The 144,179-nt window shown below is 45.3% G+C and overlaps 2 protein-coding genes across 2 annotated transcripts; one reads left to right on the top strand and one right to left on the bottom strand.

Moving 5' to 3' along the window:
- The first annotated feature begins 8,218 nt into the window (after window positions 1–8,218).
- LOC131284205 (furin-like protease 2) lies at window positions 8,219–96,372 on the top strand. Its single transcript, XM_058313059.1, has 15 exons — window positions 8,219–8,626; window positions 46,205–46,309; window positions 46,412–46,606; window positions 54,213–54,347; window positions 72,833–72,992; window positions 76,147–76,450; window positions 76,517–77,695; window positions 77,776–77,963; window positions 80,748–80,904; window positions 88,818–89,092; window positions 91,927–92,203; window positions 92,282–92,481; window positions 92,808–93,086; window positions 93,166–93,413; window positions 95,405–96,372. Exons 1-15 carry the CDS (start codon window positions 8,219–8,221, stop codon window positions 95,765–95,767), a joined length of 4,473 nt encoding a protein of 1,490 aa, XP_058169042.1. The 3' UTR covers window positions 95,768–96,372.
- Window positions 96,373–98,752: 2,380 nt separating this feature from the next.
- LOC131287267 (galactokinase-like) lies at window positions 98,753–112,616 on the bottom strand. Its single transcript, XM_058316302.1, has 7 exons — window positions 112,450–112,616; window positions 109,911–110,053; window positions 105,784–105,954; window positions 105,593–105,718; window positions 100,471–100,666; window positions 99,919–100,020; window positions 98,753–99,097 (listed from the first exon to the last, which is right to left on the bottom strand). Exons 1-7 carry the CDS (start codon window positions 112,609–112,611, stop codon window positions 98,792–98,794), a joined length of 1,206 nt encoding a protein of 401 aa, XP_058172285.1. The 5' UTR covers window positions 112,612–112,616; the 3' UTR covers window positions 98,753–98,791.
- Window positions 112,617–144,179: the final 31,563 nt, after the last annotated feature.

A 144,179-nucleotide genomic window follows, 5' to 3' on the forward strand; every position in this document is an offset into this window, starting at 1 on the left:
AGCTGCCTCTGGCTCCCGTTCATCCATTCCAGCCCTGGTTCGATATGACGTGAACATTATCGGTGTATGTTGAAAAGCGCTCAAGAGAGCTTCCCAAACTCTATCCACATCCCGCATTGGATCCTATCCAGTTTCGTCGGGTGAAACAGATGCAAACGAGACGGGCACACATATCTATAAAAAAAAAAAACGGGGACCCCCGTTCGACTGCTACTGAAACACTCTAGGATCGAGTTTCCTAACGGTTATCTTATATCAGTCACCACAAATGCTCCTTGCCTTCCGAGTGAACCGTGAAGCCCGGCCGGGGGTTGTGGGTAATGACACTGCAGAATATTCCGCCGCGTTGCGTGACGCTTTCCTTCGCAAGAGATGCAAGTTGTATAAAGACGGCTAGCAGAACCCCGGAAGGAAAGGACATTTGCCTCGATATATCGGTGGCATCGTCGTCATCAGCGACAGCATCGTCAATACTTCGGGTCAAATTTTTTCCCGGCGCAAAGCGTGCACCTCGGAGCTGAATGTGTCCCGAAAGATGGCACCGAAACTTACGGCTCGGTTGGTGTCCTATCGTTAGTATCGCTTTGTTGACGGGCATCATCATCACGCCTGGCTGCCGGGTGACATAAATAGGAACGGAAATTAAAACGCAAACAATCACCACCGATGCTCGAGCCGGGTTTGAATATTTCACTCTTCAGTGGAGGAATCTGCTCGGAGCTTGTTATATATTTTTGATCGTGCTTATCTGGTTAATGGTTACTTACGAAGGAAAATATCAGCATAAAGCTATTTTCTTGTTAAAACACATGAAATACCAAATTGTTTTTATGGATAGAAAACATTTTAACAATAAAAATCTATAATAGTCATCTTTTCTTTGATGCTATACCATAGTTTGCCATCTAAAGACAGGTTAGAAGAACAGAGCAAAACCTCAAAAAGGAACAAAGTCAACTGAAATCCATTTACTTTCTCAAATTTCTTCACTTTCGACCCCATTTGGAAATAAAGTAGGGAAAAAGAGAATTGTACTTACACCGGCTACAAATTGACGTTGACTGAAACGAAAAAGTAAGTCGTTCCGGTTGCACGCCGCTGACCTCCGGGTGATGGCGTTTTATTTTTTTCATCCTCCCCCACCCTCCCACAGGCTGTCTTCAACTGCTGCCACTTATTTTCGAGGATTTACGGTTGACCCTAACACGGTCGAACGGTTCCGGGCGTGACCAGCAGAGACAACATGTCATGTCGGGGCTCGTGTAGGTCGCCGGAACATTAACCTTTTTTGCACTTTCTCTCACGGCAGTTTGAGGTGTTGGTGGTGGTGGTGGGGCACTATCACTATGCGCTTTATGGGGCGTAGCATTGGTCGCTCGTGGATGGGGAAAAGCAGCGGCTCCATTCAGCCGGGTCCGGCTGGAAAAACGATTCAACATTAAATGAAGGCTTTTTTGCCTCCCCGAAGGCGCTGAGTACCGGGTTGCAGATCATCTATCACGCGCGCCACTGATACCGCTTGATGATTTGCGGAATCGGAGGAAAAGGGGTTGGGGTCACGTGTGAAAGCCCAGACCACTTCCATATGCGACGGCCCTTTTTGTTGGTGTGCATGCGATCCATGAACTTTCTTCGCTTTAAAAACGTCAACATACTTAGCCGACCGGTGCTTAGCTTTTCCACTGGAAAAACGGCACTCTCGTCTCATGTTGTCTGATTTTCCGGAGGGCAGAATCAAACACCGCACCTGTCCGATGCGCATACCTAAAGTGTCTTGTGCCTTGGGTTTCCTTCGTGTGGTGGAAAATCGTACTCTGATTAATCATTCACAGAATCACATCGCTGCTGATGCGCATCTTTGTTGAAAACTTTCCCTCCCGGTGAACCTTCTCGGTGGAAAGATGTTGGGAAATGGGTTTTTTCCTTATGTAGTACAAAAGAAAAAAGTAAGGCAGTAAGATAAAACAACATCGAGCGGACGGTTGGGCAATTTCTAACAACCGTGTACGGTTTGTGTCTTTTCTAATCGTTCCAGAAAACTGGCCAGGATGCCGACTTCCATTTGTTTGGTGGGAGTGTTCCAGGTGAAAAGGCACTTTTGTTTTTCTTTCACCGTTCTTAGCTTTTGTTTCCTTCGGCTCCAGCATTATTGGGCCGGTAGGTTTTGGGTGACATTTTGTAGCGTTGGTATTGTTCAAAGGGCGGCTGATAAAAAGGAAAATTTGAGTGACCTGATGAAGGAAAGGTACTGTCTACCTGATAAAATAGGTCCGGTTTTGTTATTTTAACGTCCTTCTCGCGCTAAGTCAACAGATTTTCATTCGACAGCGGGCCAGAAATGGACTCTCATTCGCATCATTTGAGACGGGACGATGGAAAAGATTGGCTTTAATCCAGTGTTCAATTCTATATTTCGTCTGTTCTCTCTAAGTCGTGTTATGCTTGCTTCTTAATACGTTGTCGTATAAAAAATGGTGATCCGAAAACCTTTTAAACAACAATGTTTTTCGTAAGCTGAGTGTTGCATTAAGTGGTAGCTTACCGCAATCTGAAAAAAATGAAATAAAAATCAAGCAGAAAGGGTTTTTTTTGTTTTTCACCCGATAAGGTGGATGAAAAAGGGTCAAACATGAGTTAAATAATGCTAAGGATCGGGACAAATCTTCCAGTAAGTAGCTGAAGTTGTTACTTAACCGCCGTTCGTGAATAAGAATTGTTTTCGTTGTCGAAAAATGGGATTGGAAATGGGAAATTACAATGAAATATTTTATTTATTGTAATTCTCCGATTACTGCTGGAATAAAATCTTTGCTGACTGAGTGTAATAATTGTGTTTCGTATGCAAACATTTTTGGAGTAATAGATGACACAATAAACATAATGAAAATTCAATACAAATGTCGATAAACAAAAAATTTGTAGTTTTTCAGATCTATATATTTTTAAATGTTTTCTAGTCAAAATCGGAGACAGTTTGAAAAGGCTTAAGTCTTTCAATAAATACGTTTCATGCCGTGCAAATAATTATTTCTAGTAGGATTTCCAAACAGAATGTTTCAAGCGGTATGAAGCGACCGATGGAGGCGCATGGTGGTTTTAAAAAAAGAGCGAACGTTCAAAACTGCGACCGATAGAAACCACCTTATAACAATTACGATAATCGTAAAGGTAATGAGGGATGCTTCGTCTAATTTTGTCCTTTCAAAATCGACCGTGCTTTCCGACGTATCGACGTATCGAACCTTTTTAACAATCTTGTTCCGAAATTGATAACTTGTTACCGTTAAATTTTCACCACTTTGTTAGCAATCGGTAACGATCTTGATAGCCGCAGTAATCACATGATGTGGAGATTCCGCCGCCTCATTGGTTGTTGAACAAGATTTGGTCTTGATTTTTCCTGCTTGTATGTTTCCGACAAACCATCATTAAGATGGGTTGAGAGCGAATTGAATGGAAGATCATGATTGGTTTTGGAGTTTGTTGTTTTTTTATGTCCTTCCCGGTTCGGAATGTTTTTGGGATAAGGTTTTCTGTTCGCTTGAAAAAATATGTATTCACAATCATTGTGGAGAAGTTGAAACTGTCAGGAACATTATTATCTTACAGTCCTTCCTACAGCATCGGTTGTCGGTGAAGCAAAACGACTAAAACGGTCCAGGGCGAACAATTGGGAAGCTCACCCACTTTTCGATTATTGTCAAAGTTTGTCCTGCGGGCTGGATCGAGGTTGGTAAATCCAGCTCGTTGTCGTGGTTGTATGGTATGGAAGTACATTTTATGTACATTTATAGAAATGCTCTTGCGGGTTATGATTTTAGTTCCAACTGAACGATTCAATGTTTGTGGAAGACAATTTTAGTAAACTATTCAATCTCCTTCAGTCCGTTTGGAATTTTTGAAATACTATGTTTGTATTCGTATAATTTTTCCAAACTCCCAAATTACCTGCCGCTCCTAGAAGGTCATTTACATTGTTGATATTGTCTTGTCCCGTCTTTCTTCATCACCCACAGTTTTCCTCTTCAATGCTCACAAAAAAGTTCTCGGTTCCAGCGTCAAGTGACGGGCTCGGGGACCATTAATTACCATTAGATCAGACGCAGAAGCTTGCCTTTGGGGACATTGAGTGCCGGAGGGCAGCGATTAGATTTGTGTCATTGTGTGTTTCACTTTTGCCTTCGTTCTGGGCCTGTTCTGCCGTACCGAAGGTTGGAGCCTTCTAAATTCTATTTCATTTTCAAGACCCATCCAGCGATTCTCGACCGTCGACGCATTTCCACCCCGAATTTCCTTCGAGTGGTGCGTTTGGGGGAGAAGAAAAGAGATACAGGTGGATTTTTCCACCTTTACAACATTAAATCACGGAAAACACGTCCCGCCCCCGCCGTCCCTTGCTACCCCTAAATGATCATCCACCTGCCTCCCTCTGGCGCTGCCAGCCATCGTTCATTCTTCTTAATTGGATTATGGTTGTGAGCTTTTCCGACAAAACCTCAGCACCGTCCCCGAGGTTTGGGGTGGGCCGTCGCTTCGAGTTGTTTTAACCGTTCTTCGTTCGCGTGCGCCTTTGAAATCCGGCCCGGGAGGTCGTTTTCCGAAAAATTTGAAACACCGAAGGAGAAGAAAATCAACATTTTCAAGGTATGTGTGTGTGTGCGTGGAAGGAAACAGGAAGGAAAAAAAATGCAACAGTGGAGAAGCAGGCGACACTTGGAGGCGTACAAATGCGAAGCAGCCACCACAAACATACGAACATGAATGGCCTTCCGGTGTCGGTACAAGCCACCTGACAAATGTTGATTATGTTTTAAATGTTAAGAACGCCCGGAGCGCCCTGTGGTTTGCGGAGGTGCGCTGAGGTGTAGGGCAAAGGGACTGAAGAATAATTTCATCCAACCGAAATCCAGTTGATTCGCTGTGACGTTCGAGGCAAATCAACTGAAATCGTGTTGTGAAAGAAGGAGGGACGTTTCGCTCGTTTTCTTATATTTTAAGTTTTTATCTTTTTTGGAGTGCGAAAACTCGCAAGAAATGTTTCTTCAAACGTGCTGCGAGGGGTTTATTTGTGTGTTATTTCGTCGTTCGGGCTTATGGTTTGGTAAGCAACATGCATACGTCTTGTGAAGTTGATTAAAATTTGCATTTTTCAGGCCAGACGGTGGAAGAAGTGATTCATAGACATCTCACATTTTAATTAGTCTGGTTCTGAAATATTGCTTCAACATTGGATGGTATAATTATTTTCTTTTACATTCTTTTTTTTCTCTCGTATTGCTTGACATTTTTATTTGCTAGGTGTATAAATTATTAAGTCTATAATTTTATTTATTTTTATGGACCGAAATTTACTTGTTTAATTGTATTTATTAAAAATGACATGATTGTTTAATTGTATTTGTTAAACAAACATGAGTGATTAATTCTATATTTCGTTGTTTCATTTCATTCGTTTTCCATTTGTTTCAATTTACTTTATTTTGCTTACTAAACTTTACTAATCCGCTAGAACTTTAAGAATCGTGCCCTCTGTCGACCACCGAACGCCCTGATCTTGATACCGACACCGCAGAGAGTCTTTTTCGGCGGGGATAACGAAATCATCCTTACCTCCCATTTTTGCCACCGGAGAGGTCTCAGAAAAGGTCGCGTTTAAGGAAGTGAAAATTGTGTTTTCCCCCCGCGTGGAGGAGCGGCAAAGGTCCGTGTTTGAATGGAAGACACGCGAGCAAAGGTCGGGCGGGGCGAGCAATGTTGATTACATCTTATTCATTTTCGAGATAACCTGAGGCAACGGTTGCCCCGGTAGCTAAGCGACAAGCGACTAATGGAAGGTGCACGTGTACCTTCTCGGTACCGTCATGCCACGCAAACGTATTCGTTTGAAAGAAAGGAAGAGACGTGGTGAGTGTGGAGGGAAGACTTTACTGGATATCCTGTAATCACACCCGGGGTCCGAAAGGAAAAAACGTCGGGTGCAAAAGTGCAAAATCTATTGCGCGCGCGTTCACTCGGTATGTGTGTGTGTGTGTGTTTGCGAATGGTTTGTTTGTCTGACCTGCTTCCACGAAACGGCACGAAACGGACATCCTTTGTGTGTGTGTGTGTGCGTGGTGAGAGAAAAACAACGGTCATACGATAAAATAGACCATCCCTGGTAGCCTCGAGTTTGAGGTTATGTCCAACTCCAGGCGTGAGCAAAACCAGCCTCGTCGGAGGGCGGAGGGCTTATCACCAGCAGCGTCCAATGCTAATGCCCCAGCATAGCTCATCCGAGAGCCGGGGATAATGATGCCGTATCTGCCGGCGCCGGTACTAGTGTTAGTGCTTACTTACCGCCGTCGGCCTTCGGCTCGCCCTGGAAATATCCCCACCGAGAGGGGGAAAAAAAAGCTGAAGCTAATACTATGACGATCTCGTTTATGGAGCCGTGGGAAAAGTGTGCTGCACGATTGTGATTTACATTTTGATTAACCATTTCGCAATGGAGCAAGCGTCGAAAGGGAACCCGTCCGAACTAAAAATAAAACCGTAACTGAATGCAACAATGTCGCGGGGGCTCTTGTTTTTCTTCTTAATTTTTTGCAACGGCCCAAGAAAATGGGAAAGATAATTTCTTACACCGTCCAGCGAGAACGACTGCGAAAACCGAGCAGGTTTCGGTTTGGGTGTGTGGTTGAACTCAATTTAGCGTACCTCATCAGGTTGACGGGCGTCGACGTCGTAGTTGGAGAAAAAAAAGGTGCAGATTATCTACCATCCGCCTAATGGGGCTGTTGTTATCCTGGGGTGATGAAAAATCCCTTTGTCTCGTACACGATCGGTTGAAAGTGAACAGCAATTTAACGTTATTTTGCGCGATAAAACACTGCTGAAATTGCTCCGGTGATGGAAAAATAAAGAACGTCAAGTCATATTCGTGGTGTACATGTATTAGGGTAAGCGCTCCTAGAGTGGTGCTAGTACCAATAGTGGATGTAGTGGAATAAAATCCTGGCTGTACGCCGAAATAAATACAATGGAGATATTTGTTCTTCTATGAAATGTTCTTTGATCTTCTGCGAAGTGTTTAAACGATAAACCTTCTCATTCCGTAATAAATTAAGGCTCCAAAATTCATATTTACCAAAAAGGTTGTACTAATATGTTGGCTTTCTAAAGATCAGGTATGCCATGATTTCCTTAAGGCTATAAATCGCTGCAAAATGCATTGGTTTGTGAGAGGTCTACGAGGGCAATGCATTGGTCTATGACCAAGACAATGCATTGGCTTATGAGTATTTGGCCGTTCTGTTTAAAGTATGCGTCAAAAATAAGTCACAGTCAAAATATATTCAGTCATTTCCAAGTACTACCACCACTATAGGAACACGATACCACAACTATAGGAACCATACCACCATTATAGGAGCAACCAACTCGGAAGAAATATAGGCTTTTTCCGATTATGTTTAATGTTTTACGGTAAAAATAGATGTTTTCCAGAGGAAAAGTCCTGTTTCGATCATAATTGGTACAAATATGTAAAATATTGTGTTCTTATCACTTATAATTTATATCATATTGTTAGTTACATTACTAAGTGAACAACTATTGGTACCGTTACCCTAATGAATATTTTTTCTTCCTTCCTTTCAGGTCACTGTAGCGTTTGGGAAATTTTGTAAAGTGCCAGTTCAAACGCGGTGTGAGTGTGCAATGTTGAATGTGTGCCGAAATAATGGCAAACGTATAATCCCTCAGTGACGAGGCGAGGGTGAAAGAGTAAAAGCGGCGTGCGCAGTGTCCTGTTTCCCTTAGCTCTTCCTGCGGCGCGAGTCTTTTAGCGCGTCGTTAAGCCTAACACTTCGTTTTCCCGACCCCTTTTTCCCCTGTTGGTCCCCTGGTGCGTACATCGGAGCGGAGGAAAAATCCAGCGTTTATGACCGCGACAAGTGTCCGCGACTTAGTGAGCAACTTTCCATCGCCAGCCCGCCGCAACCGGTGCTGCTGCCTTCCGCCGTGCCGCCCGGCCACCAGCTAGGACCTCCTCGGCACGCACAAAATGGCGATCCTCACCGCAGCGACGCCAGCGCGGCCCGCGCCCCTTCCCAGCGACCGCCGGCAGCGCGATGCGTCGTCGTCATCGTCGTCCCGGTCGTCTGTGCACAGTCTCAGGCACACGGCCAGCGCACACCAGCGACCCTACCCGACAGTCCCCCCGCCGCCAGGCCACAAAATGGGCGCCCGGATGGTGCAGCTCACGCTAGTGGCGACGTTAGTGGCGCTGGTGATGCACGGTGCCGACGCGTCATCGGAAGCCAACGTCACCGCCGACGCTAATGGAAGTAGTAATTATAGGCTTGCGAAGCAGCATAATTATAATGTTAGTAACGATGATCTAATTACGGCGCCGTTCGCTGGCGCTGATGTGGCTGCGGCGTCGCTGGCGGCCGAGGTCAACGATGGGCTTCTGGAGTACGCAGCCGGCCCGCTGCCGCTCGAGGCGGTGAACGCAGCCAAGGCGAGGCGCGCCAATGCCCGCCCGGCCGCCATCTACATGAACGAGTTCGCCGTCTACATCCCGCGTGGGAACGACCTCGCCGACACCATCGCGCACAAGTACGGCTTCTCCAATCGCGGACAGGTAGGTGGCACTTTTCGGGAGGGAAGCGGTGGGTCACATTTATTTTGTAGCAATACAGGAGGACATCACTTGACCAGGGGAATGTCAGTGGTTGGAAAACGAGCTCGATGCGACAATAATGCAGAGGTGACAAAATTACACCACCATTAGACACACATCATTAGAACTTCGCGGCCGTCCGGGAACCCGTCGATGGATAGAATTGCGGGAAATGATGATAGTGGTTTTAAATTTTCACCCCATTCACCCTCCCACTAGTTTCCCTTTACGCTTCCCGGGTGTGTGATTTATCAAACAACATGGTTGGCGGAAAATCGGTGCCGTGGTTCGGCCAAGCATGGGCATAAATATTAAAATGTGTATTTCGCTCTCATTAGCATAAACCGTTTAGGCGGCGGCTGGAGAGGGGCTTATTGTTTAATAGTATTTTGATTGGGAACGAGCACGAGCCGCGTTAGAGGTCCCTAATTTGTTGAAATGGGTTTTGTTGAAGTTTTTATCCGGGAACGACCACAACCGTAATAAGATGTAAGACTTTTCTATCGATAGAATCTAGGCTTTTATTAGTATTTAGAGACATAGAAAGAATTGGACCATTTATTTGACCATACGCTTTTGTATTTATGAGGGAGAAAAATAAATTATGATTGTTTTTATGTTATGTTTTTTATGTGGATTGTCTTTTTTTGACAACGATCTACAAAAACTTATGTTTTCCTGTATTAAATTTCAACTTATAATACGATAATGAGGACTTTAACATATGTGGACAATATCTCCTTCCATTTGAGTAGAAGAACCTGAAAAAAATTTAAAAAAAAGCTTCAAGTGCTTCCAAAAGCGACTTTCACCAGACTTTTAAATTTTTGTTTCATGGAAAATGTCTCAGTGAAATATCAAAATAATTTTACCTCAGACACCCTAAACAGAAAATTGTCTTCAAAATGAATCGAGCTTCAGTTTGGGATTCTTCAAATTTTCAGTAACTTGTGTGAGTTAGAATATCATGAACTATTATCTAACTCCTTATGATTTCCGTATTAGAATGGTTAGTTTCACCATTTAAAAATAATTATCACGTTGACACTGCATTCCTTTTCTCTATTTTGTCTTATATTATGATTGACTATCGGCACACAATCATTAACTTGTTTCATCAATCTTGTTTTGTTTAAAATTTTAATCCCTAAAACGAAAAAAAAAAATTACTGTCGCTTCCTCCACCGGCACAACTTCTTTCATTCAAATTTACCACGTCGTTCATTATTTAAACCACGGCTTGGTACACGATTACTTTCGACCGCAAGATTACGGTTCGAAGAATTCTTTCGCTGCGGCTCGAAGGACGTCGCCTATTTGCGGTAGTGGACGGGTAGTTAATTTGCATAATTTTTGAATTTCTAATCCGCTTTGATCAAACATTTGCTGCCTCTTTTAATTAGTGACAAATTACTATCACCTCACGCAACGCATTCTTTTTTTTCTCCACCGATACTTAACACGGCTGCTACATCGATTTTTCCATCGATTCTTGTGAAAAATGACGTCATAAAGAGTTGTGGGTGGTAATTATCGTAGATACAGAACAGGCTTAACAGCGCGTGTTTTTTGTGAAGAGAAAAAGGGAAAGATTGCACAGCTATCCTGCTCAATCGTGTAACACGACCGTCGTGTGATAAGGATCCGAATTTTGAACTTCAAGAAAAGAAGCGCGTAACGTTGATCGAATTAAAATCTCCATTGAGGCTTTGCCCTTTTTCAGCTCGTCGCGGTATTTGTTATGAATGTTAAGTCGTTGGTGTTGAATCTCATTTGCATTCGTTATCGATTGGCTGCTAATTAGGAATCTTTTTCGCATTGATGGCGTTCGCGTTTGGCAAAGTTGACAAAAAATGTTGAAAACTGTAACCCTTCAAATTTCCAATAATTAATACAAATTTCTTGGGTTCAGCTCAGATTTTCTAGGAAATTATTATTAGCAAATTCTAACGTTCTATTGATCACTTTTCCAAAAATCTGATTAACGAATTAGAGCGGAAAAACGGTTACGAAGCAAACTTCTCTCCCTAATCGCAGAGAGAAGCTTCCCAATGGACGTACAGGAAATCCTAGCTGCCGCCGTCTGATTTACTTCAACAAATTTTCGTCGGATGAGAAGAGATAAGGATCCGTCGCTTCCGAGCAGAACAATGGTGACGGTGGGAAAACTTTCGCCATACCAATTAAACCGTTTCGCAAAGCCAACGCAATGGAAAGACTCGTCCGATGCTTCACTCCAGTGTCGAACACGGTCTGCTCGGTGTCTTTTCAGTCTGCTTCCATTCCGCACTTCCCGGGAACCGGTGGTGGATGCCAGATTGACACTGGAAAACAGCAACCTCGAGTAGGTTGCATGTGAACGCATTCCACCACTCGAGCGTGTTGTTGAAGAACGTTGGCGCCACGCATCGGGGAGGAATTTTCGGGGAAAAGCTGAACCCATCTGCCTGGTCGCTTTTCACTGCCGGTGTCAACGATTCCCTGGAAGGAAATGCTTATAGCACTTCCGCACGTGCGCCGGGATGATTTCTTTCAGTGGTTGAAATGAGTTGGTTACCCAGTTTCCTGTGTTTGTTATCTCTTTTCCGGAGTCAGTTAGCCGTATTTCTTTTCTGTTTTTAATTTTATCAGTCGCTCGAGCGGTTTAGAGAGGGTATTAGAATGAATGTTTGCGATGTTTGAGGGAAACACTTTTCTAGAGTGTGCAGCTCTAAAGAATCTCACCCCGGAGAGGAAATAAATGTATTAAAACATCTCGTAAAATGTGTGTGTCTCGTATGTGGACCTCAGAAAAGGGGCGATACAAAAATTACTAGACCCTTAAGGACACTCGAACTCGAATATCCCGACTAACGACGATTCGCCCACGGGCCATGCCTAAGCACCAGATCTAAATATGCTAAACGGCCATATGCACAGGTCGTAAGTAAATTCATCACGGCGCTGTTCCGACGCTTCTCCATCCGCCTCTGTCCCAGAAACCCTTACCAACTGACCCTGAAAGCTCGAGGACATCGCCGCCGACGACGACGATGACGACAAGTACGTGCATAAACGACGCCGTTACCGTTTAACCCTTACGAACCCACTAAAATGCCAGTCCGTTTTTCGGTTGAGTTCGAACGGTCGGTGGGCGCACGGCACTACAGCGCCATTACCATCATAACTAAAAACCAACACCTTGGGTTGTGGGGTGCCGGAAGCTGAAAAAGTGATAGCAAGCAACCGTCCCGTTTCCGGCTCGTGGCAGCAAGTCGTCCCGCAAGCACACGTACGTCGCCGGGCATGTCGCTTCATTCAGCGTTCGAAGGGTCCCGCACTCGTTCGTCGAACCTGGGTTTCGCAGCAGAAAGGGTTGTGCTGCCTCAAAGTTTTGTGAGCGCGTGCGTGTGAGTGTGTCATACGAACAAATATGTTGGCACGTTACGTGACTGGAGCGGCATAAAAACATGCAAATAAATTTATTCAAATTAGAGCCAGTTTGCATCCCTTCACAAGTTTCCCACCACGTTTCGCATTCTGTACCGTTCTTCCTAACACTGAACAGGTTGAAACAATAGTTTTAAGGATTTTAAATTCGTTTGTTTAAAAACTTCTTTTTCATTTAGAAATAAAAATCATCGACGTCATATATGTTCACCCTTTTTGACATTTTTTCATATATGAAACAAACATTTTGACAGCTTAAAAGTCAATTTAAATGTCGCGTGCTTTTATTCTATCTTCTATTATCAACATTTATATTTTTTCTTGATCGGATGTTCACATCCATTGCCCACGACACTTGGATGGAAGGTGGGGACTAAATTATAAACCAATTTAAAATACGTAAAGACACGCATAAAGACATTTTATGCTGGGATACGGCATGGTTCTTGGTTCCTTTCCTTCCCCCCAAAAAAGGGCACAGCATCTGCCGTTCTGATTCGTTCGTTGACGACCTTCGTAATCATTCTCATCATCATCACATGTTTGCTTGTTAAAGAACTGGAGTCAGTTCTCCTCACCGATGTGGAAGGCGTGTTCATTAACAACAGCAGATAAAAGGATACTTTAAGTAAGGAAACGCATAATCGAATAGGCTTTCGGCGTCGTTGTTTTTTTAGGGTCGGTAACATTGAAAGGGAGTTTAAATTGATTTCACTGTTTGTGTTAACTAAATTTACGAGTTTATAATTTTAATTTAATTTGATTGCTTTGTGTTCCAGGTAGTTTTAAGTCATCGAATACATTAAACTTTTATTGTTGTTAACATAATCAGAATATTTTATTATTATGAGTAGTTGTTCTGAACTCGGTTCATTGTTTGATTGGTTTTAAATTTAAATTTGTTAATTATTGAAACTTTTCGTCCTTAAAACAATATTTTTGATTTGAAACTTTCTCACCCACCTTGTAGTTTATCTAAAGTTTCTTGATATGTCTAGCCATTCTAAATTCATATTGCAACCTTCATCTGCATTGCCATTTTGAGAGATTGTCTCACAACTTAAACCCTTCGTGCAGATGCAGCAGCAAAAGTACCGGATCAGAGCACGTGGGTGTGTGGGTTGTGTGTCTGCAAAACGCCTCTAGCTACTGCCATGTCAGTTGATTACGGTGTACCAATATGGTGCAGCTCTACCGAACGGTGTGCGTCATTAATAACTTATCGTAAAAACTTGTGCATGCACATCGACCTCCGCTCCGGATGTGAAGCTTTATCCGGACGGGCCCCATTTCCTTCTGCAATGGTGATGATTTATGTAGTTAAGCCTGAAGGAAGCAAAACCGACTGTATGGAGGATGTATGCTGGAGAAGCGAAGCTGTTTTCTCTGTGGGATGCCTACAGGAGGATTGGTGATAAAAATCTTTAGCCTCCCCCGGCTGATGGGAGCGTAAAGGAGTTAGAGAATGGGTGGATATAGTTCTTAGTTGAAGCCATCGGCACCGGATCCGGTGTCTGCTATCCGTAAAGCCGTTCGGGAGTCGGGGTGTGCCGAAAGTTTCATCAAGCTTTTATATCTATGGTCCAATCGACGGTACAGGGAAATCGATAAGTTTTCATACAATTTCGGTGAGCAGCTCGTCAAGCGTTGAGAGATTGTTGAAAATGATCTGTTGATGGATAAGGCAGTTAATCTCGATTTAATTCCTATCAGCAAGTTACGACTTTTATTTCGGTTTCGGGTTTAGCCATGTTTCATGAGCAAATGGAGGCGCCTGGTGTTTTGAAAAGTGAGGGGAAAAGGCAAGAAAAAGGTTCAACATTTTACTTGACCATGGGGCAGGACTTCAAACGTATCGCTTATGCAACTGGGACCACGTGCTGAAGACCAACGGTGACATCGTTGCTTGGTCATAGTGTGATAATGGACTACTTCTTCCACTTCGCTGCTGGAGCGATGGCGCTCCTCCTGGCTTTCATCGGGTGTTTTCGGGCGGGGGGAGGGGATGCCACAGGATGGAAATCCGTTGGCACTCCAGCGTGTCGTAATGGCGCATAAAACGGGCACGGTCATCAATCAATCGGTTTATGGCCGATAACAGTCACTGGCGAGGCTCGGCGCGTTTTTGGAGAGAGCTCAGCCGAAATGATGGACCAACTGAAGCATGGAGTTCGATATTGGCGAACGGTTGATGAAGGCATCGTCGGGCGGAAACCGGGCCAGTTTGGCGTCGGCAGGCAAAGTGGTTTCTTGCCAGGTCTCGCCCTCGATTGCCCGAGCTCGAGGAACGATCGGCGGTTCACGTTACTAAAAAAAAAACTCCACCACCCTTGATGCGAACCCATGGTTTGGGCGGATCTGGAGTAACGAAACATATTGTCATCACATTACTCACTTGCCTGTTGGCCCAGAGGCCTCTTTCCGCGACGCTCCGAACAGCCTACGAAAGGCGTCTCGTTGTCCTGTGGAAATCCAGAGCCACACCATAATCGTGTCCGATCCGATCCCGCCTGGTTAGTGTCTTTTAGGCCCTAACGTTTTTGTTTGCTGGTCGGTAATTTTGGTTGCTAGTTTTCACACGTTCCCAGCTCCACGTAAGCATCGCCTGCCGTAAATGCGAGGGAGGGAAGAGAAAGCGGGGACCGTTCTACCGATAACGACAACACTCGTCCACGTATGAAAGGTGCCGGCGCGCTCGAGCCAACATAAAACAAAGTAATTGTGTGCTCAGTTTGCTCAGCTTTCCCGGGTGTGCGAGTCAGTGCCCCGGAAGTGTGCCTTGCCGTTTGGTTTTTCCCACCTCCTTTTGTGTCTCGCGCCACTTCCTTGTGGATTTCGAGCACTAGTCTTTCGGTTCTGCCCCGTCAGCCATTCAATGGATCGATGGAAAACGTCATTGGAAACACCAAAAAGTAAAAAAAAACTCGATGGTCTGTCAAACACGGCAGACATGCTCCAGCATAAAAGTGAGCGCAACAAAAACCAAACTCATCCGTCCGTTGTTATGGCTTCCGCGTGAAACAAAAAGAAAACCCGGGGTTACTCCAATATCCAGCCCGGGAATCGAGCCGGGGACTGCGATGCGTCTAGGGCTCATCGTTCCGCGGCGACTTGCGGAAAATTATGATCGATACATAGCGCAAAATTAATAGTCTAGGACTACACCGTCATCATCGCTCCGGTTTTTCCCCCTGCCGCCCTGCCTCCTCCTTCGTCCGTTCCTATTCGGTGGGTTTTCGCGTGTTCCGGGTTATCGTTAGAACGCCACGCTCTCGGTGAAACTCACCCAGGTTTTGCTTTATGCCCCGACACTGACGAGGATGACGCTGCTGTTCCCGTTTGGCGCATGTTTCCCCCGCATGGGACGGGAGTTTTCCGGCCAGCAAGAAGGGGGTAAGCAGGGGCGGTAGATTAAGGGAACTTTATCCTCTTCTTGTTGCGAGTCGGTGTTTCCTCTCCGGGCGAGAACACTCGGTTCTACAGCGCTGTGCGCACTTGTCCTTTTTTTCTTTTTTGCTCCGAGCGAGAGAAAAGCTTTTTGCGCCCCCCCCCCCCCCCTCCCCCACCGCAAAATCGTTGGCCATTTTTGTTGGCTTTTGGGAAAAACCGGTCGGGTCACGACGAGCGGTTCATGATCCACGTTCATTTTCAGCATGGCGTTTGCAATTTTTTTTTTCACTACCGTCCGCTACTTCACTAGCCACTTGCCTGCCGCTCGTCCGTCCGTCTCGTTGCTACTGTGTTCTCTTCTTTATTATTCTTCACAACTGCTTTGGGGTGTTGTGTATTTTTTTCAATACTGCCGTCCTTCTGCTGGCGTCCTAGTTAAAAGGAAAACAAAGGGAAAAAGAAATCCCAATCTAATCTCGTGGTGTTGTATATTATCATACTATATTTGCTTTATGTGAGGCGAATACTCGTTGCCGTTCGTATGGAAGGGCGCCAACGGGAACGCGCGCGTTGGAGAAATGAGAACATTGGACCAACTTTTACATTTTTTCTTCACAAACTTTCTTTATCCAAAAAAAAAAAGGAAAAAAGAAAAGGAGAGCTAAACAAAAAAACACCAAAACGATCGAGACCAATCCCGTTTTAATGCTCCATATATCCCACGCTGGGCGACCCTGGGGGGGGCTGAGGTTTTTCCATACATATTTTGCGCTGTAATTATTGGAAGCAATATATTTGATGAGTTTATGTTCGGCCGGTTCTCCTCTCTCGCGCGTGGATCGGAGATTTCGTTTCGGTGCGAAATCCGAACGCGTAATGATATTCATAGGATTATGTGTTTTTGATGAGTTCTCCAGCCCGGCGCGGTGCTGGATTGCAGTGTGTGTTTTGTGCGTGTGTAATGCTGCCTGCTGGCCAGGAGATAACGTGAAACTTTGCAAATATCGTGATGATGTTTACGATGCCGGGTCGGATTTCGGATGTATCATTCTTTGTCGGTGTTTTTCAGTACCATCGGTTTATACCAAATATGCTTTCGTTGGTTATCGGCAATCGACGTGCATGCAACAGATAGTGAAAATGAACTGATTTTATAAACAAGTAGATGAAGTTTGTGTTTTTTTCGCAATCACATCATTTGATTAACTGATTTCAGTATCAACAAAGTAAAATCTGTAGCTCCTGTAGTCCACTTGATGCCTTCTACTACGCCTTTTTCTTTGTTTTTCTCTTAGAAACGAGAGTCATAAAGCACCGAGCGAAAAATCATTGCTTTCCCCACGTTAGGAATTTTTCCAACCGCATGCGATTGGATGGATGTGGAATGCTGACTGGTGCTTTTTCGTTCCTTGCCTTCCGGAAAAGGGGGCTAGGAAAAATATAAAATCAATCCACCAAGCCTCCAAAATCGGTGCCGGGGTTGAGTTTTCACGTTTGTAATTCAAACCCCGCCCGCCAGCCACTTTACTACGAGCGAGCGGGCGTGATCGTGCTATTTACGCGCACGCCAGGGTTAACTCGATGACACAGCATCCGCTAGTGGAAAGTACAGCTCCAGCTGAAGCGGGTGAAACACAGCAGCATTTCCCTCCGAGGTGGGTGAAATTTGTTTTTGATTGATAAGTGATGTTTGAGAGCGTCTCAACGCACGGCCCAGACTTCCCTTTTGTTGTCTCTATCACTTTCCGTCTCGGGCCGGGCGTTCGAAATGGTATGTTAAAACCACCCACGTGCCGCCACTTTCACTCGGTGCGCTCCCCCCCCCCCCCGGAAGGCTAGGGGGAGGAAAATTGTGTCAAAAATATGCTAGACAGAAGCGAACGATACGATCTTTTCGACTGCATGAAGGTTTGCCGGATTTCCGAAACCGTCGGCGAGATGGTAACGTAAAGCATGACGTTTTGATTTTCGTCCCAACAATGTTCGTCGTGTTGTTTCCTCGTTTCTGTTTGCGCTTAGTGGAAAGCTACTTGGAACGTTCTCCTTTTTTCCTTGTACTTACTTACAACGCGAACAAACAAACCATCATATTTCGTTCACAGGGCTTAAATTTACCTATCGTACAACCTTTCTCGTTTTCTATTTCTTCTGAACAGTGCTTCAGTGAAACGGTTTCTATGATATCGTTGATCGTTAGATCGGTATCTTATGACTTTTCCCCCAAAAAAAAAAACGCTTTCGTTCGTCCAATCGGAACCCAACAACATTCCAATTCATGAAAACGTTCCGCGGAATCCTGAACGAAAAAAAGCATCCCGGGGATTCCTGGTTTGCACTATGGACCTATTTGATTTTCGGTTTTTCCCCAGACTCCCCCGCCCCCCACCGGTGGGGGTAAGTGGATAATTTTTCTTTTTGTTGTGCTACAATTTGCGTTTCGTGCCACCTCCGGCGGCGCTGGTGACAGTGAAGAATGATTCCCGTATCCCGTTCCTGGTAGGCAAACGTTTTTGCCATTCCTCTTCGGTGTTCCCGACCTCCCGTCAGTCATCTTCGCTGCTTGCCCGTGCAGTGGAAATAACCAAGCAGCAAACTTCACATTTTCACGAGAATCGAAGGGCGGGAAGGAGCTGAGAGGCTATTAGTCCCGAGGGGTGATGGCAAAGGACGATCGATGCTTGAAAGCAAGCCGAACAAACGTATACGAAATCAATCTCGCTGACACATCAATAACCGATTGGCAAGGAACCGAACGCTGAGCTGAAATGAACGTAAGCAGTTTTGAGCGGAAATGTTGTTTTTTTTTTTGCGTCCATTTTCCGTTTTTCCTCCTTCTTCAGTTCGAAACAAAACACCGCCATAAGAAGTTCCACTCGAGCGGCCTCCGCAGCCGTTGACTCCGTTTTAGAGCAGCATTGAAATCAAGACAGTGATACAGTGCCGGCTCAAACTGACAAAGAAGGGTTTTCCTCTCCTTTCCTCCCACCCAGGCAGGGCGGGCAAAAACAACAACTGTTTCGAAAGCAGATGTCAGGTGTCGAACGGATTGAATGATGTCACGAGTGATAGTGGGAGTCGACACACGTTCCGTTTTCCTGCTTAACAGTGCTCAAACAATTCTTCCGATCCATTTTCTCGTCCGTTTGGCTTCTTTGTCCCGGGCTCCGGGCGACAAAGTTGCCCGCTCGCACTCCATTCCTTTCTCCCACCCCCTTCGTTGGGCGACATTTTCTGACAGACGGAATGAAGCTTACTTGAAGGGAATGCGGAAGAATTTCGTTCGCTTTTTTTTCTTCTCTGAAACTCGGTGATTGATTGAATGTGAAGCACGGAGGAATGTGTTTGTAGATTTCTGAGACAGGCATCTGTCAGTGTTGAGTTTTAAAATAACTATAATTTCTCTTTCGAACACTGCTTGACACGACGAAAGTGTACGGTACATGTTATTTCAGAGTATCAATCAATCGATTTACTGTATTATTTTGTGTTTTATTTTTTTTATTCTCAATTTTACTTCAGTCTAATAGAACGTATCAATTTAAACGTCTATTTTAAGCACCAAGGGATAGTTCATACTAGCATTCCAGTTGAGTTTGTTGGATCATTTATAACACGGTTAACAGTAATTACCATAAAGATACTCGATCGACTTTCGATTTGTTCTACATTAATTTTTTGTTATCTTCCCCTCGTCACACACACACTCTCTCTCTCCCTCTTCTTCGTGGGGTGAATATCAACGCGTAATCGAAAACTGATGACCACTTTCATCACAGCCATACTTCATCGTCGCTCCAGTCGGTCGTCGCCTCCCGTTCGATCTTGTTCCCATTTTCGGCGTATCGTGTGACGGAAACAGCTAACAAAAAAAGAAAGCCGAAAAAGCAACCCCCCAAACTCTTAAGGACACATCTGTCTTCCGGTCCCGCATCCCATCCGGCTTGCAGACAGTTTTCGTTTCGTTCGTTTTTCGGTCACCTCTCTCCCCTCAAGCTGGAGCCAACGACAGATTTATCGGTGCGTACAGGCGAACTCTTCAGGCTTCGAGAAAGTGGGAAGGAATGAATTTTGGGGGAGCGGGATAACGGAACAGCAGCCAAATCTGGCAAGATGGAAACGATTCTGCATCGAATGACGCGAAGGATGGCTGGCCGGGGTTGGCACATGTTTATTAATGATCCGGTATCGAGCACACCGAGCAGAAGCAGCGCCGATAGCGTTCGACCCGAAGGCGTCGATATAAATAAGAAAAGCACAACATCTCGGACCGATTTCGGGGCGGAAAGTACGAAATGATGCTGTTCGCCTAGCGTGTGAGTCGATGAAGGAATCACAAGGGGAAAGAAATAAGGCCAACGAAATACAAGACAATGTTTCCCGCCGAGCAAGCATAGACGAAAGAATGGCGATAGCGTGGCGTGGCTACGTATTCGGTTTTAAGATGCCACAGCCTGCCACAAATCGTTCGATGGATGTCGCCTTTGAGGCTCGTAAACTCGATTCGTTCGGACCGCAAAGGCCCGAGCCCGTGGCGCTGTTTCGGTGCTTCAGCGCCAAGACGATGGCAGGACACAACGACGCTTGCCGGTCGAAATGCTGATGAGGTTTTGGCGGGCGTCGGGCCCGGAGAGGAGGCGTCATGGGACGGGCCATCCGGAGATGTACGATATAATCGTCATCGACAGTAGGCCCCTCGGGACTGGACGGTCGTGGTGACAGGTTGTTTGACCGTCCCGGGGGGGCGAGGGGAATTGGGTCCGTTATCGGCTGTGAAACTACCGGAGTAGGAAACGTGGTCGTCGGAGAATCAAAAAGTCGTTCGTTAGCGTACGAATGACCCTCATGGCGATGACGTCGAAGAAAGTTGGCGACGATTTAGCTGGTGGTGATTGAATAAAATAGTAACCGAAACTGGTTGGATTCTGGCGGATGAATATTTGAGGCCTTTGGGAGAAACAAAGTCCAAATCCGGTGGACACCATTTCTCGGCTCCTCGAAACCCCGCGCCTGCTACAGCCTCCTACCTAAAGCCGGCAGTTTTGTGGATCACTGGATCAAGGCCAGCCCGACGAGGAGATCCGAACTACTTCCCACCAGGTTTCAGGGTCGCTAACCGGTTCGGTCCGGCTGTGAACGTCCGGTGGAAAACGAGCGCCGCAAACACAAAGCAAACCCGAAAAGTTTGCACTGTCAACCCTGAACCGATCGGTTTGCCATTTCGGCCCGGCGCTACTTGCATAATATTGCTTTAATTAACCGTACCAGCCATTCGGGCCCGTGTCGCCAAGTCTTCGGAAGTCAAAGCGGAGGACCAAAAACCAACTCACACCATCAAACGGCCGTGACTGTCTTACCCCAGGGTGAGACTTGCTTTTGAAACCTCGTCGTCTGACTTTGGGCAACAAGTTTTTCGTAAAACGAACTCCGAAGACCTCACCAGACGGTAGCGTAAAGACTTATAAGCCGCTGGTTATGTGGGAGGCTGCCGTCCGAAAGCTGGACCTTCGGTGACGCTTGATAATTAATCATTCTCACCGAACTTTTTCCTCGCTTCCGGGTGAGCGATTATTTTGTCTTTCGCTTTTTTTTTATGTATTTACTCCATGCTGTTGCAAGTGTCTTCAGGCCTTGTTTTCTTACACACTAAGAGACACAAAATGACGTCACGTTGCTTTTAACTAGCGTGGGTGATGTCTTAAGCTTGTTGACTGACCGCTGGGAATGATTTTTTCATGCATGATTCAAATGTTGCGCGGGCAAACATTACCTTAAAAACAATTTTTTAATAACCGTAGGTGTAACACTGACGATTAAAGTGTGATTAATGGTCTCTTTGTTTTGCAAATAACTTCCTAAATAACAGCCCCTCAAGAAGACGGGATTAAATACGAGAAACTTAATCATTAAGGTTCAGAAATTCACTTCGCTTCGAGTACTTTATCACGCGGGATGAATTGAAATATTTTCCTTAAAAAAAAGTGAAATACCGCCTGATCCACCAAGATGACATTATCAAATTTACACATTATGAATCGGACTAAAAGTTATCCCCCTCCTCTCGTTCCGTGCCGCCAAACCCTCGCGGGACGTGTCTGCCATTTTTTTTTGTTTGTTCGCCGAAACCAATAAATCAATTAAAAAGTCATCACCCCAATCAGACACTTTCGACACTTGGAACCTTTCGGGGGTGGAGGGCCAGCGAAAGGGACAAAATCGTTAGCGCGCCGCCCGTGAAGAAATCCGTAATCCCGTAGCTATCTTTAAATTCTCCCGACGACGGGCAACGCTGACGCTGTGACGCCGGTTTGACAATCTGGCCATCGGAAGTCAGTCAAACTTTTTTCTCGTCCAGGGTTTCCGCCATCATCGACGGGACGCCAACAAATTGTTCACATCCCTCGGCCGACCTGAAGCCTGAACTGGCTTCGAAAGTGACAGTGAAAGTAAAAAGTAAACTTTCGCACTCTTCCTTTCCCCCCCGTCGTGGTTCTCCGTGGCAAAAGTGATGATAAAGTTTTCCCCAGGCCGATCCCCGTTCGATGGTTTCCTCGTGCCAGTTTTCCTTGTGCGTCGAGTTCCGTTCATTTTTCAAGCTCCTCGTACCGTCGCAATTTTTACAGGATGTGCGTTGAAAAAGTGAAGCTAAGAAGGAAGCAGATCGACCTTAACCATCCTTCAATCTAATAAAACATGATTAATAATTCAATCAAAGGATCTTATCAAACTTTTACAGCGACTGGGGAGGGGATTGATGAAAACGTTCGCGATGCTTATCTCAATCCGATGCAAGTCTTGTTGAAACGCCAATAATATATTGGAATATTCGATTGCGGTGCAATCCAAGACGGGGTTAATGTTTTTCCTTGTTAAAATTTATCCTTCAACAGTCGTTCGAAAACATATCACAACATGTAGCAAGAAAAGAAGTGTGTTGTAATCTGACGCTAAGCTGGTATGAGATGTTGGTTCTTAATTACACCAATAATACTTTTGCAAGCGTACGATATCCAGAAGGGAGCGAATGAATCTGTTGCAAACACCATTACACGATCCGGACATCGTATTAGTGTAACCTGATTAGTTTGACCCGACTGACCAAATTGACCGTACATGGTTTGGAAAGTTTGTTGCCGGTTCATCGGGTGGATATGTGGTCGGTTCGAAATAGCACAAACCCAAGACTTTTTCAAGCTGCCTTTGGCACTTCTTGCAGATGCTGAAAATTGCTGTTGTTGTCTAACTTTACCGATTATCTCAAGTCGCTTTTTCCTACTTAGAATGAATTCGAAAGAGGTATTTTTAAAATTTTTTGAGATACTAGCTTATTTGCCCGGTTACACGGGCACTATGATTTTTTTTATGTGAAAGCTATCTTCTAAGAGGTAGAATATGAAATTTTAGTCAAATATAACATTCAACGTTCACTTGTTCCCTTGTCGTCCAAGTCACTTGTCGAACCATTTCAATCTGTATTGTACGATTTCATATTCATCTTAGGAAGCTTTGAAATATTTATTGCTAAGAAATGTGGATCAATTAAATCCTTCAGTTTCCTCGTGTTTGTCCATCGGAATGAGCTCTGGATTTCGTTCTGGTTGATTTGTTAATCAGTTCGATATTTTTGTTTTGTGTGTGACTGTATGTTATATGAATTTGTGTTTTGTATGTGTTTCGAAGCACTTGAAGAATCGTGTATTGGAGAAAACAGTTCTAGGGAAAATCGTCATCACTTCTGTTGGTGGTGCATTATGTTTTTCTTTTTTTTTTTTTGTTAAATTATACGAAGACCATTGCTAGTTATCCGGTGTCGAGTATTTTTTTTACTTGACTCTATTGAACGTATTTCATATGGCCTGGGGACGGTGCCGCGCGAAAATTTTAAATTGCTTCAAAACACAATTTCAACATGAAAAGTATTTTGTTAATCCAAGTATGTTTACTCTTTCCCAAATCAAGCTGGTTGCTATAGCAATCAATGCTTTATGACTGTCGATACTTTTTGTCAAAAGTAAATACGCTTCGATAGTTTTGTTCATGCCTCATACTTGTGGATAAACTGAAAATACTAAACATTCGTGGCAAGTTAGTGTCTTCAAACCGAGAACCAAGCGCATCAGGATCGATCATGAAGACGCTAATTCAGTTATTCTATTGCGGGATTATTGGTTTGGATAGCTTTCCCTATTCCATCAGCAGGTTGCTGGTTGCATAGCACACATTTTATAATTTATAGATAGATAGATGATATAGATAGATAGAATAGACTATGTTGCTATTTCTCTTGACTTTAAAATCTTGATCCCTTTTTTCATAGTGAACAAATGAAGAAGAACTACATTATAAGTTCTATCTTGTTACTCTCTATTTTCAACCACGTAACACTCATCAACAACGCGCAACCACTCGTTGGAATGTAATTTCACTCTGTGACACTTTAGTGCAGGCCCCGCACTTACCGCCGCGGTATGGCCTACCACCAGGCAACAAAACAAGGTGAAGATATGTCTTGTTCAACCGACAGGCTGGAAAAATCAAAAACCAAATCATAATGTGGCGTCACCAGTCCTGGCCACTGGGGAATGCCTCCGGCGAAGTCTCTTTCGCTTACTGTCCTGGTTCTTCTTCGTCGTGTTTCCCTACACTCAAGTCATTCCATGCCACTCTGAGCATTGCTGGCAAAAAAAAGAAGTCCCCCCTTGTGGTAGGGAAATCTTCTTCCCGGTGGCACGCGGGGAAAAAAACTTCCATTTCGCCGGCTGAGGGTTGCGAACCGGACGATCTCTCCCGTATCGTGTGAGGGTGAGCATCCGCTGACAAGGGTCGACTGGCAAAAGTTTATCCGACCGTGGTGGGAGTCGGAAAGTGTATGAAAAGTCTTTTATGACAGTTCATTATTATCCTTCGAGTTATTCTTGCTATTACAGCTACGATATCCGATCGTCTTTGTTGGTGCACCGGGTCGTGGTGGATCTACCGTTCGCTTTGGCTCTTCTGCTTCTCCGATTCCAAATGTTTTGAAAACCGTAACTAACGACCACGCGGTCTCGTGTTCTCCTTGCTTAGGTTTCCCTCTATGGTGGGTTTTCTTTTTTACTCTCCTGTTTTGTGTTTGCCCCAGTTGCGCCCAGCCTCAGCCCCGATTCCAGATGCCCCGGACGGTCACGAACATGTCATTATTTTCCCGTGTTTTGCTCTCCCCGTGCGCGCATACCTGTCCAATGCTCGACCGGTTCCGTTCGCCTTAGTGGCTACGGCTAGTTTCGCTTTATTTCCGTGCTTTCCAGACAGTCGGTTGACAAACGAAGCGTAAGGTCGAGGTTGGTGTTGTGCAGAATCCCTTTATGATACTACTTAACGTGTTGTTTTACCGCGTTCTTTTCTTTTTTCACGTAGTATTTTTCATGTCCGGAAGCTTTAAGCATTTAAAACGACCGTGAGAAAGGGCATACATCGGTTCTTCTTTTCGTTTTCAACTAATTCTTCTAACCTAAAATGTATTTTAAATTTTCATTTCTTTCATTTAATTTCTTTTAAAATCAAATTTAACCCTAAATTTAAAAAAATACTACGATATTTCCAATCTTTTGGATATATTGTTAAACTCAACTTACGTGCCATAAAAAGATTTTTACACTTATCTCTATCTAAATATCTATATCTCAGATATTTTTATTAAATCCACTTTGTCCTTCAACTTTATCATAAACACTATCACTTCGTATAAGCACTTACCGGTAACTAATGGTGAAAATGTTCTCCCTGTCGATTGGGATCATGACATTTCATGCGTTTATGATACGCCCTTGCATTGTTCGTGTGTGGTGGTGTGTCTGTTTGCTTCCTTGTTTTTTTTTATCAACGCTTTATGGCTTTGCCAAAACTTTCCAATGACGGACAAACACGAAATTGTGATGACGGGTCCACGCACCGAACGGAAAGTGGATAGTCAGCAGTGGTCACCTTCACCTTCGATATGCTGCTTTAAGGCCAATAGTCTCGAGAGAATAGCTCCCTTGCAGCCGACATTGTCGGCCAGCTTTAACGGTTCTTTTTTTATGGGAAAACTTTTTAATACGCCATTTGGGAGAAGTTTCCATTCAGCTTCGGTATTTCTATCGACTTTACTTATGGACTGCTTTTTCCGCTTCTTTTATACATTCTGTATTATTCGGCCAATCGTATACATTCTGCATTATTTAATGTACTTTAGATGCGAATAGTGTGAATTTTGCTGTAAAAAAATGGGTTATTTACTTTCATTTTTGTGTCGGAAGATGCGTGAGTACTGATTCTTATTTACCTTTTTTCTGCTTTTCGTTACAGGTAAATGCTACTATTCCAACAGCTAAGTATACACCACAGTTTTGATCCGACTATAAAGTAGGACCGACAGATTGTGCCTTTAACTTAAAAAATATTTAAAAATTGACTGTCTGTTTCCGATGATGGTCCCGAAATGGTTCTGACGTGTTTGGTTTTTGCTTTAAATTTCCAGTAAACATTATAAAAAAGCATGAGAGGTGGTGAAATTTATTTTTCAATCCATCTTTCCCCCGTTGAAAATTCGCTTGTTTCGTGCCGTTGATAGCTGATAGCGCAACGAGAGCATAACGATAATTATTTGCCTCCGGTGGACGGGAGCCGGTATTTTTTTCTCCATAAAAAAGTGTCCGCGCGGAAAAGGATTTCCATGCTTTTGTTCCCATTGGCGGTGTCACTTGCAGCAATTTTTAATTCACTGAGGTGAAAAACATCTAGACACCCCTATGTGAGTGCTGGGTGCCAAAAGGGCCTGTACCGACCCGCTACATACAAATGTGTGACAACACCTCTAGGATGGGTGGCGCTGATGACAAGCGTGAAATTTTTCACTGTCCCTACGGTTGGGTTTATTTTTTCTCTGGTGGATGTAAATTTCAACCCGCGCACTGAATCTTTTTTTAACTTTTAACCCATCACTTGCTTAACCAATACTTATCATCCGCACATTCCGGTTCCGTATAACAGCTTTTGTGTCTAGCATCAGAGCTGGTCCTGACTGGAGCTCCATGTACTGATTGACTTTGAGAGCAGAAAAAGTAAATCCTACGCTGCAAAAGTTAAACCTTCGTGATGCAGAAGTGGCACTTTGGATAATTAATTTTTACACCCCGTTAACTTGTCGCATTTGCGCTTGGGAAAAATGGAGCACATGTGCGGAAAATAAACCGTCAGGTGCTTGTGGCATTACGCCAACTTTTAGCAAATCCTTTGATCATGGATGATTTTCGCCCATTAATTAGCTTCATAGTTGTTGGTGTGTTTTTACCGTGCGAGTCACAATCACACTTTTGAACGGACCCACCGATACTGCGAACCAATTAAATGCAGAGGCATTCTGTCAAGTGCATTAATTAAAAGAGTGTCTCGACGTATGTGCCGGATTGTAAATATACAATTTGCCATACGAATTCGGCATGTGACATTGGAAGAGTTTACCTTAAACGACTCAGATAAGTGCCATTGCTGTGTGTTAAATACAATGGTTTTGTTCGAGATGATATTGTTTCGAACCAATTCGAAATTTCCTGATATTTTTTTGTTTTATATTTTCAGTTTTCAAACTGAGCTCAACTGAAATAAGCTGATAACTCATGCCTTTCTGCTTCCTTTTGAATCGTTCAGCTGTACAAGTGAGAACGAAACAAATCAATTTATTCGTCATGCGAAGAATATCGCCCAGTCGGAAACGGGGAAACATTCCTTTTCGCTCATTAATCTCTCTTTGTGCTTGTCCAAACGTTTGCGTCTTGCATGACCATTTTTTCAAGAACTTTTCTTTCGAGCAATTGCCAGATATTTAAATGAAGACGGTTAAATCTCTTTGACTCTTTGGTTTAATCAAAGTATTATTTTGTGTAACCGCCTTTTTTTATTTCACAAGACACCAGGCGCCTCCATTGCATTTTGCAAAGCTAGTTTCGATTTTTTTGCAGATTTCTAAAAACACATTTCATTTTTAATTTGATTTGTAATTGTATGATCTAACAACTTTATTCACAAAGAAATCGTCGAAAAAGACGTTGGTTTCTACCAATAACAACAATCAAACTAGTTTACTTACAATACTCTTAGAATATATATTGTTGTGATACTTCGCGAGCTTAAAATATGTTCATTACATGCGCCCGCTTCATCAATGATTTTATGGTGCTGCTTTAAGGATCAACGATGTGAAAAGCTGTGATTTCCCCCCACACCAGCCCCACTTGACACCGTACGTTCCCCCTGTTTCGATGTAGTGAAGCCCAAAACTACCATCCGAGTGGGTGGAAGAAAGTGTTATCACTTTCTCCCTCACGCGCTCTCGCTCACTGCCCGCGTTCGCTGTGTATTATTTATATCTTCATTTGCCGGAATGAGCTATTCATTGAACCGTTTCATTGCCCTCGAGGATGGTTCGGTCCTATTTTTCTTCTCCACGGGCAACTCGAAACGCGTCTTCTGCGGATGTGTTAGTCGCCAAGCCGGGGGCGACCTCGGCGTTGGCCGCTTGGGGACGATCACACGAGATGGGATAACGGGCCGTTATGCAACCGATAATGCTGGAAGCAGCATGGGGCAGCAACTCACAAGAAACGAGCCGGGGAAGTCGGGGTTGGAGTAGGAAGCGAAGGAGACGGCGGATCTAAGGAAAAACTGTGATTCACCCGGCGGAAGCGAGGGAACAGAAGGACCGCAAATCTTGGACGATACCCTTTTCTTTGCGCGGCTTCCGTTGGGGGGGGTGAGAAAATCTCTTCGCTCCTAATAGTTTAGGTCATACGAAAATGCGAAGACAATAAAAACGTGATCGGAATTTTATACCCTCAGCAATTTACCCCCACGTCCCGCAAACACTGCCGACGTTCGTGGCGCTGTAACGCGCTCGTTGTGAACGTGGGCGAGTGAGAGTGCGACGTCTGCTCGGCGTCCTCGGCCTCCGAGAGCTCCGAGCGCTCCCAAAAGGCGACACAGCGTCAGACCAAGGCGCGCCGTTCGGCAGCGGCATTCTCGACGGTTTTCCCTCGGCACCGATGGTTTCCGGTTCGGTTACGGTGGTCTGTCATCTCCGTCCGGGGCAGCCGTTGTCTTCGGCAACACGTTCACCGGGGAAGACGATGCGCTACGAGCGCGCCGAGGCCGCAAGCCAACACCGCACGCCGCAACGTCACAAGTCACAGCTCGGCAGGAAGCATTTCCCAACCACCGTGACGCGGGTGTGGTGGTTGGGGGTAGGGGAAGGTACAATGTAAGAAAGGAAACTTGCGGGTGAACTTTTCGCCGAACGCAACGGAGGACGAAGGGGGTGCGGGCAAATATACGACCGGCAAACAAGATGAGGTTTATCGTGGTATTCCCTATAATCATAACAGCATGTGACGACTACGTAGAGTAGCATCCTTGCTCTTCTGCGCTATTCTCTTGGGAGGAACCCCGGAGCAAGTTCAGCATTCTTGAAGCGGAGTCATTTTTCCTGCGAAGACTGTGCCAGCAAACGTGTTGAGTGATTTTCTCCTGGGAGGTTTTTGGTATTTTTCGGTTTTCATCTCACTAAAAATACGATTGTTTGCGGGATTAAATCACTATGATCTTTTATCAAAATACTGAGACAATATTCATACAGAGTATTTAAAATTATATAATGTGACTACCGTTATACAACAATGATAAAAAAATCTTCCTTATTTCTTATCCTAAGGCTGAACAGAGACAATGAAACTTGTGTTACATTTACGAACGTAGAAACTCAGCAGAAAAACAGCAAAGTAAAATGTAACGAAGATTGCAAAGGTGCACCAAGACCCCCTGATGTTTTCCCTCAGCTACCAAGCGCATGCAATTTACTTTCCCCTGTCCTCTTTATCCTGAAGCAATCGAGCCGGGTTGGCAAGAAACGGAGATTGTTTGTACAGCGGGTGAGAGTAATGGTAGCACGACGGAACGGTGGTTCTTTTTCTGCTGCACGTTGCACACATCTCGCCAATCAAAGACACCTCCCCCCCCCACCCCCCATCCCCCTCCCCCCCCTCAGCTGGGGTGGGTGGTCCCAAAAGGAAAGTGTCGACGATAAACACCAATGCATTCTCACCAGCGTCTTACGGGCGTAAGCGCTTTTCCGTTGATTGCAGTTTCATGATTAGATTTTCGCCGGAAGCAGTAATGTCGTAAAAACAATCGTACCCGAATGCTTCGAGTGATCGAAATTGGATCCAATCAGAGATCGTTTGTTTGTTTGAGTTTGTGCACTGCTTTGGTGGTTTTGGCGGAGGCAAACCGTAATGCGATATCAGTATATTATTCAATCACTGTAAGTGTCAGAAATATTGGGAAATTTGATTTGTTTCGTTTATCAATTTTAACCTGATAAAAATTGTGCATTTTTGTGCAGTGGAGAGTTAAATTTAATTGTTTTATTTGATATTTCATTATTCACTCCCAAAGTTAAGTAGAGATTTTGCTAATACGATTTTAATGCGAGTACAAAATAGAACAGTTTTTCATAACCTAAATTACCATCACCCAATAAACTACCAACGGTGTTTGAATGTTCGTTCGCTCCGGCGAAAGCCTGAAATATGAATATTAAATGCAAATCTCACATTCTTTGTTCCTCCAAATTGAAAGCCATTTGCTTGGAGTCGCGTGAAAAATAAATTACTTTCCACGCCCCGTCGCGAAAAACACACAGCATGATGTTGGCGACCTCCGGCAAACCTTTCTTCCAGCGCAACGAGCGAACTAATGAATTAATTAGCACATTACTGGGCGCTGACGGGAAGCAACAATTTGCTTCGAATTTTCCCTCCCCATTCGTTGCCTGGACGTTCCCTTCCCGCCGCACTTATGCTGCTAGAAAGCTTCCGCGGAAAACTTCTCATGGGGCTCCCGTTTTCTCGCTCTCTCTCTTCTCCTTTTTGCTTCTTTTCCGTCTCCAACCGGGTGTAACGAATTTATCTGCCTGCCAGTGTGTGTGTGTGTGTGTGTGTGTGTGTTCGTGCCTTAGCAATAAAACATTAATGTTGCCGCTTGATTAATGGGTGTTAGCAGAACTGGACCGGAAGAAGTCCACTAACAAACTATGGCACGAGCAACCGTGGTGGATGGGTTTGGTTGAGAGAGGGGAGGGGGGGGGGGAGATGGTGGTAAGAAGCTAAAGTCCATGTACCATCCTGTGCCATGAGATCACTTTTGCTTCGGTGCACAGTTTGACTTTGGAGCATTCGGTAATTCCACAATGAGGACAACCAAGGACAAACGATGAATCTTAAACAGGCCAAACCAAACACACTGAAGATTTTGATGTTTAGTTTAACTAACTTAGTATAAGATCAAAATCTTCCAGTATAAATTATGAAATAATAGTAACTTTGTGCAGTAGGAAAAGAAAGTCTTTAATCTGAAGAAGTGAATCTGCGGAAGTGAGAAAGGTTGTCCATCCACTTTGGACACATTTGAATTGGTAATGGATATTTCCCTCCGGCAAGTGAGGATTTTCCCAGGTACAACTAATCTGTCGACGAATCCCTGGTGGACGATTGCCATTTCTGCATACCTCAAGTACGGGTTTGGTCCTTTTATGTTCTTTTTTTTTTGTCAAATTGATCTCGTCTGTGAAGAGCTGGAAGTCCCAACTGTGAATCGATTCACCTTTCTTCCTTATTTTCATTCCCTGGTACCTGACTCTGGTAGTAACAGAATTCCGCCCACTTTCGTGCCCGAGGAAGATTGCAAATGAAAAGAAGATGTTCACCAATCCAATCATGTCAGATAACACCGGTAATGTGTGGTGTCTCCACGGACGTGCCTGTAAATGTGAATGAAAAATGTCGTCGACGGTGACGTTACAAATGCTGCATGCTTGAAATTTGCATGTGCAATTCTGTATTAGATTGAGGACCTTTCAATGTAATTTTTTAGGGTATCGTTTTTCACAAATGAAATCATTTCCTGTAACGAAAATGGGGAACTTAATGAATCGATCGCAAAGGATATTTTTGAAGTATTACCTTTCGAGGTTTGTAGTTTATTCATCTTTTAACCAACCGCAATTCAATAGATACGTATCATGCGAGATGCATTCATATTAATCTTTCACCCAAGATTTATTCATATGAATTCATGAATCTATGACGATTCAAAGCTTCAAACGTTTATGAATCTTTCGAAACCTTAATAAAATGTTCATGATTGTTTCATGGATCTTTCACGAATCTCCATGATTATTTCATTGGCGTGGATAATGCGACCAAAAGAAAAACAATGGATCTCCCTGGCCAGTTTTTGATCTTCACTTTTCACCAGTTGATTACACTTTGGGATTCATGAATCTCTCATTAAAATATTTATGAATATCTAAAACACAAACAATCATCCAGATTCAAGGGTTCTGAACCTGAATAACACAACTCTAGTAAAAACGGAAAGTACAAATAAAATCCAGCTCCAAAATTGGTTCATCCTTCTTCAGATTATTGGCTGTTTAGCAGTTTTGTCACCTCTAAATGGCACGTCGCTTATCCGAATCACTCGGTCGGTCGGTGAAGGATAACTAAGAGGAACATTTCCCTTTTCCCTGTGCGACTGTGTACCGATGAGATTAAACACAATTCAATGAACCATATCTGCCGATATTCACCCAAAGCCGAACCGATTGCCAACACGACACTATTCCCAATTTTCTTCGGGAATGGGGACTCTATTTAGCCCTTATTTAAATTTTCATACCACTCTGGCAGCACTCTTTCGCTCGCCCGGTTTCGGTTTCTTTCATTCTTTCCCATTTCATTCGTTCCCCGTTTTCCAAGTGGCCAAGAAAAACTATTGATAGCAAACGAAGTGTGAAAATGGATGATGGTGGAAGAAAAACTCCGCCGAACGAGTGAGTGGGAGCGGCGTCCCAACGGTGGCCGGTGAGCGAGAAGGAAGGCGGAAGGAAGTGAAACAAATTTCGCTGCAAACCTCCTCATTTCCGGATCATCATCACCAACGTCGTCGTCGTCGTCGTTGTTCGGTTCGGGCCCGACGGGTTTTCAAGGAGTGGAAAGCGATGGAGAGAAAGGTGATGCGGATGGCAAATGGTAGCCCTGGCATGGGATAGGGATGGAGCGCGGGGCAGGATAATAAGAGAACTTCTCCAAAATCCAATTTCGACAAAAATCGCATTATCCCTCAAGCGAAGCGAACGGGTGAATCTCTCGGGCGGGCAAAGAAGAGTGGTGGGATCGAGACGGCGACGAGTGGCGACGGAGAGCGTTGGCTTGCTGCGAGCCGGGGGTTTTCGGGCGAATTTTGGGTTGGGACGATGGCGCGCTCTACTCCACGAGACGATGATCATGCTTAAACCGAGAATACTACCGTTCGTCGCAGGCGGAAGTGGAAAACCTCGAGCCAACCTCGGAGTGATTTGGCGATACTCGAGCGCCACTTTTCCTGTACGCAGACACAGAAGCATCCACACACACACGGCGACACACAAGTTTGCAGACCAACGGCAATCATTTCGAGCCACTACAACTACTAAACCGAGAGGACTGCTCCTCGAACTTCGGCTCAGATCTAGATGATCCGATAGTAGTGTGTCCTTCGTTCCATTTGCCGTTCCGTTTTGGAGACCCTTTCCGCCATGGTGTTCTTTTGCGCAAAAGATGTCCTGTTAGTTTTGTTTTTTTTTTTGCTGCTAGATTTTCTCGCATGACCCAACATTAAATTGGGCTCCAACGCCGGGCTCGACCAGCGACAACATTTTCTTTCGCTTAATCCAAAATCCGGAGGCGACCACGTGAAGGCGTGCTCTCGAAACCGGGATGGGTCTTGCACACAGGATATGTGGTAAGTGAGTTAGTGGACCGTCGTGGAACGGCCACACACACACACACATTTGTGTCGGCGGATGTCTCTGTGCGAGGGAAAGAGTTTCGGGTTGCGGTTTCGGAAGAAGAAGCAAGCGGGTGGAGTCGGAGTCGGAGTTGTCGGGTTTTCTGGAGAACATTCAATTTTCAATTTCCCCCTCGCCTTCGTGTGGGGTTTTCCGAGTGCCGGTTTTCGTTCCCCGGGCAAGGGCCGGCCCCCCTTCCGTTAGTATCCTATTAACACCGAAAGAGGTTTCTTCGTTGCGTCCAGCCGGAAGTTGACATCCGACGTGGAACGCAAGACACACCGAATTCTCCTATCTCGTATGCATACTCAAGTGGAGCGGATTTGGCGATAGTGTGCTTCGTTCCGTTCAATGAAACAATTTCGTGCCGTCTCGGTTTTGTCCGGGCACTCCGGTACTTTCCGGTTTAACTCTTGAGGTATGCAAAACAGCGATCGACAACGGACGGTTTGAATTGGAGTGGCTTGTTATGCACCCCGGCGCATTTATTTTCCCTCTGCTGATTTTTCGCTGCTCAGGAATAATCCAACCACTCGGACAGTCGTCCGCTCCAGCTACGCTGGAATGTGTAGGATTGTATGTAAAATATGTAAACAAATTTTCTTTTGTAGGCCATCGCCATGATGACAGAAAACAGGAGGGCGACACATAGTGCGTGCATTTTGTTTACTGCATGGACTGCCTACATTAGTGTAACTCTCCTTTTCGCTTTTTCCTTGTCTGTTGGAATGCATGTGCTGCACATCGACCATTGGAAGATACTCATTCGGTGCTGATGATGGTAGAGGAAGGTTCCAAAACCCCTCCCTTTCCGGGAAATTCTTGAACCAAACCGTGTGGGATGAGAAGTGAAAAGCTATCCCCAAAACGGAAAGCGACAGCAGGGGCAGCTTGAAAGCAATTTTCGTTATTGTTATTGCGCTCTTTTTGTGAATTTTTGGGGAGCTTCCTTGACTTATCAGCGCCTTTATAGTGTTGGACTTTGGAGCAATTTTTTTTTTCTTTCGAAGCACTTGTTTCTGCCCTTCTCAGTGCCATCAACATTGCTTTCAATTATTAATAACATTATCCGTTTGCTAATGCCCTTACAAAATTGCATGCTTTTGGGATGTCGCTTTTATGGGCTGTCCTTTCGCGCGCTTTGGACAAGATTTAGCCGCTTTTTCGTTCGGTTTTTCCGACGCTCTTCTAAGTCACTTTTCTAAGATGGCTCATTCAATGGCGCTTGGCGAGTCTTTTCCGTTTCTGCCCTCTTCATTAGTTTCCTGCTATCCATGTTCCATGGAAACGGGGAGACGAAAAGAAAACGGACGAACAGAAGAAGAAAAAAAGGGAAATTCAATTCTTGCCGTCGGATCAGCTTAGCATTTTTCCTTCGCATCTATCTTTAACTTCTCGTATCATCTTCGTCGCCGTCGTCGTTGGTGTCATTCTCCACCCGCGCCAATTGTTCGTCGAGCCTGTCTATCGTCTTCACTTCTCATTAATGTGACCCCATCGAGCCGAGATGGCCGAGGACCAGAAGGAAATGTCTGTTCATTTCTCGTGATTATGTTGTCTTTCGGGGTGCCCTGCTGCCTGCTGCCGGCTCGAGTGGGTGATCCTTTCTTTCGGCGCCCCCGGGCACCGAATGATGCGACAATGACACCATCTTGACGGCCAGTTTCCGGTTTCGTCACCACCGCCACCCCCCCTGGCTCGCTAATGCCGTCGTGCCACTTTCGTTGCATTATTGTGTGCCGAGCAAAAAGGGATAATGAAATGAGAAGGAATGGTCCTTCGGTCGGTGGGTAAGGTTTCGTTCGCTTCCGGCAAGCAATGTTGGTTGTGCAAATAAAAAAACTGCTTCGGATGAGCCCTCCGTTTTGTTGTCCGTCCGAATGGCCGAAAGGGATTAGAAAGAAACCGAATAGGGTTCGAGGCACGAAGCTTCCTCAAAAATAAAGCTTTCCCTTCCGATCGCTCTGAAGGGTCTTCTGCTGATGCTGAGAACTCCTTCTGAGAAGCGGTTGATTTCTGCAACCCTTAGCTCTGGTACGATTTCATCCCAATGTCCGACCCAGAATGGGGAAAAAACTTTACAAAAGCAAAATATCTGGCAATTATGGTCACGCGACGGTCCAAAATAGATCCGTTTTCCCGCACGACGCCAATTTTGTCCGCAGAAATGTCCCCGTCGTGATTGTGCGTGTGTGTGTGTGTGTGTGTGTGGTCCGTGGGTGCTTCCGGTAAGAACATTGGAATCCCAACGCGTTTCGATCATTACATCCGATTACGAGCGACCAAATTGAGACAAATGAAGGGATTAGGTGTAAATGTAATCGGATTGTTTTATTAGTTGTTGAATTTATTTCAAAGGTTTTTTTTGGTTCACATCGGTTGGAGAAACAAACTCTCTGTGTATTCTTAACTGATAAATGTAAATAATCGTATTTTAATTATATAGAAACACCAATCAGAGAAGCTTATTTTATTTTATAGGACATATAGAGGGCAATAAATGTCTTGTTAAATACGCGTTGTCAGTATGATATCTAGCAATCAATATTATTTTCATTGAAAAATCGTCCGCAAACGGGAAAACCCCACGATTATCAACACCAACGACGCGTCACAAAGCGGAGAGAACGGGCTCGGGCTTCGGGTGACTTTGGAATGGCCCTCGTCGGATTAATAATTAATGATCCGCCGATTGACACGATTCAAAGATTGACATTCTTCGACATCCATTTACCCGAAACACGTCCATCAAACATCATTCGCGGCTTGCCGCACCATTTATCACCGGGCGGCTGGCCGAATGGGCTGGGGAAACCCCCTCGCCTCAGTGTGCCTCATTTTCCAGCCGTTGTCGCATCGAAATGGCGCGGAAGGGCTTTGTGGCGACTGTGCGATTATGAGCAGTAATTTAAGAAGCGTCGTGACCGAAGAGTGCGAGAGATGATGACATTAATCTTGGCTGGGCTCCCGTGAGGTGGTGGGGGTTTGGCACCGTAATAGCATGACCGCGACTCCAACGGATGTTGGGCGAACCCCGGAAAACCACGTACCGTCCATTACGGGCGCATCGTTTCCCGGCGTATCCGGCCTTCGGGCGGATATATCACATTTATTCATCATCTCAGACGAACCGAATCTCGGAAGTGGGGAAAAAGTATTTTCATTGGTTCATTTCTTGTTTCCAGAAGAGACTGGATAAGAAATAAAATATTCCAAAACGAAAATGGTTGTGACCATTTTAAATAAATTCAAGCATAAAAGTTATAACATCTGTTTCACATTGAGATCACTTGTTCTGTCACAGTTTCCTCTGTAGAATATGATCATAAATGACAAAATAGATTGGAATCATAATATTATTTTTTCTACCCCCAAAGTGTCACTTTAACAGATGGTGCATGCAAGATGAGTATCTTGCATCTTATGTAGTCATCTTAAAATCCCAATCTCGCCCCCGGCTTCAAAGCAACTAATAAAATCCACCATAATGACCCACGAGAGCCACGAGAACTCGACTCGACTCGCCGCCACTCCTCGCTCGATTAGTTAGCTTTCGTTTCCATTCACCGGTAGACCACTCCGGGCCGCTCGAGTTTTCCTTGAGATAACCTTTAAAAGCGAACGTTTTGGTACAACATTCCTCTTCCGGCGCCGGTTCCGGGCGTCTGCGTTGCCGTTCTGGTGGAATGTTGGGAAACATCCCGGACGAACGTAAGATGCACTTCTTATCTACCATATTTTAATGGTGTACCGAAGAAGGATAAACCTCTGCCCATTACGCGGGAGGGGGAAGTTGCTTGGGACGGGCACCGCAATAGAAAATCCCGCCCGTAAGGTGAAGTCTCAAGCGGTGGAGTCAAGCTGCAATATTCACCAAAGCTTCGCTGGAATGCACCTCTGCCGGTGCAAAGCAGCACACGAACATGTCTTTGGGGCTTCCGTCGAAGAGAATGTTGGGCCCACCATACGACGGAAACACGTCGACCGGTGGAAGGAGGCATTCGATGGGGCTGGTCGAAGGTGAACCGCCATCTTCTACCTACCTGCACGGAGGAATGCAGCGCTTCTAAGGCCACCTAAGGGTGGTTCAAACTCCTCGACGTAACATTCTTCAAGATAGCCGTAAAGAAGAAAACCGGAACCTTAATGGGAAGGATGATCCCGCTCGTTGGGTGGCACGAGCGTTTCCGTCCTTGACATATTTCGTTTCGTAGTGCTTTGAATCCTTTTACATCTCCTACACCCTGCCGCGGGGAGGGGGGGGGGGGGGTGCCGTATCTTTCACCGAAGCAAGCAAACGGAGGGCACTCTTTTACGCCCGTAAATGCGCTGAAAACCGCCACTCGTTGGACACGTTTGGCCCAAACGCAAACGAATTGACTTCTACTAGCAGTAGAAGCGTTTGCTTTCCATCTCAGCAAAATAGTAGTTTAAGAGGGAAATCTTTCAAGGGACTTGTGAAGAGCGCAAGGAAGGTCTTGAAGAAAGATTTAAAGAATATATTTGTTAGTGGCGTAGGTTACCCATAGCAAAAGAAACCGGTGATATAAACGCTATTTTAAAGAGATAAGCACTTTTCTACAAGGTCTTCTTCATTCCTATTTTAGATCTTACATTCTTTTTTAAATTTTCTAATATGTTCTTCATAAACATGTTTCCTTCAGCTGTGAGTCACTAAGTGCAGCCACTTTATCGAAAGTCACCATCAACTTACGTACAACCATTTTACAAGATACTATTTATAGGCAAACGACACGTGGTTTCCAGGCATGGAAAAGGAAACATCTTTGCCACCCGCGTCAGCACTTGTTGTCATATCGCCCGTACGCAAAACGTGCAACAACTCGCTCCTGACGACATGTCGACGCGTCTCGTCGGCGTGCCGGTAAACGGTAAAATGTATTACATTAATTTGCATTTTAAATCCGTCGGCAAATCATTATGGTTCGTGGCGAGGTGTGGTGGAAGTGGAAAGATGCGACGCCAGACGTTACATACGAGGCACAAAGTATTATTCCTTCAAACGGAAGGGGATGGCACGGGGTTTTCTTTTTCACTCCCACTCCTACCAAGGACTGGAACATGACGCTGTAAAGGATCGACGGGCATACGTTCGGTACAAAAGAAGGGCGTTGAAAAAGACATACGTGACGAGGGTGCCAGGTGGTTCGCCGGTTTCGAGCTCCTTCAAACGCTGAATTTACTAACATCATCCGCGGCCTGCCTGGATAAGCTCGTATGGAGCGCGTCCGCGTGAATGGAAGCTAGAAATTACGTCTAATTATATGATGCTACCTGACGGTAGTTGCGACAAGTGACATCCCTTCTTGCCAACAGTCCTCCAAAGTCTCGCAGTCGCTCGCTGCCAGTCTTTTGTGCGAGACCCTCTGTCTGTCTTCGCAACAAGCGGTAAGGCCATAGAAATCCTCGGATGGCGCCACCCGCTCCTTGGTTTCGCAGGAGTTGTTGAATAATTAAGACGAGACGTACCAAACTCTTGTGTAATGTCATGTCACCGTTCCCACCAAGTACCTCGTAAGGACGGTTTTGGTGTTTCAGAAAGTCCTCTGTTCCGGAACAGGGATTGCGCAAGGGGTGGGTAAAATATTGCGCAAAACTATGACACCTCGCCTCAGAGCATAGAAATTGGACCTATACTGAGTGGGAGCTATGAAAAGGTGTATGTGTTTAACGTCGTCAGAATGTTTGTGGTTTTAATTAGAAGTCATAATTCGCGCCGCACGCTGCTAAAGAAGTATCTGCTCGACGCCACGCAGTGGCATTTTATCACGACGTTGGTGATTATAAATCTGATGTCGGCTGGAACGTGAGTGTCAACCCTCTTTTTTCCACTACGGGTGCATCGGAACGCAAACGCTATTTATCCACTGATTTACTCTAAATTCTTCATCTAACAAGACTCACAAAAACACGGAATATGTACTCCAAAACTATATTGTTCGTTCACAACATTATATCTTCGAAGAATGGCCCATCTGGCATTTATTCGGCTCTTTTATGACTATTCAACAAACATACCAACGCATTAGTGCTAACACAAGCTAGACATGGCGGTACATGGACACGGTTTTCGCCAAAGAGCACGACGACCCATTCTCATCAAATGCTAATTAAGGAAGTGCCTTTGTTGGGCATGTCTCGACCATCCTCCCCCGGGACCTTTCGTGGCCACAAAAGAATCACCCTCACCGCCCCCCTCCACGGAGGGCAAGTGATTGATTAGTTTCTAATGGGACGGTATCTTTCAAATCTGTCTCGCAATCTATCAGGGTGAATAGTTTTGCCGGCAGGTTTGTGCAGCATTCGGTAGCTCTTCCTTTAAAGTGCTATAAACTAACCTTTTTATTGCCTACAAATTGATTGCATAATGGTGCTCGGTTGAATATATAATCGGTTGGTGGTTGTTCGCAATTCCGGTCCTTTTGAGTCAATATTTTCTACTCCGTGGAAGGAATTTGATCTATTATTGAATAACTCACATCGTTAAATTACCTACCGTTTTCCGATTTTATCAACGTGCTGGACAATTGAGGGTATCACGATTGGGAGCGCGGAAACGATAAACTTCTCGACGCTGGCCCATACAAAAGGTAAACAACACTTTGAAAAAAGCGAAAAAATGGCTGGCCGTCTCGACGATCCAAAACGACGCCACCTACGTGTCGAGACGATGCGCCGACACGAAACGACGCGCGTCGTTATCGTCGAGCAGTTTCAAGCACCTCCTGGTCGATGGATCTCTATAGACCGTATGTTTCCGAGGCATATGTGGCTTCTATAGATCTTGGTATTTACGAAGAACATGATAATTCAGGATGCACTTTTCATATCAACGTTGTGTTTTGACAAGTCACTTTGATTTATTTAGACTTTTAGCCATAGTATAAAACACACCAATAACTCGATCGTTTTGAAAATTGATTTAAAATCAAAGTGCTCGAAAATTGTTGAAAACTATATATTTATATACCTTGGAATACTTGTATAAATACCCAGGTTGCTATTCGAGCAAATATGCGGAAACTTTCGAGCAATAACGCGGAACTGGATCATAATACCCTCAAATATCTGTTTTCCTGCAATAAATCTGCCTTGGGTAGTTCATCAACACTCTGTCAACACAGATATTTATACCTCAGTTATGTGGAAGATAAATCCATTGAAAGCTGTTCTTCTCAGTTTCACATTACAGAAATATAGCATACATGTTGGATTATTGACGGGAATGTGATAATTCACTATTGTCCAGCATTTTCATGGAAACCCGTACTATTGGAATGAATGGAAAATGTGGGTACTGTCAAATTCCTGGAGCGTATCAGCTTTGAAATCAATTCTTTTCGTCGAAACAATGGACTTATTGATAATAGTATAATGTAATTATTAGCGTGTGTCAAACTCGCTAATGGAGCTTGAACAAATTATGGAAAATATACTAATAATTGGTTATTATAGTACGGTAGTTTTGAATAAAATAGATATAGTTACACCATTTGTTCTAAAAAATGTATTTAAAAAGGATGACACCAAAGTTCTCCTACAACATTTACCTTCAGCTTTAATCCAACGGCCACCCAACAGTACCGATTTGAAATGGCTACACCACAGAAGCTTAGTAACGTCCTGCCGCACAGTGGACAATATCTGCCAAAGGTACCGATAACCTTCCCACCGGCAAAGCGAGCTTTAAAACCTGTAGTGTTGCGGGGGGGAAGCAAAAGTGCGGAAATAAAAAAATAAATGCGAACGAGAAAAAGACGTCAGCGACAACTGTTGCGACAAACCATTCACCAAGCCATTTGCAGACGCAGACCAGCCAGACGTCGTTAACGATGAGCGGGAAATAATTTTCTTTGGCTTCACCCAAGCGTTAAGTTTCCTTCCCCATTTCGTTTTCCCAAACGTACACACACACACACAGTTTCGTAGGCGTACGGGACAGCTTGTCGCTTTCCGCGCGATGAACCTTCACGGATTGACATCCTGACGTAGGGCGGGCGAATGATAAGGAAGAATGAGGGGGGGGGGGGGGAGGGGGTGGCTCGAACGCAACGCGAATGGAGTCGTTGCTCTGCTGCGCAAAATTGTCCCGCGATAGCTCGCCCCGTCCTGCGGAGACAATAAAGTATTTTTCCTTCCAACATGACATCCCAAACCGGTGCGGATGAGATATCGCCCCGCTGCTGGTTATTGTTCTTGACGCGCAATGTGGAGGCCTGGTCGCAAGGCAGGAAAATGGCTGACGCGGATGTCTTTCTCTCCGGCTTGCGTAAAAAAGTCGTCCTATTTCTATTTCTTGGTTTGCTTGTATTTTTTCTGTTTGTTTCTTGCTGCGTGCCCGTTGATGAGTGCCTGTTATTATATTGCTTGCTCACTCGCTTTGCTTTCATTCTCAAAGGCACAAAAGTTACCATCGCAACGGGCCTCGGACGGAAAGGGCTACCAGGGTTGCGACCTAAGGTAGGGTTTTCCTTCCGATGGGAAGGCAAAAAAAAAATTAAACCTTCCACGACGCAAACAAACCGAAGATCGGCGTCCGGTTATCGGCTGGAGCAGCCACAAAAGAGACAGCTCTAGAAATTGATATCTTAATATTATCGTAGCCCTGACAGTTTTCCACGGATCGCACGGACCGCGACAAATTGGATCGGAGCTGGCCCCCAGCGGCGTAGAGGTTCTCCGATGTTCAGGTTATGAAACACCATTGAAAGGCTGATCTTGGGTCCAGGGGGGAGCCATTCGGTCGGCCGCCGTTTATCGATGGTTGTATCCAACTTTTTAGATCGGAAACTTTTTAATTGAATTTCTTGCTACGAGCATACCGGCCTGGTATGATAACACAAAGGAAGATTGTGGAACTAACCACATCAAAAGTCTCTTAAAACTATCGGTGGTATTATAACGCTGGGAGAAAATACATAAATTTCAATTTGATGTGTCAGTTTTTGTGCTCTCAAACATAGAATAATGCATTCGATACATCGTAAGAAGTATTGAAAGAGGAATATAACATGTTTTAATATGTGTATCGAAATACTGAAAGCTTGACAGAAATTCGTGACAAATAAATCAGAATTCATTTAAAAGTCACCGACTCTTATCATCGGATTACAGAAAGCAGGCACAAACTGTAATAATTTGTTGTCTGTTCCGTGAAAAGATGTAAAAAAAAGGTCCAAGCTTATACAAACACAACACTACGTAAGCCAGCGTATACCAAACCAAAGGATGGCTGGTAGGATTGTGTATTCAATCTTTCATGTGAAATTCCAATACTCTGTAGCAGTACTGAATAAAAAAAAGGGTCAATGTGTTTTCCCTTCGCCGATGCGCCGAGACCCGATTTGCGCGGGTGAATTCCGCACCAGACAGAAAAAGAAAACACACACACATGTACGGCAATCCATCATTAAATTAATCCACAATTTACGACCATGTCCTTGCTCACACACTCGCAACCCCTCGGAGCGCAAACGAACGGGATGATTTTGAGATTTCGATTGCACATTTTCCACTACCGGGGGAAAGCGTAAAGCTTGGGTTTTTTTTTGCCACCATCCTCCCCCCAAACGCCGTTTATCCTTTCTCACGCATCGTGTTCCAAAAGGGTGGTGTTTGTTTGCCGCTTTTTTTTCCAACTACCTTTCTTCCACATTTGAACGGAAATCTGCACCCTCTTAACCCCGCCGGGGGAGGATGAATGGGTGGGTGAAGTGTAAATTCCGTTGCCAGATACATTTCTCGCAAACGCACTCTGGCACTGATTTATAGAAGCTTTTATTGAATAAAAAAGTCCGCTCGTACCCGGGGCAATCCCTCGAAAGTGGCAAATTTGCTGCTCTGTGTTTCGGTTTTTCCCGTTGTTGGTTCCGTTTTTTAGTTTTTCACTAGAACAGGACAACCATTTGAAACGGTAACGGCTGCTCACACGAGGCAGGGAGGGTAAAAAGCGTGTTGAGCAAATAATAATAATAATCCGTTAGTATCTTCCAGGCAGGACGCGCGCATATCCATCCCCCACGCAAGGAAGGGGAAAATCAGTTTTTCCCGCCCAGCGTAAAAATGGCAAATTGTTCCGTTCTGGTGCGATGGAAAGCCAACCCCACCCACGGGCTGGCGGTTTTATCACGCTGGCTTTATTTGCGCTTCGGTTATTCGGGCGAACGGAAATCTTCGGTTGAAATATTGCACTTTGATTGCTGACCTTTCGTTCCGGCTCATAAATAATCGATGCAGACGAAACGACGTACCGGGAGCGAGCGGCGACTGTAAAGCGACTGCTTTGGATGGTTTGGTGGTTACGATGCTTTCAGCCATTATTCTTGGCGCACGGTAGCAGATCCAGCACAGCCGTATGACTTCGCGGGACTTCCCGAAGTAAAAAGGCAGCGAAGAGCGTTGAAAAATTGGTTTACTGTGCGTCGTTTCCGCAAAACCATTACCGCTTGCGGTCAAACTGGTCAAACTGGCTTCGGCGACGGCCACATCTCGCCTTAAGCGCGCGAGCAGGAAAAGGGTTTGATCCCTACTTTTTTTCGGCCCTTCCACGACCATAACTGGAGCTGGAAGTGTTCCGCTTGCCTGCTTCCGGATCAAGGCCGGACCACGCGCGAGACACACAGACTGACACAGAGTCTCACACTCGCAAGACGCTGAACTAGAAACCAAAAGCTGTCCAGCTGTTGTGAGCTTTCGGTCCAGGCTAGCTTCACCCTTATATGACCCGCCCCAGACGACACGTAATCGGGCGAAAACAGGTCTCGAGGCCGTCTCGAGTGGAAAAAGAAAGGGTTTAGACGGTGGGACTTGAAGGGCAAGCCCTTCTGGCACGAACACCAACACACAAACCAAGCGACCAACCAACCGGATTGCCGATCAGCTCTGCAACCTCTTTCGAGATGTTGTAATAATCATTAATCGCGCGCCCGAAGGTATCAGCACGTTTGCACCTCTTACAATGTGGTGGAAGATTGCACAGATCGATCAAGGTGTGATTAAACTGATTTTGTATTAAGTTTCTACATTTATTTATAAGTGAAATTCGTAAACTCGCGACAGCTATAAAAATTGTCAATTCGCAAAGTTTCACCAAAGTTGCACGCATTCCATTTCGCACAACAAATTGTTTGCGGAACTGCATTGCAACAGATGGTGCAGTAACGTGTCGCCGGTCACCCACCCGGCTTCACCCACCAGCCATGCTTGCGAAGTGAGAGTTGTCCAACGGTCGAGAAACACGAACCGGTTTTTTTTATTTTGTGTTCACCCCCTCTAAGAGATTGAAATTGAAAGTTGCTGCATCACGACCCGAAACACGATCTCGGCGCTTGTGCTGTTGCACCACCACCGAATGCATCGAATGTGCCCAGTGGTGATGCAGTGTTAAATAACGATGCACTTAACAGCCAGCGCACACACACATACACACGCCCTTCGATGCAGCTGTTCACTGGCGTGTTCGGTTTTAATCAACTAAAAGGGTGCATGCGTGCGTTAATTTAAAAAAAAAACTAGTGACTCACATTTTAAAATCTCCACCTCGTTCGCCCCGGCAGGGTGTTAAGCGTGTCTTTGCTTCGAAGATTATCCAACTTGCATTTGCCGCCTGGAATAGTTCAATCCGTTTGCACATTTTTCCACCCTGTCCTGCATGTGTGCGGAGAAAATATCCAAGCAAAAGACCGACATCTCTCGGTCAGTCTACTATCGGCACCGTTGCGGTATTGCGAAGGGTTTTCCTTGGAATTGATAAAGTAATGCATTCCAGCGCCGCCCTTAAGACGCTGAATGGGAATCGTCTTTCTCAGCCGGTAGCAGACGCTTCCTTGTGTAGGTGCGTACAGATTTCCATTAGGTGTCAGACACGGACACTTCCCGTTGGGATTGGTCTGGAAGTGCACTTGATTTGCTAATAAGCATCGGAGCTGTGCTGAGTGCAGCTGCATGTGCGGTGGAGAGGAAACCAACTCATCCCGGGGTCGAAAATGTAGCAATCTTGCTTGGTAACCATAAATATTGGTTCATGCAGGGGACGTGCATCGTTTAAATTACTTGATATATTGGAAAATAAATCAAATAGTTCGGGATTTCCGGTCTGGCGCTCTGGCTCGAGAACCGGGCAAACGCATCCCCCTCCTCCCGTTAGGTGCTTTGTTGCCCTTCCGCATCCTTTGTGTGATCAAACGGATCGAAAGCTCGAAGCACTCGCTTGTGCAGCAGCAGCAGCAGTCATGACGTGACTTTAGTTTTCCATTCCGGTGCCCGGGCAGCTCCTTTCCGAGCGTAATCGAGATTCTCGGAACGAGATTGTTATCCTTTTTCGCTCGCTATCGATGGTACTTGTGGGGGGGGGGGGGGTCCTGCATGTTTCCCGGATTTTTCTCGCATGCTTCTTCTCCACAATGGAAGCTATTATTTCCTCACACTGTATCCGTTTCCCGGCCCGGGGTTTTCCTGCCGGCGGGCATCGTTTTCTCCCGGGTTTATCTTGTTTGTGTAGGACACCTCGGATCGTCCCAGCACCATCTCCGTGCACCGGTTCCTTGCTTTGTGGTGCTTGAGTTGTTTCATTTTTTGGTATTCTGTTTTTTTCTTCTCCCCACTACCACAAAACATGAAAACCACGTGAACAAACAAATTTTGCGGAAAGCTAGAATAACACAATCCGACACAAGCACTTTACGAACCCCCGGAAGGGTATTCAAGCGTTCAAACTCATTGCTCTAATTGTCTTCAGTTAGATCTTATCCATCCGTTATAAAATATAAATTATTCACCTTTGTCCTTTCTCCGTTCAATTTCAGATTGGTTCCCTCAAGGGATACTACTTGTTCCATCACAACCACGTGCGAAAACGATCGCTGGACCGAAGCGACGTTCATCACAATGCACTCAACACCGAGCCAGAGGTAAGCTAGCTGTGGTTAACCATTTTCAAAGTTTAAAGTACGTTAAGCAAGAAAGTAATAAATAATAACTTTCTACTCTTGTTTCGTTCTCCACTTCGAAAGGTTCGATGGGTGCAGCAGCAGCACGAGAAGCCTCGGTTCAAGCGCGACTACAGCACGTTCGATCAGGACTTTGTCCGATTTCCGGGCTTCCGGTCGCTGGTGGCGCCCGGCTCCCGGATGGCCTATCGCGATACGAGCACGCACAACATCTTCCCCGATCCACTTTTCAAGGAACAGTGGTACCTGGTGAGTAGCGTATGTGTTCTTCTTCAATCATGTTCATGTACATCACAACTCGCTTCCTTCCCGGCTCTTTTTTTACTGTTGATTGTTGTGTCTATTTGTCACGCTTTGTAATTATCCTTTCATAAGCTTTATATCCTTGTGATAATTGTTTTTTTTTTACAAAAATGCTGGTGAAGTGCCAATAAACCTTTTATTTGTAGTGTTTTTGTTGAATTTATTAAATTCACTTCATTTTCACGTCGCCCCTCGTCGGTAAAGGGCGTCTTCTTCAGTTTGCTTTCAATTTATCATCTATGTATGCGCGTCGTTGGGCCACACGTGCTAGGAGGAAATATAATTTGTTTTCCCATTATCCCCTCGAGGACACCCGGAGCGCGACCCTCCCCGTCAGTGTGTGTGCGTATCAACACAAACACCAAAAAAACAACAAGAAATATTTGCCCAACGGAAAGATGTGCTTAACGAAGAATGTTTTCCCGAAAAAAATATTCTTACGCGTGTACAAACCGTTCGGCTCTCGCTAGGTTGAGGCTTGTCGTGAACTTTATCGTACCCGGTATGTGTTTATATGCTTATTCGGTGAAAAACTGGCGTTTGCACGGATGGTGCCGGAGTACGTTTAGACGTGCCACCCCGTTTGAACCCCGCGTGTGTGTGTGTTCACTTGCCCTTATCTCCTCCCATCGTCTGCTGTGGATGTGAGGTCGATCCATTTTTTGGCTAAAAAAAGCATGTTTTAGTAGGATGAAGAACTCACTTTGAAAGGTAAAAAAAATAGATGGTGGAGAAAATTCACTTCCAAATGCCCGGCAAAGGAGATACAGCCCCGTTTTTTTTTTTTAGCGAGCGCATGTTTGACTTAGTGCACACAGTCATGTGTGCGTCCCCTGGGAAAGAATTAAAATTCGTCCGCTCTGTGTCGCAGTCGCATTATTTTTCTTTTCCCCCCGCCGTCAACTTCTATTGCAAAGCGGTTACTTTAAACAGCGGAAGCGACCCACCGGAGCGACCGGCCGAGTTTCATGAAACCTTTCCCACCCCCCCCTCCCCTCTCCCCTCCCCCTCGTCTCAGTCTAATCCTTTCGAAATTGTAGCCTTGTTTGACTTTTGCTAGAGAGCTTTTTTGATTTATGTGTTTCCCTACGTCGTCGCGAACCACACTCCCACGCTCTTTCCCTTCCCTTTCCCCCAGCGTAGGGTTTTGCTAAAATGTCCGTGGAAATGCGATATCCTTTCGCATCCGTTTGGTGCTGGGTGTGAGCGCGTTCCGCTCAGTGGGCGGCAGTTTCGCCCGCGCGCACATTTATGGCGAGCACAAACGGAAGCGTCCCGATTCACACCATCGCTGGTGCGCCCCGGGGCGGGAGGGCTTGTGACTTGTGAATAGAGTTTGGGTGGGGGGGGGGAAAAAAAGGAAAGGAAAAAGGCCAGAAAGACACAACTCTCGAAGGCCTGTGGAAAATCGGTTTGACTAATGACCGAATGCCAAGAGGAAAGGAAAGCAAGCAAGCAGGGTTATGTTGAAGTAAGAAAAGCGCGTAGAAAATAAATGGCGGCCCACATTCGGTGAGAGTGTTGGTACGCGGCCAGCATCCGCTCGACGATGATGATCGTCCCCCCGCCAGCAGAAAGGATGCGAAATTAGAAGCGCAAGCGGGAAAATTTGCGCCGATGTGTAAACCAACACCCCTCCCGCATCCGGTAGGCTTAACATTTTCAATTTAATTACTTTTCGAAAATGAGGTTTAAACAATCGCAAGCGCAAAGCTGAACACAACCCTCACTACGAGCTTGGGAACGGGACTAAAGTTAAACATGGGAGTCCTTCGGTGCGTTTCCTTCTGCTTCTTTTTATCTGCAAATAGAGAAGAGTGTTGGGCTCTGTTGGGTCATATTTTGTTTCGTGTCACTTTTCGCGAGCGGGCCAAAAGAAATTTTCCTAAAACCACCGGAAGGAAAAAAGAGCAGCAAATGGAAAGGGCTGTTCGAAATCGATACGTTTTCCGTTTCCCGTGCTTCCGGTAACTTCCACAAAACGACATTCCTTCGAGAAGAATGTGTCTCCTTTTTTATCCCTCCAATGTCCTGCTTTCGGTTCTACCCTTTTTTTCCTTGTCTCCCCTTCCCAGATGTCGTTCGTCATAAATTTAAATCCGTCCGCCTCACCCACTCCTCTTCGGCGCATCCGACCGACAGATCGGTTTACGGCCGAAGATCATAAATATTAGTAACCGGGTGAAGAAATTTCCCGAGGCAGCTTGGGGGGAAACCTCTCCGTTCCCTTCGCGTTTGATGTTGGAAAATTTGCAAAAAGATAACTCGCACTTGTTCGAAAGTGTCAGCGGCAGCGGGTCTGTCCGCTTTCCCTCTTTTAGTTTGCATTTCCAGCTTTAGGATGGTTGAACGAAAATCGAAATGAAAACGCAACAAAAAACGGTGCCATAAAATTTTCCAGTTAGTTTGCTATCCGCCATGCAGGAGGAGGAGGTTTTCATGGAAACTCTTTCCGTCGTCGATCGTGGATGGATTGCTGCTTCTTCTTTCCACGGTGGCGATTTACATAGTGTGAGTGTTTTACACCATGTTTTTGCATATGGATAAAGAAAGTCAATCCAGAAGTAGTAACATGGTGATATGCGATTCTCTTTTCCGTAAAAATAAAATTTCGAAAAAGGGATTCTCAATCCGTCATTCAATCAAACAACTAAATATAAATAAATTTTCTCCACTATAAGTTGAACTTGTCTCTATTTTGCCATGTTTAACGAGCTTCGTTTACATATCTAAATGTCACTGACAGTAAACATTGAAATACTTCGATAGAGCGTTCGATATCGATTTGGTGGTGCCTCTGGAATATAAAACCAAGGTAAAGCAATTGAAATTGACATTAAGCCCGAAGCAGACACTACGCGTATGTTTATTAATCGCTTGTGGGTGAGTGTTTAAATTTTACACGCACGCCCAGCTAATTATGCGTGCCGAAAATTTACAGCTTATTGAATTCGTAGCAAATTGACTACGACTACGCCACGATCCAACACATAATCCCACGGTTCGCACCGGTTTTCCGCCCGATCACTATCACAGCGTCCCCCTCCCCCCTTTAGCAGTGACAATTAACATCAGAAAGCAATTCATTAAACAATGGTTGGCCCGTGTTCCGCACCCTACGGCGCATTACTTGATGGTGGTGGTATGGTCGTCGTGTTTGCGTGAAGTATAAATCGGCCAGGTTCGCTCATGATTTATTGAAATTCGCTCCCCCACCTCCACCTCCGGCCGGGCAGAGGGGTTTCGGTAAGTTTTGTAAAATCGGTCATATGCTGGTTGGTTTTCCTCGGGAGCCAACTAACTGACCCGCGTGTTGTAGCAAACCTTCGTTCAGGTGAAGGTTATGATGCGTCCGAATTGAGATGTGAGTATTTCGGAGGGAAAACGCAAAGCAGATGCAAGAGAATGGAAGGTCCAAATATATCAATTCGAAAAGTATCGATAGTAAAGCCATAAATTCCGACGATTTATCATCCTCGAGGAGTCCTCGAACTCCTGTGAGTGGCGATATCCGGAGGCTCCTGTCGTTTGACAACGTGCGGTTTGTTTCCCGCTTCCAAAGCACTCGGTTCGTCCAACCAACTGTTCGGATTAAGCGGAGCACACGGTTCGATGAGGATGCAAGAACGATGTAGTTGTGCTACTCCCCGGGTGCATCAATCTGAAGTCAATGTTTCAAGATCGATTTACATCGAACATAAATTATCTTCATTTGCATTCGGCATTCGGAAGGATTAGCTGGTGAAGGCGAGTTGGCCATGCGGGGGTGAAGTTTAACGCTGGTTTGAGGTTAGCTGTTGCAATGACAAATTTCCCAACGTTTCCTTTCCTCCCATCGATCTGTGTCGATGCATTCGTTACACTCGATTGCACAATTGGAAGACCGTGAACCACGTCGGTGGTGGTGGCCGTGTGCATTATTCACTCTTTCGCCCTGGACGTGCATCCAACGTTCACGCCACACCATCCCACAAAGACGAGCGAGCGCGTCCAATTACGATTTGTCTCCGTCGATCAAGTGCGCTTTTCCGCGGCCAAGTGCGATATAATTGCATAATAATGTGCTTCCTGACGAGGATCGAGATACCGCCCCTCCCGCGGGGAAGACGGCTGCGGGTTTGGTTGCCATTTGATTTGCTACATAATTAACATAAAATTTATTCCTGCCGCCCCCCCGGGGAAGCCCTCCGAAACTGGAACGACTTCATTGGGCAACATCAAACGCGCGTTTCGGGTCAGCTTCCTTCCTGCCCGTTCGATCGGCCGTGAGTCGATTTATTTTCCGTGCTCGAAGGTCCTTAAATCCGTTCGTGGCCGGGAAAAGCGATGCCGTTGCGCGCTGGTGGACCTCGTATTCGGACCCCTCCCACCCGTCACTCACCGCCAACCAGTGAACCAGTGGGTCAAAATGGGGGGGTAAAATGTTCCCTTAAATCAACATAACCACACCAACCCATGTTCTGCTATGCGGTTTTAACCCGGAGGGGAAAATAGTTGCGGTGCCTGGGAAAATTGACACCCAACCGAGGGAAAACGTCCCCCAACCCCCCCCCCCCCCCCCCCACGCAACGTCCTACCCTTCCCTACCATGTGCGTGCGGTTGATGATCGTTCTGCGTTTCGTGTCGTGGCTCAATAAATTTATTAAACATGCATTTCGCTGACATACTCAATTAATTCATTTTTCATTTTCCGTCCCATAAACGGTAATTAGCTTCCGCGGTTCGGAACCCAGTCGCCGGTCGTTATTTCTCGCTGCCTTTGGCACACGATTCCATTTCTCGTGCCTCTGTTGTTTTTTTGCTTGTTGGAAAATTTGTGTTTGTGTTTTTCTTTTTTCCAACTTGGTAGAATTTGTCCGAGCAATGGAGTTGGGATAAAATTGGACTGGATAACTATTCCATGGGAAAACAAACGAGTGTGACTGGGAAAAAAATAAATACAAACTTTACTTGGTTTTCCACTTGCGACTGAAGTAAAGTTTTCATTGCAATGGAAAAGATTTATAGCTTTAAAATTTGAACCAGAAAACTCATTAAGCAACTTTTCCCCCAAAAACTTGGACTCCTGGACTTTTCGGCTCCCTGAAGAGGGGGGGGGGGTTCCCTTCCCCGATTTGCAGTGAAATATAAATTCCTCACAATATCTTATTGTCATAAATAGCGTAAGCGTGATGAAAAATGAACAACGCAATCGCGATGATGGTGTCCTCACGTCGTGCGGTTCGTGAAAATTGCACGTCGAAAAGGGCAACCTTCTTTCTTCCCGAGGTACCTTCATCCCGAGCTGAGCCATTCTTACATGTCATTTGTACTTCTCGGTTCGTTTGCCCGTAACCCCTCCCTCGGTTCCCCGTTCCCACCCGTTGTGCCACTTGGTGCGCGGTCACGAAAAGTCCATTAGAAAGATTCATAAGTGAAATTGTTTTCCCAACTGTCTGTGCGTCAAAACCGTGTAAAACTTTGGCGGCGTTCAGGCGAACCGAGGCTGGGGCCGCTGAAATTTGTACATTCATGAGCATAAACTTGATTTCCAAACTATCAGCGGGGTACAAATTTTGCAACATTCATAAGCTGTTGCTGGAATGTGTCGCCCCGAAAAGTTGCTCCTGACTCCGAGGCATCGCGCGGGCGTAAGTTTGGTTGGCCCGTACGTTTGGGGCCGCGTTGTTTTTCGCGATAGCAAAATGCCACTTTTGCTAAAGCATTTGCATACCGGATCCCTTAACAAGCATCACCTACTTTTCGGCGGAACCGTTCCCTTTCCCGATCGCATTGTCCTGGGACCGCGCCGTTGAAGACACAGGGCGGTGACTATCTCGACACAAAGTCATCACTAAGATGCTTCACTTTATGCGCTACCGTGTGCTGCCGCGGTGCGATGACGCAAGGAAGGGGTGTGGTGTGGGGAAATGAGAAAATTGTTTGCACTGAAATAATAACAACACGCCCCACCGCCGTGAAAGCCGATTAGTTCATACGAGCCGTATCAGGACAACCCTTAACATGGAGAAAAAATGGTAAACCTCGTTCAAAAGCAAGACGTAAATGTATAACAAGTCCGCCCAGTTTGCATGTTTCGTTTGGTTTTGGTTTTAGATTTTCCTATCGTTACGGTGTATGTTAGAGAAATAATATGCAAAGACGCCACAGAAAACATTTTAACCATTACCTTGTTGTATTTAAATAACGCACGTGTTAAAACCCATTCCGTTAACCTTTTCTTATCTGAATTATTCTTGGCAATTTAGGATTAATAAAATATTCGCCCAACTTCCAGCACAAAGCAGTGCTTTTTCAATTAGACATAACCTCTTTCAAACCGTGCAGTCATTATTTAGCGAATTTTATTACCACGTAATGTAGTCTTATCTGTTACGAGACACACAGAGTGGTGGGTGATTCTTATCTCTAATGCATTTGGATTTCCTTCTTCCGGCTAATGAAAATTGAACTCGATATCCACTCTTCCTATCTCGCTAAAAGGGGGTTCGTTCCACAAAGCGTTAATTCTGTGAATCCTTTAGGAATAAAAGACGTACGGAACTATTAAACTGTCAGAATTCAATTCGATAAATTCCCAAAACTACTTTTAATATCTAATTTCTGAATAAAGTGAAACAGACAGCTTTCGTGGAAGATCCTTTCGAAAAGTGAAATTATCATGAAACTACCATTTACATTGCTTTTAAGGATAATGTAAATTCATTGCGTCAAATTATTTGCCTAGTAACAGAGCCGTTTCCTTTCCTCGATCCGATAGTGCTCGTGGTTGGCCCAAAGAGCCGTAGGGAGATTTAATCAACACACCCAACACGACATCGTCGGCAATGATTTGGCCTTTCCCCGTCACACACTCCGATCTCGGCCTCAGGGCCTCCTGCCGGAGATCCGAAGGCTGCTGGTGGCATTTGCCGGACCGGAAAATCGGGCCTTGCCTGTTAAATTGCTTTGAAATGCACGTCTGCGTATGTCCGTTTTCTTTTTTAACCAAATTAAAATGATACGGCTCCCACATTACGCATTCACATGGGCGGTCAACTCGTTGACCCTTTCGGCTATGTCTGGTCCCGACCACCGCACTTCCCAACCCCCCGGGGTAGGGTTGCATGGAAAGCAGAAGGAGAGCACTGGTTCGCTCGGTTAAACCCTCTGCCGGTTGGAATTGTTTTGCCCTCAATATCCTGTCGTTACTTTACTGTTAATTCATTCGAACAAGATCACTTTTCATCACCGCCTTTCGACAGCCTTCCGGCGCACTCCCCCCTCGACTGCTGCCCTTCTCCGATTCCTGCATCGTTTCCCGCTGTAGGCTATTGTAGTTTCCCCGTGCCATCGCACAGCCCGAACGTCCTTTGCAGCCTAACAATATGGTTTTCCCCTCCGCCTTTCGGCCGTTAGTGGAAAATTTGTGTTCCGGACTTGCTTCTTTTAGCTAATGACAACTTAAGCATCCTCATCCACTTTCCCCGCTCGCGTCTTTCCTTACTGTTTGTTTTCGTGTTTTGGACAGCATTTTCCCTAACCCTGTTTCCTTTTCTCTCTCTCCTCCTCCTTCCGCAGAACGGTGGCGCCAAGGATGGACCGGACATGAACGTTGGCCCGGCCTGGCAGAAGGGCTACACTGGCAAGGGCGTCGTCGTATCAATCCTCGACGACGGCATTCAGCGCAACCATCCCGATCTGGCCCAAAACTATGTAAGTACTGTGTTCACATTTGCATTTCAAAGTTGCTTTTTTCCGTTTGTCCATTTTTCATTCTACCGTGCTTCGAAGAAAGCGAGTGCTGAAGGTCAATCAATATTTTAGCTGTGCTTAAAGTGAGAATTGTTTACCATCGTTACAAATTATACTTACCATTATTCATTAAAGAATGTTTAGAAAAGTGGAGCGTATTTTGTTATATTTTACCAGCACGTTCACACTAGAATCCAAATTGGGGTCATTTTGACCCCAACGCAGTTTTCGATTTTAATATCTCGTAATAGATTTTTCTGTTCGACCAGTTCCGAGAACCAACTTGACTATCCCTAGAATGCTTTTCAGGTAGTAAACAGTTACTTTTTAGTATATATGTTGACTATCTTTTGATGTTTTGGGTTTTTCGATGCATTTCTTCATCATTCCGCTAGCTCGGTGTATAGCAAAAACGGTCGAAATTGCGTTATTCGGAGCTTTTATTCATTCAAAATCATAGATTCTAAAATGATCTAGAAAAAAGTGTGCGCTAGAAAGTTAGTATGTTGATCAACATTTCAAAAATAAAATCATATGTTTGCCATAAATTGGGCTCAAAGACGGAACAAAGCGCAGAACGGAAATTTCCTATGGAAAATGTTAAGATCCACATCTTTAAGATCAATTTGTGGCGTTATTTGTTGGTTTAAAAATATGAAATTATTTTTTAAAGGTGGCCTAATATATAAACATCATAGTGCACATTTTTTCCTGAATTTACATGATACATTGTGAAAGAATTAAAGGTGAAAAGGATTAAAATTCAACTCATATCGATCTTTTTTGCTATACACCGAGCTAGCGGAATGATGAAATGGTACATACAAAAATTATAAACGCCAAAAGATAGTCAATGTATATACTAAAACACAGCAGTTTACGGATTTTAAAAATCTTTAAAAATATTAAAGTTATAGCGTTTTCCAAATAGGGTTCAAAATGATCCCTAAAAAGCATTCGGGCAAGTTTTCAAAGCAATGTATTCTAGTATTTACTACCAATCTATTTGTTATTGGTGTATAAACAAGTATTTGCATTTATTTTATTAATAATGTTTGTACTAAAACGCTTGACAGTCAACGGTTTAAATTGTTTTAAACCAATCCTCAAAATGGTGTTTGATCCTAGGATATATGCAAAAAACTAGGTTGCATATTAAATCTTGTTCGTGAAACCAATCTCATATGCCTACCCCAAAAACAAACACAAGCCTCACTATATCAATGCATTTTTGTCGAAGCATTCCAGCGCGTTCCGTTTGCTTCCGAAAGCCAAAGATAAATAGCTACCGACACAAACTATCGGATCATTATTCCATCGGGACTCTCATGCGCGATGCAATCCCGAATGCACGTCGTCGAACCAAATATGATCCACCCGAAAGCCTCCCACTTGGTTAATCGTCACGTGCGCATTTGGCCGGGGGAAAGCTGGGCATCGATCCCCCCCGTGTCATCGTTTTTCATATTCTATCAAAACATAGAAAAACGAGCATGCCCGCCCCGGTGCTGTTTTCGCACGACTTTGGGATTTCATAGCTTCCGGAGTGTCTGGGATTCTGCACAGACATTCGGGATGTCCTACATCCGTCGGATAAAAACGACGAAGGCCGGCAAAGATATCCCGGTGTGGACCGTTTACGTGGAAACACTCGATGGATTAGTTTTCATTTATCGACGTGCATCCGTTTCGATAGTGATGTTTGTGCACACTCCCATTCGACATCACGTCGGCCGCGTTATAAAGATGCAAAACTATGGTTATATGGACGGGGTTTTTCTCTCGCGGACGATGGAAACGGAAATTGGTGACCGTATCGCGTAGCTTTTTTGCTGAGTCGACCCGCCAGTTGTTACGTTCGTGTGATATCCTATATTTCGTGCCGCTTCGCCCGGTTCGATAAATTATACGTAAAGCCTTCGGAATGCAACCCAAACGGCAGCGAACGAAAGCGTTTTAATAAATACGAACAGGCTATTCGCATCCACCAAAATCCTTTTGGGCCAGACAGACGGACTTCCGCTTCAGTCAACGCTGCCAATCAAACTCCAAATCAACTCATGTTCAATCGGAATCGAGTGCATGTTTCGCGTCGGAAAAAAAGGTTCAATGGAACTATCCTATTGATGTTTACCTTTTTGCATAAGAAAAGAATCAGTTCTTGTGAGAGAAATAGAATGCTCCAACATTGATATTTATGGTACAATGCTGTTTGTGAAAACCTTACTCCTATAGCCATAAGGTTGTATAACAGAATGATACCCTTTCAATGAAACTGATGCAATCCAGCAAATCCGTTTTTCCGATTCAATCACTCTGGGAATTTTGTTTACTTCTTTTTTTTACCCCTTCAGCGGAAGTGACAATGCCGACGAATCAGCTCCAGGACTGTTTATTTGCTTGATACCGCACGCTAACTAGAGCTCGCACGTTGTCGTCGTCTGTTTTTCCGCTCGGCAGGTCCGTTCGCTCGGCGTTCTGTGTTTGAGTTAATTATGAAAATGAAGTACCATCGGGGGCCGCTCGGCCGGATCGTTTCGTCGTTTCTAGTACGCGTCCGCCACCGACGCCGACCGATGGCTTCCGGTCGCACCGGAAGTCGCACTTCCGCAGACATTTCCGGCATACCAGAGCCGCCGAGCTGAGCCTGTATTGTGGGGGTTGTAGAAAATGGTTTAATGAAAACTCGAAGCTTGGGAACGGTTGGGCAGTAGCGCAACTGTCCGGGACATTGACTCGTTCGTGGTCCACTCGCCCGCCATTGTTCCACTTCACGGGAGGAGCTTATTGGCCGCGGGAAAACAGAATGAAATCATGCAATCGATACTGTCCTATCGGCAGGTCCTCGTCATTTACTCCTTTTTGCCATCGTTTGATAGTTTCAGTCGCCAATGTGGAATGAAAACGGATACGTTTTTCAATTGATTGTGTTTATTTTAATTAGATAAGCATTCTGCAAGCCACGAATGGCGGTATGCACGAGTGATTGCTTGCTTTTATAATCTATTGTAGTGACTCTTTACATTTGATGCAATAAATCGATGTGGTTGTAGCGATTAATACAACATTAAAAATTATTTTCTTGCATTTACTAAGGTGAACAAGCTTTAACTAGTTTTTTTTTAAAGGACATCCTTCAACGGAATGGATTTTTTCCAATCACAGTGCTACCGAAACCCCACTACCAAATCGTTTGATCCGAAGGACCAATATGTCCTTCCGCCCTACCGAAAAGGCATTAAATTTGGTAAAAGCTCTAAAACTCATTATTCAAATGAATCCCGCTGAAATTGCCCGCCTTCGCCGTCGGGCGGCGAATAACTCAACGCACACAACGAGCGCGCCGGGTCGCACCGGCATTCAAGTAAAGCTCGCAAGACGCGCAAACCATCGCGCGCCGTCACTCCTGGAGGCACTTGTCAAATTAGGGACACCACGTGAATGGCACATTCTATAACATGCACATGGGGCGACGCCATCTTCGCTCATCCGAATGTGCCGTCGCCTTCGAGCCGACGCTTTGAAGTCGACTTCGAATGGATGTGGCGGCGGCGGCGGGTCGTCCTGGTGATAAAAGGTTTCCAAATGAGAAAACCATGCCCCGTGTGCCTCCCGGATGATTTTACGTTTCCATTCGATGGACGTTTCGGGTCGGGGGATGGAAATCCTTCACTCTCGGGTAAGTGGGAGGGTGACGAAAATGGGATCAATACTGAGCGGGTAGGCGGCGTTTGAAGGGCCAGGAATGTTCAAACAGACTGCCGACAGATAACAGGCGACAAATCGATCGATCGTTCCATTGGCCCGAGGAATTCAACAGCATTCCATCTTTGGCTAAATGCGCTGAGGTTTATTTCATTCCGTTTTCTTTTTCTTCTGTAGACTTCTCATTTCTCGCTGCGTTGACTGCTGGAAATGAAGTCACGTCGCTCCGTCAGGGATTAGAAGGAAGGGCCAAGATGGTGTTTTGGTGGCGGAAAGGCGGTGAACATTACATTTCAACATCCGACTACATTCAACACTTACGCTTATCGTTGGGCGGATGGGGAGGGGGGACATTAAATTTGCGTCTGATTTCTCGGAAAATGTGGCCCATCTTTAGGGTGCCCTCGCGTGTACTCCACGCTTCGTGAAACAATGGCCGGGTGGAAATGAAAGAAAACAATTGTTCATTTACAGTTACACCGCCAACAAATCCCATAAACCAATGATTTATTGATTTTGTGGCTGTGTTCGGGCGTGTTGCTGCTTCCTTTTTAAGCGAGCGGGTCCATTTCATTAGCGAGCCGACGTTCCACGCGCCAGTTGCGCCGTTTGTCAGATGATAGCCATTTATCTTCTCCCTGGTATCCTTGGATAGGTATTTACTGTCAGTAGAGGGTTGTAAATGTGGCTACTTAAAGCGCCCTTTTGTGGCGGTGGATCGAGTACTTTAACTTGCATATATACGGCGCTTAGACCTTCACACCGGGTGGGTGGGGCGGTAGCTGTAATGTATTTTCGATTTGTTTTGGGAATTAGGGAGTTTATTTTCGACCCAGCTGTCGGATTTGATAAGCAACTGGTCGTAAGTAATGGAATCAAACGTGAGCAAATAAACATCAAACGGAGCAAACGGAGGTTCGCTTGATTTTGGTTGAAAACGTTTTTTTTTCTACGATTTGCCTATGGTCAGCTTTTGTCCGATTGTAAAGTTTGCATTGTTACCGGTTCTTTGATCTTTACATTACAAAAGGAACTCCTGAGTTTGCAGATTATTTTTCCCTCCACCTTTAAGATCTTAAAGAAAGGACAATGTTTCTGCTTTGTTTGCTTTGCTTTTCTTAGTAAAAGTCCTTCTGTTTTGTTCTATGGACTATTCTTAACACCTTGCCGTCCGGAGACCCCATACGGAGTCCAAGCCGTATCGGTTTTCATTCGATCACATCATTTTGATGTGCTGTCAACGCTGTCGCCTGACACGCGCCACACTCTACTGGATGTAAACAAACATCAAATAGAATGTAAACAAACTTCACAGGGCGGCAAACTCATTAATTTCTCTCTTGAATTTCATTCATTTGAATTCATATGAATCTTTCACCTATGATTCATTCACATAAATTCATGAGTCTTTGCGGATTCGAATCTTTAAAGCTTAATGAATCTTTCGAAACCTTAAAAATAATAAACTTAATCTCTTGACGAAAGATTCATGAATCAATTATAAGGCAAAGATTCATTCAGATTCATGAATCTGAATCAGATTTACACTACTCTAGTTGTGACTAGTGTTGTGCTTAATGAATCTTTTGACGAAATTCATTGATATGAATCTTTCCCCTATGATTCAGACGGATTCATGAATCTTTGCGGATTCGAATCTTCAAAGCTTAATGAATCTTTCGAAACCTTAGTGAATCTTCATGAATCTTTCATGTATCTGTCACAAATCTTCACGATTCTTTCATTGGCGTGGACCATGCGACCAAAAAAAAGGGGGGTCCCGCTAGCCATTTTTGGCTACTCACTTTTCATCAGTTCTCGACGAAAGATTCATGAATCCCTAAAACGCAGAGATTCATTCACATTCATGAATCTGAATCGGATTTACACAACTCTAGTTGTGACGTGTTGACTTATGAATCTCTCGACGAAAGATTCATGAATCCCTAAAACGCAGAGATTTATTCACATTCATGAATCTGAATCGGATTTACACAACTCTAGTTGTGACACCATGAATTTTACGGACGTCAATGTGGTAAAAGTATTTTGCTTACTTGTTAAATCACACCCCAGTGTGTTAATTGTGATTCGCCTGTGTAGCACGCCAAAACCAAACGCAGCACTTTTGAATTTCACAGCCTAGTGATATCCTTTCCATACAAGCAAGCGTACAAGATCAATCGACAACTTTGCGGGCTCTCACCTCGCTGGAAGACACTGAATTACGCAGCCGAACCATATGTCGGCGTATGGTGTAAATATTTTATCGGTAGTCAAACCATGCCTTCTCAAGCTCAGCATCCCGAAACGCGTCGAAATTGGCAGGATGTTTTTCTGTTTGAATTTATTTTCCATCCTTTTGCCACCTACGATGCGGGTCGCGCTGGTGTTTCCCCGAACGAGCTACTTTCTTTTGCGCTTTTCCTCGGGCAACATTTCAAAGGCGAGTGTTTTTTTTCCTCCCCCCATTTCGCTCGCCGTTCGTTCATTGGGTGTGAAGAGTTTTTCCTTTGAAATCCAATACCTGCGTCCGTTTGTCTTGCGAAAAACACTTCGCCTGTCACTAGTCAAACAATCTCACTTTCCGAAAACTCTGTCACCGCAGGCGGGCGGGCGGTCGGAAAAATGCCGGAAGCGGGATGAAAAGAGTGTCACCCTTGAAAAGCATCCATCCCGATCTATAATAAAACGCGATAAAACGCCGGAAGAACTTTCGCCGTTGGAAAGTTGAAGTAGATGTAAAAAAAGGGGAGCGAGCGGGAAAAGGAGGAACCCCCGAAAGGGATATAGGAGAAAGCGGGCGAGCAAAATCAAGATGTGGTATGCCATTTGGTGGGGGAGGGCGAAAAAGGAACTGAGCGAACTCTTCCTTCTTCTTTATTTTCCCTGTAGCTTTAATTTTAAAGCATTGTTTGAACTGTACGGCGAAGAAACCTTTCCCTTTTCGTTCGGGACTTTCCTTCGCGCTCACCGACACTTCACAGTTTGCGTAAGCAACCAAGTGCCAAAAACCGGTGCAGGCTCAATTTGTGCTCATTACTGCTGCTCATCATCAACACTTGTTGGCTCAAGGCCACCAGCGATGGAGAGGGTGTGTTTTTGTATGTGTGTAGGAAGGGGTAAAAGCCGCCCGAGTCAAGAAAACAACGACCGGTTGACAAACAAACAAGTCGAGCTGTTTCAAATTTCATCTCCGAGGGTTTTGTCGGGGTCGGGGAAGAGTGAAAGGAGATTGGATCTAGTGTGGGGCCTAAATGACGCGTTTGAAGATGTGTTCGAGAGAAAAGTTCAATCATGAGATGAAGATAAAGATAGGGTGCGTAATAGCTCCGGGAGGGTAACGTCAGGCGGGCAGGTGACGTGAAGCAATTTCTTAACAACGCATAATACGAGTTTGACGAGAGCATACGGTGGTATGTGCGAAAGGTATATGAGGTTTTGTGCAAACACACATAAACCATTGTTGTGGAGCTTTTAAATACTATGGAGAGAATGAATTTACATCATCGTCAAATTTTCTGATAATGAACGGTAAAAGTAACTGGCTAATGAAATTTGTGTGAAAGGACTTACACTAATATTTTGACCTAAAGAAAAACACTTCCCATTCGCTTATACCACCTCTCAAGTAACGTCAATTACAGGAGTCAATAAAGTGTCATGTTGTGAATTTTGAGCACCGTTTCCCCCCGCTCCCGAAGCAAACCTCTTTCCGCTGGTGCACTCCAACCAATTCATTACTACACCTTCGAAAGCGTCCGGTAGCCGGACTTCGTTCATCGACTTGGAAGTCAATCAGCAAACTATTGGAAAAGTCCTGAAAACGAAACTATCAAATTAGTTTCGGTAGTTACCGCTCCCCCCCGACACGCTCAAACACACTCACACACGGGCCCTTAGATACCCCGGCGAGCTATTCATAACCTGTGCAGCATGTGAAGGTACCGTACCTATCCATCAAACCGACCCCGACGCTGATCCTTCCAGGAGGTGCACGTTTTTCCGGTGCTTTTCCGGAAGACCGACCGGTTCCGGGGCTTCGTGTAGCGCCGGAAATCAGGTGGGAGAAAATTGAGCACAAAATCGTGTTGGGAAAACATCCACAACCTGCGCCAAAAACCCGACCACGACGAAACGGTCGACTCCGGGCGTCCGTCACCCCCTTTGCCGAAAAACTTGCCTCCTCCTCCCGGTTTCGAAGCAAACGTCGGCAACAAACTTCTGACAGGCCCAGAGAGCCAGAACTATTCGTCGGACCATATGTCGTGTGAGGTCGGGGTGTGGTTCCGTGCATGGTTTGTGTCTGTACATACACACACGAGAAGTTTATTTTGCTGGTCAAGATGGATGTTTTCTCTGGCCGTCACCATCCTTACCTCCCATCGTTGCAGCAGCGATCCTTTCGTATCCAGTTCTGTAGGCTTTTAACAGTTTCCCAAGAACACAAGTTCTCCTCTTCTGCATGCAACTCGGCATGTGAGTGTTGGCTCGATCTATTTGTTTGCCTACCGACCGAGTGTCGATGGACGAGGGAGGGGTTCAGGAAAGAGAGGAGGAAATTTGGACTCCCTTCTCGGCCATCCCGGTGGCCATAATCCATTTTCCTGGCCGGTCTGACCTCATCAAACGGGTCGAAAAAGGGAAGAGAAAAACGCCATATTCCATCAATCATAATTCAGCAACCGTTTTCCACCGGGTTCCTCAAACTTCGGTGCACGGAAAGGGAGGGTGCTGCAGGGAAGGGATGTTTTCTTTTCCACCGTATGTCGATACGTGTTTGTTAGGATACGCTCCGTACCCTGCGCTGCCCCGGATCGCGAGACTTTCCCCCGCACCTCTCAAGGGATCGATTCACTCGCTGAACTTTAGATTGCCACTTGACCTCACCCCTCCCTCTGTCCTCGCGCTGGAAATGGAACGAAGCAACAGGATAGGCTCCACGGAGCGGGCAGAAGTGATACTTGGAATTCATTAAGTCCATCCCGGCGATTGGTGGAAATAATGGGGATCGGAGCAAGACCGAAGCAGGAAACAGATGGCGCTCGGTTGGTTGATGAGCTCGTGAATGATGATGGGTTTTCCCGGGGGCGGGGACGGTGGGTGGGTGAATAATAAACCTAACCATCTGCCGCGTGCCAATGGCTTCCGATTAACCTGTGTCAATCATGTTCCGTGCGATTGTGGCTTTTGGTCGTTGTTTGACCGATCGTGCTGGGAAAAATTCTAATTCATCAAATACGTCCGAATGGGTTTCGTTTTCTGGCCTCGTGAAGCCTCGTGCCTCGTGTACATGGATCAGAAACCGTGTTGATTCCTTCCATTGGTGCATGATAATTTTCCCCCATGACACGGTTGTCGATGCTGGCGTCCATGTCTTCCATCATCCGTCACCGGGTGGTATTGGCAGTTGGGAAAAACCGCACGTCGAAGCATGAAACCATAAACGCATCAATAATATCAACTTCTGCTGTAGTGTTTACGCTACATTCTCTAGGATTGTTGTTATGATTTAGTGTGAAATGAGTCATTCTCATATAAACTCTGTCCAGTTGCTATAAGACCACCTTGGTTATCATGATTTGCCATGAAAATATTGGTAAGTTAGTTCGCTCTCGATAATTTTTTGGTAAAAATTTGCAATTTTCGTTTTCTCAAACAAATACAGAAATTGATAGTATATTATAGCTTCACAAATATAACATGATAAAACGTTGAAAGTCGAGTCAATGATTGTCCAGTTGCTATAAGACCAGTAGCTACTTTTGGTGAAAGAAAACCTGCCCCTCTTTTCAATAGATTCAATATCTCTATAAGAACTGCTAAAAACTGCAAAAATATTTTATAAATTACATTTTTCGATCGATTCTATTTACAAATGATCTAAGTCATTTTTATTAATTATTTGTATTTTGAAGATTAATTTACCAATAGCAGCTGGCTATCATATTATCTAAGAAAAATAGCACTGATGATACCGATGTGCTAAAAATGTGTTTGTAATCATTAATTAGGCAAATTTTTGGAAGAAAATATTGCCTTCCAACTACTTGTTTATTCCATGGACGCAAACAAACCATTCAATAGTTGAAGGGAAAATGTAAATTTCTTTAATTAGACAGGCTTAAGTTAGATCGCAATTTATTTGAGATATTAAGTTAGCTGTATTTATTAAAAGGGACATAACACGCAACGCTATTTGATCTAGTACGGTCAATTCCGACACGTTGGACAATCTTTGACCCATCTTTGCTAGTTAACTCCAATCAATCTATGCCAAATCGAACTATTCAGATGATTAAACTGATTGATAAAGATATATACATTTAACAAACTCAAAAATCTATTGTATCTACACATTAGATAAGGATAATGCCTTTTAAACCCGATTGTATTTAAGTGGTCTTATAGCAACTGGACAATCAATAAATCGACTTTCAGGGTTTTATCATAATATTTTTGGTAGGTTATATTGTACTATACATTTCCGTATTGATTATAGCAAATTGGACAGGTTTTTAACAAAAAAAAAATTAACGAGAGCGAGCTAATTTACCAATATTTTCAGAGAAAATCGTGAAAATCGAGGTCAAGGAAAAATGGTTTTATAGCAACTGCATAGAGTGTATGGCTTCAAAGCTGTTCGCGAGTGTGTTGTTTTTCGGTTTACTTTTCAGGGGAAACTTATGAGGCTAGTGTTGCGTAGCAAAATAATTGATGAGTGTTATTTCAGTAAGCCTTATAAGTGTCGTACAAAATTATTTGGCTTTTTGCAGTATCATATGTTTGGAAGGGATTAAAATTTTGTTGAAAGAACATTGCGAAATCGGCATAGGATGGTAATTTCCACGAAATAATTTGTACAAATTGAATATGTTTTCCTTCTTACGAACCATTACCTAACATTGGCATCGAACTAAAGCCTCTGATTAAGCATTACCACAATCTTCGACCATCAGCTGAGCTCTAATCCGCTTACCATTAAACCGATATCGCACCGGATCGGCTCTGTTATTCATTGACAGTCAAAGAAAGTGTCGACAAAACGCATCATCGGCTTTTGACGAGATATTGCCGGTGCCCAAAATTTCGTTCGCGGATTATTTTCCCACAAATCATCTATCCACGTGCCGGAGTGTATCATCACCGTTTTCCAAGAAGCCCGTACTAACCGTAGTGACCTTTTCGCACCGACGAAAGACACTTTTCGGCGCACACAACGGCAAACCCCCGAGCCCGAAAGCCAACAAACAGCGGTAACAATCGGATACAGATTTCAAGCTCCTCGTCGGCGCTGAAAGCGCTTTTCAGCCAGCGCTTGGCGGATGATATTGAACTTTCGGTACGGCTTCCACCTCCAAGCCCCCCGAACCCGGTGAAAGGCCACCGGGTTTTTCCGACACCGGCAGAGGAGGAGGTAGTCGTAGGGCCCGGGAAATGAAGAGCTACCGAGAACGGGAATCAAATCAGGGCCGCCCCACGCCGGCGAAGGTTTGATTTGCTTCAATCCAGTTCCAATCCAACCGTTGGCGAACACCCCACTCCTCCCCCATTACCCGGCCCGGGAAATCCGGTGAACTTTTTCCGAACGGCTTCTTTCCGCACCAAAACGTTGTTGCAAAGCTCTGCCGCTCACTGAACGCTGTCACTGATTTTGTCTGATTCTGTATGCAGCGGATGTTGATTCTACCCGGTCCTCGCCCCCCCCCCCCCCCCCTCTCCCCTAGCACCCTTCACCCTGTGTACGTCACTGATGGCGGATTTGTTTGCTTTGATTGCGAATTGTTGTTATTTGGGCGAAAACGAACAGCTGAATGGTAGCATACCGTAGCCAACGTTCGATGCTAAATATCCTTTCGAGAAGTTTGACGGTTTTTCCTCCATCCTTTTTTCTCCCTTTGTTTGGGAGCTACACTTACACGAAACAAGACACGTAGCGTGGTTGGCCGGAGGCGACTGGCTGGTGAACCAGTTCCAACTCCTCGGGACCCAAAGCTCATCTATCCGCGATGCTCCCCTCAGGAGTAGTTTAGCTGATGCGAATAAAGTGTGGTTGGAACGAGCCGATCCACCGGTCGGATGCTCTATTGTGGGGTGTGTGGCTTGAGCGGGAAAATTATGGGCTGCTCCTGAAAACTCGAAACGAGCTCGTGAGGTAAACTATCTGAGAAATGATGTTGCTGGTGTGTGCACTCGCCATGGAATGCATGTGCGCTGCGATGGATATCCTTGCCAATTGAGGCTCCACGATTCCACAAGCAAGCCAAAAGCAGTGTCTAGCATTGAGATGATGCCCTTTTTTTCGTTCGCAATGGTTCCCTGCCCGATATTTTACCAATTGATTGTTTGCGAAGGTTGAGTACTGCTGCATCTATCTAAAGGGGAAAGCGTATCCTGCAAGTGCACTTGCAGAAAATCAGATGGATTTTAGGGAATCGATTTTTTTTTTGTACGAATAACCACTTCATAGAAGTAAAAAAAAAACATACTCAGATATGATATTATGAACATGTTTCGACTTCTTAAGCTAATATAAACAATATGCTAACAGTACTCTTTGATGTGTCCAATTCTAGTCAAAATATTACACTGGAATACTTGATAAAAGAAACAAAACTTTGTTAACCAATCAAATTTTATCGTTGATACCAAAGTTTAATAGAGTGTCGACTCATTCTGAAAACAAAAGGAAGACTTTATCGTATGTTCGAGTATGGCATGTAATCACCATTAATAATTCTTTTTGATATGTCCAATTGTAGTTAAAATGTTTCACCGGAGTGTTTTTATCTCTTTTTCTGATGATAATGTGAAAATGTATCTACTTCCAACACATCCATTAATCATCTCATGAAACACTGATTGCTCTATTCCCTGTTTAAAGGAACTTAACCCCAATGCTTTTAAAGGCGGTTCCAATTGATGTTTTCCTTAAGAGGCAAATGAAAATGCGTCTTGTTTTTAAGAGGAAATAGTAGGCTTTGAAGCAACCCTAGACCAAATAAAGCATCCATTATCTGGCTCTTCTTCAAAAGATCTTCATCCCGAACCAACGAGGTCACTTCGTCGTAGGAATTGACTTTTTCCAAATATGAAACCTTTCGAAAGACGGTTGCTGCACTCTCGTTAGTGTGATGGTTATTTCATCCACTTCACATCATTTGAATGGTCCACCGAGCACCACCACCATGTACGGTACCGGCATCAAAACCGAACGAAGCTGTCTGCACGTCATTATTATCATCAGAGGCTTCGGCAGTAAATGCTGCTGTTTAGCTGAGCACCGGCTTTGGCTCATATCCTTGCTCTTTTTTTTGCCATACCTCTAGGGATCCATCATCCGCAAGGGATAGTTTTTCCCCGCCTGTGGCGGAGGAAAACATAAGGTTAGTTTAAACACTTCCCCCATCCACCCCGTTCGTGATAAAACCGACCCGCCGACGTAAAAGTGCATCGTTGCGGAACGACCGAATTAAGACGAACGAAAGATCAAATACTAACCGGGTAAGGTGCGCCTCGGAGAAGAATGTGCTTGTAGCTCCGGCGATGTCGTGCGCTCGTTTTATGGGCGAGCACCATCGACGGAAGGAAGCGGTGACGACGAGGGCGGCAGCATAACTATGCAAAAGAACTCGTGTGCAAACGTGTGCATACGTACAAATTTGCTCAAGGGCTTCCGACAACGGAACCTTCCCTTTCATAGTTTCTTCGTCCTATGGATAGACACCATAAGCATTCCTTTTGGATGCAGGATGCAGAATAGATACGGACGGGTTTTCCCTTCTTTCGGGATGGTTTCACCGGTGGGCAAAGTGTCAGAAGGCATCTGTAGGCCATCTCGAATTCCTCATGCACTCGCCAAACGATGCGGGACAAGCTCGGGCTGGTTTATGCGAACCTGTTTATGCACGTGAGACGTTAACGGGATGATCGAGGTGATGTTGCTCGAGTGGCAGGAAAACTTCTCACCCCTCCCACCGATCTGCCATTCAACCTCGTTGTGCTGCAGGTTAAGTTGCTTCGCTTCACAGAAGCTTTGATGGTTTTAAATTCAAAAACAGACTGTGTGAGAGGTCGATCGTTACCACTTTAAAGTGCAAATGGGAGCCATGATTCACTTACAGCCGATGAGGAGGATATAAAACCGTGCACCAGCATGGCTGTCACTCACAACTTTCGATCAGCGTTACCCAAACCCTGGCGAACGCTAAACGGTGGGAAAAATGAATTACTTTCAATTTGTAAACTTAATACGGCACGTGTGTCTAATGTGAGGAGCAATCCGTCTTTCCGTTGATCGCAAACGGAGGGGAGGCCGCTTTTTTTTTCATATCGTTTATCGTCCTTCGCTTCGAAATTTCGGACCGGAGCCAACTGATGTATTTTTATTAATACCATCAAAAAGGATGGAAAAACCCGGCCGGCCTACGGCTCCGGTGCATGCGCGCGCCACCTCTCTCGACAGCTGCAGTGCGATTTATCATCCCGGTAGCGCTCGATCTTCGGAAGGTCGTCGTTATTTCGTTTGCTGTTGCACAAAATTTCAAATGCGCCCCCGCACCCTTTTTTTTTACTCACAAAACGGGAAACAATGCACTGCTGCCCTCCGTTGTTGGCGATGACTCTGCACCGACTCTCGGCTGCAGTGCCGATGTGCCGAATGGTTCTGCTCCAGCGAAATGAAACAAAGTAAATGCCGGAAGGAAAAAGGAACTTACGTGAGCGATATAATTTGTTTAAAAAGCATTAATATTCCTACGCTTACGGATCCATTTTATTCAGCTGGTTTTCCTTTTTTTTTGCATTGTGTCCTGCTCGACAGCATTCCTACGGGAAAGGCGAGAGCTACTTTGGTCCTTTGCCCAGAGTCGACGAATTGTTGCCCTTAATGTGGCGGATGAGTTTGCAGCTACTCTGGGAGAAGAAGGGGGGAAACACTGGGCAAATATAAAGAAGTGTATGCATAGGAAAACGCAAACAGCACTCGTCTGGTCATCTCAATTTGTTTCTGTCATTGGAAACTGCAAAAACCGCCTGTGACTGGAGCGTTGCGAAAATACTGCACTCAGCCCTTGTGCCTGTATATATGTTTGTGTGAGTGGAAAAACTAACAAGGCAAAAGCGAAGCGATGAGAGTATTATATCGCGTAAGTAAAAACCCCCTACAAGTGCTGGCCCGAAGCGAATCGTTTGTTGAAACGGATGTGTCGTACGTAAAGTATGATAGATGGTTTATAATTTGTTATCCTGTTTCCATTTTATTTTCCCCTTTTTGGTTTTTGTCGGGATGTTTCGGTCCGTTCGTCCACTTGCCAACCCTTCCGGTTGGGTGTAAATCGTTAGTATCACGCTTCGATCGAAAAATAATCCTCAACTCAGGCATCTCTCCGAAGCTACGCTTTATTACTGGTGTAATTGTTAGAGCTCCTCGTTTGAGCTTTCCACATGTTTTAGGTGGAATATTAATCGATTATGACGGTACAAAAAAGAGAAGATTATTTCGTCGTCCATGTGTGAACTAGTTCACGTTAGGAATCATTTTTCATATCTGTTTCTAAAATGGGGTATGAGTTTTATTTAATTTAAATGAAAAGGATAAACTTGTGTAGAGTATTTTTTTTGTGAGGTAAAATTCTCTTTGATCGCTTTTATTTAAAATATGTTTTAATGTGCATCCAATTAAGCTGCAAAATCAATTTCGCATCATTCTGCGAATCGTTCTCGCAACTCGCCACAGTTTACGACGTCCCGATCGCGACGTTTAATGGCTCAATTCCTCGAAAATAAATGCAAATCATGTTCGCGCCTATTATCATGCCATTCAAACGAGGAAAACGCTTGGCCATAAAAATCAATCGTTACATTTGATGCCGAATGATGAAAAAGCGGAAGTGGCAAGCGGCGGTAGGGAAAATTTGTGCGAAACATGAAAAGTATTTTTTAATTTGCACTCATTCATTCCTTGACATGATAAAACTTCGCCTACAAAACCCGGCGGCGCGAGGATATTTTTTCCCCCCAATCGTTCTCAATTTTCCCGAACCACACGTCGGCCCCGTGTACAAAATGTGATCGACTTTTATCGAAACATCGACTTCGGCCCACTTTCCCACCGAGCTCGGAACGCGGAAGGGAAACCCCCTCGGGAGAACCTCCATGTCACGCTTCGCTTGGGGAAAGTTTTTCCGGCGTTCGAATAATTTGGAAAATCACTTTCACCTGCCGCGGGCCATGCGGCCGCAATGAGTGGGCTGGAAATCGGAAAAAAAGGAAAATTCACCCAAACAAATTTGGATTGGCAGCGTAGGAGGGAAAACTCTGCCGCCCCGGTCGGGCATCGATTGGATCGGCTAGGTACAAAGTGTTCCTTTTTTTTTAAACGCTTCAGATTTTTTCCTTATTACCATACAGCCGTCCTTTCCTTGCCCCCTCCGGTCCACGGGTATCCCTCGGAATTTCGATCCCGAGCAGGTATTTTGTTCCGCAACCATACGGTGAAATAAATTTCATTTTGCCCGTTCTACGAAAAATTTACATACAATATTAAACGTTTTCAATATCCATACACCGTCAGTCGGTGTTAGGGAAAGCTGCGTGTACGCGAAGTGGTTCTTACCGTTTGCCTTCAATTTTACCAATGCACCTCAACGGACTGCAAAAGCGGAGTGGTTCTGACTTCCCGTAAGCTGCGAAATATAGGTCGATAAAAGCCGTTAGGGTTCGATAGCGAAGGGTAGAAGGCGATGAAAATGCCAAAAATTGCTAAATTGGTAGCACTTTCGCAGAGAAGGTGTGCCATCAAGCCACTGTTGATCGTTTACGTAGCGACCGTTCGTTCGAAATGCAAGGCAAAGAGGATACATTTTGTTCGTTGCTTCTGCGAAGGCGTCATAGGAGAGTCGTTGTGCTTCTGCACGGAAGTCGTTCGGATGCACTTCTTCGAAACCTTCTGCTGCGGAAAAGGCCACAAAGCGGCATGTTGTTTTAACGGCGTATCAAATAATACATTATTACGTTTCATAAATCAACACCCGGGCGTACGATGGCTGACTTGGTTTCCTCGAAAAACAGGGGGAGGCACCGTCAACAAGACTGATGGCTTCTAATAGCTACGCCATGCCGCGCCAAGAATTGACAAAGCGATACACACACACACATACATACACCGACCTGGTTGAGTTCTGTTTCGCCACTTTGTGAGAGGATGGTAACGTCCCTCCAACACTCCACTGCTCTGGAGCACCAATTTCCAGCAACATTGTTTCTGACCACACCAACATCACTATCATCATCCCATCAAGGGACGACCACCGGAAGTGGCCATGGTACGTGCGGGAGTGGGGGTTTCCCGATGGGGAAACGTCGCGGAAGGACACGTCAAACCCCCATCCGGGTGGGGGGGTGCAAGTGTTGCTGCTAACCTCTATCGGTTCTCGAGGTCGTAATTATGAAAATTAATAGCGCTTGTGAGACTAATATTCGGTTGAACTATCGATCGCATGGGACAACGGGGAGAAGGGCCGGGCAGGCAGGTTCCGTTTGTTTGTGAATATGTGTTTGGATCCGGGCAAATTGGAACAATTGGGCTGCCCCATCGTTGCCGCCGATCGTCGACGCGCAGGTGTTTTCGAACCCAAAGACGACGAACGACAGCTGGTAATTACGGTGAAACCTCAACCTATATTTCGTGCGGTCACCACAAGGCAGTGCCGACCAAGATACGGCTCGCGGCTAAGCGTCTCCTTGAAGGTGCTGGGCAGCACCGGCACGAACAACTAGAACGAAAGCGTATTTTCAGAACGGCAATATGTCCTGGAGGAGGATTGTGTACGCCACCGCATACCGCATGTAGAGAAGGTGGAGGACGGGAGACAGGCACTTGAAAATCCTTTAGTTTGCCACCATTTATATCACGCTTGCCGAGGTGTTTGTAGAGTGGAAAGGCTCTCTCTCGATGACGGACGATTTGGGATTGCATACTATAATTAAGGTGTTTCTAATGATACGCGTGGAAAAACGGTTATGGAACAAAACTACCATTTATCGAGTCCAACGATATAATGACAACAACACTTTTCCTCAATGTAAATAAGAACCTAAACACCATTGTTATTACCCCCCACTTTGTTTATTCCATATTTTATCTAAGATTAAACGTGCTCTGATGGCTCGAAACAACGCCTCACTCAAGATTTATTTTTATTTTATTACTACTTCTTCTTGGAGTGGAAACGAAATTCTCGATCGATAGTTCTACGCATTACCCAACGCCACTTTCATCAGAAGGAGCAAATTCATTAATAATTGCTTGATATTTTGTCGCATTAACTACACATTTCCCAACCGGAAACTTATCGATTCCATTGTGATACTTCCATCACAAATACCTTCACCGAATCGATACTTAATAATAACAATGAACTGGAAAAAAGAAACTCAGTATCCTTTCGTCAGCATATTCGAACAAATCCCTTAGGAATGGTGTTTGATTCAAATAATTTATCCTCTTCGTTGCACTGGAATGAATATTCCACTTTGCTGCTCCTCCAAAATATCTCCAGGATACAAAAGAATAATTTCTGTGGTTGGGGTTTCGCTGGTTGACTTCATTCTCCTTCTTTCGTTATCTCTGAAGCAACCGATTGTCTTTTCGAGCTGTAACCATTGTCTTTCGCTTATCGTTTCGGGTTGACTGTCATTCTTATCGTCCCATTTTTTACTCTTTCTCTTTTTTCTCGCAGGATCCTGACGCGTCGTACGACATCAATAGCAACGATTCGGACCCGATGCCACGCGATAACGGTGACAACAAGCACGGAACCCGGTGCGCCGGCGAAGTGGCCGCCGTTGCCTTCAACCAGTACTGTGGTGTCGGTGTTGCGTACAACGCCAGCATTGGCGGTAAGTAAGCCGGGGGCGGGGAAAGCGGGATGGAAAATGGTCCGTTTTTGTGAAGAGCTTAATTTTCATGCCCTTTTTCCTCGAGAGGCGAGGAGCTTTGCTTCCTGGGGCGCTATCGGCGTTTCCCGTTTTGATTCGTGTTTGTAGTCAGTCTGTTTATATTCTAGGTTTGCTTTTTGGTGAGGAAAACTGTTTGATAAATTCCTCCAGCAACCGTGGGGCGCGCGGATTTTTCCATTATCAGTCATTTTACACACTGAATACGCAGACGTTGTCGCGATTATGAGACTTGGCAAACGGAAACAATAGCGTCAGCGTCAGTTCGATATGTTTTGCTTTTGTATTCGTTTCCGATAGTAGCGATATTGCCTTAAGGTTATTATAGGTTTGTTTCCTTTTTTCCCTACCTTCGTTTATTCCCTTGCGACATCCCCGGATACACATTAAATTTACACAAGCGCACATCATGCGATGATTAATTGATTACGGGACGAAGCGGGAGTGTTCGATTTTGCTATGATCAGGTTTTGCCGATTGAAAGCAGCTTTCAACGGGAGCCGTGTTGTGTCTGCTGCAATCCCCCGATTTTACACGTCATGGCTTGTTGCTGGTGCAACCTTTTGTGCGATAAATCCCGGGCTATTTACATAAGCCAACTAAATCCCGACACAGATGCATTTGCTGCACTCTTGATAAACTTTCGCTTGGCGACGAATTTACACGCGACACTCTGCAACTGTTTTACGCCACCCGTTTCATTCAAGAGGGCACGTTTGAGTGATCCTTTAACGACTGCGATTTTAAAATAAAACCTGTAAAAAAGGATAACGTTCGATCCATCATTGAACAAATGCGAGGTACAGGATTATTTGCCAGGTGATTGATCGGCACGTATTGTGGATATGAGTTCTTGTAACCCCTTTTTATGGCAGCATATGGCCTGCCGTATTTATGTTTCCAATCGAACTAGTTTTTTTCGCGTTCTTAAAAAACAGTCCGTGACTTTCGTTTGGCACATGTGCCTGGGTTAAATCTTTCCCATCTATCATCTCGACAAAAAAAAATCCTAATGCGGGAGCTAAGCCTTCGTAAAAAAGAAAAATGGATGCGAAACGAAGGTTACACAATTTGACAAAAAAAAAGGCAGATAGTGAATTTTTCATAGTTTTTTTTTATGGCAAAAAAACTCGAAAATTTGGGAACGAAATGAATCTGAATTTTGAAATACTTCATTTTTGCTCCTTGTACCCTATCGATCATTGTTTCGACTCAAAAGTTCTCTGAAATTTTCCGCAAACAGAAACCACGTTTGATGGTTTGTTATTTTTCTAAAGTATCTAACGTGAATGATGTGTATTAACTGTGAACATTGTGTGAGTAAGGCATTATTGATGTGTGTTTCCTCAGAAGTTGAGCACATGTGCTGATCCGAATTTAGGTCTTCATTTCTTTTTCAAGTTGCAAGACACTAGACATCTTGCCTGCCATATAACATCATCTCATTTTTTCCAAAGCGGCTTGTTTTTCCTTTCTCCTATACTAAACCCAACTAGGATGTTCGTTTTCTCGGAATCATTTTTCTTAATTTACTCCAGGGCGCACAGTATTTGCCCCGCGTACAGAGACGCCGTCCTAGCAGTAAGCAGAAAATTTGATTCCACGAATGCGACCTGCTTTCCCCTGCACCTTTGATAAAATTTTGATAAACCGTTACGCGTGGCGGTGCTGTTACAAATAGAAAAATCATTTTTCCCTCACTACCAATCAGCCGGTTCTCATTCATTTTTACGGCCCACAAACAATTTATCAAACTAGGATCAGATTATACTCGAGCGGCTGGAACAAATGGGTCAGTGCGCGGGAAACGGCCTTTGTAGCGAACCCTGGATGAAGACGGACTCCTCGAGCTGCTGCCCGGTTCGAATTATTCCCGCCAAATCGACCGTATCAATCACTATTGATCAATTTTAAATGGATTTGATGGGATTTCCGTTTCCATCTTTTTTCACCCCTCCGGATTTCGAGAGCCCTTAAGTCGAATTGAGTACCTTTTTTTTGGGTATGTTAAATTTACTTTTACAGCTTTTACGCGGGGATATTTGATTGAATCAGGATTGGTGGTGCTCTATCAAGATATTTTTGGGTTGCGGTACTCCAGTAGCTATTATTTATAGCAAATCAGATAATGTTGCTAATTGAAAAGAATAAGATGGAAAAATTCTCCAGTTGAAGTAAAATCCAACGGAACATCGCCTAATATGAAGCTGTGTATCGAAGGCATAAAATGATTACCGTACTCTAACACTTTCACCGGGGTGAGCGAGTTTGTTGTAAAGCGAGGAGAATGGTAAACTCCCTGATACTTTACATCTGCTGAGATCCATCAACACCTGCTACAGGATTGGATGATTTCATAACAAAATCCATCCCGAACCGCCCGGCAGGGTGCTGCAGTGCCGAAATTCGTATAAAACAACACCAAACACGCGCGAAACCCCATCATGGGAAGATTACATATTTTATGGCACCACCACCTTTGGCGCTTCCCGCAGTGAAAACTCTCGCCCCAACCAACGGTTCACTGGGGGGGGGCGTCATAATATTTTTACCAATTTGTTCGACCTCCCACGTGCGGAGTTCCTTCTATATGCGTACTCTGTGACCATTATTTGAATATCTTTGCCGGTTAGCGCGGCTTTTTCTCCCCCGTTTTGGAACATTTCATCTTCAGTTGAGATCACAGCACACGGCTAAGGGTTGGCAAAGCAGTGGAAAACAAAAATATGAGTAGCGAAATATGTAGGGAAGTATCTACAGCAGTGTTGTAGGAGATCCGAGACCACATCCAAGGAAGGTGAATTCCTACCGAAGATTTTGAAACCGTAGGGAAAAGATGCCATAACTCGTAACGAATTTATTTTTATCTCTTCATCTCGTTTGGCCCGGTCGTTAGACTGAAGCCGGTTGATTTGGTACGTTTTTGGAAAGCGGTGGAAATTTTTCCGATAGGAAATCCTTCCTAGTGTAACCAGCGTTCTCGAGGAAACCCCGGAGAATCGTTGAAGAGTCGAATGGGAGCGATCGACCTTTGGGGCAAAGTGTTGTTTGTGAAAATGATCCTTATGATTTTCTTTCTTCTTGTGTTTTCCGGTAGGTGTTCGGATGCTGGATGGAACGGTGAACGACGCGGTAGAAGCAAAGGCACTGGGGTTGAACCCGGATCACATCGACATCTACAGCGCCTCGTGGGGTCCCGAGGATGACGGTTCGACGGTGGACGGCCCGGGACCGCTGGCCCGACGCGCCTTCATCTTTGGCGTCACGAGTGGGCGACAGGGCAAAGGCTCGATCTTCATCTGGGCATCGGGTAATGGTGGCCGATACACGGACAGCTGCAACTGCGACGGTTACACGAACTCGATCTTCACTCTATCTATCTCCAGCGCCACTCAGGGAGGGTAAGCATTGTTTTTATTGCTTTTTTTCATTCCTTGCTTATGTGTTCCTCTTTACATTTCCCTCAGCTACAAACCGTGGTATCTGGAGGAATGTTCGTCAACGCTAGCGACGACGTACAGCTCGGGAACTCCGGGACACGATAAGAGTGTGGCGACGGTCGACATGGACGGTTCACTGCGTCCCGATCGAATCTGCACCGTGGAGCACACGGGAACATCGGCGTCGGCACCGTTGGCCGCCGGCATAGCGGCGCTCGCGCTGGAGGCGAACCCGGCCCTAACGTGGCGTGACATGCAGTACCTGGTGGTGCTAACGTCCCGCTCGGAGCCGCTCGAGAAGGAACCGGGCTGGATACTGAACGGTGTGAAGCGGAAGGTGAGCCACAAGTTTGGCTACGGCCTGATGGATGCCGGTGCGATGGTGAGCCTGGCCGAACAGTGGACCGCCGTGCCCTCGCAGCACATCTGCAAGTCGCGAGAGATCAACGAGGATCGTCCGATAGAGGTATCGGTGGGCTACACACTGCAGACGCACATGGACGTGAATGGATGCGCTGGGACGGTCAACGAGGTACGTTTCCTCGAGCACGTGCAGTGCAAGATTACGCTGCGATTCTTCCCGCGGGGCAACCTGCGCATCCTGCTCACGTCTCCGATGGGAACGACCTCGACGTTGTTGTTCGAGCGCCCCCGAGATATCACCAAGTCCAACTTCGACGACTGGCCGTTCCTCAGCGTGCACTTCTGGGGCGAACGGGCCGAAGGTCGCTGGACGCTGCAGATTCTTAACGGAGGTCCACGCCACGTCAGCCAACCCGGTATCCTGTCCAAGTGGCAGCTGATCTTCTACGGCACACAAACAAACCCGATCCGCCTGAAGTCGGAAGGTACACGCTCGGGTGCCGCCTACTCGGGCCTCAACCCGTTCGTGTTTCCCACGGAAACGGACATCAACCAGCAGTCGGGATCGCTCGGAGGAACTGGTGCTAACTACTACCAGTCGGATCTGTACAGTAACTTCATGAACTTCCCCAACCTGTTCAGCGGTGCCGGTAGCGGCATCGACAAGACGGTGGCCACCCTGAACGGGCACAACATCCCGACGGCGCAGCGCGAGAACGTGATGGCCGACTCGAACAACAAGCTGGTGGTTTTGCACGATTGCGATCCCGAGTGCGATCAGCAGGGATGCTACGGCAAGGGACCTACGCAGTGTGTTGCCTGCAAGCATTACCGGTTGGACAAGTAAGTAGAGTGCGTTGAGACGAACCCAACCCTTGACATGATGATGCATATCTCCTTAACTCCTCTCCTCCTTTTTCCAGCACTTGCGTCAGTCGCTGCCCACCGAGAAGCTTCCCGAACCAGGGAGGCGTCTGCTGGCCATGTCACGAATCGTGCGAAACGTGTGCCGGAGCTGGCCAGGATAGCTGTCTTACTTGCGCCCCTGCCCACCTGTACGTCACCGATCTTGCCGTCTGCCTGCAGGTCTGCCCGGAAGGATACTATGAAAGTAAGTGTGCTTCCGAACCTGAGACACACAGTGTGTTTGTGAGCGTGAGATGAATTTTCCTTATCTTGCCACCAATTATCTTCATGCCCTCCGGAGTAGTAGATGTCTCTTGCTTGTTCCAGTGCCAGTAAATTTGCCCCTTCCGGTTCGGATTTAATTATTAACTTTCACAACTCCACCAACCAACCTCTCAGCCTTCCAACATCGCTACGCTGTCGAATACAAATCCAAAGAAGCACCCTACAGGCTTGACTGTCATTTGGGGTAGCCATAGAGGGCAGAATTGCGAAATCCGATCCATCCCGTCTGTTTCTCCTCCTCCTGCACCCAACAATGTTTGCTGCTTCTGTATCGTGAAATCCTCAACCAGACAGCGCCGTCAGGCTGCGGTCGTAACATGAAACACAGCGTACACAGATTTTGTCCTACGACCTCGACGCGATGGTCGCGTCAGCACAGCCTTACCGGTCCACGACCTTGCGGGCCCGGGAAAGGGCGGGAACGAAACGAGTGTATAAATTTAATCCATACTTTGTGCCACAAAATATATCTCCAACTCCACCCGTCCAACGCAGCCAACAACACGGGTCTGGCACACGAGACCGGATGTTTCTTTCCATTCCATTCTCATTTCGATGTTGTGCTAGGGATACAATGAGGAGGGGACCGTGCGAAAGGTGGGTGAAATGTTTTCCAAACGCCACCAAAACGTGATTGCACGGAATGCTCGGATAAGGGGTTTGTGGCCTTTCCGAAGCTGCCTCAGAGTGTGTGCGTGTGTCTGTGTTACGCTTCGTGCCAGAGAAATTGTAAGTCCCATCGAACCCTCCATCCCCTCCAGCTGAAAGTCTTCACCTACCACCTCTTCCTTTCTTTCCCTCACCCTGACGCCACAAATTCTCCTCGCCGTTCCATGAGGACGACGATGATGATCACTCGGATGAGCACTGCTGTAATTTGTTTTAATTATGTTTGTTTGTCATTTATAATTATTAATTTTAATGCCCATCGGAGGACACGTTTTCCGCGTCAATTCCCATATATATTTATTCTTGCCCGCCTGCCTGTAGGAGGCGCACACCATCGTTCGTTGGTTTGTTTGCTTCCGTTTTCGGGCTGCGTTGGGGCGCGATTGTTTGGTCGGTGTTCCGCAGTGTTTGCCGAAACGAAACATCCTTCCGCATGTGTGTGATTTGATTTTTTCGAACCGACCTTCGCTCTTTAAAGACGCGTTTAGACGCTTTTTCCCGAGAAGGAAACTGTCCTCAAGCAAACGAAAACTGTAGGTAGGGCTAAATTAGCTACAGTGTACATACATTGACGAACAACATAACATGTCTTTCCTTGCGTTGGCAATACAAATCTTTGGTAAGAACCTTTTGAGAAACACTTCTCACCTCTGTAAGTCCAATCTACAGCGCGACCTGTTGCTCCGCTTTACGGTGTCGGATGCGGTGTCGGATACCGTCTGGTGGTGGATTTAATAGTCTCTTTAATTGTTGATCATTCGAATCAAACATGGCTGAGTGGAGTTTGTGCACAATCTACAACGCTTGGAAAGACAAACTTTTCCCCTTAAAACGAGGCAGTAAATGTGAGGCCCAAGGGGGTAGCGAAGGAGCGTTGTGTGTCATCGGAGATCGGAGCGTTAACGGCGCATTACTCTGAAGGGATGGATAAAACAGCCATTCCATTGAAGTAGAATTGGCACATCAATCGACCCGTGAACAACTGATTTATTGGCAATCATCACGTTGGTTAATGTTTGATGTTGTCGATGCGATTGTCTGTGTGCACACACAAATAAAGTTCAACGTTGTTCGTTTACCTTTGCACGAGAGGCGTAGAGTACAATTTCCCTCGTAATTGAAGCAAATTGTAATTTGACTTGTGCGAATCATTCGTATTTTCCTTTCGACTCGGCCGCCCTTCCCTATTCCCTCCGAACAATAACAACAGCAGCAACATCCGGGCTCAAATGTGTGATAATGACAGCGAAGGAAATTAGTTGCGAGAACCGTCTTTGATCTTTTACTGCGCCATTTGAAATCGGAGATCTGCTCCACAGCAGCCGAGAAACAGTCGAGCATATGGCGGTGAGGCGGTGTACCTGCGAGCAGGAGCGAGAAAATAGGAGCCCCGTTGTCTGGTGTATGTTTTTCTTCCATTTTTTTGTTTTTCCACCCCCTCCCAACACGGATTACAACCTACCCAACAAGCGAGAGTCGCCTGTTGTTTGTGTGGAGCGGACGCAAATTCAATTATCTTCGCCCGGGAAACGCACCCGCAAACTAGAAGATCCGGTAGTCCTGACCTTTTTGCCCGCAAACGAGCGGCCAGATTAAATACCGACTCGTTCACTGTCATTTCATTTGCCCTCCCCGAGGGGAGGGGAGGGGATACGCACCGGTTTTTGATGAAAAACTTGTCCGAAATGTGCCGATGTTTGCTTGCCTTCCACCAGAAGCGTACAACGTTCGTGCAGACAAGGGGTTGTTTTCTTTCCCAAGCAGTGTAGCTTTTTGACTAAAATATACTTCCAGTCCCCATCTCCAGGATTCTCTTCTTCCTCGAAAACTATCCGGAACCCAGCGCGTCAAAGCTGGTCATTTACTTTAATTTAATTCTGTTTGGTTTAACTATCCTTTTGCTTTACTTATCGCTTACGCTAGAGCGCTGGCCCACCGGAGGGCATGGTCCCCCGTTGGCCGCAACAACTGTTCATATCGTTTGTGCAACACCGAACTAACCGATTCTTTCTACCCCGTTTTCTGCCCCATACAGACTACGATAATCGAACGTGTGTGCCGTGCGAGGCAAACTGTGCCTCCTGCCAGGATCGGCCCGATTACTGCACGAGCTGCGATCATCATTTAGTTATGCATGAGCACCGCTGCTACGCCGCCTGCCCGAAGAACACCTACGAAACGGAGGATTACAAGTAAGTGCCCCCGGCGTACCACAAAGCCCATATGATGTTCGTTGCACGGAAGACACACCGTTGTTGAAGGCACAGTTCCATCGTCGCACTCAAAACGACACAGGTTGTGTGTCCATCCACCCCACCCTTAATGACGCCGAAAGAAGCCCGTAGCAGGAGGTCAACTTTTACCTACGATAATATTGGCGCAAAGCTTCGCCGCACGGTGGTTGTACCGGGGGGGTGGGCCCACTTGTCCGGAAGTAGATCACTAATCTCCGGGTCTTTAGCCACCACCGGAGCCACCTTTCGGAACATGTGTTCTTTCTGGGCAACGATTGAAGTCGAACGGCGGATGAAGATGGGGTCGATCCCCGAAATGAACCTGAAGTATGTTACACAGAAGTATTATTTTAAGGTATTACCATGCTTCGGTGTGTCCACAGTTCCCCATGGGTTACAGCAGCTGCCATTTCACCTCCTGCGGCGATGGGCAAGGGATGTCTTTATCTATGTGTAAACAAAAATTGCCACTGTTTTCCCCTACCGCCCGGTACCGGTTCCTGCGTTCCTTCTAGTGCTTCGTGTACTCTTCGGGTTGTTGGGACTTCGATTGAATAATTCAACCTGTCCCGGGTAACAATCCAGCGTAATCCCTACGCTCCGGGGAGCCTTAGATGCACCTTCCAGGTATGTTTCCGTTAGTTCGAGCTGGCTCCTCGTTCCGGGAAGAAAGGCGTGTAGCGACAAGAATTCCAGCAACTCCGGGCAACAGCGAGAGAACCCATCGTCCTCTTGTTGACTCGTTTGGCCGAGAAACGGCACAAAGTAGCCAACGAAGTATTCAATTGAGACGCCCGTCCGTATTGGAGCCATTTGCTGTCTTAACTTTCTCGAGTGCTATCGATTCCATTCTATATTCATTATGACTCCGTGCTCAACGTGCTACCGAACCATCGACAGCGAACGAGGACATCGTGTCGGACGACATTGTTCGGTTTTGTTGTCCTGTAAATAAACGCTACCAACAGGTCAAGCCCGGGTGGAACCGAACACTCGAGCGGCGACTGCTTCCCCACAGCGTAGGAGAACAAATGGACAACAAAAGATATTCTTATAAATTTGCACACGATTACCAGGGACTTGTGGCGTTGACAGTTGTCGATCTGCATTTCAATCGCCCTCACGAGGGCGACACGGTCGACTTCCGCCTAGGTCAGGTCACAAGACGCTGGTGACCAGACTGACCGACATTTCCGTTTGCCCGTTGCCGCGCCAGAGGAACGGGCAAATTGAAAACAAGATAAGCAATCATTTAATATTCCATCGAAGACTTCACCGCTGTGGGGGAGTTTTCCTTTGTCGACGCTTTTCCTAGAAGAAAGAAAGGAAAAAGGCAAGGACATTAGAGAGCGTTCGGAAGATGGTGGAGAACATCCGCCAGCTCATAGAGGGCAACTACGACCGAAGGACAAATATTGAGGTTGGGGTATCGTTTGCTGTCGATCGAAAATTTGCTTTTGATGAAATTTTTCACCCACTTTCTAGATATGGAGCATTTTTTTTTCCCCACAACCATGAATTCGTTGGGTGTTTTACTCCCCATCCAGCAGCATCGTCCTCTTGCTCCTCGCACCCTCACCTCGGTGGCTATTCGTGGGGAAATGTTTCGGTTATTTTATGAATAAAATTTTATTACATCGTTTCACGAAGCAAAACGTGATGAAACCTGTACGCCATTCGCCCACAGCCCGGACGGGGCACATTCGTGACAGCGGGCCCCGGAAGTGTGTATGGATACTTTTGCACCTCATTTCACGCAGCAGCAGGGTGTTGCGCATACGAGTGCCGTGAGGTGACGATTGTAAAAATAATGCTTATGCTGCACAGTAAAAATGGCATGTCGTTTCATTTTAACGCTCCGTTTACAGTAAAGCACTCGTATTGTTTTCTTTTGTCTTCTGGTGGAGGCGTTAAAATTGAATCGATTGTTTCAATCATTTTGCGTGAACGTACAGCTTTAAAAAAACCGGAATGTTGTCCTCCCCGGTTGTTGCAGCTTACTTTCGATCCTTCGCCAAACATAATCCGACGAGAAGACGGTGCAAAGTTGATGGATTACTCGGCGCTTTCGGCGCGAAGCTTTCCACCGGGGGCATGCATTCGTAATGAGCGAGTTTTGGGGCGTGAAAAAAAATCTCATCAAGCGTAATTGATTGGATAAAGGTTGTCGACGGCGGGGGAAAATTAAACAAAAAACACCTTCGAGGAACAACTGTCCGGGCCAATTAAACTGTTGGCGCTGAGAAGCTTAGAAGGGCTTCCAAAATTTGACTAAAAACGAAGCTCACCTTGGTCGAGCGGCTGAATATGCATAAAATGTAACTTAATTCAAATTTCATAACCTCTGGCCTAATCCTGTCCGGTGCCAGATTACCTTCTGTTGGCGTTTCGTTCGTAACCGAACTTTTAATGGTAAAGGATTTCCGTTGGTAAATGTATGGAAAAACATTTTGGTAATTTTTGGGAGGGATTGCTTTTTTTCCGCAATCACCTTTGGTTAGTTTTTTCTTGCAAAATTTTCTTCCTGGCATCTTTTATGTAGCAAATGCTTATTTTTTAAGTCCCACCAGTAGAGTTCATCGCTTTGTGTCCGGTTCGTGCTTAAAACTGCTCCACGAATAACCATTTTATGGACCATTGTCGCTGTTGATCGGTTTCACAATTGCATCCGATTTGCGTTGACTTTCAGTTTCCTTTTTTTTGCGTTGAAACGCTTCGCCCAGCTCTTTTTTAGCACGATTATCCTGCAAATGAAACGTTCCAGATTTAGGGATTGGATCCATTTCCTGTCGGAAGTGCCATTGTTACTGGCTCGATCGAAATCATCATAGTTATTGTCGCCAGAGTCGTTCATCGCAAAGACGAATGGTAAACATAGCTGGTCCCATAGCCTTGGTGCTTATGGTATCTTCCTTCGTTTCTCCAGTTGTGTGCGGACAAAAAGTTGCTCTCCTGATGTTTATCGCCCCGGCACATTACAGAGGCAAACCGCAATGGGAGGGAAATGTTTTGCTTAAGATACTGGTTTATAAAAGCTTATTTTTATTTAGTTTTCTCCTTTTCCGTCCATTCCATTATCGCACAAAAACCCCGCTCGTGACCGATTGTTCGCCGAAACCGAACCGTTTGACACCGTGCCAATTTTATTTACTCGCCAAATGTTGACTCCGATCCGGTTGGCATTGTTCTTCCGGTTGCTTACTGTCACACGGTCGTCTTCCCTTGACCACAATGGCCCCGAATGTCGTTGGAAAGTTCTTTAATGCGGAGAAACGAACTAAAAAGAATGTAACCTACTTGTTCGGTGCGGATTCGTTGATTTTCCTGCGAAGCGAACCATCCTCCGTCGCAACGATTCACCAGAAACGCGAGGGATTTCTCTAGTGTTTGTTTCGGAAAAACATTCTGCCATGGACAGGCTTCGCTACTTTTCTTTATGTCGCCCATCGATACTGTCATCGCCATCGCAACAAAACGGCACGAAATAATATTATTTCTGCAAACCTTCGGCCTTCCTCCATCGCGCGCATCTTTTCGCGTCTGCTTCGTGTTAAGCGTTTCGAGCTATGGCTTATTCGCGGAACGATTCCCCGAGTTTTTGCTTCAAATTATGAAATTTTGTTTCAGAGCGAAGGAAAAAATTGGGGAAACCGAGGAAACGGAAATGAAATACAAACGATCGCTCTGGGGACGATCGGTTTGCCCGCCGCAGTGTAACGAACCGTGCAAAATGACAGGATATTGACGAAGAAAATGGGAGATGAATGGGAGAGAGGGAGAGAGAGAGAGAGGGGATAGGATTCCACGGTCGTAGAAGGAAAAGCACTCGGACGGCGAATGAAGCAGATAATTTGATTGGGAAATTGCATATCCGAGAGGGAAGGAATTGGGTTCCCAGTCCAGAGGGAAAACCGAATTCAAAATATGGTCAGCCAGATGATAGTTCAATCGGAATCTTCGACCAAACATTGTCCAGTTTTCTTTGCGGATCGATACCGAATCATGTCCATATTAGTGTTTGCAATTACATTGCAATGTCGCTTTGTTTGTCATTTTAAATCAAATGAATGATTTAAATGATAGCATTTTTCATTTAACGCTTTAACGCTTTTTTAACTTTGATCCAGCGCGTTAAACGCAAACCTTGGCAAAGTGAAATATATTTTAGTATAATTTTCTAGTTGCACTGAACTAAACGTTTTGCTACACACAGCAGGTAACTTTCTTAAGCAGATAACAGCCTAATTCCCTAATTTCTCCTCAATTCACCTCAAACTTACTAGAATGTATTCAAATTTAAACAGATCTGGCATAATACCTTTAAAAAATCAACGACAGGGAAAGGAGAGAAGAATGAGGAGAATTATAAATGCATTGAATCACACCGATTTGTGAGGCCGTTTGGTGGAACTGTCAATAACAAACATTGCAGAGTAACACTCCATCATTAACAAATTCGGAAAATTATGGAAATTATCAAGGCTGCAACTGTTGATCCAGAATGTTGTAATGTTTTAAATCGTTTGTAATACCACGACTATACAAACTTTGTTATCAACTTTTATATTAATTGCTTTGTTATGCGATTTTGGATTTATACATTTCCACAAAATAATCCTTTATGGATATGGTCAACAATAGTCTGTATTTCTGGTAAAAAGTAATTGTTTTCAACTTCTTTAGTATTTTTATTAAAGTATTAAAATGATTTGTATTTCATTGTATTGAAGGAAGTATTGTATACATTTGAATGTGCCTTTGATTGCAAATGGGTTAAAGCTACGGTTTGTTCTTTATGTAAGTATTTATAAGATTCATCTGCAAACGTCATTCCACATTAGAAAGTAAGCTTAGAGTTTTCTTCTAAATTGAAACTCCAACGATCGTGGCTCCTTATAATATTTACCATAGTCCTGAATGCTGTTAAAATAGAAACTTAAACTACCTGTTTTTTTCAAAACATTTTTTGGTGAATTAATGTTGTAAACTGAGTTAGAAAGCTACATTTTGGATTTATTACGAAACATGCTCTAATGGATGAGGAGATTCTCTTTATTTCCTTAGCTAAGCTTGTCGTTTCGTTCGCTACGTTTTGAAACATAAAGGTAACGGGAGTCATAAACACACTTCCTAAGAATGCCAACGAAACAATGTTTCTGTTTCCCGCGGAACAAAATAAAAAAAAGGACACTCTCCCCTCCCGGTCCGCCCCGCGGCCACGTGGTCCACGTACGCGATGGATGTTTTGCTAACAACATTATTCAACTTCATTTCGCACGATGTTTTCCACAAAGTCCCGTGGCCTCAGCCCTGCAGCCGGGCGGATGTGCATCCAGATGTGCACGGCGAGTTGGAGTTGGCGGCCCACATTATGCTATCGTTCGCTTAAATCTTCCCCTACACACCTGTGGGCGGAGCGGCGGGGAAGGGGGGTGGCGGTTGGTTCCAGCTGGCGTTAATGTAGCGCACACCGGAAAACGGATGCTTTTGGTGCTGGGGTGGTGACGCCAGTACCGCTTACTTACCCCTCGGCGAGGACGGTGGGTGGTGTTGGTTGACTTGGCTAATGGATTTCCCCGGGGGTAATTCGTACCCACACTGGAGCATCAGGTCCTTCGCTGCAATGGACATCCCGTGGTGTGAAAGACTGTCATCCGACCAGCGGTTCTCTCCCTTTTCCCCATGCGGCCAACGGCCGATGTTCCTGGATGCCCACTTTTGCCGCGGCGTCGAGTAAGGGTCATAAAAATTGAAAATAAAATTTCATGCTTCCCGCACTTCAACTTCCTAAACTCGCCGTTGACATCCGCTTCGGTACTTCCGCTTGCGGGACGTCCCGCCACACCATCAAAGCGACAGCAACAGCGCAAATATTATCTGTCACTTCATATTTTTTTACGATTATTTATCGCAATTTGCTGTCACGAGGACCGACCGATCCTGGACGCTCTCTATCTTTCCTTGAGGTTGCTTCCTGCCAACAGCCGGGACACTACAGCCACTACCGTACCGTACACCTGCCAAGCCAGGGAAGGAATTTACGAGACATGACTTACCTCACCGAGGAGACGATGCGCCCCGTCCCAAAGCCCCGCCATCCTCCTCCAGTGGGAACCGAAACGGGTACTAAAACCCCTTTTCCGTTCCGATGCCACGGACACGGGCTCATATTTTCCCTTATTTCATTATCATACACGCCACACATTTCGGGCGCCAGAAAAGGCGCCGGTGAAGGGGCCCGACCTGGTCACCCGAAGCGCGAAACGAATAAGGCCGGCAACGGGCGCGAAGGTGCAAACGATACACACCCTGGCAATTACGTGCCCCTGCTGCTAAATCTTCCTTGCCTCCAGGACGGCAAGACGGCAAGACGTGCTCGAGAACACTCTCGACATCTTTGTCGACCATGGAAGGCGTTTTCCCGGTGACAAGCTTTCCCAGGGAAAAATGGCTCGTCGAGCCAAGCTTCGGGGATGCCTTTTTGGCACGGTATCCACGACATGTGGAGCCTCTTTAAACGAGTATGTGTGTGTGTGTGTGTGGGAGGGGGGGGGGGGGGTGGGATCTCGCGTGGTGAAAAGTCAATTTCAGGTTGGCTCCTAGCAGCATGGTACCACGCGACATAACTCATACGTAACGCGCGCGCTTCCACTTTCCACGTGTCCTTTCCGAACCCCGGGAACTCCGGGAAGGACAACGGGGAAGATGGCACCCACCATTCGGCGAGTTCTCGAGGGTGTGTGTGCATAATTTATGCTGGTTGAGGTGTACATAAAAATTCTATCTGTATTTAAGTGTTTCCTACTGTTTTATTTTATTCTAGTCGGAAGGAACCGGGCGCCGAGCGAACGGAAAAATTGCACATACTAAGGGCACCAGGGTATGTGTACTTGCAAGTGTACGTGTGCTCGGCTGCCCCCTTCGTTGACCCCGAAATGCGTCGTCTTCGCCGGGCATCGCGTCGCTTGTGTGCATTTGTGCTTTGTTTCGTTGTTGTTAAATTTTATTGCCACATCTGGCGATCGTAAAAGTGCTGAGTGCTGCCAACGCCAACACTTACCAACAAGTCCGTTCCGCGCCGCCCCACCCCTCCAGGCAGGATCGCTTTCCCACGATCAGGACATCCGAATGTCCACCCAAGCGGAAAGGGGGAACCCATTTTTCTAGATTTTTTCATTTTTCAAGATTATTCTATTTGGTTTGACTCGCGCTCGGAGGGAACGCTTTTTACAGCTTTTATCGCCGAGAAGTGTTTGTTTGGTGTAACGATTCTGGCCTGCAACGAAAAGACGCACTTGGGCGATGGTATGAACTTCCCCATGGTTGGTCGTTTTAGTATAAAAGTTGATCATAATGCCCAATGCTAGTTGAAATTATTTCTTCCTTTGAGCGACGTTTTCCAATTTAATGTACTTTGATTTTTGTACGGAAAAAAATTTCAACTCCATAAACAAAATATCAATTTCTTCAGAGAATGAACGTCGTGATTAGATGAACTATTTTGATGTTCTTTTATCACCAAAAGGGAAAAAAAAATAATTGTTTGTGTTTGGTAAGAGTTCGTATTTCATCGAAACAGGTTTACTGTTCTCTCTTTTAAGGGTTTTGAATCTTTTTATAATGTTGAATAAATTAAGGTACAGTGTCTGAAGTGTGTACTTGCTTCCTTCTCGGATTTATTCATCGAACAAAAAGATGGCTCCAAGAGCCAGATAGCATTTAGTACTAAATGATTCAATCGAGCAACGTTTGAAGACTCTTTAATGTGCATTCATGCAAACCATTTCCTCCGCTCCAATTCAATGGAACTTTTTGCGCCCCATATCCTGTGCCATTGTAATACCTTTCCATTGTTTTCTGTTTCCTTCCAGCTGTGCCGATTGTCATACATCCTGCGCCACGTGCAACGGGTCCTCGGAGAGCCAGTGCATCCTGTGCCGGGCCGGCCGGTTCGCGCACGAAGGCCGCTGCCTGAACGCCTGCCCCGACGGCTTCTACGGGGACAAGAAGCGCCACGAGTGCATCGCCTGCCCGCACGGTTGCGCCACCTGCAGCAACGGTGCCGTCTGCCTCAGCTGCCACGACAACTGGACGATGAACCGGAAGGGGAAATGCATCGCCAACGGAAACAACAACTGTGACGAATGTAAGTGTACCGGCATCGGGAGGGGGTGGAAAATTATTGCACAATTATCGATGCCACCTCTGCGTTGTCGCACCGTTCCACGGCGCGCGGAACCATTAGTCTGCGTATAAATGCACCCGGTGCGGGGAAGCGGGATGGACGCGGAAACGGTTGGCACCTTGGGCCGACACTTCCTTTCGACGACGCTTTCGAAATTGGCCGGTATCGTGGCGAAATGGAAAACGTGCTCGCAGTCCATTTTTATCGCTTGATCGATTTTACCTCTTTTTTTACCTTTTTAAATCCCAACTAAGTGCATGCAATAATGGATCCCATTGCGAAGCCGGGCGGGAAAAAATGGTTCCCAAACTAAAAGCCACCTTCAAGCAAGCTTCAAGCCACCTTCATGTCCCTACGGACTTTCAACGTTTTTTTTTTTTCATTCGTTGCAATAGTCATGGAAAGAGAAAAGTGTGACTTTATCTCTGGTGCGTCATAAAACTGAATGGGTCTTTCCGGTACTTTTGCTAACCGGGCTCAACGTGCTTTGAAAAGAGAGAAATGAATAGTTTCGCGCCACTTTCTTTTTCTGAACTTAAATGTTTCTCTTAATTGAACTTGAATCGTTTTCCTTCCGCTCAGCGCCAGTATCGCAGATTCGTTAAAAATCAATTCATGAAAATGCTTTTTAACACGTTTATCACTGATGTTTTCTAAAAAGTTGTTTCACCAACAATAAATATATAATGAAAACTTAAAGCTGTATTAATCCCAAAACGATATTCTCGGGATGTTTAGTATAAGCTTGGTTTTCCAAACCGGTTGGTTGAATCAATCTGTTTAGTGTTACTTTAATCTGGCACTCAACGAAGAATTCTTCACTTTACTTCCTTTTTAACTATAACCCTGGTGACTCTTAAACCTAGCATCTAAATAAGAAGCTGTAGTGCTTTTGAACTGCACATGCCGATTACCGAAGGCTCTGTTACCTTAGTTTCGCAGCCTGATGAATGAAAAGGGTGGTTCGAATTTATTGTACGCTTCCGATAGGTTCTCCAACATACTGTAATCTGAAGTATTCACATTCATGGCGTTCAATGTTGATGCTTTATTGATAAAACCCTTTTTTCCCTCTGATTTTTAACAATCTTTGATCTTTATTTCACATAAAATCAATGAAGAACGTCATTAAATTTGTCAGAAAAAGGATACAGGTGTACATGGAGATTCATATGTTGTGCTTCACCTCTTTCCGAGTGAACGACCAGGCGCCTCCATAATGTACTCATTTGGTAGTTTTATTTATTATTTCCTACTGTAACGAATAATGCGCCCAAGTTTCGAGTGTATCTGATCTACCCTTGCACACTGAAGAGAGCATACGCTTTCCCGGAATGCTAACCACCACCTTGCTGGCGAAACCAGTTCTCCGGAAAGATCCGAAAGGGAAACGTGGAACGCGAGCAAAGGGGGGGGGGGGGGGGTCCTTTTGCTACGCTCCGATGGGGCAAACGACGCTTCGATTAATGCGCCGGACTGTGAATTTATGCTCGTTAGGCGAATTGCCGTATCGTTACGCCCGGGCTCGGGAGTGCACCGATGCATTTCCCCGTAATTGCTGAAGCGCTTCCGTGCACAGTGGATGGGGGCATCCATCTAAGCGATAAGCTTTCCATCGGAATCAAACGGCGCGCGTCACCGTCAGAGTGCGGGCGGTGAACCACCAAGCGGTAAAACCAAACGACCGACCTCCGTTCCTCATCCGCCTCCCACCACTTCGACGACGACCCGCGACGATTGTGCGACGAACCGAAAATGCAAAAATGCGCACAGAACCCGTACAAAGATTGCCAACTGTCCTTTGCGATTCTGATGTGCCGGGTAGAGGAGTAGCCGGATGTTGTTTCCTTGGTAACGGTGGCTCGCCATGTACATTCGCCCCTTTTTATGCTTCCCCAATCGGAAACTGCAATCAGAGATTGAGCGCCTGGGAAGGGAAAAGTTATTCCTCGGCCCCGGAAAGGGAGCTGGAGCGGTTCGTGCGGGATTCCGTGCGAAATTTTTCGCCTCTCTGGATAACACGACGGTATTTCATCCCGTGATTAAATTCCCAAATACGCGCCCAACCGCGTGACTCGCAGGGAATGATGATGGGGTGGGTTTGCTGCAATTTCCTTGGAAAATCATAGACCCCTAGGCCGGGCATGATGGATTATTCGCACAAAAGAACCGCAACCGCACCCGGCGTAAAATGGAGCGAGAGCGGAATTCGTAAACACTGTCATCGGAACGGAAACTGTTGCCAAATGATAATGCGTCCGGCAGGCAGGGTAAATATTGGTGATTGATCGGTTTTAATGAGGTCTGGCTGGATGTTATTGTCGCCGAGGCCCGAACCGAGGTTGGTTAAGGCTATTTTACTCTATTGCATTAATATTTACCCAATTGTTTTGTACGGTACTGGTTTTTACTTTCCCCTCGGGCTGGGAAAATTGGTTTAAATCGTACATCTTTAATAACAATATTTTCTCTACGTTCTCTACCTTCTCTTCCCGGGATCGTAAACCAAATAATCAATATTGTTGCGTTATTGTATCACCAACCTGCAACATGATTATTTTGTAAATTAAAATTAATATTAAAGTGAATAATTACATCGCCTGTGATGGGTGGATGAAATAATGACCTGTCGTCATGGCGTGTAACGTTGATTGACTTTATCCTCTTATGTGTATATTCTCGTTTTTTTTCAACCGAAGGAAGGATCAGAGTCATTTCCCGGTCGATTAAATGCATTCAAACCCGGTTACGAATTAAAACGTTTTTCGTTTCGTTTCTGTCGTTCTTCCACACAGCTGAATACTTCGAGAACGGCCACTGCCATCCATGTCACTCGACGTGCGAAACCTGTACCGGGCCGACGGAGAACGAGTGTCTGACGTGCGCCTCTAATCTGCTGCTCCAGGGTCAGCGCTGCGTGAACGTGTGCGACGAGGGCTACTACATGGAGGTGGGCGTGTGTGCCAAGTGTCTGCACACCTGCACGCAGTGCGTCTCGCGGATGAACTGCACCGCCTGCATGAAGGGTTTGCAGCTACAGAGTGGCGAATGTCGCACGACCTGTGCCGATGGGTAAGTTCCAACCGAACACTAAAGCCATTCGAAAAGAGATCGGCTGACCGATTCAACTCGCCGCTTCGCATCTTACAGATACTACAGCGACCGAGGAACGTGCGCCAAGTGCTATCTCAGCTGCCACACGTGTAGTGGGCCGCGGCGCAACCAGTGCGTGCAGTGTCCGGAGGGATGGCAGCTGGCGGGTGGTGAATGCTTCCCCGAGTGTCCCGAGGGTTTCTTCAAGACGAAGTTCGGCTGCCAGCCATGCCATCATTACTGCAAGACATGCAACGGTAAGTGATCGATGTTGTTGGGACGATGTACCACCAACATGATTGACTCGTCTGTCGTTCTTTGCATTATTTAACATTTTCGTATTTCATACACTTGGTAAAGATAATTCCTCATCGAAACACGAACATTTTTTAATTCCCAACACATTTTTAATATTAATTTTAGAACGAATAGCTTTGTTCTAAAACCTCACTCATAAGCGCCTGAATGTATGCAATCATTGTGCATGCAATCAACTTCAAATGAACGAACTAGAAAATATAATTGAAAACACAGATTTAATTCGATCGTTCTTCTTCTCCCTCTTCCTCCCGCATTACTACAGGTGCCGGCCCGCTAGCCTGTACGTCCTGTCCGGCCCACAGCATGCTGCAGGACGGTCTCTGCATCGATTGCCTCGCGTCACAGTACTACGATCCGCCGACGCAAACGTGCAAAACGTGCCACGAGTCGTGCCGGACGTGCAGCGGCCCCGGCCAGTTCTCCTGCCTCACCTGCCCCTTCCCGCTGCACCTCGACCGCCTCAACCATCAATGTGTGCCTTGCTGCGCGGCCGACGCATCGCCCGACGATCAAAGCTGCTGCCATTGCGACAAAGCGACCGGTAAGACACAATCCCTCCGCTTCTATTCTTTCCAACACTGTAGTAACCTTCTTTTCGCCTTCACCCCTTGCTGTTTCAGGTGGCTGCATTAATGCATCGCCGGCCGGTAAACGGCGCGTCGGGACCGAGCAGCAGCTGCTGCAGTTCGGCGACGAGAGGGCTGGCGCTGGGCCGGACGTTCCCGGCGAGGGAACCGGCGGTGGCGGGTCGCACCAGACCTGGCAGCAGTTCCTAACCAGCACGTCCATGTCGACCATCACGGTGGTTGCCGTGTCCGGCTGTCTGCTGATTGTTACCCTGTTTGTAGTGATATTTACCGTTTTACAGGTGAGTAACGTAGTTGCATTTGCGGAATGTTTATCCACAAGAGGCCATTGGCGTACTCTAGATTTTTTTTATGAATACCAACCCTGCCACCGAAACCTTCGCTAATCTACTTAAGCGCAAAGGTAGTGTCATACTCCCTGGCAGAAAAAAGGCTGAACAGATCCTCTCATAGGCTTATCCGGGATAAGATTGTTAGCCTGTTAAAATTCGATTGATCCTTCAGCGCGTCGCGACGAACTTCATTGTCGATGGGTTATCTTATAAATCAAACATCTAAGTCCCGTCAAAAAATTATATCGCTGCATCCGGTGATGACGTTGGCTTGAAAATCTTCCCTTGCGCCTTCCAAGGGTTCCATTCCAACCAGCTTAACGGCTCCCCGTCACAATCCCGCCAAGGGACCGACCTGGGATTCCAATTATCCACCCCCCCCTTTAGAAGAGAGGAGTGCGCGGGTTGAAGTTGTTAATCGGAAATATGATTAAATCCGTCCGCTTCCATCCGCACCCGCATCGGGGGCACCATGCTTACATCTTTTCCTTGCGAAAGATACACACATACACACACATATATACTCTCACTGAAAGGATTGGGTTGGTTCAGTTTATTTGGTAAACAGACGACGGAGCCGTCTCGAGATTTGAACACCGTGGCCGTAGGGGGTTTTATCGTCAACCGCAATTTTCGGCGTTGTCTTACGACGTTCCAGCGGCATCGTACCATTTCCCGCAAAGAGGAGCGGGAAAGCGAAAGAGAAACGAAGCTTACGCTTCCCTCCCGCCACCGGAACATCGTCACACATTTTCCCACCGTGAGCCGCTGAGTTCCCCGAAGGCGGCTCGGTGCTCGCGGGAAAACCACAAATCAATTTGTCGCGTAAGCCAACATCATCGCCTCCTGCTTGTCTCGCTTCCTACCCCGCTCTTCTCCCCTTGTTCCACGTCAAAAATGACGCTGAAATGCCCCGTTCGCTCGCCGGCGCGGTCGTGATGGCAAAATCCCCTGGACTGTGGCCGTCTCGCCCACCTTTTCCACCGCGTTTTTTACACCTCGAGGTGATTGGAACGTGACGACCCGAGTGACAGCGAGGTGGAGACGGGGGGAAAAGGATTCCATTAAAATCCCGTTCATTTGTTCTCTCGCCCAACGAGCCCCCCGTAACACTTTCGTCCCGGGGCAAGGCACCGACGAGGACGCTGATTAAACGCACTCCGCCATCCCCCGATCCCTCACACCGTCGATCGCCAGTATTTCTTGTTGTGTTCGGTCGATCAAATCCTTTGGAGAGTTTGTTCTATTTATTACGCCATCCACCGTCGGCTCACTGGGGTCGCGCAGGTTTGCTTTGTGTAATAAATGATCAAATCTACAAACAAACTCCCCACGGGCCGAATTCGCTCGTTTCCCAGGTATTCCGTTCCGGTGGATTCGACAGTAAGCCCGATGAAAGAAAAATCGAAAATCATTCTTGAACATTCACTAAACACAAAGCCAGGAAAAAGTTGATCATGATGGAGATGAAAGCGGGTTTAAAGATGTTTGGTTCTCACTAGGCTAAACATAAAACCTTTTTTTTTCTTGGGTTTCTTCACGACACCAGCAAGCGTGTAAACCTTTTCTTCAGCCAAAGCCTCGCTTGTGGTGTTCGGTTTTCATTTCCAGCACGTCTTGATTGGATCGGCATATACTTTTTTGTTCTCCTTAGGCAAGGATTGTTTTTCGGTCATTAAATTTCTGCACAAACAGTCTCCTCAACGAATTTCGCACCTGTGACTCAAACCTCCGGGTGTTTGATCGAATTCTAAATAATAACAAATTTTTTTTTGCTTTCTTTTCATTTCATCCTTCATCGCATCGGTATCGTTGAAAACACTTCACGCCGTTTGGATAAACGAAAACTCCACGTAAACGACGTGGCCATCCATCGATCGGAAAACCGCGAACCGGATAAAAACACCAACACAAACACAAAACCGATCCCGCGAGCGCAGAAGCGTAGCCAAACGATGTACACTGGAATTAAGTATAATAAATTAGGCAAGAAACCACCGTCGGGCGGCGGCAGCCGAACCACCAGGATATCGATACCGGCCGATGGGGATGATTTATTGGAACCAATTGTAAATAACGACGAAGAGGAGGAGGAGGATGACGACGACGACGACGACGACGACGAGGATGATTATGATGGCAGCAGCGCGTCCAATCGGCTGGCAACCACCGCCGAGGCCGAGGGCAGTGACCAGGAGGAAGCGGATACGGCGGGACAGTTTGACAGCCGGAGGTTAACCGCGAAAGCAGTGCCGGCCCGAGGGAAGCGGACGTTTCGTTACGTAGCGTCCACCAGGACCTAAGCGGGAAGCGGTGGAGCGACGGTGGTAGGTAAGCAACAGCCCAACCCTCCCGGAATGCAGCATTGGGGCAGGTGTTTAGGAACACCCACACCCCTTCATTCTCGGTCCGGGAAAACCTCTGGGCAGTTGACCGAAAAGCGGAGGGAGGGGGGAACGGCGTGAATGTGTGCCTGAACACAAATGCAAACTCTCAGTGTCGAAGCGAGCAGCAGCATTTGTGGACGGATGTGATGTACGTGTGAGTAGGCGTGTGCGTGTGTGTATGTGTGATTGTGTAAAGGCGTGGTTGAGCGATTGTACGAGTCGGAGTTGCAACAATAGAAAGTTCACAGTTGAATACGAACAAAACGAATCGGAAGGACATTTAATCACTGAAGCAACTTAAACACCTGCACCTATCCCCTCTTCGGGTCAGTAAATTTATTTCATGTGAGTGTGCAGATGTGGGAGCAAACCACAAGGAAACTGACAGCACTACTATACTGACAGCACAGCATCCTTCGTTTATGTTGTTGTATCCCAAACGAAAAGAAAAATCGTACTTCCGGTTGAAGGCAGTTAATCAAAAGTATAGCGATGAATCAAAGGATATTAGCATCGTTTTAGGAGAAACAAAATTAAACAGTATGGAGGAACACAAGATACAGGTAATCAGTCCAGCAGAAATTATAGCAGTATTTTTATTGGCCTTACTTTCAAGGGCACTCAGAAGCCAGACAGTGCTGTATAGATTTTTAGCACAGTTTGCTTTGTTTGCCCTACAGTTGATTTTCAAGCAAATTCGTTTGTGTATGAATAACATACGCTTGCTTTGGCGGCAGAAAAACGTGCAGCTTCCGTTGATTAGGATGCGTTCGACCTGTTTCGACCCGGCATCGTTGATTTTTTAATCAATATTTTTAAAATAATTGAAAACGTAGCACTAACTCGCACCAATTCCTGCAACGTTGCAAAAACTAAATTAGTTTACCTTTACGCACTTTTCGATTGTTTATTATAAATCTGCACACTTGTCGTTTGACATTTGTTTGATAACTGTTTTTCCATCCATCTATGGTTGTGTCTTGTGATTCTCGACTCATAATCACATAATATTTAATTTGTTAATCGCATCGTTTTAAAAATTCTTATCACTATCAACTTTTTCCTTATTTTATGCTATTGCTTTCGGTCACATTTTTTTATTTGACGTGCGTGTACGCTTGTGAGTGTGTTAAACCAATGTTTGCGTGTGCGTGTGTGTGTATATGCTTGCGTGTGTGTCTTTGTATGAAAGAGTATCGTTGAGAACGAGGAAGAAAACGAATCAAAAACTCCACTAAAGGAATGTCTAATGATCTAAGTTCATCTCGTACCGGCCTCAAGACAAACCCGTCGTCGTTCCCGTGTTGTTCGGAAACAAGTAAGGAAAGAGCAACCGCCCGGTGCATTCGTGTACGAGTTTCCACCCGACGGACGATTGGAGGCAACCAGGGAAGAATAGGAACTATTATATATACATATATATACTAAAATAGATATATATTGAACTATACATATTTTTACCTTTGCCCTTTCATGCCAAAAGTGGCAAATACTGGGTCGAGCAAGGAAGGGGGAAAGGGCCCCCGACCGGTAGTAGCCTAGGAAAACATGTTGCTAAAAGGGGGTTTAAAAGCGAAATCTGGGCGCTCTATGTTAATGTATTGAAACAGACAGTAAAAGCTGGAGGGAATGTTTTCAGCGCCAAAACTCAATCCTGGAGGGGGTAAAGTTAAACCAGCCGGTTTTTGTAGCCTTCGACGGAAGCAGCTGGCAGTTCTTTTGCGATTCACCGGGAAGGGAAGCATTGTGTATAGACCCATCGCAGCCATTAGACGTGAAGAAGGGAAGTTGGAACGGGAGCGTCTCAGCATGAGCATAGCAACATGAACAAACCAACTCTTGTTCCGCGGGGACGATTTGTTTTTCTTTTGCTTTCGAATGAAGCCTCGTCGGGGGAAGAACGTTTATGTTTCGAGAACAAACTCATGCTCATTCACGCACATACACACATCCAAAACCATGGAAGAAACATTGCAAAGGCACAGGAACATAACAAGGAACGTAACCGACGAACGCGGGCAAGAGCAGAGCAAAACGAATCAACATCATAGAAGAAACAAACGAAAAGCGCATGTCCGGGTGGGCAGACAAGAAGAACAAGAACAAAACAAAAAGAAACAGGGGTGATATGGTGTTATATTAGGTAAATATAATTATTTTTAAGTTAAAAAATAAATAAACGTAAAACATGGAGCAAACATCCAACCACACAAACGATGAAACAATTGAAAAACAGAAAAAAAAACTGTTGGAGAAGAAAGATTGAAAGAAGGGAAAAGGAAAATCGAAAGAAGGGAAGACGAAAACAAAACAAACGAAAAATTGACTCTCGAAAATAAAAAAAAAACGGTGGCTAAAGGTGTTGCTAGAAACCCAGATATTTAAGTTGGAGCAAATCGAAAGAAAATATTATAGGGTTTGAACGACCGAAGTACAGGAAAGAAATGAAATGGAAAGTAAAACGAGTAGAAAAGAAGCGTGACAAGATGAATGTCGAGTAAAAACCTCAAAACGATGAGATATACTGAAGCATAATGGCTTGCAGGCTCAAAATTGTCCATCAATTTCCGAGATAGGAGGATAATGTTTCAAGAACTGTGCTGAACGTGTTGTTAATTGGAAAAAAGATGATGAATTAAGGAAACCGAGGAGGTAAGCAGCCGGTCCTCGAGAACTGGAGTAGCAGAGTGGAAGTAAATGGTAAAATTTTTCTTTTGTAAAAAAAACCAATAAAATCGGAAAGAAACCCAACCAAAACGCAATCAATGTGTTCAGTATGTTTCTTTTGCCAAATCTATTAACACGTTGAAATTTGAAAGGTAAGTGTACCAGAGAAAGTCCGTTCAAAGTGCACGGTTTTATTTGTTCCTACTTCATAGTTGTTTGAATAGTTGTATAGCAAAAGCTGGAATGTTGTCTCCGTTCAAGAGCAGGCCCTTCTCACCCGAGGTATTTACTCAGATCGAGCTTGTGAGCGCCATTGCCTGGTTGCGCAAGGTAGAACTTGGCCCGAAATTTTCCGCCCGTTTTGCGCGAGTAGATCGTGTCCACGTGCTTCACGGCGTCGGCGAGGGCTTGACGTTCGATCAGGGTGACGGTGCATCCGCCGAAGCCACCACCCGTCATGCGAGAACCGATCACACCGGGCGCCTGGAGCGTCGCCTCCACCAACAGGTCCACCTCGTGGCAGGACACCTCGAAGTCTTCGCTGAGCGATCGGTGCGATTCGTTCATCAGGGCGCCCATCTGCGGAAGGAATCGATTAGAATAAGGTATAGTTTGAACTTGAAGCAAAACTCAACTTATTTGAAATTGATTTCATAAATCAAGGTGGGTTTTTCAGGAAAATTAATTTCATCTTTAAATGTTTTCAAAAGGATCCGAATTTATGCTTGTTTTTACTTTAATTACTACAACGTTTGCGACTTGGCAGAGGCTTTCTAAGGGATACCACAACATCTACAATTTGCCTGCACCTATTCCGATTTTTTACGTCATTTGTTTCGTTTGCTCTATGTTTTTTTATGTATATTTGTTGTTTACTTTTTATAATTTTTTTCTGTTACTTTTGATAAATTTTATGTTAGTGTTTAGAAGACAAGATATTTATCCTTCTCTTTTGTGATGTTGATTGGGAACGTCCTACGATAATCACTGAAGTTAGCCAGTATTCTAATCTACACTTTGCCCAATAATTCTCTACTTTTATTATCAAACTTATGTAACTTCAAAGAAACGTGCTTCTCAACACATTTCTTAACCATCACTCCAATCCACTCTCAATTGATTTGCCGCCTTCTGGTACAAATCCATTTCAAGTGCCTCGTTAAGTTAAAACAACAAATGATCTCCCCACAGCCGATAGTTTTCGAAGGTGATTCAAAAAGGGGGGGCACATGTTGCGCAAATTTCAACTCTCCACCTCTAAGTACCTATTCAAACCGATCTCCACCGAATTTCGGCTCCATTTAGCTTCGTTTGTAATGAGTTAGTTTCACTTTCTGTTTTGCAACAGCTGCCGGAAAATATGTATAGCTTCTCGGTTGAGGGTAACTGCCGACACTTACCTTTGCAAAATCGTTAGCCTTCAGTGCCGCGGCCGCTTCCGTCGTACGCTGGATCTCCGTGATGACGTGCCGGGCCCGACGCACCAACAGCTCGCTGGCGTTCTGGAGCGCTGTGCATTTCACGTGTCAGGTGTCAGAAATGGCATCCGCATGGGGAGATTCGTGGGGATAATATAGAAATTATGGAGAAGGATTAGTTCTTTGAAAGGTGTGAAGGTGCCTTCTTGCGTTCAATTATCTTTAAAAAAGTTTTATCAAATTTCACTGTCATATTAAAAAATAACTCTTATTGTTCCTCTAAGACCCCCTTTGGGGATTAATAGCAACAATTAAACTGTTTGGTAAAACCTCATTTGATTTAATTGAATTGGATTAGATTAATATGGAAGCTTGTTCCCCGCAAAAGGTAAAGGCTTCTGGACTTAAAGCTGTTATCGATTACATTTCAAATACTCTAAAATGCAACCACGAACCAGATAACTCGCCGTTGGTCAAATCAAATGCCGGAAACATGCAGCTCTCCGTCTGATTGGAAGCTCCGCGGCTCGGAACAAGTTGAAACTCACCCTTCAGATGGTCAAGCGAGGCATCCCGGTAGCTGTCCAGACCCATCAGCTCGAGGGCCTGTTGGCACTGCTTCCTCCTCACCGGATACTCGCTCGAGGACAGCTCGTGCTTGACACCCGAGTTGCAGATCAACACCGCTAGATGGGGAGCCTCGAACGGAATGGGTTCGGTGGCGAGGTTTCTGAAATTACCGGACAAAAAAAACATTACAACGAGTGCCCTTACAACACGGAGGACGAGAGACCGACTCGGGAGGGTGGTTTGATGTCATATAAATCCTGGAATTAACACCCAAAACTAACCGACCGAGGCGTTTCAGAAGGAGAAGCACCGAAGCATTCCTACGGGAGCTCTTTTCCGAGGTAATAAAACCTCGGAACCAATATGGTGGAAAATGGGGGGAAAAAAAACCCAACCCAAGAAAGCAAGTAAACGGACTTGTTTTAAAAAATAAACAGCACCAACGATCGACCCAAGGGCGAATGAAATTGTTAATTTTACGGCTTTCATTAAATCTTCCGAATCGAGCGGTTCAGAAGCATCATCCATCTGGAAGCTGGGAAATTCCCGGGAAAGCAGCACCGGCAGCAGAAGCGGCCAGGAAGCGACGACGTAAGCGTCCGTAACAAGCCGGCTTTTCCGGAAGAGCTCACTCACTCTAAAGATTGTTGCATTTTACGATCCTTTCCTTCCCGACCGGATTGGAACGGAAAAGGAACCAACTCGGCTGTAGAACGATGAAGTATTCAACATACACATATGTGTGTGTGTGTGTGTAAACACACATAACACTCGGAACAATTACAGAAGACTGTGAACCATTTCAAACCCCAGGCGAGGATTGAAGCCGAAGACCGTCCCAACAATGTCTCACGTCGAGTGGAACCGTTTTCTTCCTCAACGTGAAAGGGAAAGACCGTGTGCGAGGCAAGGGGAGGGAGGGAGGAAATGTGCCAATGAAAGTGATGTGTCGGAATCGGTGAAGGCAACTCAATTCCTCCGATCCCATCAATCGTTGCATCCGAGCGAGGGCTCCGGTTTTGTTATCACGTCGGAGTTAATCTCTCTCTCTCTTTCGCTAGATCGAATCTTCGAAAGAATCGCTTTCCCGATTGGTCGGAAAATTTCTTTCAGATCCTACTGCGTTCCGGAGGGTGGTTATCGAGGGCGAGGATGCAGGAAAAACAATTGTTTCCGAGGGTTTCTTCTCTTTAACTCATATTAAGCAGCATGATGTGGTAAGTTTCTACAAGTTTCCATTTCGTTTGAGATGAGAGAACGATTTTCCAGCCTTTGTGCTTCAAGGTGTTCGTGTGAAATTAATTTAAGTGACTTAAAATTTGCTGAACTATTATTTTATTTCTTAAATAGATTTTAAAACCTCGCTTATTAATGTTTAACACGTTTGCTTTTAAATGCTATTTATCATTCTAAACTAATTATCTTATCAACCTTTCATTCGGTGGAAAAAATAAACCTTAGTGGTAGCTACCCTTTAAAAAGATATGTTGGATTCAAATCTAAATTATTTGAAATTATCTTAGCTCGAAAGATGTAAATTCCACATTTTACAACTCATGGCAATGAAGCAAAAATACAAACAAAATATACAATCTGAACTTTCCATCAAGTTTTCCAGATTCGAGTGAAATATGAAAGTAAATCAACTTAATGAATTTTGATGAAAATTGATGCATTACAAGAGTTGAAAATTCAAACACCTTTATGTTGTCTTTCATAGTTCATTTGAAATAAATTCTTTTAACAGAACCCTGTGTCACTTTTACATTTTGTTCGTTTCTTTGTCGTTGCGGCGAGTGTATAATTTGTGCAACCCATGGATTTGCAACTCGTGTCGATCAGGACGAAGTAATGCAACTCCTTTCAACTGCAAGTACACATTAATGCATTTCAATCCTTTCTGAGGAACATGTATCTTCACACACACACACAGAAACAAGTGCCTGATATTGACTTCCGAAACCTCCGGAACAATCCGGTATCTTCCGGGTAGCATATTTGTGCAATCGCATGTTTCATATTTCCGCCTCTCTGTTGACATGTGTCCTTCCTCCTTTTATCCTTCCTCCTGCGTTACGTTTCACCCCGAAACCGGCAAATAGTTGGTTCCGCCGCGCTCCGATCGAATGTGGCAGATTGAAACACGCAAGCACTCGTCTGTAATTTTCGCACAACCCAACCGTCGGCTCAAGATTTCACCAAGGGAAACACCGGAAAATCGAGTTTCCGCTGCATTCAGCCCATTTCCGGCACGGGTGCAGCGAAGCGCAAGCCTGCATGCATGCATGCACACACACACATACAGCGATACACTACTACTCAGGATACTGCGATCGGAAGGAAAAGCACCACGAAGAAAGGGTCCCCTGTGTGGTCGTAATTTTCCGGCGGACTCCTTTGACTTCGAGTCGTGCCCGACACTCGACACCTTTTTCCCCACCGCTGCCAGGGAGTTGCAGGCCGGAAGTAAGATAAGACCGATACGACAAATTGTAGCTTGACGTGTGTTCGATGCATTCTCCGCGAGTGTAGGAGAGCGGAGTGAGATTTTTTCAATGAATTGTGAGACAGATTCCGGTCACGAATGTACGTTTGAAAATGTCAGATTCATGAAAGTCCAACCGAATCATTACATGTAATGAAAGGCAAATCGATTACATAGAGCAACTGAAACTAAGGTTTTGTTGCATTAGAAAACAATTAAATATAAATTAATGGAATAAAGAAACTAACGAAGATAAAATAAAAAAGCTATAACAAAGAGCAGTAAGGAATTAAAAAAGTGAAATAAAAGAGAAAAAAGTTGTCAATCATAACTGACATAAAATATAATAAATAAAATATCAATTGGAAAAATTAAATCAAAAACAAGCTATAGGAAATTGGAAAAAAGTTTCTAACTCATTCTTCTTATCTCCTAAGTTAAGAGAACACCATCTAAAGCAACGCATTCGAACAGCAAGTTCGAAAGTAGATACTCCCGTATCTAAGCTACGGAATAATCCTCGAAAGCAGGACGATGCTCCTGTTTTGCTTCCTTCATCACAATATTGGAAGCAACAAGGACACGAGACCGATACAAAATGGAGTAGCAACCTTTCAGTAGCTCTTCGGCCGGCGACAACCCGAGCTGTGCTGAATTTTCCGGTTTAGTGGCACTCAACGAACCAAATTGTTCGAACCGGATCACATTCCTCCACCCACCCCCTATCCCCTCTGTTGGCCAATTCTCGGGTGGGTGTTATCCTGTTCTGAATTACTCCACGAGGCGCGAGGGAAAAGGGACGTGCGGTTCTTGGCGGAAGTTTACGGAAACGAAGGGGACATCTGACAATGGCCGGACACTTCCGCTGCACTTTACCTCCCCCCCTCTCCCTTCGCCAAGTGGTAGTAAGAGGTTTGGAAGGGAATGTTTTTCGGAAATTCTTGAACACCACCACGAATATATTAGCCAGGAATTAAGCCGTTGCCGGGGCTCGAGGGGATCCTGATGCAGGTTGCCGTGGTTTCGAGTGGCTCCCCAAGGTAAGCCCGATACGGGAACCACCCTTCAAGCCACTCCCCGGCAGCCGGATTAGAGACGGATAGCTGTCAGGATTCATTTGTGCACCTTAATTAAAGAGATATGCATCCGACAAAAGGAAGCTCGAGCCCGCTCCAGTCCGACCGTCCTTCCTTTGGCTAATTCGAATAACACCCCGGTGGCCTGAGTGGCTGGCTCCGAGCCGATGTTTGCACAAAGACACGTTCGCTCAATAGTTTACTCGCCCGCACCTCTCCCAACCGTGGAAGGATTAAAACGGCCCCCTCCTGTCACCGTACTCGGCGTACTCGGGTTCATGTCACGCTTCGGGATAATGCTTTGGAATCACAAAAATGGCTCGCCCTCCACACGTGTCGGCGTCGACAGCGGAGGCTCTCGACTGTTTCGAACTAAACGGATGCGCTCTCGCACGGAGGAAATGGCACGGTTCCGATTGCCATCTACCGCAGTTTGGCGAAGCGAAAAGAGCACCCGGTCGTACAATGCAACGACGCTAGGGGATCTGGGGACCGCTCCGCCACCAAAGCTGGCCACTTGCAGGGGAATTATGTTTGAAATCCAGGCACAAACAAATGATGGATGTGCAACACATCAGCTCGGATGAGATGTTTTTGATGCGGGATGCGAGGAAAGTGTTTCTCCTTCCCTTTACACGAGATGACTTCTTGTAGCTCCGGTGCATGTTAGAGTCACCTTAGTTATTGCACATCCGGGACTTAATCTTGCTGGCAAAACATATTGAACGTACAGGAAAATGTTCACTTCCAACGCTTGCTTTTATGCAAAACAAATATTCTATCATATAGCATGTCATTGTCAAAATAAAATGCTTTTTTTTCACTACATTCTGTTACAAAATTGAATAATTATCGAAAGAATGAATTTGCAAATAGTTAGATGTACGCAGGTACATGACAAAATTTGTCTTTAAATACCATAGAATATCAAAAACAGAACTATTTACAAGAAATACCTCCGAATGCTATCATAAACATTGCTTTATGGATAGGTCAATACGATAATAATTGATCAATGTTCCGTTGAAAAAATAAAAGATGCATTAAAGAACCTTTTTACGTTACCCCGGTAACTTTTGATAGCAATTATAATGGTTTGATGTTTAAAAATGTGAAGCATTAGTTAAAAGTGTGCTTTAACGAACTTCAAAAGCAACAAAACCTGAAACAAACAAAAAAATTGTTTGACTTTTTAAATCAAAAAATGAAAGCGCATCTCCTTCAAAATAATCGGCAGTATTTGTTGGACGAATAAATTAAAAAATGGCAGGTAACGTAGTTGGAGTACTAGTATGAACATTTATATATGTTTTCTTAGACAAAGCCTCTATTAACAACATTTTGAAGGAGATGTTTGTATTGAATCAGGATGCCTTATTTCCTTCAATACTGTTTGACCTCCCAAGCAAATCCAAAGTTAAAATATTTTTCTGTTTTATGGCTTCAAATCTACAAACTACTTGGTAGACGGTTTGTTAGTTGTTTTAGTTAAAGTGACACTTTTAAGTGTTAGTTTAGTACTTACCGACAATCAATGAGCAATGCGTGATCAGCTCGGCCTCCGATCGCGATCAATTGATCCATAATGCCACAGGGCATGTTGGCGAACGTGTGTTCCGCTCGTTGGCACAATTGTGCACCTTCTGCCGCACTGGAAAAACGGAATGGGATGGAAAGTTGTTCATTGCGGAGACAAAAATGTGATAAATCACTTACCTGCCGGCTCGGTGTCCGGTGAGTTGCTCGAGGAAGGTCAACGTGGCCACCTCGAGGGCGGCCGAGCTCGACAGTCCGCTACCGATGGGCACGTTCGTGTGGATGACCGCATTAAAGCCCGGAACTGGCCGCCGGAAGTGGAACATCACACCCTTGACGTAATTGAGCCATCTGATCGGGAGGGAAAACCAAGCGTTACTAACTCTCATATCCGTTCTATCGAACAGGTGCAAAATTAATTTGCTCTAAATAGTTTTTTTTTCTCGTTGCCCGAAAGCTGAAAATAATACCCTTCAATTGAAAATGCGCGTGAAAATTGGTTTCGAACGGTATAAAAATGATTCATGATACTTGCCAATAGCGAACCAATAGAATCTATCGCACGAGAAAATGACCCTTCACGGAAGGATTGCTCGCGGGGCGTAAATAAATTCCCCAAAACCCGGGTCTCGGGAAGCCGGAAAAGCGGGGCGAAACACACCAAATTCAATCATTCTCTATTGTGCCCGCAGACCCAAAACAAAAAGGTCCGAAAAAAGACCCACCACCGGCTGGATTTCAATTACATTTCGACGTGGAAATTAGCTTTGGTGTGTATTTTGCCACCACCTCCTCCACTTCAATCGCGCTTTCGAAACCCTCCCTTACCACTAGCTTTCCTGGATAAACAATCGAACAGCAGGAGGGAGGGGAAAGCAGCCAAATATTGCCAAAATCCCCAAAATTCGATGGGCCCAAAGATGGGCGCGCGAAAAATGGGCTCATTTGTGAAGCGGAAAGGAAAAAGGCAGGACAGAACTCGCACTCCAATTATAATGATTACGTTTGCAAAATGCCTCTGTGTAGGTGTGTGTGTGTGTGTGTGCGTGTTTGTGTGTCGAAGCTACATGGCGAACCATTGATTACACAATCGTACCCTCGCGGGGCGCAGGGATGGGGGTACGATGAAGGATGAGGGCCCGTTGATGCCACAGGTTGAAGTTTGCTAATTATAAATGCAATTAACTCGAGCCACTCAAATTAGTTCAATCCGAATGATTTGCTGGCCGGAAAAAGCAGCTCAACACGGCCGAGGTGGGACGTTGCGGTGGGGAAAAAAGAAATGAGCGGGAAAAACTGGTGCGGGATCACCGAGTAAAGCCACGCAAATTATGGCCAAAGCCCACCGGAAGTGTACTTGAAAAAACGTAATTAAATTGTGCCAGATATAATAACTGCTTCAAAGTGGTGCATAGTTGTGCGATATAGTTTTGCCATCCAGCTGATGAGATACTCCTGTAGATTTGTTTACTTTCAGTAGTTAAATTTGTAGTACGCTTATAATTGAATGTAATAAGTTGAGTTCAAATATGTACGTGTTATAATTCAGGACTAATGTGGAGCAGTGCTGAGATGATCTTGAATTGCATCCCAGTTGACAACTTTTTAATCTACAAAGTTGACACCACAATACATCGCAAATTGGTTCACTGGTTAACGAACGACGAAGTTCCCAATCCTTAATCCTTTATCTAATTCATATCCATGCTAGAATGTTTTAAATAATTCAATCACTATACTGCTTTACTTTTTCTATCTCTTCATGAGCCTTCTCGATCCTTTGAAACTAAAGAACATTCCCAACACAATTTGATACGCTTGTTTTGTTTGTTAAGTAAAAACATTATGTTCAATTTATGCAACCAGGTTTTCAACCAAAAGTGTTCAATTTGTGAATTTTCTGCATGGTGCATTTTTAAAACACTGCCCGACGGGTTGTGTTAAAAACGATTAAATGAATTTGCATCTAGTTTAAACCCAAAACAATGCGTAAAAATTCGACAAAAACGAGTGACATTGCCTAAATTATGCTCCGGTGAGCCTCATCAATATTAACCGACTCTGCCACTATCGCGATCTATTTGAATGGAAAAAAGGAAAAAAAGGCCGTGAACTACAACCGTGTCCGGTGGAAAACGGATTCCAAACGACGCGATAATCAATCAGGATCACATAGAACGCGAGGGGGAGGAAAAAAAAACCCCTGAAACCTTGGGGGTGCTTAAAATATTTATCTGATTTCGCATCGGGATCCACATTAGCAATGTATCAACCAACTTAATCACAGATAATCGCTTCGTGCCATCGCGTGTCCCTCGATGGGGAGGACGCCACTGCTGCGCTAATAATCCACTTACGATCATCGGCGCGCGATCGAATATTACCACCGGTTCGCCGTTCGCACCGGGCATTTTCCAGCGGGCCACTTTTCCCGGGTGAAATAATTCCCGGTTAATTTGACAACAGAATCCGGAACCGATCCGGCGAATGCGCTGACCGGTCCCCCTCCGGTTGGCCTCGGCAGCTGTTTGTAGCGTGTATAATCTCTTCTGCACGCGACACCGATGGTGTCAGTGTGTACTTGTGTGTGTGTGTGTTTGTTCGATGGGAGGACTTAATCAAATTTTATCTTCCAACAACACTGCACCAACCGGGCGAACGGACGACACATGTTTTCGATGCTCGCCTCGCCTCAAAACACCAACACCAAACGATGCAGTCGGGATCCGGAAACGGAACTCCAACTCCGGGGCGCTCGTCGGGTGGAAAATCCACCCACCCTTCCCGAGGGAACCAGGATGGTCAGCTTTTTTAGCTCGAGTCCGTCCTATGCGCGTGGGAAATTAATCAATTTTCCGTGTTAGGTTGTTTTGCCACGCATAGCGAGGGAGAGAGAGAGAGAGTGCGATTTACTCTGGCTTTGCTCTGGTCTTTGTTGTTTCCAACCTTCCGAAAGGAAAGCGAGAATAAATGGAAAACCTATGGCATGTCGAAAGAAGCAGGTGTCTGCAGGTGGAAAACATTGGAATGAGGTACGACTGAATTTGAATAAAAATCTAGCGCAAAAAAAACACAAACCCTGGCTAAGGACACACGTGGGACATGCACACCCAAGCGCGTGGGGATTTTTCCTTATCCGCTTTTTCTTGTAGTCTGCGCAAAAAATAACACACCTCCGCACACACACGAAATTTAAGGTAAAATAAATAAAATAGAATTAAAAAATACAAACAACCACGACATTACGTTCGACACCCGGAAAAGGCTCCCGTGGGCCCGCTAGACCATTTTCCGCGGGCGACACGGGAGTCTTTCTGCCGGGGCCGGTTTTCCGCTGGCAAACATCGTCCAACGCCGGGGGAAGTGCGGTGTGCGGTGCATGAATTATGTACACGTTTGCACATTCATTATACGAGTGAATTTTCCGCGAGTTTTGATGTCGTATTATTTAATTTAAATACATGAATATGAAAATGAACGCGCCATTTTCTTCGACGTCGCCATGGCGCGCACACCCGAAAATCCAAACAAACACGCGGCATACACACACACACACGCGCACAAGGGAAATCACCGGGGGGATGCTGCAGCAGCGTTGGAGAAAATAAACAAAAATAAGGAAATCCTGCCCTCCACCGGCCACGACCGGGAAAATTGATCGTCCCACCCGAGGATCCTCCCCCAGGGTTTATCCGGAAGTTTTTCCCGGCTACCTTTTCGGCTACCTTGGTACGTCCTGGGTGTAAAAACACCGTTGAGCGGCTGTTGCTTCCTGGTGGGCTGGTCGAATGTTGAACAAGAACCTCGACACCCGCCCAACACCCACCGGAAAACACCCACCCCCCCCACCGCCCGGCGAACCCGAGGTGGGCCGCATTGGTCGGCTGCTGCAGTGCGGAATTTCACGCACCGGACGTGTACCGGCAAGTGTTTGTCCTGTGTTTTTCTCCTTCCCTCACCACCGCTTTTCCTCATTCGTCCTTTCCCCGGCCCCCCCCCATAGCCACGGCTTCGATCGAAGCTTTCTGTTTTGGTATCATTTTCAATGCAAACCAACCGAAAACCAACTGTCGATGGTGTTACTCAAACTGCCTCATGCCGATGGACGGCCATTCACACACACGCATGCAAGCACGCACACCTCACAGGACGATAAATTATGCGCACAAGGTGCAGAACACCCGAGTCCCGAGTCCCGGGCGCGACTGTATGCAAATGATGCGTGAGTCCGTGGGTCCGGGAAAATCCCGGGAAAATGGTGGCTAATTAATTAACTAGCGTGCGTTGGCGGTGGGTCGCGGGCTTACTTGGGTGATCCTTTGCCGATGGAACCGCTGTCGAACTGGCCCCGCTTCGAGCCCTCCTGGATGCCCTCGGAGCAGGTGACCACGTCGCAGGTCGACTCGCTGCCGTTGCGCTTTCCGACGATCACCGTTCCGAACTGGAGTGCCTGTGCAAGAGAGGGAGAGGGAAGATACGGGTGAGAAGAAATTAATGGGGGCAAACAATTAGTTTCGGTTGCAGGCAGTTTCCACGAACCGTGCGGGACCCCGATTCGATGGACTTTGTACGCGTTTATGATTTTTCTTTGCTAGTCCTGCTCCAGCGGAGGAAATTTGTTCCTGTTTTCGATTGTTCAAATTAATTTCGGTTGACTTCTTGTGCCAACTGCACACAGGAGAAGTTTATGTTTTGTAAATTAAAAGGCTCTCCAGTACTGCACAAGTAACAAAGGTTATTTAAGTATGCATACCCGTTGACAGTAGGGTTTGAGATAAAATATGTCGGTATATGTTCTGTTCAACTTTGGTCTTCCCCGAACCGTCCCAAATGTTTACCTCAGTTCGATTTGATGTAAACGGTAGTTTTATTGTTAATAGTTTTCCTCTAGCCTTTTCTAACTATTTGACACTTGCAAAGGCTTATAAGTATAAATCAATTTAAACATAAAAGCATTTTGCTTAAAATCTATTTCATTCGTCCTAATGTCTCATTTAAAAACGTCTGATAGTTCCTAGAGCGTAAAACAAACTTTCTAGATAATAGTAAATATCTCTCCTTCCTAAAACTACGATAAAAGGATTTGCTGTGATTCTACAATACACATGCACTAGTTTTGATAAAACAATTTCTATAGCCTTCAATATAAAAATCGATCACTCACAATCAGCAGCAACAATAGATCTTTCTCATCAGTAAGAAATAATGAACATCGTTCTTGTAGGAAGATAAATTTCCAGGAAATCTTCAAAGAGAAGCATCCAAACCTTGCATGCAACCTTCTCAAAGCTTATCACTTAATCCTTCTGCATTTGTGTTGAATCAATATAATTGCCGTGCAGTAGTTGCCTTATCTCGGGGTGTTGTGCACGTTAAATAAAATATTAACGCCATCAGCTCAATTGCTGCACAAATAAAGTTCCGATAAAGTGGGGATTGGATTGAACGTTGTTTCCGTTTTGTTTTAAACTATCGCTAACTATTTGCAGGCCACTCATATGATGTAACGCCAGCGTGGAGCATAGAAAGTAGAACAAAAAACAAACATAAATTGCTGGATTTATGACATTTCCGCGTTGTTGTCGATGTTGGTGTCTTCACCGGCACTGTTTTCATTTGATATTGCACGTCGACGCGCCGCAGGTATCTCGCACGGTTCCCGGTGGCGATAAAATACCGACAAGTGTTATTCTTTAATCAACGAGCCTCCACCGGCAGTCTCTTCCTCTTCCCGCTGGGAAAGGGTACCGTGGCTTTGCTGATAAGGCCTTGTCTGGCCCATTGGCTGGATGGGCTGATAAATCGATTTTCATCGAGTGTACCATTAACCGGCCTCTCGCTGCGGGGTCTTCGGCACCGTTTCGGCGCTACATACGTTTACAGCATGTTTGACGAGTTTCAACCAGAGTTCCAGGGCTTATCGGAGATGGGACATCGTCGGACTGGATCGCACATTGCAATCAATAATTGCGCCAAGCTTTCAAACGATGAGATTGATTTTAATAAATTAACACCTTCCGCAAATGTCACAACCAATTGGCAACGATAAGCTGTTTGATTTTTCAGCGACCGGTAGGTTAAACAAAAATGACAAATATGTATTGATCAATTTCCAATTAATTCCTATTCCGCCACTGTCACCGATATGCTGAAAATGGGGTTTCTAATTTTAATTCCTATAATTTTTAACCAGCGCGTGTCATGCAAAGGTAATCAACCATGTGATTGTCATTTACCTGATGACTGATTTCGTTTGAAATTCTGTCCCATCTTCTGATGTCAGTTGGTGGACATTGTATGGGGGTTCAAGAGTCAATCACGAGCTAATCTTGTCAAACCCACTGATTACTTCTGAGCTGATTGGAACCAGTTCAAATTAAACCGTTCGCAAACGTCAACCCCGGTCCCTTTCCGTTTGCTGCCAGCCTTATAATTAAGATGGAAAATTCAAATCAACATCCACTGGTCCGCAACATACTCCTGGTGAAAGGTTCTCCCCCCCAAAGGCAATTATGACTGGACAATCCCTGGTACATGACACCTCCAGGTTCACCACCACTGGGTTGATTGTGTTATATAGTGGTAGGTTGTGGCATTGGCAAACGATTCGACATCAATCTCGTCACCATCAGGCGTGGTGTGATGAAAAATGTTTCAACCGGGAGAAACCGAGCGGGTTGGAGGTCTTTGAATGGTCATTCGGACAAGGGTTTTACTAATGTTTTACATGTTCCATCGGTCCGCTTGAGGGTTTTGGAGGAGGAAGGCGTTCAATCGGAAACAAATCCTAAAAATCAACCCTTGCTGATCGACAACGGCTCCAACGCACGAACCTAGAACACTTACCATCGGCAGAACGAAACCATCGTTGTAGTCGACATGGTCGCCAATTAGGTTGACCCGGCCGGGGGCGCAGGTGGCGAGGTCCGGGTCGGTGCCGAACGTGTTGCGGAATGTTTCGATTGATGTTTTAACAACCTCATCAAAACTAATTACTCTCGACAGCATCTCGATGTCCTCTTCGGCGTGCCTGGCGGAGGAGAGGGGGGGACAAGAAGTGTTACAAGCATCAAGTGTTTGGCGGAGGGGTGGGTGAAATTTTCTGGAAATTTTATTACAACACTTTCGGTGGCTCCCGTGCGGTGCACGGTTAGGGAAAATGAGATTTTCCAATAGCGCCTGCTGTTTTTAATGGGATTCCCGGACGATTTTTGGCGTGAAAACCGAAAACTAATTTGCAATACATTTCCACTCGATCAGACTAAAATTGTGTGCAAACTGAAAAAAATAATCACCAAACAAAAAACACACACACAAAATCCCACCCGATAATCACATTACGGGTTCGATTATGCAAAAGCAATCAATCACGTGGATGGAAAAAGAACAAACGTTTTCTGTTTGTTTGCAAACGGCTTTTCCGCGATGAAATAAATGGCAACTTTCGGAAGGAAATGCAACAGACGAAAAAAATCGGTAACTGGCGCGAATGGCTCACCGATATTGCCATTTGCATAATTTGACCGAATGGTCAATCAGTTTCAATCAACGGCTGGCCTCCCCCGCACGAATGCAATCGACAAATGTTTGTGGGAAAAATTGACAAGTTGACCAAAAGCAACTACCAATTGCGTTCCATTTAATTGAACTAAATTCAAATGTTTGCCACAAACGGTTACGGGTGGGCGGACAAACAGAAAGGGGAGAGGTCATACATAACATCAAAACAAAGAATCCTGGAAAAACGGAAAAACTGTGCGGTTGTGTCAAATAAAACGAGAAGCCACGTGATAATTAAATTTTATTTCAATCAAATGCACCTTGATTAACCGATTATGAATAAAACACAGGTTAATAGCAAAAGGTTGGGAATGGTTCTTTTGATCGCTATTTTATTGGTGGAAAATGAGCAACAAATTTGAATAAAAAAAAACATTCCCTGTTGTATTCAATTTTCATCAATTGCACTTGTTTTAACAATAGTCAAACTGCTCTCTTTAAAAGCAGGAGTAGAAACCAAACCACTCGAAGGCATAAAATTCCAACAATCAAATCGTTCTGTAGCTCTGTAAAGTGAAAAATATGCAAACAGCAACGAATAGGAAAAACAAATAAAGATAATTAAAATTTTCCAGCAAGCCACTCAATACAAAACGATAGGAAAAAAGGGGTTGGTTTCCATCAGTTAAAGAACTGGGAAAGGTGGGAAAAATAAACACATCCTACAGCCTTTTCCAAGCCAACTGAAAATACTTATAAAACGCAAAACACAAACATTGACGTGGGTGGAACTTAAATCAACAAACGATCTGAAAAAAGGGGCATTGTAACAACACCAACTGCACAACTGGTTAATACACTTCTTTTGAATAACTAACTGAACACTAATTAATCGCAATCCTTTTTAATTGACTGTCTGCGTTCATAGTAACCCACTAATTAACCCTCTTTATGTTATACACTAGTCGGATTGTTTTACAACTGAAAAGCTCACACTAATGTTGATGATGCATGCTGGTAGAAAACATTTAAAAGATATATTTTCTATCATCAAATTGGACGTACGTTTTCTTCGACATTATTAAGAGCGATAATTAATCGAATTGATGAAACTGAATTTCCAGACGAGTAATAACACTGTTTTACTCAGCACAACTGTCACAGGAGAAACTAATAAGGTCAGTGTTGACGACCAGATAGACACCAACTGATGTTAGTACACTCTTCCCTCTGGTTCAAGTCCACGGTGACAACGAACAGCCGACATCCCGGCTTAATCTGCCACTTGAGCATCTGCGTGAGGCAAACGAACCACCGACACCACCAGAGTCGACAATGAAGGTGTTAGATGCCCGTATTGGTGGCCGTGCGATACATCAAACATGTGCGATTAGCCTCGACAAAATTAAAAAAAAAAAAATACACACTTCTGCGACACACATTTTTCCGCTCGACGATAAATGATAACAACACACACTCTTCTGTTGGGGAAGCATTATATGCTATTTAAAATAAGCTTTCGGCTGGCAATGAGATAAATCATTCGGGTTATTGAACGGAAGGCATCTCGATGCCGGTAGAGGATGTCGAAATCATCGTTGACGTATGTTACATAACTCAATTCGACTCGAACGACATGCGGAGGTGACATCAATCAATTTGGTTGATAAGAGGGCTAAAATTTAAACCACAATACAATTGGTTTGTCGCTAGTGTTACAGCGCACTCTAAAATACATTGTATTTTACAGTAAGTTTGTCTAGAAACATATTTGGCAATGTTTACTTGGATGATTTAAACGACTCTACAAAATAAACATATCGTTTTAACAAATGTTGTACCATTTCAGAAGCCTTTCAATATACTTCAATGTATAATGTATTATGTAATCCAAAAAGCCTATAAAAAGGCTCTTGCCTAGTGCCCCTAAATGTAGGCCACTGCACACATATGCGTTTTTGAAAATTAAATATCGAAATTTTATTTCTCAACTCAAGTTCCGTTATCGTTAAGGACCTGTTTTGTATTTCGCTAACCAATCATTAAATACCTCATCAACCTCCATGAATCCTTTCGTTTTCTATTTACATCGATTCCAAAAATCGATAAAATCATATCTCTAATTGGTTTTCAAGGAGGTTCTCTCCATCCCCAAAAGAGATGTTTTCGATCATTTGTGCTAAACCTTTCCCATCGGAGGTTTTCAGAAGAATTTCCTCTTATTTACCGTCCTTTTTCCCCATTCGGGACTGTAAATAAAATTGGGGCCGAGGAATGGACGGCAACAGGAAAATAAATAAACACTGGAAAGCTTCCTGCCAGAAGCGTAGGAGTGAGCAGTGCCCGATGGGATTGCACCAATTATTCGCATATTTAGTATCTAATTTGTGAATGGTTTTTTTTCATCTTGTTTTGAAAAGGAACTTCAAACGGAAAAACATCTTTTTGCATGGCAACAGGCAAAAGCGAACACAGTGTCACCGAACGACAAACAGCTCGTCCGTGAGCCAACTGTTGCCCGGCGTCCGGGCCAGTAAACCATATTCCCTCCTTCCGATAGCCAAATAACGATTGGAATCCTATTAGAAGCGGTCGTATGAAGGACAACATTTGAAGTATCCAAAAAAAAAAAGGAAAATATAAACCATGAGTTGAAGTGGAAAGCGAGGATACTGGCCAAATACCCGGAACGGCACGGTCACATGCCGCGGACAGAACGTTCCCGAACGAAGGGGGGATCGAACCCCGTTTCGGTGCCCAATGGCAACGAGCTGATGATACAATAATGATTTCTAGTCCGCAGCATCCGAAAGGACCTCCAGGACCCGAGGAGTTCGCCAAGCGAAAGGACACGCGCGTGTGGCCAACCGTTGCGCAAATATTCAATCACAACCAATTCTCGACCCCGAAACGGCGAGGCAAAAATAGAAATATTGTCCTCCGAAAAGCGATCCCAAAGGAATGCTCCAGCCCGTCGCTTCCCATTCCCGTGCCCCTCGTTCCGGGGTCCAGGATGTTGTTCCGGAATGCGCCGACATGAAAGGGAAAGTGAAGGGAAAATACTAATCTTCTCTCCGGTCGCTCGGTGCGTTCGTTTCAGTCGTAAATCCTGTAATTTATATTCAATTTCATTTTCCACAATTTTGGACAGAAGGCGCAAAGGGCCTGTCAGCCACGTCGTCGCCGGGCCGTGAGCTGTCCCGTCCGCGTTTTCGCGCTGTTTTCCGAGCAATTTCGAGTGCGTCTTTGGCATAAAAATGATTTATTTATTTTCCATGGCATCCGGCTCGCGGAAAATGTGACACTTGGACGGAAGCCTTTTTTCACTAGCCGCGCCTTTTCGGCCAGTGGTAACTAGGTGGAGACACTCCAGTCGTAGCGTAGGAGATGAGCATATTCACAGAAATTATGTCCCTGCTTTTATTTATTTTGTTATATTGACCCACTCGCTTTTTTTTGAAGGTGCTTAACATCTGGAGAACGTTTGGAACAGTTGGTAGAATGCTTCAAATCGATACTGGAATATTCGTCAACTTTAAATACACTAGAGACAGTAAACATTGCTTAAGACAAAAACCCACAACTCAGCGCCTTAAGATGTCCTAAAACCGAATTTTAATCTGCTCTGAAAATGTTTCTCCCTTTTCAAATCAAATGTCTCATTACATCCAACACCAAAACACCACCGACTTCCAGCGCAAACAACCAACTGCAGACAGTCTCTGTTGACTTTGCCAAACGCGGGCCAAATAGTACACGACTCGCGTTCGGGGATTCAGGTGTTTGTTTGGTGTTGTTGATTTTTGATTCATTTTTTTTTTTCTTGCCATCTCTTATCTAACCTTCAGCCTGTGAACACATCACGCACTCTTCCGAGAAGAGCCGGTGGTTGGCTTGTGTACCATCGTGTCCCACGTCGAGTGGAGAGGGCTCACTGAACGGCTGTTTGCCGTCTTGCTTCGCGGAGATAAATGAAGTACAAATGATCTTTCCTGGGTTGCGGGCGATTCTGGTTAGAAGTAATCTTGTTTGGAGATCTGATAGGAGCGAGATAAAATAAGTTAAAAAGGTACTAAATAAAGATTTTAAATAGCACAGAACACACGTCCAACGCTCAACGAATCTCCGGATATCCTTTTCAAACTCATAAGGTGCATGTTAAGCAATACGCTTTTAACACACGTCAGTTATTCGTTAAAAGGTATGCTGCTGCATTTGCTAAACACCATAACTTCACGTTGGTCGGCTGTCTTAAATGAAAGCCAACTGAACCGTACACGAACCATTACCCAAACAAGCTTCAAAATGGACTCCAACGGCGGCACTGCAGAGCGCCCACAAACGAGCGTAACTCCGGTTAGGAATGCAACCGATCGATTCGACCCAACGTAACGAAACCGAAACTTGAATCAACCGATCTGGCGATGCAAACGGAAAAGAACGACCGATACGATTGATCCTTGAGGGCGGGCGAAGTTCAATAGCGCCACAAAAGTGGCAGCGAACACCCGTGCCATGGTAGGAACAGGTTTGACCAGTACCAGGAAGACAAGTAATGCTCACGCCCCGTACGTCGGCATTGGCAATGGCTGAACGGCCAAACGGTGACGCTGTTGCCCGTAACGAAGCGGTTCGGTACCACAACCGGCCGGGCATTGTGAGGAAAGGGGAAAGAAATGACTGACCGGCCGAACCACACCCGAACCACTCGGTGCGGGAGCCCATATCCCTCCACAGAGTGTGGACCGGCTTTCGACGCTCATGTGCGTCGTGCGTGGAAGCCAACCTTCAAGGGCACGCGTATCGTTACCGGGTCGGCTGGCAACGATGTTAGTGGACGCTGGCTGGACCCAAGCGACTCTGTGTAGGTCTGGGCAGGGGTTGCACTACTAGCCGAGTGACCGGCTTTTCCACGCGGAACGTTAAAAACAATCCCTTGCCCCAGGGCAGACCGCTTCACCATCATCTCTTCGATGGAGTTGGTTGTTATTTTTCGCACATACCTCCTTCTCCCTGTACTAGGTATCGAAGTAGGCGATCTGCTCCGTGGTTCAGCTGAGATAGATGCACATCAGATACCCCATGATGTGTTGATAATGCACTACCCCTCCGATTGCTGTGCTGTATAAAGGTTAGCTGCTCTTCACTCGCCAGCTAAACGGCAACGCAAACATGGCGCTTAATCTTTGACCTGTCAACGGGCGTCACTGTTGACGGCTGAGGAGAGCGTCCAGTGAAGGGAAAGGAAGCGTTGAGACAACGGCATCATTTAACGTGATGTTTTTCACAACGAACGATTTTCTTCTCGTTCGCTGTGGTCTTCGTTTTTAGTCATTGCCAATCTGTACGGAGTGTTGCAAACGCCCATCAGGTATTGACGCCATATTGGAATAGATTATAATCCAATGTCCACTTTCCGATACCATCTATCCTTGGCTGTTTCATAAGCGGTTTTACCTTTTTAAAAGCCATACTAAAACTACTTCCGTAACTTCCTCCCGAGCAAGATAGATCAATCGCAGTCGCCATGGAGATTGCATGCAACGCTGTATTCCTAATTGTAAAGTTTGATTTGGTATTCACCTAACGTTTGCATGGCTACAGGTTGACTCAACTAACGTTTTTCTTGACGACATAGCGTCACTTTGTCGTACCAAGCGACACGAATAAAGTCAATTTAATTTGCATTGAAATATCCTTCGTCCAGCTAGCTGCTGATGACGCTGTTGCGCGTACCAACAATGTGCAGCGCTGCATTTAGCCTCATCCAAGCAAAACCGAAGAAAATGATAATAAACATAGTGTTTACTAAAGGGAATCTAATGCCGTCCCCTCGTATTAAGCATTATACTGAACTTGAGATCCTAATCTATACTCTTTTGGGTATCACAGACACCTTTTTCAAGTGCCAACGGTAATAAATCAACTCTCGTTGTCACCCACGAGTTAGTTTTAAAATTGAATGTTCTGGTTTAATAACGCACGGCAACGGATTCAAGTTCAAGCTGCTTTACAATTCAAATTAGCTACTCACATGATCATCGAGGAATAAACTGGTAGGTAGTTCAATAGAGAAGTACTATCGAAATGTACGTTTTAAAAAAGCTTATGTGACCGACGCCACTTTCCGAATGCCCAAAGGCGATTGCCGTTGGTAACACAAATCCGCAACTCCGCCACCCACAAAATGACGTGCAATTTCGCCCAACGCAAGTGTCATGCTCGGCCGGAGATGACCGCTCCTTCGAAGACGTAAGACACTTAATATTGCACCTTCTCACCAGGGGGCGTTCCGTGAAGCATAACGTCTCATCCCGGGACGGCTCGAGATGCATTTACCGTAGCGTTTCGTTAGTCCCCGCACGAGTGTGGATCGCGTAACGCATTTCCTAATTAATTTACAGTAGCCCCTCGCGAATAAAGTCGTTGTCGCCGACCCGTCCCCGGCTCGTACTATCTATAGAGCTGTCCACCATTTTTATCTCTCCTCGCCAGCCGGTTGAGGTTGGCGGAGTCTTATCGCGATCGCGATTCCACGAGGAGTACCGGACGCAGTTTGCTTCATTCACTCGATCCTCCAATCGTGCCGGTAACGAGATGCAGCGAATGACGCTGAACCGCGAATTAAGAGGCCGACGGTTTCGCGCGAGACCCGCAACGGCCTTTTGTGCCACACGACTGTATTCACATTTATTGTTACAAATGTGCGCCATCAGCGATCCGATGACATGGGCTAAGGAGGGCAGGGTTGGGGAGGGGATCGTGAAAAGATATCAAACCCCCTTCTTGCTCATACAAACAGACACACACCGGCGTGTGGTTCCATTGTGTTAGTGGCCATCGTTGTGCGTAGACGAATGTGTTTGCGCCTCAAATCATCACGAACCGTCCGGCGAGGAAATAGTGCAGTTTAGAGCTCGTGTAGCTTCGCGGAAGGCGCGACCGGTATCATAAGTCAAGTCGGTGTCCGCTTAGTTCAACCCTACGGAGTGTTGTGAGTTAGTTTGTCCGTAGAAATAGTGTTGATTAAATTGATGGAATCTCGATTTTATTTATTTCTCGTCACATTTAAACCGATTTCTAATATTTGTGCGTTTCTAGAAACTTTTAAAGTACATTTTCATGTCATTGACAGCAACTTTTGACCATTAAATTTTAATGATTTTCCCCGTTAATTCTCATGATTTGTAGTGAAGCCTGTGGGAATCAAAGTGCAAGTGACGACGGAATGTGTTCCAAGTGTGTTTTAACAAGTGTCCCGTGGTGAGAAAAGCCCTTTCCGCACAAAGTAACGGCCTCTTTTCCCAGCCTCACGGGGGCCGAAGAATCATTCTACGGTACCGAGGAAAACTCGCGTACTGGACGCCTGGGAGATTTCCTAATAGAAATCTAGCTCCCCTCGGCAAGAACTGATGCGCCGCTTCTCCGAATGAGACGCGTGCGAGGTGTTGAGTTTTAAACATTCCCCGGGTCTCCCTATCGTCATCTACGTCTTCGCCGTCGTTGGATTACAATCGGGCGCATCTTCGCGCATTGCGTGCCAGCAAACAACCCCAAACAGAAAAAAACCCTTGCCCCTCCTCCCGTTTGGTTGGGAAAGCGGTGAAAAACGTGCGCAAAATAGCGTTCCCTCCTCCCCCAGCTGGCGAGGGCAAATTGCCCGAATGCACGGAACCGGCATCGCCGGCAGATTGCAAAACCGCAACCCGACGGAACGGTCGGAAAGAAAAAACTGTGCGAGCGGAGGCCACGGGCGCGGGCTTTTATCGGCCAGAACTTCGGGCTGAACGTTTGCGGACGATGTGTTGAAAGCCGCCACTGGAAAAGGAAAGCGTTGGTAAGTAAATATAAACTTGCATTTCCTTGCACAAACGTCCAAAGACGCGGTGTCGTTTTAAAACGGGGGACGTCGACGTTAAATCGTTGTGGCCACCGAGTGCCATTTCTCGTTCGGGGCGGACGAGCTGTGCTTCAGGCTAGTCGGCTTGAATGTTGTATAAATTTCCCTCGGGCAACCCGAGCGCTTCCGCTTTCATCGGGCCCTTGAGCTCGCTTTTCACCCGTTTTTCCTTGGAAAAGTGCAGCAGACGTGGGATGTAGCCGATTCGTCCGTTGCATCATTAGCGCAGGCGGCACGGGACGAAAGCGAACCCGTTAGAAAAAAGGGCCCCGGAAACCACCCCCGGGTGTGGGGTGGGAGAGGTTCGAGTATTTTAAAACCCGGGTGCAAATTACGACACCACCGCCACCATTATGCACACCGGTACGCACGGAAATTATTCAGCCCGCCGTTTTGTTTTTAGAATTTTCGCGGGTTCTAATCTTCTCCAACCCACCGCGACCCCCCGGGGGGAGGGGGTGGTACCCCAAAATTGCCCCCACGGTTCGCCTACGGTATACGCAACGTTCGTTCATCTTGCGCAAAGCGCGGATGGCTACGAAATAATGAAATGTGAGAAAATTGTTGTCATGAATCAGCCGAACAAACAATTTTCTTATCTAATGGGCCATCACATGTGGGTATCTTCGTGACCGCCTCTGAGTGCAATTTTGCATCACATATGTACGTCGTCAGGTGGTTAAGCCATAATAACAACATTAATTTGGAAACTAAATACATCACAGTGGATATTTTAAAGTGTTGCATGATGTACCGCTTCTTTCCCTTGATATTTATTATGTTAGTTTCTTACACAAAATGTAATGCAAGAATTCTCAATATCCCTTGATCTCATTCGATGGATCAAATATTATTGTATTGCGCTAATCTGCATAATTATCACCCTTGGATATTGTTCACCTTAAAAGCACTTATGCTCATCTTGCATAACAATTTAATAATAAATCCACTAAATCAAAGCAACAAAACAAGCCACCGAAGGTGTTGATTTGCACTTGAATCTTAAACACACATTAGCCGCGTAACGTTATGTCTCTTTCATAGCAGAAAGCGGCCGCTTTTGAGACCGGTAACACCCACTTGAGGTGCTTCCACAAAGAAAACCCCCGGCTGGGTGTTGGGACACAAAGGGCGTACGGCGGTCGAAAACATACAATCAGCGTGAATTAGCTTTATGGCTATCATTAATCCATTAGCTCGAGATCTGCCATCATGCATGCTCCAGAGCCTCTTCGTCTGGCCATGATTGGGTCTTAAAAACGATGCGCGTCGCAAACGAAAGCGCTAAGCTTCGAGAGATTTAATAAGACCGCTCCGGAAGACGCCCGCGAATGTGGGTACGCATCTTCGATAGAACACTCTCTTCCTCTCTTTCTCAAGACGGAGCAACATAATGCTTACCTTCCCGTGCCGCCCGTTTGATGCTCTTTTTGTTGATTGTCAATAGATATCCATTAGGCTGTCCTTCAGGTGGGACGGAAAAATTGCCATCTTTGCGCACAAACCATGCAAAGATCGGTTGGTTGGATGGGTGGTCAAGCTAATCGCTGCCCATGTAAAAACCAGCCCAAGCCGATAGATCCATTAAGGCGATAATCGATTGAGTATTATTATTATTACGAAGGGCTTTAGAAACGACAGGCGGTTGGGGGAGCGTATTTGGCGCGCATTTGTTCCCGGACAATCAGGCGGCAACATAAAATCCATTAGCATTCTATTCTTATGCCCGACCCATCCAGGCTCGTCTTGGTCGAAGTTTCTGGGAAAGCGCGCGATAAATATTGAAAAGCTTGAGCTGGTAGCTGGAAAAGAAGAAGCACTCCAGTTGCCGGGAAAGTAATTATTGGGAAACGACCGAGTTTAATGCTGACGACCATTCGTCTCGAAACACCTAAATAGACAGTTTGATTGCATGTTATTGTTTTTGGATGATAAAAAAGCCCTAATTATTCCACATAGGATGATCACATACCCGCAAGAGAGTAAAACCATGCTACGTGCCTTTCGGAAACATGCCACTAACATAGGCAGAACTCCATACATTCGGTATTTAAATGTTTAGTTAACAATCATCCTGTCGAACATATCTGCAAATTGAAGAGTTGTATACGATGGCATATAACAAAACCGTTGTCCTGTTTTATACTACAATTACCAACCTTTAAGAGCACACTTGTAAACAAAATCTTCTTGCTTTCCTCACTCGCTCGGGATTCGTCTTGGAGTTATTTTCGTGTTCTTTTCTTGTACCGTTACCTTTAACCGTCTACCGGAGGGTTGTAGTACGGGAACGTAATTAGTGTCTGGTAGTAATTATGATTTAATTTTATCTTCTTGTTCTCCGGTCTGCAGTTCGTCACCAAACGGAGCTCTTTTTGAAGTAGAGATTTAACAATGTCACAAAAGCGTTCTCCGTTAGAACATCTTCATTGTCGGTGCTCCAAGCCATGATGAATATCTTGTGCGATTGATATTTGAATCAACACATTAGTATTTGTGCCGATAATGACTAACATTAAGTATCATCTGGTTAGCTTAATACGATTTGTTTCTTTTATCAATTGTGCTATAAGAAATAAAATTGTGAACTCCCCATCACATCTTCAATCGCATGGCACATCTTTTTCAATGTCTTGTACATTATTTTATTCATTCCCATAATGATGCCCTAAGAAGTACCCTCTATGCATAAAAGTACACTCTTTCTCTGCACTTGAAAGCATCGCCGCCAGTGAAAAAGACATTCCCCGATGGTGGAGTACTCGGAAGGGAAATAATTAAAAAGTAACCCTGCTCACTATTTGGCGCTTCCACTTGTAACCCTTTTAAAACTTGTTTCGGGTAGCATTTTTAGCAGCGGAAGTACTTCCCACACCAGGCACCGACAGAGACTTCTTTCCGGTTGCAACGAAGGACATTAGCATTTCTCCCACCGTTCGCTGTTTTGTTTCAATTTGTGCTTGTCGGTGAATAATTCATTTGCAAACGGTCCACCGTTCTTTCGGTCGCAGTTTTTCCCTTAACCCACTTGCAACCGGATCGACTGGACAGTAATGATGCATGTTTTACAATGATGCTCATGAAATTTTGATGTACCATTAAACTTTTGCCGGAATGAAATTGGCTCGGAAAGTAGGTTTAAACGGGCTGAAGTAGTTTGTACATTTTCCAAACTAGTTTGAAAAAGATAATAGAATAAAAGGAAAGAAAAACCATAGGAAAAACTTAAGATCTTATTTTGATAGAATGTGCACTTTTAATCATAACAATAATATGCCACTCGTTCTCTGTATTAAGACTGATCAACAATGAATAACTTTCATAAAACATTTACGGCAATAACCCACGACATGGTCAATAAATTAAGCAAACATTACTGGGTGTTTCAAACAATTAATCATTAGCAAAAATGGAAATTTATTGCAATCAATCAACCACCCAAACAGTTACACACAAATAAATTGAAATTCGGTCGTAACCTCATAACACAGAGCCCCCACCCTTGAAGCCCGTGTAACCCATTAGGGTCGTATTCTAGTACAAATCACAAACGCGAGGTCCAACGTGTTCCACTTGCGGTAACCGACTTTTGGCCGGAACGACCCCGTAGTACCCTCCTTACGGAAGAAAGCTGAAAAATTATTCTGTCACAGCTGGACGGCGTTGCAAGCCGCTCGTGTATGTAGATGGAGGTGATTTTTCTCCCCAAAACTAAGCAGAAGGCAAATTCCACCGACCATGAAACGATATGAATGAAGGCTCGTTTTATTGTTGTCAAGCAGCGACCGCTTCTTCGAAGCAAAGGGTCACGGCATCGGAATTGAACGTTCGCGAGCGCGATATGTGCCTACATTTCAAATGCCACACGTCAAACTGCGCGAAAGAAAGTATTTTTTCCCTGCAGGTTCCATTCTTAAACGAGGCGTGCTTGTGGAACGAAACAAGATGAAACGTGTAGATAAAGTGGCCACGGTTGTAGGCTACGCCGGATGCAAACGATCGCGATTGGAGAGGCACGCTAGGTTTAGTTTAGTGTCAGAAAAATGGTGCTAAAATGCGGCGCAAACAACAAACCTTCGAAATGTTAAACCAATTTCAAACAAACTCAAGCTGACAGCCGGCGTTTGCGTCGAGTACTCTCAAGGGTGATTAGTGGCGCTTTGCTTGCCGTTTTTACTACCGTTCCGATACGCAGCAGATAACGCGACCACTGGATAACGATGTTTATGTCTGAAGACGTGACAGAATAAAATAGAAAACAAACGGATAAGAAGTCACTCGACGAAGCACCGACCATGTTGCACCGAAATCGCTAATCTTTAAGGCATAAGCGAGGATTAATCCGTGCAAACTGTTGACTTAAATAATGTAGCACTCGTTATAGGCACCTACGATAAAATTTCGAACGAACGCGATAGGCTTTTCGGGCTGAAGAGGAAAGTTATTCACAAAAGCACGAAAAATGACACCGAAGCGATACACGGGCACAAGTGAACTGATTCCCATACCAACCGTGGCAGTTTGCGATCGGCCTCGGCGGGATGTCACACCGTCAAGGGTATCAAGATCTTCCCCGGAACGGTGTGCCGGAGCGGTGCACGAGAAGGCTGCACGGAACGGCCGAACAAGCCAACGGGAAATAAAAATAAACGCTCCGACATTGGCTGCTCCCATCCCGACGGCGTCCAGCATCAACAACACCATCATAATACGATGAAGAAACGTCCAGCACTCGATCCGCTTATCAAATCCGTCTTCGTAGAGATCCGTACGATCGAGAGTAGAGCCTCTCGTGTTATTGTTTCAGTGGAGCCGAGTCGAGGGCACGATCGCGATAACCTCCAGCGGTCGATTCGAACTTTCGCACAGGAACGATCGACACCATGGCGCAGTCATTCCTTCGGGGGGATCGATTATCGACCATATTATACAAAAATCGGTGTTTTATTAAACATTTTGATGATTTTTCCTTCTTCGGGTTAGGCCTATTGAAAACGTGAAAGCGATTAAGTCTATGTAATTACGATCGTCAAACAGCAAGTGATGAACACAGGTTAATAAATTATATCTTATCTGTTCGAATCGCCACTAATATTTATTGATTTCTAACAAAACTACAAATTAAACTATACAGTAGCAATTTGCTTTACATTCAGTATCAAATTCACTACTTCACTGTTTAGGTTTCAGAGTTTTATTGTGTCTCTATTTGAAATTAATGCACGTCTAATAAGGGCATAATACGAATGTAAGCTCCTATCCATCCTATTAAGGTAATAAATTCATCCATTTAAATCCCCAACATACAATCAAACGAGTCAAAACTAGAGCTACAAAAAAGGACCAATAAAATAGAATGAGAAAGCAGACGCTTCAAATGAGCTACTTTGTACCAAGTGCTCGGATCCATTGAACAAACTACCTCAGAACTGATCCGTCATCCAAAAACGTCATCCACCGGGTGGGGTTCGTCCGTACGTGTTTGCGTTCCAAACTATTGATCCACGTTTTTTTTCCGGCACCCCATCGCATATCCTGTTCGCCGGAGCTAAACATCCTCCATTTAAAACAACTTCGTCATCGCGAAATACCCCATCACGTCGGGAGGAACGTGTGTTTGCTGACAATTGATACTTTACCAAGAAAGGCTAACAATTTGAGATTCGAATGTAATTTTAATGTGACTCGTTAATAAACAGGAATCGTCTTAATTGATTCTACAAAAACATCAAATATAAGCATGTTTAGAACAAGATGAACAAAACCAAAACGATGAGCCTGGCCTAATCACTTATCAATCAAATAGGGAAAATCAAATCACAACCTAACGATACGGTACAAAACATTCCCCGGGTCACATGTGGTGGGCCCAAATTACTGTGCAGCAATGCAGACTGTTGATGAATCGAGAAACTGTTCCCGGCAGCGTGCCGGCATCCAGTCAACCCAGCAGCAACAGTCAAAAGCAAATGCAGGCCCCCAGGGACAAATAGGAATTAGTTTTGATTGTTTGAATCTCGTCACAAAACCGTTTCGGAATGAGCTCAAATTGACTGAAGGGTGACACGAATGACGTGCTACAAATAGGGGGCTCCCAGAGGCCTGGACGGAAAAGGGGCACAATACATGTCAATGGTGCATATGGTCGCGCTCACAACATAATGCAGCCACTTTACATTCGTCGAAAAACCACACACTCCCTCTGTGTTGCAGTGGCGTGGAATGCAATCAACGGGTGGCTTTTTCTGTGACGATGCAAAGTGCACCAAAGTTTGCATCGGTACTGCTGGGTGGGCATTGAAATGGGGATTATTTTTCACACGAATGCCCGTGGTTTGCCATCAATCATCATTCGATTCGGGCGTCATTTTATTACCTTTGCGTTGGTAAAAAAAAACAATTGTTGAACATTCATCTGAAAGAATGCCATAACCTTTAATGAGAAAAATTTTATCAATTTCTGTAAACTATATTACAACAGCATTAATTTCGATATAACATTAATTACTAGTGGTAAAGGGTGAATTCAACATTTGTGAAAATTATTACCCCACTCAAACGGTCGCGTTCGTGAGAACAGAAACATTTCCCCACGAATCATATATCGCCGCGATGTTTTTGCCGGTTTCTAATTAATTTTTCCTCCATCCAAGCTGGGTGTAAGCTTTTCGTGGCTCATTTCCTTTTCCTCCCCGTTTTCTCTCCCTTCAATCTGCTGCCCTTCACCCGTCCATCCACCTACACACACACACAAACACAACAGTAAAGGCACAAAACAAAACAATCACCACCGGACCGATGAACTTTGCGCTTTTTGGTCAAGTATCGCGAAAAGCCCGTTTTCTTCGCGGTAGCCGCGCGGTTTTTGGGAGATTCACGGAGGCCACAAACCGTTACCGCTCACGAAACCATCCCAACCTCTCCACCACATACCGCACACCCGCGATGCTGCACGAGTTTTTCCGCCAAAACCGATCCCGCACGGCCACTCGAAGCGCGAGGAAGGGGAACAAGTTATGCAACGTTCCCACAGTTCAATTTTCAGCTCGGTTCTGTTCGCAACACTCTTTGACCCAGCATAACTGCCGGGGGCGACTGGATGATGTGGTTGGTGTGTGTGTGTGTGTGTTTGAGGGTGGTAAAGGTGGGGGAGCTAAGCCGCACACTCTAAGGGAAGATCGCTAGTTTCGCATCGCGTCTGTCGTGCTTTGTCTCTCGAGATCTGCCTCGGCCTGAGCGGGAATTGTTTCGCAAGATGAATAATTTCGAAGACACCTAACAACTACAGGCGAAACCCCCATTCGGAGGAGTGTGTTGTTTGCTCAAGTTAGAGGCAACCTAATGACATGCCGTTCTTTTTCCCTGGCGATCGTGGGCCAAGATAGCTGAAGAACCACACCACGATAGCGAAAGGGCTGGCGCCAGAAAAATCACCCGAGATTGTTTAGTTTTCTTTGGCCCGGCGTTCTTTTTCTATTGCTTTGCACACCAGCACACCTCCGGCTGAATAATTGATGTTGACGGCTTTTGGACACCCGATTATTAACGCTGATTACAACCTGTTAGCTCGGAAGAGAACAAGCTCAATGGATCCAAAAGAAGGTATGAAGAAAATGCCTTTGTCTCAGCATGTGTTTGAAACCTTTAAAGGCACGACCTGTGTTGAAAGTTACATCTTTTCGGTAGTTTTAATTTGCTACTATCATCAAGATGTACGGTTCAATGTTTGACAATGCATCAGTCACATCAACGTAATTATAAACCTTTCTCATTGTTTATATTGGCACATGATATTCTTTACTTCAAGTGAGTGTGCCAGGTTTTTTCCTCCCACAGTCTCCATTAAACCATCTTCTTCCTTTACAGTGTCGGCACGCTTTAGCATCAAGATACGGTTTTACCGACAAACACGCGAAACTGTTAACGTGAATTAGTGTCAAAATTTAATTTGATGGATTAAATTATAGATCAAGCGATTATGGCCGTCAAATAAAGCTCCATTTTATCGTTCCTTGCCGAGAGTGCGTAAAAAGTGAAAAACGAGTTATACTTTTCCGTCATTCTTTGTAGTTCATTGCAATCTAGGTTAGCTTTCACTGAGCGCATAAAAATATGCCTGTGCGTGCTATCGTCCAAAAGAAAACAAAATGATAGTAGTTTACGCATGGCATCGCACCCTCAAGCTTTAAATTTCACGCAAATTGCTTCGACGGTTTTACTTAGCGAGTCGATTTTGCGATCCATTTTTCAATATGAATTAATCATCTCAACCATGATGTGCAATTAGTGCTCGAAAGCTAAAGTGTGACGTGGATTGAAGGAAGATATTATAAACACATTATGCGTGAGGATGTAAGATTTGCCAAACAGAAAAAATTACGTTCAAAATCCAAAATTAAAAGAGGTAGTTCACCTTGTTCACTGCATTGGTATCATTATGATAAATGTCAAGAAAACATTTGACTGCTATTCAACATAAGACTCAGTCACAAAAGTAGACGATAAAAAATGTCTTCTTAAATCAATTCAATTTAGTCTAATACAGACTACTGCGACGAAATGGTGGGAAATGACTCAGATTGCTAATGCTGGAAGAAGCTTAAAACGCCGCGCTTTTTTATATTTAACCACCAGGCAAACGACGTTGAGTTCTGTTTATTGTCCAGAACATTGCTCCATCTTCATCTTCATTAGTTTTGCCATTAAAATCTTTTTGTCGAGGTTTCTGTTTTTGCAAGCAACACTCCGCTCCAAGGGCTTCCAAGGGTCCTCCTTTCTACCGTCAGCGTCGTCTTTTGCTGCGTTCGTGGAGTCGGAATGTGCTGCTCTCTCGCTATGACTTCCGCCCATGCAGTCTCAAAGATTGCTCTGTCCACTCACAATGGTGTACGCGGTAAGTTCAAAGCCAGCCATGACGGCATGGCCACCCCACCCCGGCCAGGTTCTTGGTTTCCACTCGGAAGGGAAGACTCGGACGAGAAGCGCACGCTGTCCCCATTACGGCTGTCCCACTCGGCTGGTGGACGATTTAATTTAAATTTGCACAGGAAATTGTTATTGCTTCAATGAGGAATGCGCACTGTCCATTGGCGCTACCAACGCACACGTCCACGCACACTTTCTTCTTGGCAACGGCCAACAACTTCTTGGCCAACACAACGGTGGAAGCTGGTGGTCCGCAATAGCCGTGCAATTGAATGCGATGAGTTAACTCGGCTACGCCACCGCCTGTCAGTTGAGGAAAAGAAAAGCGATTTGAAGAAAGTAAACTCCTTCAGCGGATGGTCAGGTGCGGAGGGAGGGTGGCGTAAGGGGGAAAGAAAGCAGTGTTCTGAGTAGGAAATGGATTGGAACATCAAACCCACGACCGGCTGTCTCGTTGGGAAAAGCTGAAGTGAAAAACAAATGCATCAGCATGATGGTGGAGGCGGAGACATTTGTTCTACGAATGAAAAATGCACTCAAGCACCTGAAGGCGTGCATTTTCTTCTTTTTCTCTCATTTTCGTTCCCTGACTTAATTCTCGAAGAGTGGCAGGTGCATTAGCTTTTCGGAATTGAATTTCACATCTTCCTATTACACGTTAAATTAATCATGTAAAAGAAAAGGGTGGACTTTCTTTGACTATAGGCCAATTAGAAACTAGTAAGCGAGAAGAAAAGGTACGGTCAAGATGTTTAAAGAATGTCTAATGATGAAAAGAAGTGGAAAATGATTAAATCAATTATTACGAACACTTGAAATACGAAATGCATAAGAATAAAGAACCACAAATTCAAAACATTTAAAAACGATTGAGCATCAAATGTCTTGCACCTCCGATTCCTCCTGTAAATTTTCTTTAAAATATTGTTTTTGTTTTTAAATAAATTTTATATTTTTAGCTTTTATTCTACCTAAAACTAACTAAAAAATCCTGTTCACTCTGCCACACATTAGTTTTAAAATCTTTTTTTTTAAATGCATCCCCTAGTGAAGAGAAGAGAGGTTATTTGACTCGATCGTTCTTTTGCTTTCTCTCACGGTTTCTCCTACCTCTTTTAACCAATGCTTAGGGAAGCACCGAGCGAAAGAGAAACAAAAATGAAGTGAGGGGATACAGCGTTTAATTCATACGGTTCCCACTTACAAACTATGAAGTGAACTTTTTAAGCACAAATATTAATCCTGCTGTTATAGAAAAGTGTCTTCACCGGAATGCCATAACTAGAAAGATTGTAAACTAGAATGAGTTGATTTAATTTAATAAGTTTGCACGGTACAGTATTCCTACTTACCCGGCACATGATACTTTCCAAAAGTTGAATTTGACGCGTTAAAGACCAAACGTCGGACTGCAAACACTGTAATGTCAGAGCGCGATGACTAGCAGTTGCTCACTCGCCTTTCTCACAGTCACTGAAGTCCGTGTGCATGGCGTTTGCGCCTCGCCGTTCCGTTTGTTTGTTGATCGGCTGTTGTTGGGAAGTCCGCGTAGTTTTTGCACCCGCCATCTGAAAATCATAAAACGCGACGCGGTGTGCTCGTTAGCTGTGCGTCAAACGAATAAGATTGCCAGTTAGCCAGTTTTGCTGAACGATTCGTTGTAAGTGTACCTTCAATTCCTCGTGCGAATCCCCGTTCTGCAGTGGCTCATTGCTTTGGACGTGTTGGTAACCGAGGGTTCAAGGTTCCAGTGGGCCGAAAAGTGTTATCGTTTCGTGATGGCGTAGGTGAATCTACGCGAGATGTGGTAAAAATATCAACCTCCATCGATAAAACCACAGTCTGCCAGCAAGTGTTGTGTGATTCCCCACGAATGCCATTCAATATTTCCGTGTTCTGCTATGTCACCCGCAAATAGAACATCGGTTCGCTGTCAGATCGAACCAGTGGTATCGGGCAGCAACAAATTCCGATGTAAACAACCCTCGGTGGGACGTAAATATACTGGCAGGCGATAATCAGTGCTACGTGGTTGCCGCTTACGATTAGTTGATTATCATTTACAGCACAATACCAGCCCATGGGCATCGTGTTCAGTGCTGTTTTCGAAAAGATTCTGTATCAACCAGGCGGATAATCTTGTGTGGTTCGAACAGTCGGTCGGCGGTTGGTGCATTGTTTTGACATTTGTACGGACGCAAAAATCGAAATCGCTTCACGCTCGGAGAATTGGGAAGGTCGTGTTTTTTGGGGTCACAAACCGTAGTGAAACAAGCGCACGGGTATACGTTGTGTCTTCGTGTTATGAACATACGTGGAAGATAAATAATCGTGATTTCTTATTACAAAAAAAAAGATGAAACACATGAACCATCCAGCATGCGAGGCGATCGGTGAAGCAGGCTCGTGAGAAAAGGTGAGGGGTTTATTGATTTTGTGCCGTTCTCACTATCTCATTCTTACTCACTCTCATAGCAAACCTCTCTGTCGCTGTCTCTGTTTTCCCGTCTGCTCTTCTTCATCGAAACCTGTTTCTCGCACAATGAAACATTTTTACATGCCTCACATGGATTCGTTGGAGATGGTGAATGCAGTCACCTACAATTTAACATCATTCATACAGTGTGCTGTTGTTTTTGTTTTTCAATTTCGTACTAAATGGTGTAAATCTATTATTCCCTCATGAGCAGGTTTGGAACATTTCAAACATGTCTGAAATGAAAAGAGTTTTGTTTTTATTTTGATTCTTTCCGCTCATCTCACCGCCTGTTGGTGAGATGAACAGCAGCTCATCGCTCGCCGGGAAGCTGCAACCGCCTTTGTGGGGCTTTCAATTGTGAATCGAGTTGCAGCGGAATCCTTCATCTTTTTCTTACATTCCTTGCGTCGTTTCCTTTCCTTATCGGTGCAATGGAATGCATCCAACACTGCATCGTGTCTTTCGGGCAAGAGAAAGCAGCTGTGGTGAGCAGTGTGAGAAGTGAAATCTGTAACCGATTCCGTCTCGCAGCTCTCCGCGATGCAAAACCACCAAGGTGAAGGAATGGAAAACGGAACCGAAAATGAAGATGTGATACGCAACAGCATTTATCATATAATCAATTACTAGCTTTCGTTTTTGGGGGTCGCTTATGGGTAACCTTAGTGCCTCTCTGCATCAACATAAATACAATGTTGAGACGACTAATGCAGTTTGGTTATCGCCCGCAGCCATGTGAATGCACCCGACCTTTGCACCCGTTTGCAGCTGGGAAGATATATCGATTGCATTGATTGACCAAACGATCGCGATTCACTTACGATGCTGCCAAATTTTCCATGCACCATTCACCCGTCGAACAGCGCAGTCCATTCTCATCTCATGACGGAGCAGGCAAGCTCACCATTTACCTCGTTAGCGACAGGTCGTCGAGATATAAACGTACAAAAAGGTTTTCAACCGTGCCGGGAAAGTGGGTCAGCCACGAGGAATGCCATTTTCATGATCGCTCAGCTCAGCCACTCCAATTTCCCAACCGTTCCATTGTCAACGTGCACATGGGCAGTTTTTCCGTTTCTTTTTTTCTCTAAAGGGCTATCTGTTTGCCCAGCTGACCTCCGCACCGCAGCACGCATGCACAGCCATGCGCTAAAAGTGCATCCGAAACCCACTGACCCAGAGTCCCCGAAAAGCATGACCTGCGGAATAGATACGTTGTTTCGAGGGATATGCGATGTTTAAAACCCGCTTGTGTGCAGTCGCCGAACGACGAGAATAGCGCGAAAAGTGCATTCATGTGCATTCAAGCGTTTGTCTGCGCGGTCACTGTCCGCGGCGAGCCGGCCTGAAAACTGCTCCGAAAGGGGGTGGGAAATGTTGTGGCAGTACTGGGTCTGGCAAGGTACCGGTGCTCGATGCACTCGGACAGTGATTGAGGGGAAGAGAGCGAGAGAGAGAGAGGGACAAACATCATCTCCCTCCAACAGTGATGCACTTTGCGATGCACGTTTTTTCACGGCTCGCCGGCTACAGCAGGGGGCCTGCTGTGAGTTAGTATGTGGGCTAAGGCAAACGTGATTTTTCCAGTTTTCCCACCGATGCGTTTTGTACGCGAGAGGAACGGGGACGCTTCTCTCAGGCGGGCAGCGATGCACGATTTTTCCTCGGGAGGAATAAATTGCATCAATAATTATCTCAGTCGATCTTCTGAAGGGATTTGTTGGAGAGTTTCATGCTCTTTTGTTTGTGCCGAGGTTTGCCTCCCACATGCCCATGTGGGAGGGAATAATGTGGGCCGTATAGTTGTTTGGAATCGGATACATTATGAAGATTTAAAGGCAAACATTTGCTACATGTTTATGTTTCGGTAAAATTGTTTTATGGTTTACGCTCGTTGAAGCAGTTTAAAATTCAATTTTGGCACTTGAATTTACTTAAATTATACTCATTAATCCACATTGTTTAATTTGCGCTAATGTGCGACTGAATAATTTTCCGAGCACGATTAATAAAAAGGGAAGAGACGGCTTAAAACCGACTCCCCAATCATGGGTATCGCCACACCGCGGTACCATAATGAAATTTCTAAAATATCCTCATTATGTCGTAAGCTGAGAAGATTGCATAAATTTGGAAACTTCCAGTGTTTTGCTCTGCTGCCAACCATAAGACGGTTTAGCAAAGTCGCGGAGGAGTTTTTGGGTAAGTTTTTTTGCTACCGGCTTTGCATCCTTAACAAAAACGATGCAATTTTTTACGACCACCTTATACATGCTCGAGCTGCAGTATGCTCTTACTGAAAATTCGCCATATTTTCTTTTTGTGTTGCTTCCCATACTTTCCCCGGCAATTTGCAAAGTTTTCTTCATTGGCAAAATATCATCATAACGTGGCATTAAGCGAGTACACCAAGCGAAAGCAAAATCATCGTAAAAATGCTTCGCATGCTGTAATACTTTGTGAGGTTCATTATTTACGTACTGTGTTCTTCGAAATGGTGCAGAAGAATGGGGAAAAAAATTCCACCATACGCGACGGAAGACTAATCTCTCCGGGAAAAAGATCACTTTGACGTCTTTCCCCCCCGCGCCAGCCCGATCGATCCCGTACCCGAATTCCCACTGGCTCCTTTCAGTATACCAACTTTATTTTTCCAGAACTTCGTGCGTCTAACATGAATTCCGCGGACGGTAAACGCTAACGAACGGGAATCTTACACTTCGGTTACCCTCCTAGGAGCACCCGGGTTGGGCTTCGGTTGTGGGATTTTTGTGCTTTCGTTTCGATGTTCGTTTTATGATGCCACTCTTCATCACTTTTACTTTTACGTCACGGTTTTATGGCGCTACCTGGCGGTGGAGATTTTAGCGAGGGATCTCCATTATTTCAGCTCTCCCGCACTCTTGGGCTTCAGCGTGTGATGCTGGCTGGCTAATGTTGGCCTTTTTTCCAACCTCCTCCCCCCACGTGTTGGTCGTTTGGGGCGCATTCAGCTGTTGACCTCCGGCCAGGCTGATTTTGGACCAATTTTCTGCTGACCAACGCAAACCCAACAAAGCCTTGTATTCGTTTGCAATGAAATAGATTAGTTTGATTTCAATGTTGTTTCGTTATTATTTTATTGCGCGCCAATTATTTCGTACCGTTTTTTTTTTGTTTCGATGAAAAACACAACCAATGGAGAATTCCGTTGCTTTGTCGGTCGGACCACGCCGCTAAGTGAAAGTCCTTCTAATGCCCACCACGTTTGGCGACAAAAGCGACACCGGATTGGCACCGGAAAGCGATCCCCACGGGTGAACACTTTCAATTTGCCGACGAGCGGCAAAACTTTTCCAGCTTCACAGGAACTCAGGGTGGATTTATGGGGGCTTAACTAGACGGGCGTCATTTTCCTCCGGAGCACCATTTTCCTCGCCACTCAGTAGTGATTTACAGTAATTTGAGCGAACGAGGGATTCGCTGCCATGCTTCCTTCCTCCTATTTTTCCACCCAACATTCGGGCGGTCATTTTTACGATGATGTGTGCGCAGGGGGGAGGGGATTGGCCCGGGATCGATTTACCACCACCGTTTGTACGTCGTTTAACTTTCTCAACTTCGAACATCATTTCGCGTCGATGTGAATTTTTGATTTATTGCACACGCGCGTGCACGTGTAAAAAAAACTACACGCGGTACTACAAGCACACAGCGCGTGCCATTTCGGTGGCGTTCGGTGGCACGTGATCGAGCCGAAGATGGAGGGGCTGGTCTCTTGACGTGCTTCTTTTCAACGCGGATCACAATGAACTCACCACTGACCGTGGCCGGAGCGGCCAGCGAACCGAGAGGGTGGAAAATGTGGAGCATAGTTTTCCCTCGCCTCCCAACCCATCAAGCAGAGTATGTTTGACCGATGGCGCGTATTATTGTAACATTGGCCGTAATGCTGCCACGAGAAGGTGGTTGTAGCATCCGTGCGCGTTTGAAAATCGTCCACCAAACCGAAACGTATGTTTGCCATCGTCCGATTGCGCATATGAACGATGAACTCCATCGGAGAGGTTTGAATGTCGAACCACGACCAACCAAGCAAAGTTTGGGGATTTTTTTTTCTCTCTTTCACGTTTAAATGTTAACAAACCTTGAGACACGACGCCAAAGGTGATCTCTGCAGATGAGGCGATTCGAATCTTTTTTCATCACATAAAAACCATCAATTCAAACCAGTTTCTGTGTTTGGCTGTGTTGAAGCATATGCTCGACGCGGTGGTTTACACGTGTTAGTATGTCCAGCCAATTTACATGGCGGAAATGGCAATTCTTCTTGCGTTAATAGGTTTCTGTCATTCGAAACTCAATCGAGATATTGTGACTACTGGCGAACCTTCAACTAAAGGATCAGAAGATTTCCGCTTTTGTGCCTACTAAAGCTGAAACCTTATGCTGTCAATTTATGCAAGTCGTTTTATTACCTTTTGAATCCTCTTTCTCAGTGGTAAAGAGTTCTGTTTTACTCCTTTCACTCGTTGACCCACTTCCTGGGAACAACAAAACTTGAAGGTATCTCCGGGAAAAAGTAGATCAAACCGCGTGAGGTGAAGTAACTCAATTGCTATCTCCCGGGGGCGAGCACAAGTTCTTGGCGTGTCAATTGTACGAAACAACCAAAGCCCAAAACAATAAACTCTGGCCCGCGGGGTTCCCTGGGATTGACAAGTCAAGATATTCTTCTAATGGGAAGCGACTTCGGGGTTGAACCGAAAAGTGGCCCTTGCGAAAACTGCCCTGAATTGAAATCGTTCGTCCGTTTTTCCATGGGAAAGGTGCTGTCGTTTGGTGAAGGTTTTTCCTTTCGTTCGCTCCGCTGCCCTTCCGTGCTGCGAATGGATGGACCGATTAGGCCTCGGAAAAGGAGGTCACGGAGATTTGATGACCGAACGCCGGAGGCCTACTGAAATCGCGGGGGCCCCCATTGCAAAAGCGAGAACCAGCTCTCGTAGTGTTGAAATGCGCGTGGGCGCAAAGTGGCATATTTTACATGAGGGGGTGGAATGAAGAGAAATGTATGGCCGATTGATGATATTCCCTAGGCTCTGATTTGGCTTTGTCCCGATGGATCAATATTCATCCATGCTATCCTGCCCTCCGGCAAGGTTTTTTTTTTTGCATCTCCCAATCGTCAGAGCAATTGTTCGACGGAAAAATACCACGTTCTTGTTGGACCTGTTTTTTTTTCACAACTCGGCGGATATTGTCCCGCCGGTTGGCTTGATTCGGTAAAAAAGAACAGGTGAACAGGAACCGGTATGCCTACCTATGCCGGAACCGAAACCCGACCAGCAAGCACCCAACCAGCAAGCACCCGACCGGAACCGGAGATAAATTGAATTATTGTCTACAGGGAATTCTCATTAGCAACCGTTATCGATTGTGTAATCAATTGTGCAATCAGCCAGTTGGGTCTAAAATGAAATCAGAGGGAGAATTTTGAGTCATCTAGTGTAAAGTACCTGATACCAAAGTAGTCTACCGTCAAGTGGAACGCCCATTGACTTTACACTCAAGATACTCTGTGTTTAAACATAATTACTTTGTTTTGGCTTTCTTGTGGTATTTTGTTTCTAAAGCCTCGTGAAAAAACAAACTTATTTGCATAAATATCTAAATCATTTACTATGTTTTTCAGCAATCCCAGAATCTTGCCCACACCAGACGGAGAAATTGCAACTTGTTTCGAAACACATGTTGAATGATAAGTCATGGGTTCCACGACAAGAAGGACCGGTACTAGAACAGAGTCACACGAGTGGCGAGCGACCCATGCTGCGGTTCGTCCCACGTAGCTTTACAACAACGCTAAAATTAATCAGTGCCAGAACCTCTCGGGAAACATGGCCCACGACACGGCCTCCCTGCCTCGGAGGGCGGCCTGCAATCTGCAACGCGCGCGCGATAGATAAAGTGTCCATCATAATGCACTTTGCGCTACGGCTCGGTTGTGTTGCGATTAGGGTTCGGGAAGATGGAGGACCCCGGGGGGACACTCCTGCAGTGACACTTGGGGAACATGTCTACCCACCTCCGTAGCGCTGTTGGACGCCGTTGCCTTATCACCACCCACAGCCATGTGTGTGTGTACCCGAGAGTAAGTGCAGCGAATGCCCGAATGCGGCGACATTCATACATTAGCGAACGAACACGACAAGGATTGGGGGGGGACAAGAGCCAGCTGCGGCCGTGTTAAGCCGTTTCCGCGCGGACATGTGCCGGCAAGGGAGGTGGCGAAAATAAATATGTTTATTATTAGTGCAAATCGGAATCTGCCACAGTCAGGCCTCATCCCGGTGGAAGCCAGGCCAATCCAGTGCCAGAGGCTGGACAAGCAACAGCAACGAAAGAAAAAAAGGTGGCCAAACCACGGCCGGGAGCACACGGTGATGGATGTCCAGAGGCAGAGCTGACGTGAGTCAACAAACAGCGCCTGCATCCAGAGATCGGGGCGAGATGTGTCAATGTGGACATTGAGAACCGTGTGACACGGGCAGACCGGACGTCGTGGTGTACAATCCATCTAATTTCCGCTGGCATTACCCCCTCCCTGGGCGGGCGCCGGACACACTTTAGGGCAAGCGATGTTGTTACGATGTTCGATGATCGTGAATCCCACTGGTTCCACCGTCCAGGAATATGGGGGATGTCCTGGGAACGCGCCAGCTTCGGCGTGTTACGGGCTGTGAATAACGGCACGCACGGGTAGGCTTTGGGCGGACCACCGAAAGATCCGATGGGCACACACACACACACACATTTGGAGCAGCCCGGCCGGGACTCTCCCACCCGGGGTTCTAACCCGAACTGATACGGCTTAATAACCATAACGAACAAACGTTGCACAATTCATTCGCTCTAATCGTGTATCTTTCGCACACGCGAACGTGAAAGACGGACCGGGGCAGAATTAGGTCCGCCATGTGGAAGTGACTCGATTCGGGCGCGGCTCCAGTCCAAGGCAAAACATGCAAATCAAATAAATTGGAGAGAACTCCAACACTTGGCTCGGTGGGGAAGGATTTATCTCGTTCGCTCGGACGGACACAAAAGGAAGTGGTGTGTGTGTACGTTTGTGGGAATAAGGAAGGGGGAGAATGGGGGGGGGGGAGGTCTGTTTTTGGAAATAGAACGAATTGAGCCAATTTTAACACCCTCTCCTGGAAATGGGTGGAAAGCATGGGAGATGCAACGCGGGGCACTTGTGTTACGTCACGGTGTTGAAGTTAGACTTTTCGGACCATCGCGCTGACCACGAGGCGAACCGGTTCCATCGGGGATCTCATTGAGGTGCAGATGAGCGTGGGAGATTTCCAGAACATCCGAGTTGGAGCTTTCCACTCGCTCGAATGCGGAATGGAGGTCGGTGGGGACTGGAGTAGAACTGACGTAGAACTCTACATTTCCGTGAAATTGGGTTAGGTTGTGATTGCATATATTTAAACAAGCGGTACATTTCCCCATAAACTAAACTCCAGCAGATGATTTCAGGATATCTCCAAAATTCTGGGAAACGTTCGTGTCGATGGTTTTGGAAGGGAACACCCGCTGGCCGCAACACCCGCTCGAGACTTTGATTGTGCCTCATTAGCGATGATTTCGACATTAGGGGAGCGCAACTGGAGCTCCCAGCTTCCAATCAGCTTCATTCACGTTATTGATTTCCTGGCGCTGTTTTGTGCCTCCTTTTTCGACTCCAAACTCCCGTTGCGTTTTACCTTGTAATCGAAACGAGGCCACGGTTCTGGGAATTGCCTTTTTTTTTCGGCTGACGAACTCTAATGGAAATGGCTTCACGGACTCCGGTGGCTCCGCACCGCAAGGCTGCCGACTGAGCATCATTCAACCGGCGGCAGGTCGAAACCTGGTCGCAACGTTCGACGGGACTCCCGGTTTGCGGTCATGATTCGAAATGATTGAAGTGAACTCGAACCCTGTTCCCACGGGCTCTTTTCAATCGGTTCGCAATGAAATATGGATGCAGGCCGTACGAACCGAAGGCACCGCCGGCGGTCCCTCGTGGGTCGCAAACGATGCGTTTTAATAATTTGGAAGGCCCTCCACTCGCTCCCCGAACGGCACATATTCCCAAACACGGCGCACGGAAGCACCGCCGGAAGCCGCACATTAACCCGAGTCTGGGGCGGTGGGTTTGCTTAACCGCGTGACCCTTTAAAGCCCCCCAGAAGTGGGAATTGGTGGAAGGCTTTAATCACTCCGCGTCGATCGGAGTTGGTGGATGGTCCGATGCCGCAAATGCCCACGCACGCCGCGTGGTGTAATTGTGCGGTTGATTAATTGCCGGCGGTCTTAATGATGGTGTAAATGAGTATGAGGTAAGGACCGAATGTGCACATTCTCTGGGCACGAGTCTTCCAAGTCGCCGATGACAGTTCGTGGTGATTGTGCACGTAACAAATTGAGCGATGGTTCTGCAAAGGCCCCGTAGGCTCTGCGACCTGTGCCCCCGGTGGCGGCAAGTGAGTAGCAATTAATTGTCACAACTTTAGGGGGAGCAAACCATCATCGTTTGCCGGTTAACTGACCGTGGTTTATTCGGAACCTGCTGCAAGTTTAATTGCCTACAGTTAGCGATTGTGGAAATGATTGAAACTTGTTCCTGGATCGCTTTCGGGGGGATAATTAGATGCTGGGGAAAGCGTTTTCTCCTAACGTACGTTGTGTAACATTTAATTTGTTGACACAAACCAAATAGTCAGTGTTCATGAGTGTGGTTTTGTTTGCTAAAAACAAATTAAATTTAAAGGGCTCCATTGACTTGCGCCTTGGATGTTTAAGATGTATTTCAATGACTGACGGAAGTCTCGACGTGAAATAAACGAATACTAATCCCTTCCCCGGACGAGCCAAGGTCTAGACGTGTACGCATGCCGTTGCATATAATTTAATTCCTAACTCTTTCCTTACGTTTTTAACCCATTTAGGCGAAGATCTGAAAGAAGATAATGGAAATTTTTCCAGCCCATGAAACCGAGCTCTTTCGCGACAAAGTGACCGACCGGAGAATGCCACCAACCCAACCCCCTCGCACTGGAATGTCAGGAAGTCGAGGAATCCCTGTTGATGCGGGACAAAAACAAGCTTCCGACCCGGGATGTGATCGAATGCTTTGACTTCCCTGGCACATCTCGACCGTTTAACGACTCATGGCGGTCGTTCATGAGTTTGCATTTTATTTACGCTCCAGGTTGCGCATTAGCTATGCCCGCCGACTCGGTATTTACGTGCCTCCTCCCTTTGTCCACCTTTTCCACCCACCGACACGACTGTCCACAAATGGCGCATCATCTCCTTTGTTTGAATCTGTTTCCCAGTTCTTTTCTAAGTCTTTCTTCGTCGCGGGAAGAAAATTCAACATGATCGACATTTCGGAACGATTTATGCACGCGCTGTGCTTTATCTTCCACCACTCCACCTAAGCGCCACTGTTTTTACGCCGCCATTCGTTATTATTTGTTATTCCAATCAAGTCACGTCGGAACGATTTGAGAGTGTGATTTAAGTCAATGCCGCAAAGATTTGTCCTCTTCGTGTCCCGCGGTGAGGTGAAGAAAAAACCTAGGATAAATGGGGGGAAAAAACCCAAGAAAAGGGAGGACATCTTGAGCCCGGGAGGGATACCGAAATGAGGGGACGATTTAATGTGGTCGTTGTCGTTGCGAAAGCATCCTCCAGCGCAGGTGACATTGAGTGAGGACAAAAAAAAAGGATTCCCAAATGCGATCCATTTTGTTATTCTCTCCCCGCGGTGCATTGTAATCGATCAATCGATATTAGCTTTTTCGGTGAATAATCGACGAATCAATAATTTACCTCTCATCCAAGGAGTCTGTTTCACGCGGGACAAGGAAAGAAAACCTTCGCTTTGGAAAAGACAAGACAAAATGGTAACCGGTTGAACACGACTCGATCAGAATGCGGGAGGACACCATTATCACCTTGAGCAAAGAATTAGTATTTGCACCCTTTCTCACCCTTATCTTGCCGGGGCTCAAATGTAATTTGCACAGCTGAAGCTAAGGCTGGTTCGGCTTTGTTTTTAATCCTACTCCATCGAGGGGCCGAACGAAGGTTGCAAGCGGGAGGCAAATAATCGAAACCGGTTGCAATAAATATCAAATCGTTTGCATTTCATTTTCCACCCCTCCGGAGGGTGGTGGTGGTGGTGGGTTAGGTTTTAGTATCGGTCAGTGTCATTCGCACACCAACGCACGCACACAAGTGCATACATGGAGATAAATATTTTGCAAACCGGAACTGGATTGCGCCCCTAGTGCGGGTTGTTCTTTCTGCCCCACCACAATGCAAGTGCACAATAAAAACACACACACACACACTGACCACCGGTCCGAGCGAACCAACACACCGATGCAATCAGAGCCGAATCATAAACATTTGACGTTTGGACTGCACTTTGGACGAGGGCCGTAAAAAAATGTCGTTTTGACGTAGCGGCCCGAACAGGTTTGACGTTTTGCGCGCGCGGACGGAATGCAAAAAGTGCAGCTGCATTGTGGTTCGCCAGAGGGTTGTTAAAATAAAATCTTTTACGATCAGTTCGTTTAAAAGTTTAAGTCTCTCTCTCTCTCTCTTTTTTCATGTGCCCTTCGGAGGAGACGCTGTTGAATGTTATTACATTTTATGACCGCTTTTTTGACCACATTGGCAGTTTATGTTGAGCTTTCCTTTTAGAATGTAAAATCACCAGCGAAGGGCAGGTAACAAGCAGATTTGGTTTTATGTACAAACATACTGATATCTTTAGGCGATCTTATATTTTTAAAAAGGTTTTGAGGATGATTGCTTATACATTCTTTCGAAACACAAACTGGTATTTCATTTTATGGCCGCTTGTTTTCCTCATTGGCAGTTGGCTTTTACATTGAACTTTCTTTTTAGGATTCAAAAAGCATTCGAAGAATAGCTAACAAGCAGATTTTATCTTATGTACAAAAAGACTTATTGTGTGACAAAATATTTCGAAGGCTCTTGATATGATTCTTTACCTTCGAAACACAAAATGTGCATTTAGGCCCTTTTATCTGCTTGTAAAAAAATCCCCCGCAACGACAACTTGTACAACTTGTGTCCCAGGTAGCAACATTGACTGAGGGATGTAAGAACCAAACCCTACCGGGCAGATTTCCAATTAGTCCCAATTTGTGCTTGCGCCAGCGTCGTGGCGAAAAGTGCAATTTTCCGAAGTTGTAGAAAAACGAACACCAAAATATTTTAGGTCCTCCTTTGATCATGTGGAAGGATAAATCCTCCGTCCCTTATCGACGGCCGGACGTAACATTGTGGCGATGCCGATATGGGAGAGCATTTCCGCCAGCGCTCTGCATGCTTGCGCGCGGCACGGACGGATGGTTCCCAGGCCCGGTCGGGAAATCCGAACATCCGGCTTGATTGCGAAACAGTCGGCTTGATGCGTGTCGGGCGGATCCGCCGGCAGGAAACACAACTCAATCAATCATGAAAATCCAATTATTTTGCAGGCTACGAAATGACTTCTTCGGGCGGCGCGCGTGTGGGTGTGAGGCCGTCGGACGGGCCGCGATGATATGATGCCATCACGCCGAAAAACCCCTGCGAGCGATGCACGCGAATGATACGCCAATGATACGCGAATTAGCAGAAAAATATTCTACACCATACACGTCGCTGGAAAGCTGGCGAAGGTTATCAAAGGCCGAGGGGCGTGGAAAGGAAGGGCTC

The sequence above is a fragment of the Anopheles ziemanni genome, chromosome 3 (assembly GCF_943734765.1).
Source record: "Anopheles ziemanni chromosome 3, idAnoZiCoDA_A2_x.2, whole genome shotgun sequence".
In the NCBI taxonomy this organism is placed as follows: domain Eukaryota; kingdom Metazoa; phylum Arthropoda; class Insecta; order Diptera; family Culicidae; genus Anopheles; species Anopheles ziemanni.

Excerpts from the sequence above, each read along its gene's own strand:
- LOC131284205 (XM_058313059.1), top strand. The coding sequence starts at position 8,219 with ATGGGCGCCCGGATGGTGCAGCTCACGCTAGTGGCGACGTTAGTGGCG. Across the intron at positions 77,696-77,775 it reads AAGCATTACCGGTTGGACAA|CACTTGCGTCAGTCGCTGCC; the intron begins GTAAGTAGAGTG and ends TCCTTTTTCCAG. Across the intron at positions 93,414-95,404 it reads TGATATTTACCGTTTTACAG|AAGCGTAGCCAAACGATGTA; the intron begins GTGAGTAACGTA and ends CCGCGAGCGCAG.
- LOC131287267 (XM_058316302.1), bottom strand. The coding sequence starts at position 112,611 with ATGCTGTCGAGAGTAATTAGTTTTGATGAGGTTGTTAAAACATCAATC. Across the intron at positions 100,021-100,470 it reads TGAAGGGTGAGTTTCAACTT|AACGCCAGCGAGCTGTTGGT; the intron begins GTTCCGAGCCGC and ends ACAGCGCTCCAG. Across the intron at positions 99,098-99,918 it reads AGGCTAACGATTTTGCAAAG|ATGGGCGCCCTGATGAACGA; the intron begins GTAAGTGTCGGC and ends TTCCTTCCGCAG.